Below are 117,944 nucleotides of genomic sequence, written 5' to 3' on the forward strand. Positions count from 1 at the left end.
TACCATTCAGATTATCATCAAAAAGCACATTATTCAGAGACAGAGCTTAGCTTTGTGGTAAGGCAGAAAGGAGAGGGGAAAGCAAGTTGGTAGGAAAGAGTTGAGTGAGGAGATTGTATTTTAAATGGGTCCTGAGGGAGGGTTAGGATTTGTGTGGGAGGAGCAGAAGGGCGTTCTGGGGAAAGGAATGGTGGCATGAGCAAACCTGTGAAGACAGGTATGGATGTGGCACTGCCGAAAAACAGGGAGATTATGTCCTGACTAATTCCATGGACAGATTCTAGAGCACCTCAAATTGTGAGTTTATATGGTGACACGTGACTTATGCAGCGGGAAAAGTATTGCAGGCTCATGAATGGGGGAGAAAGGAATGAAAGTGGGCCTTGGGAAGAAGGATAAGGATTAAGTAGCTGGGTACCAGGTTCTTTGGAAGGGGAAAAAAGTAAAAGGCCAGTGACAAGCTCAAGCTACTGAAATAACTCACATTTGAGTTGATAGCAGTGCGGGGAGGGAGTGAAGCTGTCAAAGGAAGATTGTAATAAATTAACTGGCAAAGAAGGGTAAGATGGATATCTAGGAGAGGAAGATGGAAGAGGAAGATTTTAGGAAGATGCTGTTTGCTTTTTGCCACTATGGCTTTGAGGTAATGAGGAAAGATCTAAGTAATGAGGCGTTGAATTCATTTGAAAATAGGGCTAGACTTTGGGAATGAGAGGCCAAGGGTTAAGAGGATGTGGTAGAGGCAACTCACTAGGCATGCACATACTCCAGATTTTCCAGCCTCCCTCACAGTTCAGTTGGGGCCATGTGACTAGTGTTAGTCAATGAAGTGGGAGAGGAAGGAACCAGGGAAGAGCCATGTATTCCTCCATTGATTCCTCCCATGCCACAGCAGCCTTGGGCTAGGGCCAGAAAGTGTGGCTGCCAAGACGGGGAGGGCTGTCCTTCCAGGACCAGACTTTGACGGTTGTTGCTCAGCTGGGAAATGCTGGTAGAAGCGAGATCTGAAGCTGTAATGGGTGGCAGTGCTGACAGCTATTTGTGTTGGGTCTGGGTGGTATGTGGTCTTCAGGGTACAGTTGTCCACCTTCTCCTGACTTGATTTGCTCAGGGGTCTGCATTCAATGGGCTGGAGCTTGCTGGCCGACTCATTCTACCTCTAGGACTCTCAGTGTTTCTGGGGGCAGGTTTACATCTTGGCTGTCCAGGGAAGGGGATCCTTGTTCATGAGCTGTGCTAGTGAGAAGGCTGCTCTCTCCACAGGCACCAGAATGCCAAGTGCCTTGCAGAGGAGAATGTTTGGGTGGCTGGTGTCCAGTGGTGACCAGGTGGAGCGTCTCAATTATCTGGCTAAACGTGGAGCTTCAGGAAGAAGTTCCAGATCTCCAGACTTGAATAAGAATAAGGTGCAAATCCCATCTTTCAAATCTTTCCCACTCTCAGAAGAGTCAAAATGTGCCTTTTCTGCAAGCAGTCCGGAGCTAGGCACTTTGCATACGCTTTGTTACAATGTTGCATCAATCTGGCCTGGCTGAATCACGGTGTTTTCCTAAGGGTAAAGGGCCCCGTGAGTGCTGGGAGGCCTTTGGCATCTGGTTTTCGTCAGGCAGCAGGTAAAAGTGCAGATGGCGGGTCTGATCGTGCTTTAAAAAAAGCAGAGTTAGAAACGTGGGAAAGGCATTTGAGAGGCACCTCTTAATCTGTGTGTGTGATCTCCCGTGCATCCTGTTTCTTCTCTAACCAAACACCTCAACTCCTAATACCCAGAGGAAAACCCTTCAGACTTGGGAGACAGCCGGCATTGCTGGCACTGGCCTCTCTGGAGCTTTTCTTGATAAGTTTGAAAATTTAAAGACAGTGGTGGCACTGTTTCTCTGTTGAATGGAGAGTTGACATTCTTATGTTTCCTTCCTCTTCTGCAAAACTGGGGTGTCATCAGATCAGTGTTTGCTGCTGCTGTTGCGTTCTTGGGTAGCCACTCTTTTTTTTTTTTTTTTTTTTTTTCAGAGGGAGTCTTGCTCTGTCGCCCAGGCTGGAGTGCAGTGGCCCAATCTCAGCTTATCGCAACCTCTGCCTCCCGGGTTCAAGCGATTCTCCTGCCTCGGCCTCCCGAGTAACTAGGATTACAGGCGTGTGCCATCACACCCGGCTAATTTTTGTATTTGTAGTAGAGACGGGGTTTCATCATGTTGGCCAGGCTGGTCTTGAACTCCTGACCTCAGGTGATCCTCCCGCCTTGGCCTCCCAAAGTGCTTGGATTACAGGCTTGAGCCACCGTGCCCAGTCAGCCACTCTTATTTTACACACTGCTTCTGGCTGATAGGCCTACAAGGTCTAAGCTTAATCCCAGGAAAAGTGCTACCCGAATGGTCTGTCAGTCAGCCTTTTGTTTGTTTGTCTCGTTCCGGTCATCCTTGCCTCTGTCCACCCAGACAACATTCAATCAACATTTGTTATGGAGCCAGCAGTATGATTTTGCAAGTTACTTTTCTAAACTCTCATTTCCTCATCTGTAAAATAATAGGAGATACTCATTAGGGTGATTCTAAGAGTTAAATGGAAACATCTGAGGAAAGCACTTAGCATCGGTCTGGCACATAGTAAGTGCTCAGTAAATGATGGTTGTCATTATTGTTGAGCAGAGCCAGGGGTTGCCACCCCGGTCAGCTGATTGGCTGTAGACATGGTGTGACCATATGGAGCTGGGATTTGGGCCACACTCAGCACATAGTTGTGATCCATAAATGCACAACCTTTGGACCCCATTGTCACCTCCCTTGGAATATCTTGGTGTTCTTGTTTCAGTCTGATAAGGCCATTGTAGCTGGGTTCTAGGTATCTCTGAGCATGGAGCACTCACGCCAGCCTCAGACATTGCTGTCAAGGGCATCAGCAGCAGTGAGGTGATTCCTCAGCCGGTCATTTGGGCATCGCTGCCTGGGTCTCTCCTGAGCTTCAGCTCATCTTTTTTGTCACCTGCCATACCTTTGCCTCTAAGTGTCCCCCAGTTTTTATTGCTGCCCTCTCCATCCGCACCAGTGCCTCTCTCTGCCAGTTCCACTGTTCTCTCGCCTGCTCTTTAGGATTTCCTTTGTTTTGCCTCCTTGCCTGGTGCTTTCAGCGAGCAGCGCTGACGTCATCTCAGGAACCGTGCTGCGTCTGAGAGAAGAACCTGCAGTAGCTGTTTAAGTGTGCGGTGCTGGCAGAGTACCTCCCTGAAGGTGTCCTGGGGAAAGTGAGTGATTGCTCACTGGGTGGTGAGCCAGGGGCAGGGTTTGGGGAGATATCTGCATTAGCAAGTTAGCATCACTTGAAACACAGGCATGTAACGGGCAAGGACGTGCTCTTCAGCTACCAGGCTGTCCTGGCTGGAGCCGGTGGCCACAGACCTGAGGGACCCCGGCTTTGTTCCCTTAGCTGGCTTTGTTCCCTTAAGCTGCCTTTGTTGTCTCAGTGTAGCTCTCTCTACCTCCTCTGTATTTCACCACTGACAACTCACTCGATTCTCCCTCTGGCAATCTTAGTTACCTGTGAATACTCTTTAACGCCATCTTCTGCCTTCTCAATGAATGAAGGAGATTCTCTCCTTGACTATTTGTGAGCCAAAACCTAACCTTCTCTTGGCTGATCAGTATTAATATATTGTGCTGAGAGGAAATTTTAGAGTAAAATTAGACATCAAAAAGAACTGGCACAATTAGTTTCCAAGCCGTTTAAGGTTCCTGGAAGTCTCCTGAATCCATCCTCTTTGTGGGGACCCACCCCAATTCTCCATCTTCCTCCTAAAAATAACGATAATGGCGTTTCACCAGAAGCCGGACAAAAGAATGCTCTGTCTGTTTCGCCTGTGGGAAGTGACAGGAACTGCTGAAACCTGTGTTCTGTGTCACAGAGCCAAGGGTTCACACAGTGCAGAAACAAATCACAGTGTGTCACGGAGACTTTTTCTGTCTCCGGCCCCACTCTGTATTTGAGCCCAAATGTGGAGGGAGATGCTGCAGTTGTGGGAAGGCACTTCCGTGACCCCTCATTATGGTAGAGGAAATGAGAGGCCTGAGGCCACAGCCAGGCTGGCCTTTTGCAAAATGGTCAAATCAGCAGCAATTTGGCCCTGGCTCCCACTTTGTGCCCCACCCACCAACTCCTGCTATCTCCCATCCCCACTCCCAGCGCAGTCGCGTCCATGGCTCCCAGGGCCCCACCAGGCTGCCCTCCCTGTCTGGCTGTGCTCAGCCGCTGTCCTGGTTCTCCCCAGCATTTCAGTACTTTCCTGAGTCCTCCTGCTGGTCCTTGACTTGGCTGGTTGGAAGGTTTGTGGATCATTAGAGCCACTTACTCACACTGAGGAAAGAAAACAGAAGTGGGTATTTGGGGAAGGCCTATGTGTTGCTTCCTCTGTGTGTTCACTCACATTTGCTGATTTCATCCCTACAGTTCCCCTGCCCGGGGAGTGTTATGCAGCCACCTGTACAAATGAAGCAGTTGAGACCCAGTAAGCTTGTGTGATTTCTCCAAGTCATAGCCAGCATGGGCCACTACTTTGAGCTCTAGATAAAGAAAAGGAACCTAGTGTTTTAAAGATTTGCTTCATTGTGGTATAATTTGCTTGCATACAACGGAACTCACCAGTTTAAAATATGTAATTCTTTGTTGACAAACATGAGCAGCCACATAACCACCACCTATCAAATATGGACCACTCCTCTGTCCCCAGAAAGTTCCCTTGTGCCTCCTTGCTACCAGCCTCTCTCCTGCCTCCAGGACCCCAGCCTCAGGGGACCTGAATCCTGCCACTACAGTTTTGCACTGTACAGAATGTGATGCACATGGCATCCTACAGTGTGTAGCCCTTTGAATCTGGCTTCTCTCGCTCAGCACAGTGCTTTTGAGATCCCTCCATGTTCTTGTGTGTATCTAGTTCACACCTTTTTATTGCTGAGTAGGGTTCCGTTTTATGGATATAGCACATTTTGTCCATCTCTTCACAAACTGATGGGCATTTGGGTTGTTTCCAGTTTGGGGCTACTATGAATACAGCTATTAGGATGTGTACAAGTCTTTGTGTGGACACAGGTTTTATTTCTCTTGAGTAAATACTTAGGAGTGGGATTGCTGGGTCATTTGATAACTTTGAAAGAAACTACCAGACTGTTTTCCAAAGTGGCTGCACCATCCTACCTCCCCACCAGCCATGTATGAAGGGGACCGGGTACTTTTGATGCCTAATCTAGGTTCTTTTCCCTATACCATAGTGTCACTGGCTGCTGAGGTGCGAATTGCTGACTATCACATTCACATGCCCTGAGCCTGTCCTTTTCACAGGAATTTCTTGGAAAGTCTGACCATTTGGAGCCAGTTGCTGGTGGGGAGGTTTCCTGAGGAGGTCCTTTCATCACACAGGGCCGTCTCCTCTGATGGCTGATCACCACACACACCCTCCTTTGCTGCCCATCCTCTCTGCCGTCACCTTGGTTCATAATTAAGATTCACCTGTGGGTGACGTGGGACCCACTTGCAGCCCATGGACACTGGAACAGTCCATTCTGTGCAGTTCACTTCCTGGCTTTCACGGCACCTACTATGCTGGCTCCTGGCCAGAGATGGAGTTAGAGGTGTCCTGTCCCAAATGAACCTGCATGCAGAAGCCACTGGGGCAGTGGGGACACTGCCTCAGCATCATCACAGCTGCCAGAGGCTGAATTGCTGCTGTGCAGGGCTGTGTGGAACTGCTGCTGTTATATGCGCATCTCCGGTCTGGAGCTTGCTGCTCAGGGCTCTCCTTAACAAGCGGCCAAATGACTGCAGTTTTCTGCATTGCTTTCCTGTGAGGTCCCTGATGTTTTGAAAGAGCCAAAACCAGACAGGGATGCTATCAGGTTGCAGTTCTGCTCTGTTGTGGTGTTTCTGTGAAATGGAGAGGAGGATTTTGAGGAATGTGTAGTTGGGTTTACTTTTGTCTTTATTTGTGGGCATGTTTCCTGAGTGAGGACCACTGATAATTAGGTGTTCTTTGGTGTAGGGGCCCAGATGGACAGCGTGGACCCCTTTCTAAGGGATTGTTGTCACAGTGAGAGGGCTGAGCACTGAAGTTTATCTTGCAGCATGCGTGCTGGGAGCAGCCCCTCCAAATTGGTGCACGTGTTTGGGGAGGGCAGAGACCAGGGCACAGACTGGCTGGCAAACTCGCCTGCTGGGCTGAAGAGTCCTGACCTTGCAACTGGAAGCTCTGCTTTCCTGCCCTTTCCCTGATTCCTGCTAATTTTATGACCTTTCATCAGTCACCTGACCTTTCTGGACTTCAGCGTCCTCACTGTATAATAGAAAGAATGATCCCTCTTTCACAGGGATTGGAGGATCTGCCGCGTGTCAAAGCCCTTTCTACACCTGTGACAACACAAGACGTGCCCGTAGACACCTTTCTGAGCATGGGTGTGGCAGAAGGCCAAGCTCATACCCAGAAAGCCACCTGCCCTTCTGCTCCTTATCCTTGTCAGTCGCTGTGCCTGCATCCCCAGGAGGACCTCACGGGACTGGGAGGGCCTGGGACAGGCTGGCCTCAGATCACCAGGCATTGAGACCTCCTGCTAGCCTCAGGCTGACAGTAATAAATGTACAAAAGAGGACAGAGCTGCTGAGGAGCGGCTGGGAGTCCAGACACAAAGGACTGTCGGAGGAGTGAGTCAGGGCCTCTGAAGGTCACTTGAGGAGTGTCCGCCCTGAATCATTGACCTGCGGCATGAATGGAGAAGTAGCTGGGATACCAGCCCTGGGGCAGTTCCATTGGGTGGATCTTTAGAAGAGAGAGGTGGCGTGGGAGGGGTAAGAGCACTGATTTGGGAATCAGAGACCTGGGTTCTTTAAGTCAATTTATCCAGGACTAGCTGTGTGGCCTTGGGCAGGTTGACAGCAGTTTCCTTTCTGTGAAATGATCAACTCCAGAACTATTGATACCTGTCACATTGTGTTTGGGGAATGAGGCTCAACAGCCGAGCCTGCACCATGACCCCGGTGCCTCTCCCCCATCCCCCTGCGCCTTTTGGACCAAGAAGTGCAGGCACAGATAGAGCTTTCAAGCCTCTTTTGTTCCTGGATGGTGGATCCCTGTGGTTAATGAATAATTGCTTTAGGGGCAGAGGTGAGGGGAGTGAGTATTGCAAGTGAAGATGGGTGGGACAGGGAGGTTCCAGGTGGTGAAATATTTTCAGGCAACAATCTGCAGAGAAACTTGACCATGACTCAGCTAAGCAGTGGGCTCACTGGCAGGTGGCCCTGGTGGCCCCCTGCTGACATCTGCTACTACTGTGTGCTTCCAAGGCCCAGCGAGCAGCACCGGTGATTGATGATACTACAGCGCATCCCAGGAGCTGGTATCCCAGGGCAGCGCTGCACCTGCTGGCAGCCAAACCCTTCGGGGCAGGACACCGGCCCACAGCCTCGGAGCGCCCAGTTCCAACCATCAATTTTAATTCTTGTGAGGCTTTTCTTTTTCACATTTGGTTACCCTGTTGAACCAATCTGCTTCTTCCCACCAGTATGACAGTTTTTAGCTCAGTTCCAGGCCAAATTTTGCACTGGCCCGAGTCCCACTGTTTGTTTCTTTCATGTGTATCTTTTACATCCTGGGAGCCCTGACCGACTCCCAGTGCCTGAGCCCCTTCCCCTAAGCATGAGGACTCCCGCCTCAGGTCTGCCCTGTTCCAGCTGCTGGAAGGCATCCAGAATTCTAATGTTATTCATCATAGTTGCAGTTTCACTACAAAGCATATGGTTTGACCTCTTATCCTTACTAAGTCATTTCAGACTTAGGGAAAAAATACCCACTTAAGGATAATTCTTTTACCAAAAAATTTTGTGGTTTTTTTTCTAATAAGAGGTAATTCATGCACATGTTAAAAATCAAAAATCAGATGTGAGGTGTGTGGGAAAAAAATGAAATGTTCTATATTTCAAAGTAAAACTTTGGGTGACAAAAACTTCAGTGATTTTTAATGGTGATTATAATATCAATAGTACTTTTGAAATCAGATGTTGGGCTGGGGCACAGTGGCTCATGCTTGTAATCCCAGCACTTTGGGAGGCTGAGGTGGGAGGATCACTGGAGCCCAGGAGTTCGAGACGCTGTCTCTCCAAACAAACAAACAGACAAACAGACAAACAAACAAACAAACTCAGGAGTTTGAAGCTGCAGTGAGCTATTATTATACCCCTGCACTCCAGCCTGGGCTACAGAATCAGACCCAGTCTCAAAAAAAAAAAAAAGAAAGAAATCTGATAACACTTTATTTGATGCTGCAGTGTTGTAAAGGATCATCAGACACACAAATTTGATAATTAAATAATGTTCCTAAGTCTTCTGATTGAAATAATAACACAATGCAAAATCTCTTTTCCTGGCTTCCCTTCCTGGTCTTCCTTTTGTCCTCTCTTCCTGCCAGCTCTGCTCTCTGCCCATTCTGAACGGCTGTCTGCTGCAGTGATCAGTGCTCTTCTTTGGATGTTCTTTGCTCCAGATGCTTTATGGCATTTCCTTCTTTTAATTTTCTTTCTTTCTTTCTTTTTCTTTCTTTCTTTCTTCTTTGTTTTCTTTCTTCTTCTTCTTCTTTTTTTTTTGAGACAGAGGCTTGCCCTGTTGCCCAGGCTAGAGTGCAGTGGCACGATCTTGGCTCACTGCAACCTCTGCCTCCTGGGTCCAAGCGATTCTCGTGCCTCAGCCTCCTCAATAGCTGGGATTACACACCACCATACCCAGCTAATTTTTGTATTTTTAGTAGAGGTGGGGTTTCCCCATGTTGACCAGCTGGTCTTTAATTCCTGACCTCAAGTGATCCTCTGCCATGGCCTTCCAAAGTGCTGGAATTACAGGCGTGAGCCACCACGCCCCGTTCTTCTTTTAATTTCTATTGTGAAAAATTTCAAATATGTACCAAAGTGGAGAGAGCAGAATAATTAACCCTCATACACTCATCACCTAGTTCCAACAATTATCAGCTCATGTCCAATCTTATCTGTACCGTCACTCCCGTACCCTCCCTGTAGAATTTTCAAGAAAATCCAAGGAACACCTGGTGTATTCCCACATGTTAATGAAAACTCTTGTTGATTAAGCTGCACTTATTAGTAATTTATTTTCCCATTTAAAATTAATTTTCAGAATACCAAGAAGGCACCATTTCATCCTTATATCTGATTGGTGAAAAGTGTAGTAGTCAAATAGTACCAAGGTTGACAAAGACATCAAAGAATAGAAACACTTAAACACTGATCTTGGCAATGTAAATTGGTGCACTGATGTTGCAGAGCAATTTGGGCAATGCCTAGTGTGGTTGAAGATAACCTTGGACGAAGATTTACAAGAATATTTATTGCAATGAAAAGTTGGAAACCACTTAAAAATTTATCAGTAGGAAAATGAATACATTGTGCTATAGATAATGATTATCCAGACAGTGGACCATGGTATAAAGCAGTTGAAAGGAATGCCCTGGAGTGACATATGTCAACAAGGATTACCCTCAAAAATGTTTTGTCAATTAAAACAGATGCAAAAGGGTGCATACAGTGTGATGCCATTTTAAACAGTTTTATAGCATCCAAAAACTCTGTATATTGTTTATGGCTACATACATAGGTAGTAAAAGCATAAAAATAAATGTGCAAGAGTGGTAAATACCAAATTCGGGATGTTGTCATTTCTGGGATGGGTGGAATAGTGGGGCTTGAAAGGGGGTGAAATAGGGATTGAAGCACAGCCTGTAATGCTTTCTTTCTTGAAAGGAAAAATAAAAAAACTAAACCAGGTGTGGCAAAATGTTAAGATTTGACAAGTCCTGGATGTGCACAGACATTTGTTATACATGTGTCTGTGTAAATGGTTCCTTATTCAGAAATGAAAAATCTGTAATTGTTCATCTTCTGATAAACTTGCAATGGCTGCTGTTGTCACATGATGTCATTTTCTTGACTGGAGCTAAGAAACTTGGCATTTTTTGTTATTTAATCCTGAGAAAATGCATATTTTCTTCTTTCTTCCTTCCTTTCTTTCTTTCTTTCTTTTTTTTTTTTGAGATGGAGTCACACTGTTGCTCAGGCTGGAGTGCCGTGGTGCCATCTCGGCTCATTGCAACCTCTGTCTCCTGGGTAAGGGTTCAATCGATTCTCCTGCCTCAGTCTCCTGAGTAGCTGGGATTACAGGTGCCTGCCACCAAGCCCAGCTAATTTTTGTGTTTTCAGTAGAGACGGGGTTTCACCATGTTGGCCAGATTGGTCTTGAACTCCTGACCTCAAGTGATTCGCCCAACTTGACCTCCCAAAGAAAGTGCATATTTTCTTTGTCATCTTATGATAGTAGATCATGGAGCTCCTTTAGCTTAATGGATTCCTAGAGGCCAGTGACTCCTGATATTTTCCAGACGCTTATAGCTAGAAAAAGCCAAGTAATGAAGCTCTGATGCTTTGACTTGCTTTGACTTAACAAGCTTAGGGAAGAAGCAATGACACTGTATTTTCTTTCTTTTTGAGAGAAGGTAAGAACAGCATGAAAGGAGAAGGCAGAGGAGGAGGATCCCTTCTTGCCTCTGTGTAGACCGATCCTAGATGCAGCTTCCTTCTGTCATCTGCAGGTGGTTGGGACCTGTCTCCACACCTGTGGTTTGCTCAGGAGTAGGGAGGACAGGCCTGAGAGGAAAAAGGACTTGAGCTGGGCTTTGCAAAGGCACAGTAGAATTTAGGTAGATAATGAGGAGTGGTTGAATAGATGTGTCACGGAATTAAGGGTCCATCTTTAGCAAGACACAAACCCTTTAAGACCTGGTCCTGCCTGTCCATCTTCACTTCTTAGTACCCATCTCTGTCCACCCTCCCCTTCCAGCCAGACCCAGTATTGGCCCTATTGGCGAGCTCACCTTTGTCCTCTGGCCTTGGCTTTGCACGTGCCCTGACTTCTCACATGGAAGGGAATGAGTGCCTGTGCCTCACCTGTCCCTGGGCTGCCTGCCAGGCTCCTGCATACTCCCAGACTCTGATTGCGGCAATCTCCCAAGGAATGCACCTCCTGATTTTCCAGGCTGACCACCCTTCTGTAGCACCTGGTACAGTTAGTTGCTTTGTTCTTAATTCTATGCTTGTCTTCCTACCTGTGACTTTTTTCCTGGGCAGTGGTGCAGCTGGAATGGTTCAGCATGCATGCAGACTTTTCACGTGACCCTGGGCAGATACTTAATCTTGGGGTGCCACACTCATCTGCAGGTGGGGATGGAATGGTACCCAACTCCTGTTGTAGTTGTGAGGGTTAAACATTGTAACACATATAAAGCAATTAGGGGAGGGCCTGGCAAGACTCTGCTGTAGGAGTTAGCTGGTCCTATTGCTGTTTTCCCCATTTCTTCCTTTTCTCTTTTTCTCTCTTCCTCTTCTTTTTTCTTTTCCATCTTGTTTTTAGCTCACCAACACAAGAGATGGAAAACGATGTAAGCATAGCCTTTAGGTGTGAATGACTCCTGGTCAACTTGGAGGAAATGGCAAAATCCAGTAAGACGTACCGGGGATGTTTGGAGGGAGTGGTGGGTGTCAGAGTGAGTAGGTGGAGTGGGGCCAGACTTTAGAAGCCTTGGATACCAAGACACGGAGTTTGGACTTGATGTGATTGGCAAAGTGGAATCTCCGGCCATTGTTTATCTGGTGAGAAACTGCTGTGGGAGACCTGTATGGCAGTAGTTTACTGAGTGGACTGGCAAGAGTAGGGAAAAGAGTGGCAGTAGGAGACTAACTTTAAAATATGCTGAAGACCTTTAATATTGAAGAGCAGCGTGGCTGGATTAGGCAGTTGACAAGTGGCACTGACACAGGAGAGACTAGAGAGAGAGGAGCAGGACTCCCTGGCTTGATGAAAGAACAAAAGGGAGGGAGCTACAATCTTTGGCTTTGAGATTTGTAGCTAGTTGGACTGCAGGAAACCACAAAAAGAGTGAGGGTAGCTGGAATAGCATATTTTTGTTTTATTTTTAAGATGTGTGGGATGGCCTAGGATTTGGCATCAAAGTTGGTGTGTTTATTGAGTATAGTTACTGTGGATGCCAGCAAGAAGGAGAGCGATCCGATATATTTACAGGCAGGACAAGAGCAGTCCACATCCGTAAGCAGGAAAACAGTGTGGCCAAGTATTGTTTTCGGACTTCTTTGGCTGCGTTAGCATGCTGGAGGGTTCTGTCCTTGACCTTTCTGAATTGACTATTGTGTTTGGTGAAAGTAGAGGTCACACTCATCTGAATCACCTAAAGTCATCTGTATGACTTTAAGGCAAGAAGGAACAGCAAGTGTGTAGGTTGGCAAGTAAGATAAAAAACAGTCCGGATGAGATAGACTGATGGCCTGGCCCTGTTGATGGAACAAGGGTGAATGCAAGGTTTTGAATCCAGCTGCAAAGTGTAGGAGGGGGAGGCTGTGGGAAGGATGGAGGGTTTTAGTTGGCAGGTGTCTGCCACGTGATGTGGCCTCTAAACAGCCATCTTGTCTGCACTGAAAGAAGGTGGTCTGCTTGCTTCATCCTTGTCCACAAGCTGGTCAGGCCACTTGTGGAGAATAGCATGCAGTTCTAGGCAGTACACTCTGAAGGACGGAAACAAACTGGAACCTGTTTGTAAGACACAGGGAAAGGAAATGAACCCATAGAACATGAGCTCCTTCAGGGTAAAGATTGCTCGTTTGCATCTCTCTGAAGCTTTAGTGCCTACCTACATCAGTGTCCAGGCCTAGTATGTGCTCACCTGTTGTCCATTGAATAAATAAGAGATTGGGGTTGTCCTGTATCCAGGACCCCTGAGCCCAATTTGAGTTCAAAGTAAAGAAGAACTTTCGAATAGTGCTTTCCCCTGGCTGCCATTAGTGGGAATGTGCATCTGCACGCAGGATGTCCACAGGCACAGGGGAGTCAAGCTTAGGTGGGTGGTTAGACCGGTGGGCCTCAAGATTCCATCACTCTCTCCATGCGCTGGACTCTTTGATGGGAGAGAGTAAGGGAGCGTGAGTAAAAGTCCGTGATCAGTGAGGGTGGCCAGGAGCAAGTCGATTTGTAAATGAATGTGCTGGCAAACTTCCTTACAAAGGCACTCCCCCAACAATTTTTTATAATTTCTAGATAAAATGCCCTGATTTGAAAGAAAGTCAAGTAGAATTTGAGTTAATAGCGTGAATTGCAGTCCCATCTGCTCAGCTCCATGGCCCGGTAGATCTGTGGAGCCATTTGTCACAATTTGTTTTAAAGCCAGGAAGAAAAACACTCCTGGACACTGCCCAACACTTCTCACGGAGATGCTGTCTTTGGAGTGTGGAAGGGGTGGGGTGGGTGGTGAGAAAGCTGGGTGGGACAGAAGGAGGGCCCTGTGCTTTGAGGCAAAAGACAGGGTTCCAGCCCCTCTTCACTGGCTTGCTCGTGACCTTGGGTGAGTCATGCAGCTTTTCAGGCCTCGCTCCTGGTGTAGAAGGGCTAGACAGATCACAGCTTCTCCAAGTCTGGGCCAGATGACTGTTCATTCTTTCCTCCATTCAACTAATATTTTTGAGCTCTGTTCAGGTGCCACACACCATTCTAGGAGCTGGGGATCCAGCAGTGCCAATACTTTTTCTAGTTTTAAGACTGGATGCTAAGAACATCATTGTCTACTTCATGCTATTGGAGAGCAGCAGTTCTTCCAGGCATAAGAACCTGGGAGAACCAGTTTGCATGAAAACTGTCCTGAGCTCGGGAAAGGCTGTCACCAGCCTTCCTCTTGACGTGCTTGAGGCCAAAAAGGGGAGATAGGGCCAACTCAGAGTGCATGAAAACCAAGCCGTGAAGAGTGGATAGCTGAAAAGATGCCTGTGAAAGCAACTTTGATCAGGGAAGGAATGGTGGACTCGGTATGGGGAATTCTTCTTGGGAAGGTGATTGTGGAGCGGCTCTCAGGAGACAAGAGGCTTTGTTTGATGACTGGCAAAGGCCTTTTGAGAGGGTGTGGTCGGGGTGATGGCTGGCACCTGTGAGGAAGACAGTTGTTCTGGCGAGTGGAGGTGTACTGGGAAAGGGTGTTCCAGGAGAATAACCAGTTGATTCATCCCACAAACATTTATTGGGCACCTACTGTCTGAAATGCAAGGGGACACACAAAGATGAGTTAAGGATTTGACTTAAGGCACAACACAACACAACACAACACAAGGCAGGAATGGTTGCCTGCATAAGGCACTGACTGAGGAAGGTTCCCTAGCAGAGATGACGGATGAGCTGGGCCTTAAAGTATGAGTGGGCATTGGCTGGGCGTGGGGTGGAGAAAAGGCCTTTCCAGATGAAGGGCTCTGAAATGCTTTATGAGTTTGCCTTGGCAGAGACCAGAGACCCCATAACCAGATGCTGTTCATTTGATTCTTGGAATCATGGGAATACTTCAGTGCCCCAAAAAGAAGATGCCGTTACAATGTTTGAAGATGACATTCTTTGTGCTTAAGCTGCCTTAAGCCTTTTCTTAAACAGCCTGGATGTGCAGCAAAAAAGAGTCCTTTCTGCCCCGTGTTGTAGGGCATTGGAAAGGATGACGTACTGGGAGGTGGCTGATGCAGCCTCCAGTGCAGAGGCCTGGAAAAGTGGATGATCTGTGGCTACAGGAGGGAGAGGTTAGGGTGGGTGAAGAAGCATTATGAATGAGCAGAATCTAGGAACACTCCATGGGTGAGGGTCATATTAAGAAATGAGAGAAGGGCACAGACTACTCTATGCCAGGAAGAGAACTGGGGAAGGCCAACTATAACAGGGATTGTTTTGGAGGAATGGATAGTGTAGACAGTCACAGTGAATTTGTTTAAACAAATATCTGGAATTGGTGACTCAAGGGCTTGGTCAAGCTCAGTGGCAAAAATCAGTGAGAATAGGAACATGAAGTAAGTTAGAGATGGGGCCTAGACGTTTGGGATTCTACTGTTTAGAAGCAGGTGTTGCAGTTATCCAGTGCTGCATAACAAATCATCCCAAATCATAGTGGCTTAAAGCAAAAATTAGTTTATTCTCTTTCATGAAGTCTGTATGTCAACATCAGGAAGGGCTGGGCTCGTGGTTCTGGCTCAGTCTTTCATGGGGTTGCAGTCAGATAGTGGCTGGGGCTGGGACACTAGAGAGCTGGAGCAGTGGAGACTGGCATCTCATTCTCTTCACCTCGTCTCTCCTGTGGGCTAGCTTGGGCTTCCTTATAGTGTGGTGGGCTCAGAGCAGGCAGATGGCTTACACAGCAGCTCGGGCTCCAAGTGTGTGTCCCAGGATTGCTGGCAGAAGCTGCATTCCCTTTTTGTGACCTAGCCTTAAGGTCACAGAGTGTCACTTCTACCAGAGCTGTAGCCCACCTAGATTCAGAGAGAGGAAACACAGGTTCTGCCCTCTCGATGGAAGGAGTGTCAAAGTCATGGGTAAGCAGAGCAGGCATGGGAGATGTCATTGCAAGCCAACTTTGGGAAATACATTTTGTCTCCGGTGGGGAAATTGCATGAACAAATGAACTCCCTCATAGCAGAGAATGGAGAGTACCACCTGAGATTTGATGGGCAAACTGAGAACTGGGAGAGAAGCAAGAGAGGAGGCAGCGAGTGACTGAGGAGATGTGGGCAGGGAGAGAGGAGGAAAGCCAGGCGATGTTCTGGGCATGAAGCCAGGCTTGCTGTGGGTGCTCCAAGGCAGATGTGAACGAGTGAGGATGGGAAAGAAGTGGGGTTGGCCAGGACCATGGGAACACGTGGCTCTTGTTTTTCAGTTGTTCTCTCCACTAGCTGGAGCCTACCCTTTTTTCCTCTTAGATTTTTAAACAGCGTTTTATTAGGAGAAATTTAAAATTATCCTTGTCTTTTTTATACTGTCTCCTCATTTTGCTTTGTCGTGGCATGTGTTTTTACACATTTATTTTTGAATAGGTAATGCATTCACATGCGCTCAATTAAAAAGGATACCAAAGAATGTACACAGTGCAAATTAAGTCTGCTTCTGACCTAATTCTTCCAGAGACCATCGCCGTTACTGGTTTCATGTGTGTCTTTCAGAAAATATTCTCTACCGTTGTTGCCTCTTTGATGCCGACTGTACACACTAGCAGGGCTGATTTGCTCCTGCTTTGGTTTTAGCCTCGATGGCATAGAGGCCCTTCCATAGCATGAACAGCCCTCTCCAGACCCATCTACTCACCTTTGTGAGAGGGCAGAGCCTGCAGACTCAGGGCTGACCTCAGCCCTGGATTCTGTTCAAGCTTTTTCTGAACCTGTAATTTTAAGTGCTGCTTCTAATTCAAGTCAGACTTTTTCTATGTTGGCTTTTCGTTTTTGCTTTCTATGGTTTCTCAGTGTTCTTTCACCCCTAAGATCATGATTTTGAATTTTTATTTTTGGTTCTAAGGCGCAGAGAGTTTAGTAGACAAGAAGGAAGGGAGAAGACAGAAGGAAAAAGCTGCCCCGTACAGAGACAGAGGGAAGGGGGCTCCAAAGCCGAAAGAAGAGGTCCCCACGATTGTGAAATTTTTTGTTCTCTCACTTACATGCACCTTTCCCTGGCATAGGGGAATATATAGTTAGGGAAATGCAGGGGCTTTCAATACTGGTATCACAGAATTACACAGTCTTGGAGCTGAAAGGGGATTTTAAGGATTGTCTGGGTGTTTTTCTTCTTTAAAAAAAATTTTAAAATTTTGCTTATAGGGAATTCAGCCTTAGAGAAAAAGTTAAAAGATTATGTAAGGTCTCTTCTTCCACCCAACTCAAAAAACACCCCCAAACCAAAACCAACTCTGCTGGACTTTCTGGGATGGTTGATGACCTACTGAGATCTGATTTCCCAGAGCAGGAGGTGGGAAGTGCTTGATCCAGCAATGGGAGGGAATGCTTGAACCCAGGATATCCCAAATGGCTGGAATGTAGGACAGTGGTACCATGCCCAGGCTGGGACCAACTTCTTAGCTGGCCTTCAAAGGGACAGATGGCAGCTGAACTCTGCGTAATGCCCAAATACAGCTCACAGAACCCAAAGACTGTGTCTCTGCAGCGTGCAGCATTGGTCTATAGCATTTGAAGCTATTTTTTCTCTGTAAGTGTCCACAAAATTCGTCACTTTACAATGAGCTTGGCAGGATAGCTGCAGTGAAGAAACTCTCCACACAGGTCCCAGTGTCTCTTCTGGAATTTTGCCTGAGCAAGTAAATCAAATACTTGGTAAACACACTGATGTCACTGTCCCTAGCCATGGGGATTTAGAACTTTTTCAAAACCCCTTTCTCTCTGTGGCCCCACTTGTTTCTCGCTGCAGCCTTTTATTTTTCTGGAGTTGGCTGTGGTTCTCCCTCCATGCTCCAGGCCAGGTTCTGTGGGCTGGACAGGTATGGCGAGTTAATCCTGCCAGACGAGGTCAGCTCTGAGTTAATGAGTACAGCCTCTCTTTCTCCCCTCCAGAGCATGGATTTCTTTCTTAAGTTTGAGGAGACAAAAATATATGCCTGACAAAGGATTACCGGGAAGAATTAAACACGAGTCCTTCAGCATGCACGTATCCATTTGTTGCCTTCCGGGTTTGCTTTCTTCTCAGCCTGCGAGGCTCCTCATTCAGTATGCTGTGTTGTGTGGTTAGCTGTTCCATAGTCATACTGAAAGTGGCTTCTCAGATGCTGCTTGAGTCCTGGGGAATGTCACCATCCGATGACAGTCTAGCTGAGAGATGCTAGCACGCCCACCCCTTCTTCCCCCCACAGATCCATATCTCATCTAGCTGTACACAAAAGGCAACTGATAACTCCTGTTATCAGCACTAGGTGGGGTGGGAGGTTTTGGGGGATGGTCAGCATTTTTTGGTTTCGATGACCATGTAAGTATTTTAAATCTGCAGCTCTGGCAAACTGATAACCTCCACAACTATATCATCAGAGCCCTCATTAATGGAATCATTTTCTAATTTGAACACCTTGTTTGTCCTTCCTCTCATTTCTTAGTGAACCTGTCAGTCTTCCCCAGCCCTTCACTGGTTGAGTTGTGGAAGTTTGGAGTCTTTTGCTTTTCAGGAATAGGCTCTGCTCTCTGACCGTTTCTGTGTCTTGACCTTTGTGGCGAGTGGAGCTCATTTGGTAGTTATAGGGTCTACAGTTGATGGAGACATTGAGGAGGATTGAATGCCAGGTATTTTAAAGTGGCCTTGAATTAACTGTTTTTTGGCATCTTTCTCAAATGGATCCATGGGTTATCATGGCCTGTGGAGGCACCTCCCATCTGAATGCTTGCCATCCATCAGCTGAGTGACTGTTGACCTTTGCTCCATATGTCCTCCTGTGGGCTTGGCTGGGGAAGCTCACTTCTCAGAGGCACATGGCAGGATGGTCTAGAGAGTTGGTTGGGCCCAGGGAATAGATTCTCTGTCCAGTGATGACCTCATCAACTTCTCCCAAGCAGTTGCCTAAGACCTGCGAATTGTGGACAGCTCCCTGGATATCCCCACATTCTCTTGCCTGTTAACTACATCTCTTTACTATCTCTCTGGCCAGACCACCCCCTTTCACTCCCAGTGGAGGTCCAGTGATCTGATTTGGTTGGGGTCCTCAGCAGCTCTCACCTGGATCACCGCAGGAGCATGAAGGAATCTTCTGCCAGGGCCCCTTTCCCATCACTCCTGCCAGAACAATCTTCCCAAGGCAGGATTTGGAATATCTGTTTCCTTATTTACACCCCCAGTGGCTCTCCACTGCTCATAGTTCAAAGCCCATGCTCTTTAGTAGAGCACCCTATCCCTGCCCTGGCCTGGCCCCTGTCTGCTGCTTCCTCTTGGTCTTCCTCTACTTTCATGGACCCTACCACCCATCAATGTCAAACTGCTGCAGTACTCTGGACCTCCGGCTCCTCGTGCAGCTCTGCATAGATTCGAGCTGCTCTCTGCTGAGGTCCTATGTGATGTCCTCCCCACCCCACCACGATCTAGCAGAAATACCTACTCATCCTAATTAGAACTGGGCACAAGCAACCTCTCTTGTGTGAAGCCTTTCCTGACGCCTGTGGAACACCTAGCTCGGTGTCCTCAGTGCATCTTTCACAGTGCCACGCTTTGCCGCCTCTGTTTACTTATCTATCTCTGCCTCCTAGACTGTAAAGATTGGGTCTTGTAGCTCATCAGCCCAGTACAGTGTCCAGCAAAGAGGAGACACCATATATATTTGTGGAATGAATGAAACAGAAGCTTAGAGTCAGAGATTGTGGGTTTGGATGCCAACTCTGTATCCCACTGACAATTTCTCCGAGCCTCAGTTTGCTCATCTCATCAGCGAAATGGGGAATGTACACTTCCCTCACAGGGTGGCTGTGAGATTAAAGTAAGAAGACACCTTTGGAAATGCTAGTTCGCTGCAGATTTGGCTAGTGCCTGGAATTGAGCAGGTACTCAGTCCTTATTTCCTGTTTCAGGTGATAACCAGAGAGAAAGCCTCTACTTCAGGAGACCGCATCTCATTGTGCCTTTTGTCTTCTTCCAAAGAGGCTTCTCTGATTTTGCCCCTAATTAGGAGGGCGTGCCTGGAGAGCCCCTTAACAGCATCTGGGCAGGGCTTGCCACCAGGGGGCAGAGGCTTTTGAACCATCACTGCTTTGTCAGAGCCTGTAGCGAATGTTCAAAGCCCAAATCTTGTTCCAAATCCCATTCCCTCCAGGACCCTTGTCCTCAGTGGGGATTTAGAAATGGCCCCATGCTGTATGTCACGTCCTTGGCTCTGTGTAAGTCAGCGACAGCCTGCATGTTAATGCCTAAACTGCTTTCTCAAGATTCCTCCAACCATCTGTCATTCAGGTGCCTTCCTTGTACCCTGAAAGGATGATTTTCATCAGGGCTCACAGTATCTGTTAATGCCTCATGAAGGCATCCAGTTGGAAGAAGCAAGAGAAGAGATGCGTTAGAGGGCTCGGAAGGGATCAACATGGAATGGAAAGTTTAATAACTCAGAAAATAGGAGTTTTTAGGAAAGTGGCTAAACAGCTTTAAGAAAAAGTAAATGAGGTCAAACCTGTTCAACCAGGCCCTTGTGCATTAAGCAGCTCAAACAGAGGGCAACTGATTAACCATTTGACACTTCACACACCTGCAAAGTTGACCTGACCAGGCTGGCTCCAGCCAATTTTGCAATCATTTTCTCTCTCCACCCATTCCCTATTTCACCATCAGCCCCCCTCCCCCACTTCAGGCTCCTTGGCCACCTCCCTCCTCTCCACTTACACAACCTGAATTCATCTGTACCAAAATATTCACCCCTCTCTGACTTCTTTTTTTGGGTTTTATGAGGCAGGTGGTCTGAGAAATTGCTTATGACTGTTGGTCCTAATTATGAATCTAATTCATTCAGACTATAGAATACTTAGAAAACACAAAGTGCAAGGAAAAAACAATCCCTTATTACCCGACCTCCCTTTAGCGTTTTTTAAATATACTAGCCCAGTCCTTTTTCCACACATATATAGAGGTGTGTGGGTGTGTGTGGGTGTTTATCTTTACGAAAATACTTTCAAATCCTTTTATAGCCTTTCTCCCCTTTTACTTAGTAGTGTGCTTTCAGCATTTTTAGGTGTTCATAAATATTGTTCTCTGCAGTTTTTAAATGGTTGCATACTGTTTCACCACATGGGGAGAATGCTGTAACTGACTGATGGATTCTTTGTTTGGGGACCTTTTCCTGCTTTTGTGACCCACCCCACTATGGTATAGTGCTCATTCTTGTACCTTCTTTTGGAAGTCCCTGAACTCTCCAGCTTGGTCTTGTGTATCTGCGAGGGCCCTGTTTCCCAGTTCTCTTCTCTGGGCTGCTGAAGAATTAGTCTCTACCTCCACGGTTCTGTTTTTTGCATCTGTGATGCTGGCTTATCTGTGCCTCCCTGGAAAGAAAGAGCAGGGCCCACTGCCTACTGCCTGGTCATAGTTATGCTCAAGAACATGGTCCTTGAATTGAATAGGGAAAATGTCCAATCCAGGGCTACCCACCGATGACAGCCAAGCACAGGAGCCTGAGCCACCAGCAATGAAAGTCAAAGCTGAGGGAGAAGGAGCGGCCATCCATTGTTATCATTCGTAACAGGTGCTTGGGAAAACCCCCAGAAGCAGTGTCAGGGCTCTCACTATTTATTTTTAGTTGTGTGTAGATGTTCATGCTTTATGAGTGTGCTAGACATATTTCAGGGTGCCTGCCACCCACACTCTTGGTGGGGAACGGTTTGGGGCCCTTCACATTCCCTGTTGCCCAAAGTGGTTATATGCTGGGTAATGGAATACAGATGCCCATCTGGTCAAGTCCACCTAGATCTGAGTGTGTTGGGGAAATGCATATTGTAAATGACCCCAAAATCTACAACTTTGGGGGCCTGGTTAAAAAAAAAAAGGTCTCCCAGCCAGTCAGACTGCTTTCTGGGGAATTTGCACTGAGAACCACAGTGGTGAGTGCAGCAGCAACAGGCATGTGTAAGCTGAGTATTTGGAGCACAGAAACTATGGCTGAGTAAAGGAACTTTGTCCCTGAAGAGTGGCGGGAGCTGTCCTGAGGAGGGTGGTCTAAGTCACAAAGGTTTTCCAGTTCTGGTCCTTGCAAGGCATAGCTCTGCTGTGATCCTCACTCATGGGTTGCCCTGAAATCCCACAGTGTCTTTTTGTATCCTTTCTCCATCCTCCCCACTTCTCCCCACACACTAGAGCTAGTTGTTGGAGCTCTGCTTATTGCGATTATCCAGCTATCGTCCAAGAGGATGGCACATTGGCTAGTGCTTCCACTGCTGAGAGGGTCACAGCAGTGCCTTGGGCAGAGTCAGGAGAAGAGGAATATTCCTGTTTTGTACCGGAGTGCTTTCCAGGGTGAAGAGCTGAAGGAGCTGCTCTGAGTAGGACACGGCTCTGAGGTTCCTTTGGAGACCCCAATTCACAGCCTGGGCATTCGTAGCTAGGCAGCCCCATTTTCTAGTTTTGTGTCTCCATGGCCTAGTGTTGGGAGACAGAAGGTGGGGACACTGTGTTGAAGGACACAGCAGACTGACTTATCATGGGCTTCCTGAAGCCAGGGCCACCCCTTTGTATCCAGGTCTAGTTCTGATGCCACTTGAAAAAGCCCCCCAAGTGCTTTTGCTGTTGGTGCCCCGCATCTCTCTGCTGCCTGGTAGCTGACATTCTGACCCTGCCTGCAGATGCGCTCCCGGCATGTTGTCAGCAGGGCCCTGGGCTTAGCAGTCCTCTTCCTGAAGCTGTGAGAGCATTGAGGGGTGCACAGCTGGGGCCCTGCCAGCTCCAGGAGGAGGTGCAGGCAGTGCTGAGTGTGGCGGGAGCTGTGGAAGAGTTATTCCAGTCCTCTTTAGGAGAGGGTGGTGGTGGCGGCCAGTAGAGGGACTGTTTGAAATCCAGCAGACACCTTTCTCCCAGACTGAAAACCTGGGGACCAGACTGAGAGTCTGGAGAAACTGAGGTATCCTAGGTCCAGAAATGAAGCGTAAAATAATAGCAACAGTAATTGCTGTGAAATGTATGCTGTGAGAAGGAATGAGGCACTTACTGGTTCAAGTGATGGTCCTTTTACTGGAACTCACTCTAAGCTGCGGTTCACTGAGCCTCTGGACTTCTCAGAGGGAGTGTTGCCATGAAGCTGCCCTCTTTAAAAAAAAAAATGCCCAACACTCAGCCTATTTCCATTATCTCCAAAACCGGAGGGAAAGAAAGAGCGGTCAGAGTAATTACAGGGAGAACATTTCCAGGCAAGTAATCTGATCTTGCCTTTTAATTTTTTTCCCCTCTAGAAAATAGAAGGCAAATACTGGCACTTATATTTACTTATAAGCATTTCTATTAGATGCTGCCTTGAATCTAGGTGGGGCTGAAAACAGTGTCTATTCCTGTGGCTGTGGGCATGGCTGGCCTAGGGCAGGCTGCAGGGCTCCCTCGCTGCCTTTCTTTTTTGATGCTGCTTCTGTGCTGTCCTTCGCATGAGAGTGAGGGGGAATGCAGGTGAGAGGGTGGCAGGACTCAGGTGCTATCCCTACCTTTGCTGGGAGGAGTGGAGGATAGAGGCAAAGAAATGAGCGATAGGAGAGGAGGAGCAGAATAGAAGGGCAGGAAGTGGGGTCTTTTGGGCTTTCCTGGTTCCAAGCATGGCATAGGGTGAAAGAGCCATGGACATCCCGAAAGTGATAAGGTCTTCCCTGGGGTTTCAGTGGTCATGGATAAGAGAAGCTGGGGATTGTACAAATTCAGGTGGGGAAAGGATAAGCAGTAGAAGGCATGGGCTTGTTGGTTATAGAAAAAAAACTATAAATAACCTAAATATTCATTAATATTGGAATAAATAAAATGTGGTGTAATCCTATGATGGAATACTGTGCAGCTATATAAAGAAGAAAAATGGGAACTATATTTGATCTCAAAAACTTTGAGGAGGAAAACTGAGGAACATAACTCAATGAAAGGGATGATAATGTTTATGTAAAAAATGCTGAAAAATAATGTATATTTTTCAGTGGTTACATATATCTAGATATAAAAGCAGTTTTTTGTTTTTTTTTTAAGTCTGGAGAGCTCTATCCTTAAATCACAGTAGTGCTAATCTCTGGAAAAATGAGGGGAAGCAGGGTTAGTGGTAGTAGTCAGAAGAGATAAAAGACTTAAAATACTGTATTTTTTAAAACATTTAAGTAAATATTCTAATCTAAGTAAATAGTAGCATGTTTAAAACATTTTTGAGTTATGGTTTAGCAGTCCTCTAAGGAAGCAGCGTCAACATTTAGTAATGAGGGAATTAGGCAGCAGCTTAGAAGCAGCCACCCATCCCTGGGGCTCAGTAGGTAAATGTCTCAACCTAGGACAATCAGGCAGTCTAGTGACACAGCAGTGCAGACATCAGAGAGATCAGTCAGGTTGGGATGAAATGAATTACTGGGTTTGCAGTCCTTTTGGCTGGTTCTGTAGCTGGCAGTTACATCTTCTTAGAAGTAGTATCAATAATTTAACATTCATTAATCATCATCTTTAGACCAGCTCTATTTTAGGTACCACTGGGGATTCAGATAAGAGAAAGAATGAAAGAGTGAATGAATGATATTTTTGTCCTTGGATTTAAAACCAGGCCAGGCCCTCATCTTGTCGCATTTGACTGTGAATTTGGTCTGTCTGCTTCCAGTCCTGCCCTCTGCTCTGTCCTTCACCTGCCACCAGAGTGATAATTCGAAAGTGTAAATCTGATCCGTCTTCTTCCTTACCTCTGTTAGGCTCTTTCTCAACTTCCCCTGTCCCAGAGGAGGTGTTTGACTTTATTAATGTGCCTTTCGGTGCCCTTTTCCGCCTGGCACTGATGTGCCCTCCAGTCATGTGACAAAACGACCTCCGCAAACTTCTTGCTAATCCTGGAATGCACTGCGGTGTTTTCATGTGGTATATATTTCCCTTGCGCTTTGGGACCCAATTCAGATGTCACTACTTTTTTGAAGGCTTTTTGAATGCTTTCACTTTCTGAAAGGGCTTAACCTTGCACTTTGCACCTCACTGCTATCGTATACCATTAAAATGATTAGTTATGTGTATTTATTTTAGGATTGTCAGCTTAGGACAACTTGTCAACTATGTCTTATTAATCTCTCCCTCACAGTTTCTGTCCTAGTGTCCATCATAATAGGTACTGAAAAAAATGTTGATTGAAGCCATAGCATATGTTCTTGTTACCTTTCTATGTAACAAATGTTTCCCAACCTCAGTGGCTTAAAACAACAATTTTGTTATGCTCACAGAATCTGGGGGTTGAGAATTTACAGGCACGGCAGGCATGGCTGGAAGTTCCGAGGCTGGGGGCAGCTCACAGGGGAGGCTTGTTCACTCACATGGTGGCAGGTGGAGCTGGGTGGTGATTGGCTCATTCACTCACTTGGTGGCAGGGGGACCTGGCTGGAGCCAGCTCTGGACTGGAGCACCTGCCCAGGGCCTCTCCATGTGCCTTGGGCCCCCTCACAGCATGGCCTCAGGACCGTTGGCTTTCTTATGTGGTGGTTCAGGGCACCCTGAGTGAAATGGAAGCTACATCACTTTTCATGACCTAGGACTGGAAGTCACACAGTGACTTCCTGCCCAGATCCACAGAGGAGGGAATTATTCTAAACTCCACCTCTTGATGGGAGTGTGTGGCATGGTCACATTGCAAAAGAGCGTGTGGGAAGGAGATATTGTTACTGCTGTGTCTGGAGAATACAACCTGCCACGGTGTGTGGGAGAAATTAGTTCCACAGCTAGAGTTAATATCACTACTATTGCTACTACTGCAACTAGCGGCTAAACATTTATTGAGCACTTATTGTGTGCCAGGAATTAAGTTTTAAATGTAGCAACTCATTAAATCCTTCCATAACACTGTGACGATTATACCACTTTACAGATGAGGAAACTGAGGTGCAGAGAGGTTAAGTAACCAGCCCAAGGTCTCACAGCTACTGCCCATGCTGTGGGAAGTCAGTGAAGGCGAAGACTTAGGAATTCACTCCGAACTTTAGGTTTGCTGCTGGATTGTGGCAGTGCATTTATCACATGGGAGTTGATGGCTGTTTCAAGAGCCATTTTTTTTTTTTTTTTTTTTTTGAGACAAGATCTCGCTCTGTCACCCAGGCTGGAGTGCAGTGGCACAATCATTGTTCATGGCAGCCTCGGCCTCCCAGGCTCGAGGAATCCTGAAGGGACCTTTTTTTTTTTTTTTACATAGAGTGTTGCTCTGTTGCCCAGCCCACAGTGCAATGACATGATCTCGGCTCACTGCAACCTCCACCTGCTGGGTTCAAGCGATTCTCCTGCCTCAGCCTCCGGAGTAGCTGGGATTACAGGCGCACATCACCATGCTGGGCTAAATTTTTGTATTTTCAGTAGGGACAGGGTTTCACCATATTGGCCAGGCTGGTCTCGAACTCCTGACCTCAGGTGATCCACCTGCCTCGCCCTCCCAAAGTGCTGGGATTATAGGCATGAGCCACTGTGCCTGGCCTCAAGGGACATTTTTGATGAAAGTATGGATCCAGATAAGGTCCTTGCACCTGTGGGCTTAGGAAGCTGAACCTCAAGCTGTCCTGGTTTTATGGCTCCACTTGTGCCATCTGGACCTTGGTTAGACTGTCCCTTGATGGCAGTGACATTGACCGAGTGGGCTGGAGTGCAGTGGTGCGATCTCGGCTTGCTGCAACCTCCATCTCCCAGGTTCAAGCAATTCTCCTGCCTCAGCCTCCTGAGTAGCTGGGATTACAGGCGTGTGCCATCACACCCGGCTAATTTTTGTATTTTTAGTAGAGCTGGGGATTCACCATGTTGGCCAGGCTGGTCTCGAACCCCTAACCTCAAGTGATCCATCTGCCTTGGCCTCCCAAAGTGCTGGGATTACAGGCGTGTGCCATCACACCCGGCTAATTTTTGTATTTTTAGTAGAGCTGGGGATTCACCATGTTGGCCAGGCTGGTCTCGAACCCCTAACCTCAAGTGATCCATCTGGAAGTGCTGGGATTACAGGCATGAGCCACTGTGCCTGGCCAGTGCAAGTGCCTTTAGCCAGCTTCATTTACTCCCTAACTCCTTGCCTCAGGTTCTGCATCCGTAAAGTGAGGTCACTAGGAGTATTTACCTCAGAGGGCTGTTGCAAGGTTAAAGCTGGTTATACAAGCAGAGTACTTGGAACAGTGTCAGTTACCTGGCTGGGGCTCAGTAAGTGCTGGCTGTCCTTATTGGAAAGGTTCAAGTGTTGTGTTTTCCTGTCACCTGATCTGGAAAGAGGTCAAACAAAGGATCTTTTAGCCCATGCCACTTCCTGTCCTTCCTTGGCTGAAGGCTGACAGGTAAGAATCCCCAGAAGTTGTCACCGATGTGCCTGTGGAAGTGCCTTCCCGATTGCTTTCCCTCTGGAGCCTTTAAGTTCCATGAAGCACTTAGTTGGCCTGGACTCCACCTATTCAGCATGCTGTGGCAGCTCAGTTCAGTTCCCATTTTTAACTTGGGACTGCATAGATTCCCCATCATTTCTTTTAGGACCCGGTGACCAAGAAAATCCAGTCAGTGCTTTATTACTTCTCACTGATATTCACAGAGCACATTTAGTGTGAGCCATGGAATAAGAAAACTCTTAGTCACATTCTGTGTCATGAGAAGGTTACTTAACCTTGAAAACCATTTCCTTGTCTGGTAAATGTGGCTGTAATGAAATCGACCCCATTCACTGTTGTGAGGATTAAATGCGATGATGTATGCAGAGCAACTAGGACAGTGCCTGGGAAAGTGCTGCTCATGATCATTTATCTTCGGTTTAGAACAATATATACTTGCTTATTTAAAAAAGGAGATAATAGAGAAAAGGTATTGAGAAAAATAGGAGAGGAGAAAATCACTCATATTCTCACCATTCAGTGAATCAGCCCAGTATCATCAATGTTTTGTTTGGTTGTTTTTGTAGGTGTAGGATTTTTTTTTTTTTTTAACGTAATTTTCCTGCATATGCAGTTTTGCATTTTTAACCCAAACTTAATGTTCTTTTTAATGTTCTTGTACTTACAAAGATTTATCCTGTTTTTAGATTGATATCTCACCTTGGCAGAAATGAGATAAAATTTTAAAATATTCATTTGGTGGCTTTCACAGTGTTATTTGATCTCTAGGGTCTCCTGTGAGTTTGCTACATGGTGCGTTGTATTACTTTCATCTTAGAGATGAAGAAAGATATTAGTGTGGCTGAGTCGCATGCAGAATTTGGAGGAGCATGGTGCCGAATGAGCCTTGATGATTGTAGGGGCCACAACTGGAAAAGTAGATGTAAAATGGTGAGGTCGATCCCTCTGACACTTTCACATGCTCAGTCACGCATCTTGAACGTATAAGTTGGATCCTGTGCCTAGAGAGGTAGGTTTCTGAGCCAAGGCATATTCCAAAAATTCATGAGAAGCTGGCTTTCCCAGGCACAGTGAGCCCTCCCGGCTCACTAACTCCTGAATCATACCTCCTGCCCCTAGCCAGGTTTATCTAGGACTTGAGCACAAAGAAAAAGTGGGAGCATCTTTGAACAAGAAATATCTTGAAAAACTAGTTAAGTGGTATCATATATTTGTGGGATGGGTGATTTCAAAACCCAATCTAAAAGGACAGGACCTTGCTCATTGACAATTTATTGTCTGATGCAATGTTTCTTAATCTTTTTGGGTCTTGGATTCCTTTGAGAATCTTTTGAAGTTTATGGACTCTTTTCCCAGAAGAACACACTCATGTGTATGTAACACAATTTTGCATTCAATCTTAGGGACTGCAGGTGTCTACATTAGTTATATATTGGTGTAAAAAAAAAAGCCCCAAACTTAAGGCTTAAAGGAACAATAGATGTTTATTATCTCACAGTTTCTGTGGTTCAGAAAGTCAGTAACATCTTAACTGGATACTTCTGACTCGGAGTCTCTTAGGAGGTTGCAATCAAGATGTTGTTGGGGGGAAAGGGGCAGGTTCAGTGGTCATGCCTGTAATCTCTACACTCTGGGAAGCAAAGCCAGGAGGATTACTTGAGCCCAGGAGTTTGAGACCAGCCTGGGCAACACAGTGAGACCCTATGTATTAGTCAGTTCTCACATTGCTATAAATACATGAGACTGGAGAATTTATAAAGAAAAGAGGTTTAATTGTCTCGCAGTTCCACAGGCTGTTCAGGGAGCATAATGCTGGCATCTGCTCAGCTTCTGGGGCAAGCACAGGAAACTTTCAATCATGGTGGAAGGTGAAGGGGAAGCAGGCACGCCTTACATGGCCAAAGCAGGAGCAAGAGAGAGAGGGGGGAGGTGCCACACACTTTTAAACAATTAGATACTGGGAGAACTCTAACGAGCACAGCACCAAAAGGGTGATGCTAAATCATTCATGAAAGATCCATTCCTGTGACCCAGTCACCTCCCACCAGGCCCCACCTCTAACATTGGGGATTATAATTGAACGTGAGATTTAGGTGGGTACACAGACCCCAACCATATCATCCCATCTCTATAAGAAATAAAAAAGTTAGCCAGGCATGGTGGTGTGTGCTGGTGGTCCCAGATACTCAGGAGGCTGATGTGGGAGGATCACTTGAGCCTCAGAGGTCAAGGCTGCAGTGAGCTATGATTGCACCACTGCACTCCAGCCTGGGTGACAGAGTGAGACCCTGTCTCAACAACAACAAAAAGATGCCTGGGGTTGACATTATCTGAAGGCTTGACTGAGTTGACTGAGGCTGGAGAATCTACTTCCAGTCACATGCTAGCCAAGTTAGTGCTAGCTGCTGGCAGGAGGCCTCATGGGGTCCTCCCCATATGGCTGCTTTGATGTCCTCATAACATCGTGCTTGTCTTTTTATGACCTAGCCCTGGAAGTCACATTCCACCATTTGTGCATTTCCTATTGGTCACATAGGTCAGTCCTATTTAGTGCATAGGGCAAGGTCTGAGAGGGGAGTAGTGCTCACTGCCCATGCCCTCTCCTGGTGCACGCCGCTTCCAGCACCCAGAAGCTCTCCTAACTCCATTATTTAGGGTTTTCATATGGGATTTCATTACGTGGGTATGACTGATCAAATCACTGACCAATGCTGATTGGATCAATCTGCGGTCCCCCTCTTGTCCTTGGAGGTCTAAGGGCAGGGCTGAAAACTCCACAATTCTAAGCGTGGCCAGCTCCTTCCTTGAAACTGCCTCCGTGCTCACCTTCAGTCACCTCGTTAGCATAAACTCTGGGATGGCCAAAAGGGGCTTCTTATAAATAACAAAAGGTACTCCCATTGCTTAGGAAGTTCCAAGGGGTTTAGGAGCTCAGTGCCAGGAACTGGGGACAAAGACCAAATATGTATGTGTGTATATATATATATATATAAATACTACAGTAGTGAATTTTATATAGCAAACATGCATTATTTTTCTTTTTGGCTAAAATTTTTTTCTAGTTATAAAACTGGTACATACTCATTGCAGAGGACTGGGGGAAGGAGTAAAATATTAAGAAAAAAATAAAAATCACTTGCCATCCTGTCACCTAGTATTTTCTTTCTAGTTCTTTTCATGCAGTTATATATAACATTTTGATCTTTCTTTTTATGTTACAGAAGTCATATTTGCTTATTGCAGAGTAATCCAAAGAGTACAGAATGTCTAAAGTTAAAAAAGTTATTTAAAAAAAATGATCCTTGCCTGGGAGGAACTTTCTATTGTAGGCTGAGAGGGGAGATAGAGGGGCTGTGGGTCAGAGGATGCCCTGGTCAGGGTTGGGCGCCTGTGTCTCTTTGGAGGCAGCAGAGGTCTGCACAGCGGGGTATTACCATTATAGGGAAATGGTGGGGTGGGATGTGTAGAAGGGGAATTAAACTGCCAAGAAGAAAACAATTCTTTTTATGTTGAGAAGCATTATTTTCAGGGGTCAGAAGCCCTTTGTGGGGCAGAGGGAAATTAAGGAGGTATTTAATAAACAGGTGCAGCTGAATGTGTGTGGTTAAAGTGCAATCCAGTAGTTATTTATTTGTCCGGATTGTTTATAACCTGCTTCCAGCCTAGACAAGTTGATTTGACCCTGCTGTCCTGGCTCATTCAGGCCACTTAACACTGTTTACCTTTGGGTGGGGAGGACGTGCATGATCCGCTGGCCTAGTGCCTTTGTAAGGTCTGTAAATCGGATGCATTCTGGTTAAACTCATTATTGCATCACAAAAGCCAGTATCTGATGGGTCTCAGCTGTTTTCTTTTGCACTGGGGAAGACTGGAGGAGAATGAAACTTCCTTGAACCAGTGATTGGGTCTCTACCAAAGAGAGAAACTTAAAGCCAGTGAGAGCCTTAAGATATTTCATTTGAGCACTTGGCTGGCACCATGTAGGTAGAGACACTTTAAAGTAACAGTGCTTTGCTACACCTGATTTGAATCATCTGTGGAGCTTCAAAAAAAACCCTAATTAATCCTAAGACCAGTTATGTCAGGTGGGGTCCAGGCACTGTTATTTTTTTTAAAGCTCCCCAGGTGATTCCAGTGTAGGTCCAGGATTGAGAAGCAGTTCTTGAAGATGCTGGTGTACCCTGACCTGCCTCCAGCCTTCTTTGCAGGAGATGGATGGGGGTTGGTTGTAGTTGCTCTGTCATAGAACACTGCAATTCTAAGGATGCCTAATGTTATGAATGTAGGTAAATTGTTTGCAAAATGTTCTGTGTTTCAGGAATACTGCAATCATTTGATTTAAGTGTCACCATATGTGTGTGTGTATACAGTCATGGGTCACTTAATGATGGGGACATGTTTTAAGAAATGCATCATTAGGCAATTTCATTCTTGTGTGAACATCATAGGGTGTATTTCAACAAACCTAGATGGGATATATATTTTCATTTATATATTTTATTATGGAAAATCAAATGTCCCAGCACTGTTACTAAATATCAGTCATTTCCCCTACTTGATCTGCCATGCCAACATTAAGTGCCATATATTAGATCTCTATATATGCTCCACTATAATCTTACAGGATCACTGTTGCACATGTGTTTCCTCATTGACTGAAATGTTATTCAGTGCATGACTGTACATATATTAAAAATGTTATGCACCATATTTTAACATACTGATATTACTAATGAGTTGTCCTCATGGTGACTTTAAATGTCATAATTAATGCCATCAACCAGAATATATCAAATAAATTCAGATACCACTTGTTCTGTTTATTTCCTTCCCCTGCCAATTTTTTATTTTTCCTGGTTCTGCTGAAGCCAAGATGGGGTGCTGTGTAAGATTTTGTTTGTGAGGAAAGGTTCTGCATGAATTAAAGTTTTGCAAGCCATGGGCATTTCATTGTATGGGCCGTTTTGAGGTCTGTCATCTTGCAGATTAGATTAGCTTACACTGAGGCACAGTCACCTGCTGGGCTGGGCAGAGAGCTGCACTCCACTAGTATTTGAGCTGTCCCGGCTGTTCACCAGCTGGATCCACTTCGGATAGGCATAGCCAGGGCAGCCGCCATTCCCATTTGTGGGGGAAAAGGGAAGCTATCACAAGAATGGGCTGCAGCTGTGGGATGAGGTGGGCAGCCCAGTGATGGTGTCATTGTCAAGGGGCCGTTGAAATGTCCTTAAGCAGTCATTGGCCAAATCCTGTCCTCTATGGATCCAGAGCCACAGAATGTTCCAGCAGAAATATGTCTTAGCCAGCAGCTCTTTATTGAGGACTGATTGTGGGCTAGGCTCTGTGCTAGGGTCTTTACAGATGTTACTAAATCTTCTCAATAACCCTATGAGACAGGCATTATTATCCCCATCTTACCGATGAGAAAACTGAGGCTTAGAGAGGTTAAGCAGCTTATCCAAGATCACAGTTAATAAGTGACAAAGCCAGCATCGGAACCCATGCTAGTGCTCTCTAAAACGTTCTTAGAAATCATGTGATAGATGAGAAGATCAAGGTCTGGAGAAGAAAAGCAAGTTGTCTGAGATGACACAACCAGCTCTAATTGGTGGCAAAGCTGCGCCTATAACTCACCTGCGCTTTTCACAACCTGCAGTACGTGACCACTGCCGAAATGAAGAGGCAGGGGTGTGCCCCCTCCCACCTTCTGAGTGGCTCAGGCACAATCAATGTTGAGTTGGCACGAAATGAGAAATTAAACTCACCATGCCACTTTAAGAAGAACATGGAGAAGGCAGGCAGAAGTGACCGTGGAGAACAGTATCTGAGCCAGAAGGCAGGAGGTCAGCGGGGGAGTCTTGAGTGGGAAACTCAAGGGTAGCCTGACTGTCCTTGTCACAGGTTTAGCTGGGCACTGTTAGTTCCCCCCTTTGTCAGTTTGTGGGAATCTGGGCATCAGGGATCTGTTTCAGCCCTTCACATTTGTATTTGGGTGTGCTCAGCTTAAAACGATAGCAGCCTGCAGGAGCTCAGCCCTGCCTCCATTTATGGAGGGAAGAGAAACTAAGGAATGCTCCTTGGGGTGGTGTTGGGGAGCAGCTACATGGGAAAATGAAGGGTGCAGCACCAGTAAAAAGGTGCTCCCAGGACTCCCTCCCACCAGCACTCGGACCAAGGAAGAAGCATTTAATTTCAGCCAGATTCCTAGATGGTTGCTTTTATTTGTTTTCATCTGAATTTGTGCCAAGGATTCAACTTTTCCTGCTTATTTTATTAAAAACTTTATACACAGCATTAATAAATAGATATAAAACTGCCGTATACATGACAAACAGAGGGTCTAAATGAAATTCCCAAGGGTCAGCTGTTGAATAAGTAACAAAAGCACATCTTGGCATGATCAAATTCCCATATATATGCAAATTAGGGACAGTGCTTTACCACAGAGTGTTTTAATTAATATTTATAAATCACAGAGTGCCTTTGAAAGGGCCAGTAAGCTGTTTATATTATTATCATGTCACACAAATAACAAACCCTTTGGAGATTGCTGCCTACTTTGCATTTTGGTCTGAGAAGTAAGTGAGCATGTTGCATGTGTTTCTCTTCCTCGTAGGTGTGGTGTCAGCACAGCGGCAGGTCACCGTTCAGGAAGGACCCTTGTACCGCACAGAGGGCTCCCACATCACTATCTGGTGCAATGTGAGTGGCTACCAGGGACCTTCTGAACAGAATTTCCAGTGGTCCATTTACCTGCCTTCGTCGCCAGAGCGAGAGGTGCAGATCGTCAGCACCATGGACTCTTCCTTCCCCTATGCCATCTACACCCAGCGCGTCCGCGGAGGGAAGATCTTCATAGAAAGAGTCCAGGGGAACCCAACCCTATTGCACATCACAGATCTTCAGGCCCGGGATGCCGGGGAATATGAATGCCACACACCCAGCACCGAGAAGCAATACTTTGGGAGTTAACAGTGCAAAGATGAACCTAGTGGGTAAGGAGAAGCTGTCTTCACGTTGCCAGCGTCTGGCCTGACTCAGTTCTTTAGTAGTGTAATTTTGCTTTATGCCATGCATTTGACTTTAAAAAAAATCCCAAAACTCCCAGCATATTTTAGGGGTCAACAGATAGCACAAGGAAACTAAATTTCTGTGTTCACTTCTAAATAATAGGTGGTTGAGGGTGAAACTTTAAAAAGATCTAATGCAGATGTTAAGAATTTCGTAAGTTAACTAACCCTGTAACTGGTGAAAAGGGATATGAAAATATAAGGCAAGGACGTTTGTGGTTGATGATCTGAATGACAAGGAAGATGAGACGTATGACATCAGTTGGGAGAGAGGAGAAACCTCTCGGAAGGATAGGCCTTTGGGTAGCTCTGAGACCCACGGGGCACTGCTGAAGCAGGAAGCACATGTGGCTGCGGGTCCTTGCTCAGACCTTGTACATTGAAGGTCCTTTGGCTCCATGCGTAAGGAACTATGAACTGGCTGTCTCCCTTGTTGCTCCTTAATGCTGAAGGAAACATGAGGAAGAGGGATGCAGGAGCTTCCAGTGTGGGCAGCACTGGTCACAGTGTTTGCCAGTGTCAAAGGGTTAACCATATCAAGGCTGTTCTGTTTTTCTGCCTATATTAATGTCCAGTTTTTATTATCACAACTAAGCAGTGGGTGTTGCTAGTTCTTTTATTAATATACATACTATCATTTGTTTATTTTTCCTTTCTCTAACTAGTCTGTGTCCCAGCAGGAGACCTTTTTTTTCTTTTGTGTGTGTGTGTGTGTGTGTGTGACGGAGTTTCACTCTTGTGGCCCAGGCTGGAGTGCAGTGGTGCAATCTTGCCTCACTGCAACCTCCACCTCCCGGGTTCAAGCAATTCTCCTGCCTCAGCTCCTGAGTAGCTGGGATTACAGGCACCTGCCACCATGCCTGGCTAATTTTTTGTATTTTTAGTGGAGATGGGGGTTTCACCATGTTGGCCAGACTGGTCTCGAACTCTTCACCTCAGGTGATCCACCTGCCTCTGCCTTCCAAAGTGCTGGGATTATAGGCGTGAGCCACTGCACCCGGCCATGTGATGGGAATGTTCTGTGTCCATAATAGATGCTGCATATTGCTGGCCCAGCTCCTGAGGCTCTTTGGACCTCCAGGAATCGGTGTCTCTATCAGGAACCCTTAACCCTGACCCAGACTCCCAGCTGGGACCCAGGGTGTTGGAGTGGCAAGAGCGCTGTCAGGCCTGGTGAAGGGTGTGAGCTGTCCAACGGGGCAGGGAGGAGGCAGGGCCTGTTCTGCAGTTGGACAGACAGAGCCCTCTAGCTGCTTTCTGGAAGACTGAAGGGCAGGTGATGTTGGAGGGAGGGAGTGCAGGCAGGGGCTGTGAGGGAGTTCAGGTCAGAAACAGGTGGCACCAGGATTCAGGCTGTGGTGGTCACGGTGGGGATGAGGGGCTGCTTTGGATTATGCTGAGGATGTGGGGTGGTGCGCTGCTGCATGACTACTGCCAGGTCTCTCTGCTCTTGGTGTCTGCATCCAGGGCTGGGAGGGGGTCAAATGTATCACACTATCGGCCCCAGGCCCACCAAGCCTGGGGAGGTGGCCACCCTTCCATGATGGCATTTGGATGTTCCCTGTGTGTGGGGAGGGCACGGGGACTCCATTCATAGACCACCTCTGGGACAGTGTGTCTGCCTCTGAGGTCAGACGCTCTGCACTGGGACAGCGTGGAGTGGAGGGAAACCAAGCTTGGGGCTCATTGGAGGGGCTTGCTGGCAGACACCGCCCTTTGTGGGAAACTGACTGTGGGAGAGGGGAACCCCAACCTCTGTCACCACATCCCTCTTCCCTGTTGTCACACCTGTCACCTGCTGCCGTAGCCATGAGACTTCCCAAGGGTCACTGCTGCCACTCACTGCACAGCCTGGAAGGGAGTCCACAGGGGACATACAGTGAGCAAGAGACCTGTGCCACTCAGGCCTCCTGGGGGTGTCCCCAGTGCAGCCATGATGATAATCACAGCTACCATTCACCAAGCCCTGCCCACAGTCTAACCTACTCTATTCACAACACTCCCAGCAGCAAGGCAAGTGAGGTGCTGCCGTCATCCAGGCTGGACAGTTCAGTGATTTGCCTGAGGCCCCACAGCAGGTGAGTGGCAAGTCCAGCGTCAGAGCAGGGCAGGCTGGCGGTGCCCCCTGAGCCCCCTTTGCCATGCTTACCGCATGCACATCCTGGGCTTGTGCAGGAATGCCCTGTCCCCTACCTGCCCTGCTCCGTGCAAAACCCTGTGCCTGGGAGACATGCTGAGAGAATTCATGGAAACAAATGTGTTACTGACAGCCTCTTTGCCTCCAGAGTTCAACTGGAGACAGAAAAACCAGCTAGAGGCAGAGGGAGGTAACACGGAGTCCCCCAGAAAGGTCTGAGCTGTGCGTGCTTCAGGTAACCTCCCTTGACCTTCAGGAGAACGAGAAGGCTGCCTGATCAGAGAGTCTCTGAAGAAGATTCTGTGGCTACAGGCTTCAGCAGAGTGTGAGGGAGACCCCGGTTATTTCCTCAGCTGTTTCCACCAAATCCTCCTGTCTTTCGTGGCCAACACCCCAGGCAAGGCTTGGGGCCCCCGTCTGCTGCTGGACGGTAAGTCCTGGCCCCGTGGCAGTGAATCTGTGGGGCGCTCTGATTGTGGGCACTATGGAAGCTAAACCCCATGCTCCAGGTGGGGTGGAGGGTCTTCAGAGGACTCCTGGACAGTGCCAGGCTCTAGGCTGGGGTGGGGGACACAGGAGAAACCAGGCCAGGCCCATCCCTGCTGGAGCTTCTCCCTAAGCAGTGGAGGCTCAGCCACTGTGAGGAGGTAGGCCAGGCCCTGCAGAAAGAGGGGTGTGGAAATCTGGGGGCTCCCAGGAAGGGCCGCTGCTGGAGATGGGGTTCTTACCAGGATGGGCTCTGAAGATAAGCAGGGAGGATTTGGGAGGGCAGAGATGAGGCCCAGAGCTTCTGGCAGAGGGCATGGCCTGCGCAAAGGTCTGGGGGCCGGACAGCCTGCACGTATTCTGGGAAGCGGGAAGGAGACACAGGCCTTGTGTTTCTGAGGCCTGACTTTAGACTGTGCCCTGTTGGGGAGGGGCCAGGGCATGTCTGAGGCTGGGCCTGACCCTGCTCCTTACCCCGTGGGTGCAGCAGAGCCATGAAGAAGAAGTTAGTGGTGCTGGGCCTGCTGGCCGTGGTCCTGGTGCTGGTCATTGTCAGCCTCTGTCTCTGGCTGCCCTCGGCCTCCAAGGAACCTGACAACCATGTGTACACCAGGGCTGCCGTGGCCGCGGATGCCAAGCAGTGCTTGGAGATTGGGAGGTGAGCGGGGCAGGGCATGGGACATGGGCCCTGAAAACTGGGCAAGTGGACCTGAGCAATACCTTCACCCCTCTGAGACTCAGTTTCCCCACATGTAAGCTTCGCTTGGACTCTCTCAGTAGCCTTTGGGAAGGGGACGGTGACTCCGAGAGCAGGGTGTGGGTCTCTAGAGCCAAACAGGGCCCCTTTTCTCAGTTCTAAGAGTCTCTGTTTCTTTGGATAAACTCCACTGTTTTGTTGTTTGGTTGTTATTTTTACTTATTTCTTCCTATCTATCTATCTATCTATCTATCTATCTATCTATCTATCATCTATCTATCTATCTATCTATCTATCTATCTATCTATCTATCTATATCTATTTAGAGATGGAGTTTTGCTCTGTTGCCAGGCTGGAGTGCAGTGGTGCAATTTCAGTTAACTGCAACCTCCGCCTCCCAAGTTCAAGCGATTCTCATGCCTAAGCCTCCCAAGTAGCTGGGATTATAGGAGTGCGCCACCACGCCCAACAAATTTGTGTGTGTGTATATGTGTGTGTGTGTGTGTGTGTGTGTGTGTGTGTGTTTTCTGAGACAGAGTATCGCTCTGTTACCCAGGCTGGAGGGCAGTGGTGCAATCTTGGCTTACTGCAGCCTCCACCTCCCAGGTTCAAGTGATTCTCCTGCCTCAGCCTCCACAGTAGCTGAGACTACAGGCATGTGCCACCATGCCCAGCTAATTTTTGTATTTTTAGTAGAGACAGGGTTTTGCTATGTTGGCCAGGCTGGTCTTGAACTCCTGACCTTGTGATCCTCCCACCTCTGCCTCTCAAAGTGCTGGGATTACAGGTGTGAGCCACTGCGCCTGGCCTAATTATGGTGTTTTTAGTAGAGATGGGGTTTCACCATGTTGGTCAGGCTGGTCTCGAACTCCTGACCTCAGGTAATCCACCCACCTGGGCCTCCCAAAGTGTTGGGATTACAGGTATGAGCCACCACGCCTGGCTTATTCTTTTCTTTTCTTTTCTTTTTTTTTTTTTTTTTTTTTTTGGTTAGGAGACAATTTCTTTCTTTCTTTTTTTTATTTTATTTTATTATTATACTTTAAGTTTTAGGGTACATGTGCACAATGTGCAGGTTTGTTACATATGTACACATGTGCCATGTTGGTGTGCTGCACCCACCAACTCGTCATTTAGCATTAGGTATATCTCCCAATGCCATCCCTCCCCCCTCCCCCCTCCCCCCAAGGAACGCTGTTGCCCAAACAGGGACATGAAGGGCTTATTCTTTTTTTAAGGTGGAGTCTTACTCTGTCACCCAGGCTGGAGTATAGGGGAGCGATCATAGCCCACTGCAGCCTCAAACTCTTGGGTTTAAGTGATCCTCCCGCCTCAGCTTCCTAAAGTGCTGGGATTACAGGTGTGAGCCATGGTGCCTGGCTTCTACTGTGTTATTCTATTTTAGACTCTTATCTCATGTTATATATAAAGATAAGTTCCCTCCTAAAGACTTAAACAGAAAAAATATTATGTTTTTCATATTTTGAGACAGGGTCTTGTTCTGTCACCCAGGCTGGAGTGCAGTGGCATGATCCTAGCTCACTGCAGCCTTGAACTCTTGGGCTTAAGCGATCCTCTCACCTCAGCCCCCTGAGTAGCTAGGACTACAGGCGTGCATCATACCTGACTAATTAAAAAAGACTGTTTTGTAGAGATGGTCTCACTCTATTGCCCAGGCTGGTCTTGAACTCCTGGCCTCAAGTGATCCTCCACCTTGGCCTCCCAAAGTGCTGAGATTACAGGTGTAAGCCACCATCTCTAGCAGGGAAAAAAAAAATGTTATTAATAAAGTATAGCAATTTCCCTTTTTGTCCCAATTATAAAAGTCATGTACATTTGTTTGCTTAATAAAGAGGAAACTGTCTGGGCAAGGTGGTCCACACCTGTAATCCCAGCACTTTGGGGGGTTGAGGCGGGCAGACCACTGAGGTCAGGAGTTCGAGACCAGCCTGGCCAACATGGTGCACTCTGTCCCTACTAAAAATATAAAAAGTTAGCCGGGCATGGTGGTGTGCGCCTGTAATCCCAGCTACTCAGGAGGCTGAGGCAGGAGAATCGCTTGAACCCAGGAGGCAGAGGTTGCAGTGAGCTAAGATCATGCCACTGCACTCCAGCCTGGGCAACTGAGTGAAACTCTGTCTCAGAAAAAAAAAAAAAGAAAAAAGAAAAGAAAAAGAAGAAACTGTAATCCCAGCACTTTGGGAGGTTGAGGCGATAGGATTGCTTTAGACCATGAGTTTGAGACCAGCCTGGGCAACATAGAAAGACCCTATCTCTACAAAAAAGACAAAAAATTGCCCGGTGTGGTGGTTCTTACCTGTAGTCCCAGCTACTCAGGAGACTGAAGTGGGAGGATTGCTTGAGCCCAGGAGGTCAAAGCTGCATTGAGCCAAGACTGTGCCACTGCACTTCATCCTGGGTGACAAAGTGAGACCCTGTCTCATAAAACAAAGGCTGGGCACAGTGGCTCATGCCTGTAATACCAGCACTTTGGGAGGCCAAGGTGGGTGGATTACTTGAGCACAGGAGTTCTTGACCAGCCTGGGCAACATGATGAAACCCCATCTCTACAAAATACACAAACAAACAAAATTGGCTGGGCATGGTGGCATGTGCCCATAGTCCCAGCTACTTGGGAGGCTGAGATGGGAGGGTCAATTGAGCCCAGGAGACTGAGGCTGCAGTGATCCAAGATCACACCACTGCACTCCAGCCTGAGCAACAAAGAGAGACTTTGTCTCCAAAAAAAAAAAAAAAAAAAAAAAGAGGCCAAGGCAGGTGGATCATGAAGTCAAGAGATAGAGACCATCCTGGCCAACATGGTGAAACCCCGTCTCTACTAAAAATACAAAAATTAGCTGGGCGTGGTGGCATGCACCTGTAGTCCCAGCTACTCAGGAGGCTGAGGCAGGAGAATGGCTTGAACCCGGGAGGCAGAGGTTGCAGTGAGCTGAGATCGTGCCACTGCACTCCAGCCTGGCAATAGAGCAAGACTCCATCTCAAAAAAAAGAGAAAGAAACTAAAAACAAAAACCCCAAAACTCGAATGGACTTCTCTTCCATCCTCCTTTGGGCAGGTGGGCAGCAGGGTGTGTATGCGGGGCCAGGGTGGAAGCCTGCAGGTTCTCATGCCTTTATGTGCCACATGGCAGGGACACACTGCGGGACGGTGGCTCTGCAGTGGATGCAGCCATTGCAGCCCTGTTGTGTGTGGGGCTCATGAATGCCCACAGCATGGGCATCGGGGTTGGCCTCTTCCTCACCATCTACAACAGCACCACTCATGAGTGCCTCGGAAGAGGAGAGGGAGAGGGGCAGGGGGTGTGGGTTGGGCCGAGGCACAGCTGGGTGGCCCCCAGGCTCACGTGGCATAAAGGGTTTTGGTGGGTGGGCCTGCCTACCTGCTTCTTCTAGGAAAAGCTGAGGTCATCAATGCCCGCGAGGTGGCCCCCAGGCTGGCCTTTGCCAGCATGTTCAACAGCTCGGAGCAGTCCCAGAAGGGTAAGCCATGCTGCAGACTTGGGGCATGGGTGCAGAGCTGGCTGAGCCACCGGGAAGGGGCCTTGCCCACAGAAGCCTGCTCCCGTCAGGGTTCAGGGGCAGTTCTGTCACCCCCCATCCCTTCCTGGCCCCATAGCACCCTCCCACAATGAGTGGTCAGGACCATCATCACCACGGTAAAGGGCCGGGAGCTTCTGTTATTTCTGCTAAGGCCTCCGGGGCCACCCTGTGCAGCACGTGGAGAGAATAATTATTATGCTAGCAGACCTCATGGATCAGGGCTCACTGGGGCCCATGCTCTGCTCTGTGCTTTTCACCCACGAGCCTCTCACAACCCTCCCTGCTCCTTTGGGCAAGGGGATGCTGTGTGGATTCCCATTTTACAGGGTGGGGATGCTGAGGCTCAGACAGGTCATGCAAATCAGCTGAGGTCACACAGCTGGGAGGTGGTGAAGCTAAAATTGAACCCAGGCTGTCTATATCCTGCCTTTTCAACAGGCATCCCATTCACTCATTTGTTCATTTGTGGGGATGGCGCTCTAGAATGTGAGGTGGAGTCTCTCTTTTCTAATCTGGTCTTAAGTGGGGAGGAGGCCCCCAAATTCCCCAGGTACCTGAGGGGAAGCCACTGTCCATCCAGGAAGCCACTGTCTGTCCCCAAAGGAGGCACAATAGATTGTGAGATAAAAGTTGGAGGATGGGAGGGTCTCAACAACTCACACCTCTAATCCTAGCACTTTAGGAGGCCAAGTCAGGAGGAGCGCATGAGCCCAGGAGACCTGCCTGGACAACATAGCAAGACTCCATCTCTACAAAAAATGGAAAAAAAAATTAGCTAGGTATGGCGGTGTGTGCTTATGGTCCCAGTTACTCGGGAGGCTAAGGTGGGAGGATCACTTGAGCCCAGGAGGTTGAGGCTGCAGTCAGCCATGATTATACCACTACACTCTAGCTTGGGCAACAAAGTGAGACCCTGTCAAAAAAAAAAAAAAAAAAAGGCTGGGCCTTTTTTTCACAGGCTCACGCCTGTAATCCCAGCACTTTGGGAGGCTGAGGCAGATGGATCACCTAGGTCAGGAGTCCAAGACCAGCCTGGCCAACATAGTGAAACCCTTTCTCTACTAAAAGTACAATAATTAGTCGGGCGTGGTGGCACAGGCCTGTAATATCCCAGCTACTCAGGAGGCTAAGGCAGGAGAATCGCTTGAACCCACGAGGTAGAGATTGCAGTGAGCCGAGATCATGCCACTGCACTCCAGCCTGGGCAACAAGAACGAAGCTCCGTCTCAAAAAAAAAAAAAAAAAAAAAAAAGTTGGAGGATGGAGGGGCAGGACACACTCACCATAGCAGGTCTTAGACTTCAGGTGGGGGTCCTGGGTGGTGCCCTTTGGAGTCTTCTGCAACATACTCAATCTTTGATTTTTTTTTTCTTTTTTTTTTTTGAGACGGAGTCTCACTCTGTCGCCCAGGTTGGAGTGCAGTGGTGCGATCTCGGCTCACTGCAAGTTCCGCCTCCTGAGTTCACGCCATTCTCCTGCCTCAGCCTCCCGAGTAGCTGGGACTACAGGCGCCCGCCTCCACACCCAGCTAATTTTTTGTATTTTTTAGTAGAGACGGGTTTTCACTGTGTTGCCCAGGCTGGTCCCTCGATCTCCTGACCTCGTGATCCCCCTGCCTCAGCCTCCCAAAGTGCTGGAATTACAGGCGTGAGCCACTGTGCCCGACCAATCTTTCATTTGTTTTTAATACTCACTGAGAAACTCAGCATCTGTAGACATGAAGTTGCTGAGGGTAAGAGAATGCGGGAATCATAGGCTTGGCACCTTGTGGACGCTTAAAACCATTTATTTGACTAGAATGTATTGAGCATTGTCTTAAAGAATCAGCTGTTGTTCCTGAAGCTGGGGTGAAAAACAAAGACGGCAGATGAAATCTGTGACACTCCAGGTGGGAGGAGAAACTAGGCAAGTGCGGGTGTGTTACGGGCTGTAGAAAAACAGACCTGGAGGGCCTCAAAATCTGGGACTCTATGGAGGGTGACCTAGTCAGGGAAGGGGACATCTGAGCAAAGACCCAGAGGCAGAGATGGGGTCAGGGGAGTTATCTCCTGGTCTGCTATCCAGGTGTGATGGCAGGGACAGAGCCCTGTGGGGAGCTGGGGAGGCTGCAGCAAGTGATCCAAGGGGAATGGCCCAGGTTGTGCGGGATCTCTTAGGTTATGGTGAAGCCTCTGCTTCCTGTCTGAGGGAAGTGGGGGCTCGTGGAGTGTGTGACTGGAAGGGGATGGATCTGGTCTATGGACCCCTTGGATTGCTGTGTAAGGGGCAGGGAGCATGTGGGGACCTGTCCGGAGGTCACTGCAGTAATTCGTGGAGAGGGTGCTGGGAAGTGGCTGACGCTGCACAGACACACTTGGAAGTGGAGCCTGTGGATTTGAGGATGGGTTGGGTGTGACGCTTGTGTAGGGAGTCCCCGGGGACCCCTGATCTTTTGTCTGTACCTGGAAGGATGGGGTGACCCTAATGGAGACAGGCAGGGTTCTCAGGAAGCAGGTTGAGCAGACACTCAGGAGCTCGGTTTTGGGCACGTTGAAGTTTGAGATGCTTTCTTCAAGCAGGCAGGTAGATCCTCAGGTCTGGTGATCGGAGGAGCAGTCCAGGCCAGCAGGTCAATTTGAGAGTTGTCAGTGCATAAATGGAGGCTGAAGCTCAGATGTCAAGCAGACCACCAGGAGAGAGAGCAAAGACAGAGGGGAGAGTAGGAGCTAGGATGGCAGGCGGGGGAGACTCGGGTGGAGCCAGGTGCTGGGATGCAGGGGCGGCTCTCAGGGAGAGTGATGAGCCCAGTAAAGCTGAGAGGGGGCACTGGGTCTGGCAGTGTGGGGGTCACCAGAGAACTTGGCAAGTGTGGTGGCATGAGAGCCTGATTGGGCTGAGGTCAGGAGGAGATTTTTTTCTGATATTGATACATGATATTTTCTATATTTATGGGTACATGTGAGTGCTTGTTCCATGCATAGAGTGTATAATGATCAAGGCAGGGTATTTGGAGTCTCCGTCACCTTGAATATTTTTCATTTCTGGGTGTTAGCACCATAGTCCTCTCTTCGTTACTTTGAAATATACAAAATACTGTTGCTAAGCATCGTCACCCTGGTCTGCTATCAAAGATTAGAACTTCTCCTGTCTTGGCTGGGCACGGTGGCTCACGCCTGTCATCCCAGCACCTTGGAAGGCTGAGGTGGGTGGATGACCTGAGGTCAGGAGTTTGAAAACAGCCTGGCCAACATGGCAAAACCCCATCTGTAGTAAAAATACAAAAATTAGCCTGGCGTGCTGGCCTGTGCCTGTAATCCCAGCTACTCGGGAGGCTGAGGCAGGAGAATCGCTTGAACCTGGGAGGCGGAGGTTATAGTGAGCTGAGATCATGCCACTGCACTGCAGTCTGGGAGACAGAGCAAGACTCCATCTCAAAAACAAACAAAGAAAAAAAAAAACAAAACAAAAAAGAACTTCTGTCTAACTACAAGGTGGAAGGAATCATATGCTGGGTGTCAGACCTTCCGGGATATATGTGCAGCTTCTAGGAATTGAAACCACCAGCTCTTGGAAACTTGTGCCAGGCTTCAGGGTGGGAGAGGCAGTTCTAGAGCCACAGCCGCCAAGCCAAGGCAAATGGCCCCATCATCTCTCGCAAGAGCAGGAGAGTCCCTGGGGGCAGAGGCCATAGTTGTACCTTTCTGGGCAAAGGGTCAGTGTCTGTAGTGTCCATATGGGCAGTGGGGCTCAGGGGGGAAGCAGGCCCAGGGGTCTGTTTCCAATGACCTCCCCAAAAGTCAGAACTGGAAGGCAAAACCCCTTATAGGCTGAGTGCACCTGTAATCCCAGCATGTTGGGAGGCTGAGGTGGGAGGATTGCTTGAGGCCAGAGTTTGAGACCAGTCTTGGCAACGTAGCAAGACCCCTGTCTCTACAAAAAATAAAAATAAAAAATTAGGCTGGGAGTGGTGGCTCACGCCTGTAATCCCAGAACTCTGAGAGGCTGAGGAGGATGGATCACCTGATGTTAGGAGTTCAAGACCAGCCTGACCAACCTAGTGAAACCCCGTCTCTACTAAAAATACAAAAATTAGCAAGGCGTGGTGGTACATGCCTGTAATCCCAGCTACTTGGGAGGCTGAGGCAGGAGAATTACTTGAACTTGGGAGGCGGAGGTTGGAGTGAGCCAAGGTTGTGCCATTGCACTCCAGCCTGGGCAACAAGAGTGAAACTCCATCTCAAAAAAAAAAAAAAAAAAGCCACGTGTAGTGGGGTATGTCTGTAGTCTTAGGTACTTCAGAGGCTGAGGTGGGAGGATCGCTTGAGCCTGGGAAGCCAAGGCTGCAGTGAGCCATGATTGCACCACTGCACTCCAGCTGGGACAACAGAGTGAGACCCTGTCTCAAAACAGACAAACAAACAAAAACCCTTATAGTTGGATGGAGAAACTGAGGCTGGGAGAGGGGACAGGATGGAGGTTAAGGCTCAGTCTTGCCTCTCTGGGGCAGTAGAAAAGGGGAAGGGAGCCCTTTCTTGGGGCTGGCTGTGTCTTGAAGGTGGCCTGTGCTTGACCTGGGTCAGGGTAGGATCTGCTCTTGTTTTGGCACATTCTGGTGGAGCCCATGAGTCTTACAGGACAAGGCCTTGTGGTCAGCGAGATGGGAGGGGGTCTGGCCTGGCACAGGATTTTAGACATGCTGGCACCTGCAGAGACAGACACCTCATCCTGGGACAGCAAAACCCAGCCGCATGCTACTGCTTCCCCTCCTGTACCCTCCTCAGACATCCCTGGTCCATGTACACTCCTAGCTGCTGAGCCCCTCTTAAAAAAAAAAAATTAAACATCCCCTCCTAAAAAAAAAACAATTAAAATTAAAAAATAAATTTAAAAGTTAAAAATCCCCTTCTGCTAGGTGTGCTGTTCACGCCTGTAATCTCAGCGACTCAGGAGGCTGAGGTGGGAGGATTGCTTGAATCCAGGAGTTCGAGATCGGGCTGGGCAAGATGGCAAGACCCCAACTCAAAAAAGAAAAAAAAAAAAAATCTTTCCTCCTAAGCCTCATTGCCCCATCTGTAAAGCGAGTCAGGGACTGTGCCTGGGATGCTGCCTGCGAGAGATCCCGATGTCCCCCACTCAGGGTCACTAACTGTGGCTCTCTCTCCCCAGGAGGGCTGTCGGTGGCGGTGCCTGGGGAGATCCGAGGCTATGAGCTGGCACACCAGCGGCATGGGCGGCTGCCCTGGGCTCGCCTCTTCCAGCCCAGCATCCAGCTGGCCCGCCAGGGCTTCCCCGTGGGCAAGGGCTTGGCGGCAGTCCTGGAAAACAAGCGGACCGTCATCGAGCAGCAGCCTGTCTTGTGGTATGTCTGTGGGTGCGGCCCCCTGACACAGGCAGGGCAGGCACAGCCCAAGGACCTTGCAGGCCGTAGCAGCAGTGGAGCGGCCCTCTGCCTTCAGGACCCTGTGCTGATAATGGGATGAGGAGATACAGACCCTTCCCACCACGTGTGGGGACACATTCTGAGCGTGGGGTCCCAGTGGCCACTGTGGCTGGCCATGTGTCCTGAGTGGCAAGGGACACTAGGAGGCTCCCGGAAGGGACACTAGGAGGACAAGCACTGAGTGACAGGGCCACCCACCTGTGACAGGCGCTGCCCCTGCTTTGTGCTGGTCTCCTGTGTGGGCAGGTGTGAGGGGTGGTCTAGCTGAGTCCACCCCACCTGCTGCCTCACATGAGCCCCCTCTGCCCCAGTGAGGTGTTCTGCCGGGATAGAAAGGTGCTTTGGGAGGGGGAGAGACTGACCCTGCCGCGGCTGGCTGACACCTACGAGATGCTGGCCATCGAGGGTGCCCAGGCCTTCTACAACGGCAGCCTCATGGCCCAGATTGTGAAGGACATCCAGGCGGCTGGTGAGTGGGTAACCTCAAGGACCTGGGTGAGGAACTCTGCAGTGGAAACCCTGAGCTGTAGCCCAGAGCCATGGGGTCCTCCTGTCTTGCCTGAGCCTGCAGGAAGTTCCTGGTGGAGGAGGGTCAGTGACTGGCCATGTGGGTCCACAGCTCCTGCTTATATCAAAACCAAGAGAGGCCACACAGTCCAGGAGAGCAAGCCCCTGTTGGGGTAAATGCAGGTGAAGGCAAGAGCCAGGGCTAGGGAAGCACTAGAATACAGCCTGAAGATCCAGGAGGACTTCTTGGAGGAGGTGGCGGCTGGGCTGCAGATAACTTCGTTAGGCAGAGAGAGGAAGGGATTCCTAGCAGAGGAACAGCTGGGCTAAGGCCCAGTAGAGGGCGCTTTGATTCACCAAGAGGGTTACAAGGGATGAGGGTCGCCTTGAGAGAGGCATGGGGAAGGGGATTTGTGGGGCAGGGGCCTGGAGCTTGGCTGTGGCTTTCTTCAGGTAATTTTTGTCACTGTTTCATGGAGGAGGGTGATTAGCGTGTCGACCTTTACCACTGAGGCTGGAAATTGGCATGCCAATACCCTGTCTGGAGCTGACTCCAGGAGAATTAAGAGCCTCCCTCCCTCCCTCTATCCATTCATCGTGAGGAGAAGAGGCCAAGCAGCAGGGACACCGGCAGGAATTCTCCAGTTAGAAAAGGCCCTCTGAGCCAGGTGCGGTGGCTCACGTCTGTAATCCCAGCACTTTGGGAGGCCGAGGCGTGTGGATCACGGGGTCAGGAGATCGAGACCATCCTGGCTAACACAGTGAAACCTGTCTCTACTAAAAATACAGAAAAATTAGCCACGTGTGGTGGCGGGTGCCTGCAGTCCCAGCTACTTGGGAGGCTGAGGCAGGAGAATGGCGTGAACCTGGGAGGCGGAGCTTGCAGTGAGCCGATATCGCGCCACTGCACTCCAGCCTGGGCGATAGAGCGAGACTCCGTCTCACAAAAAAAAAAAAAAAGAAAGAAAGAAATATAGCAAAACACAACAAAAAAATTAAAATTTGCTGGGTGTAGTTGTGCCTTTAGTCTCAGCTACTGGGGAGGGTCTGCTGGAGGATCACTTGAGCCCAGGGGTTCAAGGCTGTGATTAAGCCACTGCACTCCAGCCTGGGTAACAGAGCAAGATCGTATCTCTAAAAAAAAAAAGAAAAAAGAAAACACTCTCTGGCCACAGATGAGAGAAGGCAGACAGGAAGCCAGTAAGCCAAGCAGGCAGAGGGCAGGTGGCCCCAGCCCAGCTGTCGGGTGGTGAGCAGTGTCAGGGAGACAGGAGTGCCGGAGCTGGTGAGGTTCCCAAGGAGGTGAGGTTGCCTGTGGCCCCCTCCCAGGGCACAGTCCCACCCCTCCAGTAGTGCACTCTGTCCTCCCTGGTAGGTACAGGCTTTTCCCCACCACCATGGTGCAGCCATGCCTGCCCCCAACACCACTGGTGCAGCTCCATCCTCCACGCAGTGGTGCAGCCCCATCCCAGCGCCCATTCGAGCTGCTGTCCCATTGCAGGGGGCATTGTGACAGCTGAGGACCTGAACAACTACTGTGCTGAGCTGATCGAGCACCCGCTGAACATCAGCCTGGGAGACGCGGTGCTGTACATGCCCAGTGCGCGGCTCAGCGGGCCCGTGCTGGCCCTCATCCTCAACATCCTCAAAGGTGAGTGGTCGCACCACAGCTGTGTGGTAGGACCCATGACACTGCCTCTCTCTCCCCACGCCCCACCCCTCCTGCATCTCTGCTCGCCCCCCATGCCACGTCTTTCCATCACTGAGCTCCTGAGGTGTGTCCCTGCGTCACAGCTCACCATGTCCTGAAGGAGGCAGTGCAGAGCAACAGGGCTGAAGCGGGCAATGCTCAAGGGTTGGAGGAGGAACAGGAGTCATCAGGAGGGAGAGAGGTGCAGGAGCTCAGGGCTGCAGGGCCGGTCCAGAGGGTACCCCGGTCCAGTGGGTGACCCTGCCACTTGGTCATTGAATGGCCAGAGCTGATGCGTGACGTGAGGTCCAGGCTCGGGAGCCCTCACCTTACTTCACTCTCACCACAGCCTTCTGAAGCAGCTGCTGCTATTGGTTATTAAACGCTCCTTGAGGTGGGCAAAGTGGCTCAGGCAGGTGTTAACCCTCTGAGCCCCTCAGAGCCTCTGGGGCTCAGCAACATGCACCTGGCTCTGATCAACCAGGGTACAACTTCTCCCGGGAGAGCGTGGAGACCCCCGAGCAGAAGGGCCTGACGTACTACCGCATCGTAGAGGCTTTCCGGTTTGCCTACGCCAAGAGGACCCTGCTTGGGGACCCCAAGTTTGTGGATGTGACTGAGGTAAGGGGCAGGGGCTGGCCCACTGTGGGTGTGGGGCCTGCCGTAGAGGCATCAGGTGGGCTCCCCAGGGTGGCTACAACCTCACATATGCTTTATGAATCCATTCCTGCCACAGAATTCGATTGCGGGCCTACTGTGTGCTCGGATGGACTCGTGGGTGACCCCCAGTCTTGGCTTCTGCCCCACAGAACTGACAGTGTGGGGAATTAGTGGCCACCCTCCTACCTCAGGTCCTTTGCACATGCTGTGGTTCTTGAGTGCTCAGTGCTGAGATGAGGAATGCATGGGGGCATTGCAGCCCTCAGGCATGGTGAGATGGATGGGTGAAAGGGAGAGGGCCAGGTGAACAGAGACCTCGGCCACCCACTCCCTGTCACTCCAAACTAACGCTTCCCAGATGCCACCCTCAGCCCTGCACCACCTGACCCACTCACCCAGTAGTTGCCCCAGCTCCATGCTGGGTCCCTATAAGACCCTGTCATATCCCTTCCCGCTGAGGATCCTCACATCCCTCCTTACCTACTTGGGTCCTTGGCATTCCTGGGCGGATCTGCAGACCCCCCCACACTGACCAGTGACCTCCCAGGAGGGGCGTCAGCTGCCCGGGTGGTGTCTTCTCTTTCCCTGTGAGCATTCTGCACCTCTGACTCCCGCTGCAGCCAGTGACCTGGTGTCTTGTCTCTCTGAGGGGACAGAGCCACTGCAGCGTGTCCCTCTGCCCTCCTTTTTGGCTAAGGCCAGCTCCTTCATCTACTCGCTGGCTCGGGGTGCTGTTCCTACAATGCTCCTGTCTGCCTCTGATGATTTATTTCTTTATCACGGATTATTCCCAAAAAAAAGGCAGCTGTTGTTGCTCTAGAAACTTCTATCTGCTGCCTCCTTCTGTCCTTTGCTCCTCTTAGAGCAAACATGGCTGGGCTATGTCCTCTCTCCCTTCAGGGTATCCCCTCCCCTGCTCTATCCCCATGCCACCAGATCGCCATGTCCAGCCTCAGTTTCCCCATCAGGCCCCACTCAGCAGCATCTCACACAGCTCACCACACTCTCCTCGAGTTTTCATTTTGCAAATTTTCGCACCTGCAAAAATGTAAAAAAAACCCAAAACTGCCCAAGCATCAATGTTCCCTTTTCCTGGATTCTGCAGTGTGGACATTTCTGCCGGATTTCCTAACTCTCTCCGTCTCCACCCACATCTATTGGGATTCGTGTTTTTCTGAGGGATTCCACAGTAGGTTACTGATGTCGCACCTCAGGATGTGTCTCAAAAGTGAGACTTGAACATAGCACAGCAGGATGTCGGGGTGACACAACCTGCTGTCCCTTCTCTTTACCTACAGTAGGCTCCCTTGGCTGTTTTGTTTTTGTTGTGTTTTTGTTTGTACACAGAGTCTCTGTCATCCAGGTTGGAGTACAGTGGTGTGATCTTGGCTCACTGCAGCCTCAACCTCCAGGGCTCAAGCAATCCTCCCACTTCAGCCCCCTGAGCAGCTGGGACCAGAGGCACGTGCCACCAAACCTGGATAATTTTTGTATTTTTTTTAGAGACAGGGTCTTGCCCAGACTGGTCTCAAACTCCTGGGATCAAACTGTCTTCCCACCTCAGCCTCCCAAAGCGCTGGGATTACAGGTGTGTTTTTTCTTTGAGACGGAGTCTCGCTCTGTTGCCCAGGCTGGAGTGCAGTGGCGCTATCTCGGCTCACTGCAAGCTCCGCCTCCTGGGTTCACGCCATTCTCCTGCCTCAGCCTCCCGAGTAGCTGGGACTACAGGCGCCCGACACTGCGCCCAGCTAATTTTTTGTATTTTTAGTAGAGACGGGGTTTCACCGTGATCGCGATCTCCTGACCTCGTGATCCGCCTGCCTCGGCCTCCCAAAGTGCTGGGATTACAGGCATGAGCCACCGTGCCTGGCCTGTTTTGTTGATTTTTAAAGCCCAGGGCAGTAGTCTTGGAAAATGTCCCACATCGTGGATTTGCCTTTCTGTTTCCTTGAGGGCAGATTCAGACAGAACACCTTTCCCTGGGATTGGTCAACTAATCCGTGGGGTGTTGCTGAAACTTTATTTTATTTTATTTTATTTTTGAGACGGAGTCTCGCTCTGTCCCCCAGGCTGTCCCCCAGGCTGGAGTGCAGTGGCGGGATCTCGGCTCACTGCAAGCTCCGCCTCCCAGGTTCACGCCATTCTCCTGCCTCAGCCCCCCAAGTAGCTGGGACTACAGGTGCCCACCACCGCGCCCAGCTAATTTTTTGTATTTTTAGTAGAGACGGGGTTTCACTGTGTTAGCCAGGATGGTCTCGATCTCCTGACGTCATGATCCGCCCTCCCAAAGTGCTGGGATTACAGGCCTCGGCCTCCCAAAGTGCTGGGATTACAGGCGTGAGCCACCGCGCCCGGTGTTGAAACTCTCTTGAGGCATTTTCTTCGGCCTTCGGGTCCATCCTCTCTGTCTCCTCTTTGACCTCCTCATCTCCTCCTCGCCACTGCCTTGGGGACCTTGGCCAGGCTCATGGCATCCAGCAGCCACTCAATGTCAATACCTCCATGTTCATCTCTCAGCCCGCCCTTGCCCGTGAACCCATGCTTATTTATTTATTTTTTTTATACGTGCACCCATGCTCTTTGGGTCTGATGAAGTATCCAAAATCAAGCTCCTGACCATCCCCAAACCGGCCCCTTCTGCCGGCCTCGCTAGTCGGCACCATGCTTGATTCTTCTCTTTCTCCCACCCAGGCCATCATCTCTTGCCTGGTTGATACCCACAGCCTCCCCTTTGGGCTTTATCCTTATCCCCGTCATAGCTGCCAGAGGGACCCTGTGAAAACACTCCCCAGCCTCCTCATTCCTCTGCCCTAAGCCTGCATGGCACAGAGCAAAAGCCAGTTGTTATGGGACCTAGGAGGTCCTGTGGGATGGGCCCCAGCCTGCATCTTCATCCTCTTCTCCCCACCCTACTCCATTCACTCTCTGCCTATCGCTCACCAGCCTATGCCACCTGCCTCAGGGCCTTTGCACTGACCATTTAGGCCACATTCCAGGCTCTTTTCACACGTTGCCTCCTCTGAGAAGCCCTCCCTGACCACTCTGCCCATACCTCATGCCTCTTGATTCCCCTTACCTGGCCTGTGGTTTCAGCACTTTCCCTGTGTGTGTTTGTTTTTCTTGGCATGAGGGCAGGACCTAAGTGTCTGTTCCCTGTTGATTCCCCAGTGCCAGGCATGCAGTGCAAATTCTAGAAATATTTTTTGCATGAAAGAATGAGTGATTGAATGCGGCAAGGGTCTGGAGGCTGAGGACCAGGCAGACAGACATTCAGAGTTGCTGGAACGCGACAGAGACAGGGAGTCAGACTGGTCATGCAAGGTCTTGGGCCTGCCCTTGGGTCCTGGGGAGCCACGGAAGGTTGTGGGTGCCAGAGGGTTGCGGTCAGAGTCACAGTCAAGGGCCTTCTGAGACCTGTGCCCCCTCCCCACCTCCTCAGGCCAGCTCTGGGGTCTCAGCAGGTGGTCCGCAACATGACCTCTGAGTTCTTCACTGCCCAGCTCCGGTCCCAGATCTCTGACCACACCACTCACCCGATCTCCTACTACAAGCCCGAGTTCTACACGCCGGATGACGGGGGCACTGCTCACCTGTCTGTCGTCGCAGAGGACGGCAGTGCTGTGTCCGCCACCAGCACCATCAACCTCTAGTAGGGGCTGCTGGGCCGCCTGGGTGGGAAAGGGCCAGGGGCGGGTGGCCCAGGGACTGCCCACTTATCCAGTAAGGTGGCTCCATCACCTCTTTTCCTGGTGGGAAACTGAGGCCCAACCTTGGTAGCTTATCCTGGGCCTCTCAGTGAGTATGTTTGAGCCTCAGTGGGTGGATAGGGACCAGGCTGGGCCAGGCAAGGTCGGGTGCTGTCTGACCTGGCTGGGCGGTAGCTTTGGCTCCAAGGTCTGCTCCCCGGTCAGTGGGATCCTGTTCAATAATGAATGGACGACTTCAGCTCTCCCAGCATTCACCAATGAGTTTGGGGCACCCCCCTCACCTGCCAATTTCATCCAGCCAGGTATGGGGTGGAGGTCCGGGGGGTGGGGGACTGGGGTGGAGAGGGGCGGGTGTCCTGGGCAGGCAGCTGACGGGCATCCCTGTCTTCTCCCATCGGCCGCAGGGAAGCAGCCGCTCTTGTCCATGTGCCCGACGATCATGGTGGGCCAGGACGGCCAGGTCCGGATGGTGGTGGGAGCTGCTGGGGGCACGCAGATCACCACAGACACTGCACTGGTATGTGTCACCCCTTTTCTCCCTGGCCCTGCCCACTCTGCACAGCCCCCAAGCCACGCTGATCACACTCCCATGCCCCAGGCCATCATCTACAACCTCTGGTTCGGCTATGACGTGAAGAGGGCCGTGGAGGAGCCCCGGCTGCACAACAAGCTTCTGCCCAACGTCACGACAGTGGAGAGAAACATTGACCAGGTGGGCCAGGGGTTGGAGAAACTGAGTCACGGTGTGGGGTCCCAGGGCATCCTGGGCTGGAGGCCTGGATCATCACAGAGTGGACAATGGTTGGTGTCCTCTCTCTAGTGCCTGGGCCATCTGGAGCCCCTGTGACATGAGAGCCAAGCCCCCTGCTCCAGTGAGACCCAGCAGGCCCCAACCTGCTCTTCCTGATGACCTGGCCTGAAATGGCACCACCTGGGCTGAGGCCTGTGACCACACAGGTGTGGTTCAGGTGGCATCTGGAGCCCTGCTCAGGCTTCCCCTCTCCTCCCACCCCCAGGCAGTGACTGCAGCCCTGGAGACCCGGCACCATCACACCCAGATCGCGTCCACCTTCATCGCTGTGGTGCAAGCCATCGTCCGCACGGCTGGTGGCTGGGCAGCTGCCTCGGACTCCAGGAAAGGCGGGGAACCTGCTGGCTACTGAGTGCTCCAGGCAGACAAGGCTGACAAGCAATCCAGGGACAAGATACTCACCAGGATGAGGAAGAGGACTTTGGGGGACGGGCTTCCCCTGTGAGCAGCAGAGCAGCATAATAAATGAGGCCACTGTGCCAGGCTCCAGGTGGCCTCCCTGGCCTGTCTCCCCACTCTCTGGGCCTCAGTGTATTGTGTGTGAAATGGAGCCATCTGGCTGGGGAGGAACAGAGAGGTGGGATTCGGAGATCTTCACAATGCGGACACTGGAACTAGCCTCAGCATCTTCAGCATGGGGAGAGCAAGGCACATGGCTGGGGGCCAGGGGAAGGTTCACACCAAACCCTGCCCCTTCCCACCCTGATCCCTCAGACTTTGGGGCCAGGCCCTCCCTTACTGGGGCTGGGCAGTGACACTACCTAGGATCAGCCACCAGGGGGTGTCACGACCCTGGCGCTTTCTTAGGCAGAGGGTGGCCAGCCGATGCTGGGAACCCGGGCGCCTTCTCAGACCCGTAGGCGTCCAGCTCACCCTGCCGATGACACTGGAGGTGAAGCTGAGGGTCCGAGGAATGGGGACTGGGCAACAGGCTGGAGGAAAACATCTCGGTCAGAGCCATGCCCCTGGGGGGTTCCCAAGAGCAAGCCCAGAGTGAAACCCAAGCTTGTGATCCTCTCCAGAGGGAGGCCTGGTTCTCAGGGAACAGCAAACGGGAAGATGTCCCCAGATCCCAGGGATCAGGGCTTGGACCAGCCGGGGACGCAGCCCAGAGGGAGTGGGTCCGGAAGGAAACAGCTCGACACAGCAGCCTTCACCATTGGCAGCCCCTCCAGGCCTCCCTCGGGGCCTGCTCCCTCCTCTGTGCACAGTTCCAACACCTGGAGCAGGGTTCTGGGAAGGGCTGGTGGAGGTGGGCTGGTGGGAGGCGGTGATCACAGCCCAGCACCTGGATATCACCAGGGGCACTGGGGCCAGGGGCCAGGTGAGGCCAGGTCGGGGCTATCCTTCAGGAGCCCCGAAAACCTGGTGATTCCAAAGGGCCCATAGACAAACAGGGTTTTATGCCTGTGGAGTCAAGTCCCACTGGGTCTGAGCTCTGGAGGGCTGTGTCTCTGGGGCTCTGCAAGGGTGAGATGGAGGTGGGCTCAACTGGTGTACAAGTCACTCTTCAATCCTTATTTTATTTATTTAATTTTTTTAAAAAAATTTAAACCAATAGAGATGGGGTCTCACTATGTTGACCAGGCTGGTCTTAACTCCTGACTTCAAGCAGTCCCCCCATCTCAGTCTCCCAAAGTGCTAGGATTACAGGGGTAGCCACTGCACCCGGCCTCAATCCTTATATTGGCCTGAGAGGAAAGGCCGTGGCCCCATTTGCAGGGGAGAAGACTGAAGCTGGAGGGGCAGGCCTTGCTCTGGGTTGCACAGCAGGAAGAGAAGTGGGAGCTGGCCACGAGGCTTCCTGGACCCGACACGCTGGTGGGGTACACCCTGGTTCTCTAGGTCCCATGGGGCTCAGCCCAGGACTACCTCGGGGGGTGAGGGACTTAAATCGTCTCCTTCATTCTCATCACCCCTTCCCCCATCATTTCCTGAGGAAGGACATTCAGGGACCTGAAGGGGTGGCCTGCCCCTCCACACCTGTGGGTGTTTCCCATCAGCTGGGACAAGAGACTGAGAAAAGAAAGAGACACAGAGACAAAGTATAGAGAAAGAAAAGTGGGCCCAGGGGACCTGCGCTCAGCATACGGAGGCCCCACGCTGGCACCAGTCTCTGAGTTCCCTAGTATTTATTGATCATTATCTCTACCATCTCAGAGAGGGGGATGTGGCAGGACAATAGGGTAATAGTGGGGAGAGGGTCAGCAGGAAAACACGTGAACAAATGTCTCTGTGTCATAAACAAGGTTAAGAAAAAGGTGCTATGCTTTGATGTGCATATACATAAACATCTCAATGCATTAAAGAGCAGTATTGCCACCAGCATGTCCCATCTCCAGCCCTAAGGCAGTTTTCTCCTATCTCAGCAGATGGAATATACAATCAACACTGAGACATTCCTTTGCCCAGGGACGATCAGGAGAGAGATGCCTTCCTCTTATCTCAACTGCAAAGAGGCCTTCCTCTTTTACTAATCCTCCTCAGCACAGACCCTTTACAGGTGTCGGGCTGGGGGACGGTCAGGTCTTTCCCTTCCCACGAGGCCATATTTCAGACTGTCACCTGGGGAGAAACCTTGGACGATACCTGGCTTTCCTAGGCAGAGGTCCCTGCGGCCTTCTGCAGTGTTTTGTGTCCCTGCTTACTTGAGATTAGGGAGTGGTGATGACTCTTAACAAGCATGCTGCCTTCAAGCATTTGTTTAACAAAGCACATCCTGCACAGCCCTGAATCCATTAAACCTTGAGTCGACACAGTACATGTTTCTGTGAGCACAGGGTTGGGGCTAGGGTTACAGATTAACGGCATCTCAAGGCAAAAGAATTTTTCTTACTACACAACAAAATGGAGCCTCTTACGTCTACTTCTTTCTACATAGACACAGTAACAGTCTGATATCTCTTTCTTTTCCCCACAGGGACCTTCCTGGCTGTGCCTCGGGTCAGGACCAGAATGACACCCATTCATTTCCCTGGGCCTTTGCTCCGGTGGTCCCTGCACCCTGGCCTCTGCCTGACGAGGATGGTGGGGAGAGGAGGGGGGACGTCCCCCACACTGCTGTCTCCACTGTTCCTGCTGCCCAGGCCTCTGGGCTTCCAGGACTGCAGCGGGTGGGTGGGTGGGCTGGCCTGAGCCCAGGAATGCACTTCAGTTCCTGGTTGAGCAATGTCACTGAGGCTTGGGAGTCGGGTGGGGGCGGGAGGAGGCGTCCGCAGGCCCCCCTACCGTGAGAGGCAGCCGTGGGAACAGCCTACCTCTAAACAATCACTGCAGCCCAGGCTGACCAGGGGCTCTGGCCGGACATAGGGGCCTGGCAGGCTGTGTGCCCTGTAAGGACACAGTCTGTCTCTGTGCCTCAGTTTCTCTGCTGCCCAGATGGAGGGGCCCAGACTCCAGGTGTACACATCTGGAGCAGGCAGTGTTCAGTTGGGGAGGAAGCGGGGAGGACTGTGGGGGCCATGTGGGAAGGATTCCACCCCACATCACCTGCACCCCTGCTGAGCCTGGTCAACGGAGCCCCTCAGTGGGTCCTCACTCCCCTGGTTGCCTCCCATTTAGGCACCCTGAGGCCTGGGGAGAACAGAGCCAGGCCAGTGTCCCCAGAGAGGCTGCGCTGCCAGCACAGTAGTAGCGGATTTGGATTCAGAGAAGCAGACCTGCAGCCAGGGTGGGAAAGAGCTGCAGGTGGGGTGGGGCCCCCACATGGCACAGCCCCCCTCCCTGGAGGTCCATGCTGCATTTCCAGGACAGCAAGTCCCAGGGATGGATGGTGCCTGGTGCCAAGGGCTAGAGGCATGGTCTGTCTGCATTTCCCATGTAAGTGTCTCATAGTCACCAGCATTTGATGCTGTCAAGACCCCCTGTCCTCTGTGCAGACTGGGAAGCCCTTGGTCACCCTGGGGGGGTTGGGGGACCCAGGCCAGGCTGCAGAAACATAAGGACTTGAACCCGGGTCCTGAGTGACACCACCTTGGGTCCTCCTCCTTCTGCCTCTGTTCAGCTCCACCTTGATGCTGACTAGGCTGGGCCATGCGGAGAGGGTTAGGGGATAGAGATGGGAGCTGGGGAGCAGGGCTCCACTCTGGGAGGGGGGCAGCCTTGCCGGATCCAGGGCAGAGTTAAGCGGCCCCAGCTCTGCTTTCCCAGAGCTGCTGAGAACCTGGGGAATGGTGTGGAGGTTCCAGGGAGCCCTGCCCCTACCTGGCAACCGCAGTGCAGCACGCACCAAGTTCTCCTGCACATTGCGACAGTGTGACCATGGGCTCTGGCGGGCAGTAGGTGGGGCCTTTGGACCTACCAGCAGTGAGGGAGTTAACACAGCAGCTGACTTCTCTAGGCAAAGAAAACTCCCCTCAGACGCTTTGCTGCCTGGCCTCCTGCCAGGAACAAGCAGGAGCTGAAAACTAGAAGTTGAGGCATGAGTTTCGCCACTCCGTAGTGTGCACTTGGTGAGGGCAGCAGCTCGCCACAGCTGCCAGCCATCTGTCCATTCACCCATCTGTCCATCTGGCAGCCCGCTGTTCAGACCCGTCTGTCTGTCCGCCCATCTGTAAGCCCATCTCTGTCCCATTGTCTATCTGACCATCTTTCTCTTACTGTCCTCTTTGTCTAGCTATCTGGCCTGTCTGTCGATCCATCTTCGTGTCTGTCTTCAGCCCCCACCTGTTTGTCCATCTGTCCAATTACCTGTGAGTCTATCTATGCATCTTCTTGTCCATTCATCTGCCCACCCATCTGTCCCTCCGTCTGCCCACCGGCCTCCCCTCTCCTTCTGGGCCGCAGAGCCATGGCCCAGGACTACGGAGCCATGGGTGACCTGGTCCTGCTGGGGCTGGGGCTGGGGCTGGCGCTGGCTGTCATTGTGCTGGCTGTGGTCCTCTCTCGACACCAGGCCCCATTTGACCCCCGGCCTTTGCCCACGCCGCTGTTGCTGCTGACTCCAAGGTCTTCTCAAATATTGTACGGTGAGTGAGACGTGGGAGGAAGCTGGGTGGCCTTTGGCAGCCAGCCCCTCCTGGAGAAGGCGTGTGTGTGTGAGCATGTGTGTGTGTGAGAGATTATGTGTGAGTGTGTGTGGGTATATGTGTGAGTGTGTTTGTGGGGTGTGGGTGTGTGTGAATGTGTGTGATCGTGTTTGGGTGTGTGTATGTGTGAGTGTGGGTGTGTGTGAATGTGTGTGATTGTGTTTGTGTATGTGTGTGTGGGTGTGTGTGAGTATATGTGAGTGTGAGTGTGTGGGGGTGTGGGTGGGTGTGAATGTGTGTGATTGTGTTTCGCTGTGTGAGGGTGTGTGTGACTGTGAGTGTGTGAGTGTGGGTGTGTGGGTGTGTGTAAATGTGTGAGTGTGAGTATGGGGGGGTGGGTATGTGTGAATGTGTGTGATTGTGTGTGGGTATATTTGTGGGGGTGTGTGTGTGTGTGCACGTGTGTGTGTGTGCACGTGCACTGGCCCAGGAAGCAGGAGCCGTGTGTGTGGGCTTCAGCACCTGCAGGGCTTGAGCGCAAGGAGACAGCCTCAGGGCCCTTGCACAGAACAGGCGGCAGGGTGTGCCCGTGGGGCAGATGGGGACTTGGGGACAATGGTGGTGTGTGAGTCCATACCTGGCTCCAGGATTCAGGAGGCCCATTTGCATATCCCAGGTGGGAACCTGTCTGGCCCCGCCTGACCCTGCTGGCCGGCGCAGGCCCCTTCAGTGAGGCCAATTCTCCAAGGCTGCGGTCTTCTCCCAGGGTCATGGGTGAAGGGGTTTGGAGGCTCCCTGCGTGGGTACTGGCCTGCTGGGGTACACACAATGCTGCCATAGCCAGTCTGCCCCTACACCCAGCCCGGGGCCACATCTCAGGTCTCTCAGTCCTGAGGAGCCCGGTGCCCCACCCCTCACATCCTCTCTCCCTGAGTCAGGGCCTGGGTCTCGTGAGCTGAGTGACTGATACTTGGTGTCCTGGATGAGGGCGTGGTGGAGAGGGGCCACAGCGGGTGTTTCCTGACCCTCTTCCAGGAAGGTGCTGCTGCCGCTGCAGGGAGGACACACACAGGATGCCCCTTCTTGCCCCCTGCCTCCCATTGGGCCCACAAAAGCCAGGGCAAGCCTCCCCTCCCTGCCAGCCACCTGGTCTGCTTCCCAGAAATTCTGTCTTGCAGGCTGTTGGGAGGATCCCAGTACTTTGTAAACTAAAGCAAGGGAGGAGTGGCCGTTCTCTCTCTTTGTTCATTCATTCACCTTTTCATTCATTCCTTCTTCCCTCCATTCCCCCATCTGTGCATCCTTCCCTGCCCTGATTGCTCATGCCACCCCCCCAGCCCCTCCTGACCTGGTCCTTTGGTTTCTCTTCAGGGCTTTCTGTCTCCTCCCACAGGGCTGAGAATGGCAGCTCAGGGACAAGTGGGGGCTGGGGACTGCTTAGTCTCCCCAGTGGCTCTCAGGGGATTTGAGGGTTTGACGCCAGCTGCCACCCCAGGCTGTGCCCCTCCTCTGCTCGGGAGGACATACAGAGATGCGACACCCACTTAAACTCGAAGTTGCAAAGATGCAAATGAGACTGGGGTCTCAGGCACCAGAGACCACCCGTGGGCACGTGGCTTTTGGGAGTGGGGACCTGCTGCCACAGATCTCTGAAGAGTCTGGACCTGCTGGGTCTCCCCGAGTGACTGTCTGGGGGTCTCCATAGCATGCCCTGCTGTGTGCGTGACGGTCACTGGTTGGGTAGGGGTCTCTACTCTAAAGCTCCCTCTGCCGGCATCCCCTCGAACTCTCCCTTGGTGAAGAGAGGATGTGGTTTGCCCCAGTGTTTCATCAAACAACTCTCTCCACTTCCAGTTTTAAGAAGCTGGGAGTGGAAGAGAGCCTGGGGCTGGCCCCAGCTGCTGCTGTGAAACAGGGGTCACTGGACGCTGGGACCCTGGCCGGGCTGGCTGGAGGCCTCAGGAAGAGGCCTGCTACAGCGTCATCCTGGCCAAGATTCCTCCCTGCAGAGGACCCTGGCCACGCTGCCACAGGGTCTGCTGGGGCCACCAGAAGCCCATGCTCCTGCCTCCATCTCTCCCCTCTGTGCTCACCTCTCACCAGGAGGCCCTCCCAGAGTTCAGTGTCCTGCTTTTTTTTTTTTTTTTGTGACGGTGTCTCACTCTGTCACCAGGCTGGAGTGCAGTGGCGCGATCTCAGCTTACTGCAACCTCTGCTTCCTCGGTTCAAATGATTCTCCTGCCTCAGCCTCCTGAGTAGCTGGGACTACAGGTGCCAGCCACCACGCCCCGCTAATTTCTGTATTTTTAGTAGAGACAGGGTTTCACCGTGTTGGCCAGGATGGTCTCTATCTCTTGATTCACCCGCCTTGGCCACCCAAAGTGCTGGCATTACAGGAGTGAGTCATGGCACCCGGCCTCATCTCCTACTCTTTCAGCACCAGGTTTTATTCTTGGGATTCTGCTACAGCCGGAGCCCCTGGGTGCGAGTTCCTAAGGTTTCTGTGAGTGTGGACCCAGCACCGTGCCTAGTAGACATACAAAAGGAGCATGGTGACAGTGAGGTCTGTCATCTCCAGCATAATGACTGTTTTGATCCTTGTAAAAAAGGTGATTTTTGGCTGGGTGTGGTGGCTCACACCTGTAATCCCAGCACTTTGGGAGGCCGAGGGGGGTGGCTCACTTGAGGTCAGGAGTTGGAGACCAGCCTGGGCAACATGGTGAAACCATGTCTCTACTAAAAATACAAAAATTAGCTGGGCATGGTAGCAGGTGCCTGTAATCCCAGATACTTGGGAGGCTGAGACAGGAGAATCACTTGAACGCAGGAGGCAAAGGTTGCAGTAAGCCAAGATTGCACCACTGCACTCCAGCCTGGGTGACAGAGCAAGACTTGGTCTCAAAAAAAAAAAAAAAGAAAGAAAGAAAAGTTTATATTTTTGTTCTAATGGTTATCTTAATATCGTCATTCTATAATTATATGTTTTATATAATTATAATAGCTATATAAGATATAATACCCCTAGTATGTTGTTTTTTGGATATTCTACTTGCTCCTGATGGTTAATTTATGTGTCAACTTGGCTAAGCTATGGTGTCCTGTTGTTTGGTCAAATACTTGTCAATATCTTGCTGGGAGGTTATTTCATAGATGTGATTAACACTGACAGTCAATTGACTTTAAGTAAAACAGATTACCCACCATAATATGGGTGGGCCACCTCCAATCAGTTGAAGGCCTTAAGAACAAAAACTGAGGTTTCCCAGAGAAGCAGGAATTCTGCTTCAAGACTGTAACACACAAACCCTGCCTGAGTTTCTGGCCTGCTGACTGCTCTACAGATTTTAGGTTCCAGACTTCGAGATCAACTCTTACCTGAATTTATAGCCTGCTGGCTTGCCCTACAGATTTTAAAACTTGCTAGTCCCCACAATCATGTGAGCCAATTCCTAAATAAATCTCTCTCTATGTATAATCTATTGGTTTAGTTTCTCTGAAAAACTTTCACATCCAGTTTCCTGGTTGTTAAGAATTACCGAAACTAGCTAGTAACTTCTTTTTTTTTTTTTTTTTTTTGAGACAGAGTTTTGCTCTTGTTGCCCAGGCTGGAATGCAATGGCACAATCTCAGCTCACCGCAACCTCCACTTCCTGGGTCCAAGCAATTCTCCTCCCTCAGCCTCCTGAGTAGCTGGGATTACAGGCATGTGCCACCATGCTTGGCTAATTTTTGTATTTTTAGTAGAGACAGGGCTTCTCCATGTTGGTCAGGCTGGTCTTGAACTCCCAACCTCAGGTGATCCGCCGCCTTGGCCTCACAAAGTGCTGGAATTACAGGCACGAGCCATTGCGCCTGGCTCCTAGTAAATTCTTCTTTTCTGTGATGTGTCTCTTACCTCTAATAATACTTTTCTTCTTAAAGTCTACTTCATTAAAAATAGTTATGCTGGGCATGGTGGCTCATGGCTGTAATCTTGGCACTTTGCTGGAGGTCGAGGTGGGTGGATCACTGAAGCCCAGGAGTTCAAGACCAACCTGGGCAACATGGCGAGACCCTGCCTCTACAAAAAATACAAAAATTAGCTGGGTGTGGCTAATATAATTCTAAGTTGGCACACTTGTAGTCCCAGCTACTTGGGATGCTGAGGTGGGAGAATCGCTTGAGCCTAGAAGGGAGAGATTGCTGTAAGCCAAGATCACATTACTGCACTCCAGCCTGGGAGACAGAGTGAGGCTCTATCTCCAAAAAAAAAAAAAAAAAAAAAAAAAAGTTATACAGCTTTCTTGGTTAGTACATGCATGACATATTTTTCATGATCTTCCACCTCTCTGTATCCTTATATAAAAGGCATTAGTTGGGTTTTACTTTATTTTCAATTATTTTAATTTTTATTGTCCTTTTAAATGTAACTAATGATTTATTTGGGTTGAAACCCACCACCAATTTGTTTTCCATGCCTATTCTATTTCTTCTTATCTCCTCTCACATCTTGTTTTGGATTTATTATTTTTATTATTTAATTTCCTCCTTCTCTATTAGTTTCATAACTGTGCAGTCTTAGAGTTCTTTTAAAAGATGACTGGATTATTTTAGAGCTTACAACACGCATCCTTCACTTATCAAAGTCTAACATGAGCTAGTACTTTTTGTTGTGGTTGAGATAGAGAGAGTCTTCCTCTGCTGCCCAGGCTGGAGTGCAGTGGAGCAATCTTGGTTCACTGCAACCTCCACTTCTTGGGTTCAAGCAATTCTCCTGCCTCAGTCACCTGAGTAGCTGGGACCACAGGTGTGCACCACTATGCCCGGCCAATTTTTGTATTCTTTTTCAGTAGAGACAGGGTTTCACCATGTTGGCCAGGCTGGTCTTGAACTCCTGACCTTAAGAGATCTGCCTACCTCGGCATCCTAAAGTGTTGGGATTACAGGCGTGAGCCACCGCACCCAGCCTATGAGTTAGTACTTCTATCCTCTTCCTAGTCAGTACAAGAACCTTGGAACAGGAACTAAATTTACCCCCAGTGACTTATATGCTAATATTTTTGTGTATTTTAAATATGTGTGTGTGCATAGATGTATCTGTGTGTTTTTTGTGTTTTTATTCTTATTTATGTTGAGAGTGTAGAGCTATGTAAGAGTAAAGAGAATTGTGTAATGAAGCCCCGAGTATCCATTCAATTTCAACAACAATCTTATGGCCAAGCTCATTTCATGTATACTCTTTCCTGCTTCCCTCTACCCCACATTATTTCAGTGCAAATCCCAGATATATAACTGTACCCATACATATTTCAGTATGTTTTATTTCTTTTAAACCCCACAAGATATCATTTTCTATACTACTGTAATTTTATACCAATAACATTCATTTAGATTTACCCACATGTTTACCCTACCCTCCGGGTCCTGTTTGAAAATCAAGCCCATGCTCACAGGCCAATTTTTTTTTCTTTTAGAGACAGGGTCTCACTTTGTCACCCAAGCTGGAGTGCAGTGGTGCGATTATAGCTCAATGCAGCCTCCAATTCCTGGACTCAAGGGACCCTCCTGCCTCAGCCTGCCAAGTAGCTTGGACTATAGCTGTGTGTTTTCTTATTATTTTGTAGACATGGGGTCTGGCTATGTTGTCCAGGCTATTCTCAAAATTCCCGGCCTCGAGCAATCCTCCTGCCTCGGCCTCTCAAAGGTTGGGATTACAGGTGTGAGGCAAGGCACCCAGCTCAGCCACAGAGCCCTGTTGCTTCTCTCTTACTAGGAGCAAGAGCTGACTGCCCCCTCATCCCCATTCCAGAGTGTTGGGGCTGTGTTGAGCCGAGGCCGGGCCACTGGCATGGCCCAGGGAACGGGATCATTCACTGCTGCCCCAAATCTGAGATCATTCCACCTTGACAAGACTTCCTCATCCAATCCCTTTACTTGACAGCTGGGGAAACCAACGCGCACAGAGCACCCCAGCTCACTCGGGGTCTCAGAGCTGATCCATGAGCAGAGGCTGAGATCCTGGGATCTTGTCCCCCAGCCGCCCTGCAAGCTTACTCCCTTTCTGCTGGAAGAGATGGGGCCGGACCTCGACCAGCAGCCCTGGCCTGGACATGACTGTGCTCACCCAGGTATTGAGGCCGAGATGCCCCGGCATCATATGTTTTTCTCTTTTTTTTTCTTTTTTTTTGAGACAGTATCTCACTCTGTCACCCAAGCTGGAGTGCAGTGGCATGATATTGGCTCACTGCAACCTCTGCCTCCCGGTTAAAGTGATTCTCCTGCCTCAGTCTTCCAAGTAGCTGGGCCTACAGGCTTGTACCACCACGCCTGACTAATTTTTGTATTTTTACTAGAGACAGGGTTTCCCCATGTTGGCCAGGCTCGTGTCGAACTCCTGACCTCAGGTGATCCACCTGCCTTGGCCTCCCAAAGTGCTAGGATTACAGGCATGAGCCATGGCGTCACTTAAACGTAGTGAGAGGCCGGGCAAGGGGCTCATGCCTGTAATCCCAGTGCTTTGAGAGGACGAGGCTGTCAGATCACCTAAGGTCAGGAGTTCGAGACCAGCCTGGCCAACATGGTGAAACTGTGTCTCTACAAAAAAATAGAAAAAAAAAATCCCTGCGTGGTGGCAAGTATCTGTAGTCCCAGTTACTCAGGAGTCTGAGGCATGAGAATTGCTTAAACCTCGGAGGCGGAGGCTGCAGTGAGCTGAGATGGTGCCACTGCACTCCAGCCTGGGTGACAGAGCAAGACTTTGTCTCTAAATAATTAAATAAATAAATATGGCCGAGCATGGTGCCTTAGGCCTGTAATCCCAACACTTTGGGAGGCTGAGGCAGGTGGTTCATGAGGTCAGGAGCCCGAGACCAGCCTGGCCAAGATGGTGAAACACTGTCTCTACTAAAAATACAAAAATTAGCCAGCTGTGGTGGCAGGCACCTGTAATCCCAGCTACTTGGGACACTGAGGCAGGAGAATCGCTTGAACCTGGAAGGCAGAGGTTGCAATGAGCCGAGATTGCACCACTGCACTCTAGCCTGGGCGATGGAGCAAGACTCCATCTCAAATAAATAAATTAATAAATACAGAGCAAGATTCCATCTCAAATAAATAAATAAATGTACACCTGCAATCCTAGCACTTTGGGAGGCTAAGACAGGTCGATCACCTGAGGTCAGGAGTTCGAGACCAGCCTGACCAATATGGCAAAACTCCATCTCTACTAAAAATACAAAAATTAGCCGGGCGTTTTGACGTGTGCCTGTAGTCCCAGCTACTTGGGAGGCTGAGACAAGAGAATTGCTTGAACCCAAGAGGTGGAGGTTGCAGTGAGCCGAGATCTCGGCTGCACTTCAGCCTGGGTGACAGAGTGAGACTCTGTCTCAAAAGGAATAAATAAAATACAAAGTAAAAAAAAATGTAGTAAGATTGCAGAGTCGTGCCGCAGAAGCGTGCTGGTCCTATCCATGTAGTGAAGGCTGATTTCATACACAAATGTCAGAAGAACTTTTCTTTTCTTTTTCTTTTTTTTTTTTTTTTTTGAGACGGAGTCTTGCTCTGTCACCCAGGCTGGAGTGCAGTGGTGCGATCTAGGCTCACTGCAAGCTCTGCCTCCCGGGTTTATGCCATTCTCCTGCCTCAGCCTCCTGAGTAGCTGGGACTACAGGCGCCTGCCACCTAGCCCAGCTAATTTTTTTGTACTTTTAGAGGAGATGGGGTTTCACCGCGTTAGCCAGGATAGTCTCAATCTCCTGACCTCGTGATCCGCCCGTCTCGGCCTCCCAAAGTGCTGGGATTACAGGCATGAGCCACCACACCCGGCCTTCTTATATGCTTTTATTGCATTTGAGCGTACCTCTTTTACAGCGAAGATCTTTTTTTTTAATTTTATTTTATTTTTAGAGATGGAGTCTTGCTTTGTTGCCCAGGCTGGAGCACTGTGGTGTGATCATAGCTCACTGCAGCCTTGAACTCCCGGGCACAGGTGATCCTCCCACCTCAGCCTCCTGAATAGCTGGGACTACAGGCATGCACCACCATGCCTGGCATATTTTAAAGATGTTTGTAGAGATGAGGTCTCGCTATGTTGCCAGGCTTGTCTCAAACTACTGGGCTCAAGCCATCCATCCATTTCAGCCTCCCAAAGTGCTTGGATTATAGGCATGAGCACTGCGCCTGGCCATCACACTGTTTTTTTGTTTGTTTGTTTGTTTGTTTGTTTGTTTTGAGATGGAGTCTTGCTCTGTCGCCCAGGCTGGAGTGCAGTAGTGGGATCTCGCCTCATTGCAAGCTCCGCCTTGTGGGTTCACGCCATTCTCCTGCCTCAGCCTCCTGAGTAGCTGGGATTACAGGCGCCCGCCACCACGCCTGGCTAATTTTTTGTATTTTTAGTAGAGACGGGATTTCACCGTGTTAGCCAGGATGGTCTCGATCTCCTGACCGTGATCTGCCCGCCTCGGCCTCTCAAAGTGCTGGGATTACAGGCATGAGCCAATAAATATTTTTATAATCATTAACTACCGAGGAGAAGCTGGAGAGAAAAAAGGTGGATGAAGTTAAGGCAGAGAGACTTTGTAAGTTTCTTAGCTGAGCTTTTGGAGACTGTATATCAGAGATCCTATTTGAGGTGATTTTCGGCTACAGAGATAGGCCTGGTCATTTGAAAAATAACGGATTAGGTGAAGCTTGCGTTTGAAATCCTCCTTCTACTTCTCATCTTTCTCTCTTGTTTATTCTGAACATCCATCTTAGACACCCAATCTTTGTCACTTTGTGGTTGTCATTGATTTCCCTGTTATTGAGATCAGAGGTTGGCAGACTTTCTCTGTAAAGGGCTGGAGAGAAAGTACTTCAGACTTTGTGGTCTGTGCGGTGTCTGTTGCAACCACTTAACTCTGCCCTGTAGAGCAAAAGCAGCCGCAGACAGTACATGGGCAGATGAGCATGGCTGGGGTCCAGTTACATTTACTTGCAAAAAGAGGGTTGGAGACTGGGTGCGATCTCCCACCTTTAATCCCGGCACTTTGGGAGGCCGAGGCAGGAGGATCACTTCAAGCCAGGAGTTCAAGACCAGCCTGGGCAACAAAGCAAGACTCCATCTCTACAAAAAAATAAAAATTATTATAGCTAGGCATGGTGGTACACACCCGTAGTCCTAGCTACTCAGGAAGCTAAAACTGAGGCAGGAGGGTCAGTTGAGCCCAGGAGCACGAGGCTGTGGTGAGCTATTATTGTGCCAGTGCACTCCAGCCTGGTGACAGAGCAAGAACGGTCTCATCAAAAAATAAACAAAAGGCTGGGCACGGTGGCTCACGCCTGTAATCCCTGCACTTTGGGAGACTGAGGTGGGCAGATCATGAGGTCAGGAGATTGAGACCATCCTGGCTAACACGGTGAAACCCTGTCTCTACTAAAAATACAAAAAGTTAGCCGGGCGTGGTGGCGGGCGCCTGTAGTCCCAGCCACTCGGGAGGCTGAGGAGGGAGAATCGTTTGAACCTGGGAGGCGGAGGTTGCAGTGAGCCAAGGTTGTGCCACTGCACTCTAGCCTGGGCTACAGGGCAAGACTCCATTAAAAAAAAAAAAAAAAAAACCAGCAAAAACCAAACAAAACATAATGCATGTTCTCTCTTATAAATGGGAGCTAAACATGGGGACTCATTGACTTAAAGATGGCAACAACTGGGAACTGCTGGATGGGGAGGGAGGGGAGGGGTGAAAGGCCAACTGTTGGGGAGTATGCTCATATCCACGTGACAAACCTGCACATGTGCCCGCTGAATCTAAAATAAAAGTTGAAAGTAGATTTAAAAAACCCCAAGAGGGCTGGGTTTGGCTTGTGTGTCCATAGCTTGTTAACCTCCGCTTTAGATATTAACTAATAGAAACATAGTGCTTAACTTCCCAGGCCACCTATTTTGTTCCTCTCCAAGGTGATGGATAGATGAAGGCCTAATCCAGCCGCCTGGAAGTTTGCTGACGCTTGTCCTGTCACGGATTAATGAAGCATTGTTTTCTGATGAAGGTTTCATGCCGCTGTGCTGATGTGTCTTCTCTTCTCTCTAGGCAGGAAACTGCATATCTTCTGGTTTACATGAAGATGGAGTGCTAATGGAAATGCCCAAAACCTTCAGAGATTGACACGCTGTCATTTTCCATTTCCGTTCCTGGATCTACGGAGTCTTCTAAGAGATTTTGCAATGAGGAGAAGCATTGTTTTCAAACTATATAACTGAGCCTTATTTATAATTAGGGATATTATCAAAATATGTAACCATGAGGCCCCTCAGGTCCTGATCAGTCAGAATGGATGCTTTCACCAGCAGACCCGGCCATGTGGCTGCTCGGTCCTGGGTGCTCGCTGCTGTGCGAGACATTAGCCCTTTAGTTATGAGCCTGTGGGAACTTCAGGGGTTCCCAGTGGGGAGAGCAGTGGCAGTGGGAGGCATCTGGGGGCCAAAGGTCAGTGGCAGGGGGTATTTCAGTATTATACAACTGCTGTGACCAGACTTGTATACTGGCTGAATATCAGTGCTGTTTGTAATTTTTCACTTTGAGAACCAACATTAATTCCATATGAATCAAGTGTTTTGTAACTGCTATTCATTTATTCAGCAAATATTTATTGATCATCTCTTCTCCATAAGATAGTGTGATAAACACAGTCATGAATAAAGTTATTTTCCACAAAAGGACTTTGCAGTTTTAACGGGGGGCAGTAGGGCTTGTGTTATAGAAATTCAAAGGCAAGGGAAGTCACTTCTGTTGTGGGGCCCTGGGAGGAGCCTCCAGGCTGGAAAGGGTTAAGGTGGAGGTCTCCGATAGGGGCAGCGTACACAGTGGACTGGCTGCAAAAGGCCGTGCTCAGCATTCAGACAGCATCACACACTCTGCTTTTCTCTACCAGGGAGGCAGGTGGGGAAGGATAGCGATGGGAAGGCAGGCGGAGCTCAGAATGTGGAAGGGGATCCAGTAAGGCTTGGAAGTTTGCACCTGATCTGGTGGGTGGTGAGGAGCCCTTGAAGGGGCAAGGAGGCGAGGAGCACTCAGCTGTGTTCTTACACTGATCTGCCACTGGGGTTAGAGACAAACGTGGTGGGAATGGAAAGCCACGCACAGTCACTAGCGCCTCTGGGGGGAGAATGGATGTGGCTGGTGAGAGAACAGGGGGGCCCAGGGAGAGTCCGGCACCAACCTGGGCGGGGGAGCCCAGTGGGTGTGAGCACCCCCACTTTAGAGATGAAGTGATGGAGACATTCAGATGTTTAACCCCTTGTTCAAGATTCCATACTTGATAAATGGCAGATCAAACTCCCAACATAAAATGTGGGTCATTTCTTTATTATTTTATTTGTATTGGTTAACAATGATCAGCCATGCAAGAATAAATGATTATTGTAAAATCTGCAAACAATGTAGATATGTAGAGAGTCCCTTCCTTGGAGCTTGACCTTGTCAGACAGGTATAGATGAGTGTTCCGGGGCAGCCGTAAAAACTGCCAGAGACTGGGCTGCTTATAACAGAAACGCATGGTCTCCCAGAAGCCCACATTCAAGGTGTCCAAAGGCCTGGCTCCTGGAGGCTCTGGAGGAGAGCCTGTTCCCTGTCTCTCAGCTTCTGCCGGTTGCCAGCAAGTGTTGCCGTTCATTCACTCCAGCCACTGCCTCCATCTGCACACAGCAAAACAGCGTATCCTGAAGTGCTCAACCTTATAGCCATTATTTTAAAATATCCGGAACACACAGGACCGTGGGAGTGGCTGTTGGAGAAATTTTCATGAAGGAAGAAAGATTACAACTAAGTTTTAAAATGCTAGTTTTGTTTGTTTTGTCTTGGAGAGGAGGTCAAAGTGGGAGTAAAAATAGGGAGTTTGGTGTAAGGTGGGAAAAGCAAAGGAACCCCGCATGGATGGGCTGAAGGGTGTGATGGGAGAACAGTGAGAAGTACGTTTGGGGAAGCAATTGGAAATAGTAGCTAAGCTTAATCACAATCTATCAAAAGGGACTTGTTGAAGAATTAATGTGTGACTAGGAACAGGGAGGTTATGGGCTTGTCAGCTCGACAGCGGGCACTCAGTTCCACTAATGAATGATGCCCGTGTGGACAGACAGAATGATGGACAGGCAGATGAATGCGTGGGCTTTATGTGAAACAGGTCCTCTTGGTTGTTGACAAGATACTGTTTTAAAGTTCCATTTTGCCATACTTCGAACAGCTTGTCATTAGCTCAATTTAGCCACATGTAAAATCACTAAGGCGGACTTCCAGAGTTCCCACATGAAAATCAAATGTAAACCAGCAGTGACCTGCTTCAACACCATCATCGGAAGTCAGAAGTTGAACTCTTTTTTGATGTTTAAAGCCTGCATAATATTCGCTGTATTATTATTCAGCATATTACTATTTCCTTCGTGATGGAAATTTGGTTTATCCCAATTTTCTATTCCATCAAAACACCGCTACATAGAAAATCCCCATGCACATATTTCTCCTAATTGTGGAAATATTTTACATAAAAGACTCTAGACATGGGATGAAATTCCCAGGTTATTGGAATTTTAAAATAGATAGGTACTTCCAAATTGACCTCTTACAAATTATATGAATTCGTAAGCTTCCAACTGTTATGGAGTTACCCATTTTGAGAAATCTGTGCTAAAAGGACCCAAACAATGCTGATGACAATGATCAGGATAATAAGTACGCTGGGAAGACAACAAAATGATTTAGATCTTAGACAAGTCATTCTAGGTGTCTCCACTGTTTCAGTTCTTGCGTTCGTTCATTCTTGTGCTTTTTCGTTTTACCAAATAAAATAGCTCCTTGATGTCATAGGAATCCACGCTATGCTTAATGAGTATTGGTTAGTAAAATGCCTATAACTAGTAATCTTCATCTATGCAATTAAATATTAATTCATAAAACACTTCAAATGTAAACAATAATTAGTAAATGAAAAGTACATAATACCTCAATTAGAAAAAAATCACTCCATTAAAAAGACATTATTTGTGTGATAAAAGAGATTGCCATTTTTGTATTTTTCTACAAGGTTAAAGAAAACTAAGTCAACTTATACAAGTGAATTTTAAAAGACTTTAGGGCAGGCGTGGTGGCTCACGCCTGTAATCCCAGCACTTTAAGAGGCCGAGGAGGGCAGATCACCTGAGGTCAGGAGTTCGAAACCAGCCTGACCAACATGGTGAAATCTCATTTCTACTAAAAATACAAAAAAATTAGCCCAGTGTGGTGGCATGTGCCTATAATCTCAGCTACTTGGGAGGCTGAGACAGGAGAATAGTTTGAACCTGGGAGGCGGAGGTTGCAATGAACCAGGATCGCACCATTGCACTCCAGCTTGGGCAACAAGAGTGAAACCCCATCTCAAAAATAAATAAATAAATAAATAAAATAAATAAAAGCCTTTAACCCAGAATGCTGAGTAAATTGGCCAAAAATGCTAACCTATGCATTTCAATACTATAGGAGTCGCATGGGTAGAAATAACCAGATGAAATACTTCTGGTATTTCACCTTCCCAACCCACACGAGCCAGTGTTTTTCTGTGAATAACAAAAACAGCAGAATTTACTTGCCTCTCCATAAGAGGTTACCACTTCTGTGTGTTCCCCCGAAACAGGTGGTGGCTGGGTGAGAAGGTGGACAGCACTAGGGCAGGAGATGGGGGCTCCAGTATCGTGGGTGAGCTTCCTAAACCTCTGCAACTTTCAGCCCCTAAATGGGATGAGCCATCAGAATTTTTAGCACAATGCCCAGAACAAAGTAAGGATTTGACAAATGACGCCTCTCTCCACATTGTTCTGTCATCAGCCACCGCATCCTGTACCTCCAAGCCCACTGGGCTCCGGCTGTTTCCATCACATGGAGAATGACTCAGAGCCTGGCCTCCAGCCACCCTCCTGGCCTTTCTTCTTCTCACTCTGCCACTGGCTCCTCATGGACCACCAGCCTGGGTGTCCTCAGACATACCACACACTTCACTGTGGGAGTCACGCAGCCCTCACTGCTCCTTCGCCAGGGAGCCACGGGGCTTTCCTCCTCAGGAGGACTCTGCAAGCAGCTGGATGAAGGGCCCTCCCGTCTCTCATCCTTCCTTAATTTTTGTCACAGTTCTCCTTCCTTCCACTCAGTGCAGCGCACACTGATTGATCCTCCATCTTCCCCAAAAGACAGGAACAGCATGAGCAGTGGAGAGTAGATTCCAATGATAGAAAAAATAGTCAGTGATTTCTCATTTCCATTGATCATCAATGAAGAAAATGTATCCTGAAGGTCATGTACCTCCTATGGGACTGCTGCATCCTCAGCCTCCTGAATTTCAGCCCAGCACCTTCCTCCCCAGCACAGCAACAGGTCAGCCCTTACCAGCATCCCTCTCTTATTGCCTTTGTGCAGAGCCAGCACCAGGGCCAGGGGAGGCCTTGGGATTGTCCCTCCCCAACAATCTGTGAAACAATCCTTTATGTCACCAACAAAGCACAGCCTTATGCACTGGTGGTCAGTCCCTCTCAACACCTCTGTCACTGTAAAGCTGGCAGGCAACCCTCCAAGGTTGGCCTTCCCAAGCACTGCACCTCTAGGTGACAGAGCACGTCCTTACCTTGAAGCCTGGGCGCCCAGTCTATCCTGTCCAATGAGCGAGCTGTGGAGAAGGGGGGATTCCGGGTTAAGGGGAGACTAGCAGGGCTCCTGCTTTTATGTTGCCCTGTTGGGAAGGCTATTAAAGAAACACAAAGTGCTAAGCAGTGAGGATAGAACATGTTTTCATTATTTCAACCAATACATTCCACAGATGGAATAATAAGAAATGCTACAACCAAGCTAACTGAATCCAACAGCATATCAAAAAGATAATCCACCATGATTCAAGTGGGTTTCATACTAGGGATGCAGGGATGGTTTAACATACGCAAGTCAATAAATGTGATACATCACATCAATAAAACTAAAAACAAAAATCACATGATAATCTGAATAGATGCAGAAAAAGCCTTTGACAAAATCCAGCATTTCTTTATGATTAAAACCGTTCATCAAAATCAGCGTAGAACGGACATACCTTAAGGTAATAAAAGCTATCTATGACAAACCCACAGCCAACATTTTCCTGAATGGGGGAGAGTTGAAAGCATTCCCCCTGAGGAAGGGAACAAGACAAAGATGCCCACGTTCACCGCTTCTCAACACAGTGCTGTTCACTACAGCATTGGTTATAAGAGCAAGACTGGAAACAGAACAAATGGATACCCATAGCGGGGTGCTTAAGTAATTTTGGGAATAGTCATGGGGTGCAGTACTTTATAGCTCTGAAACAATACAATGGATTTACATTTGAAATGTGGAATGATAACTAAGGTGCATTGCCCAGTGATATATGCAGAGGTGCAGAGGACTTTGTGTAAACACGATCACACATCAGCCTGCATTCCAGGTGCATGCTTCTATTTGCACATAGATTGCAGGGATGATATGCAAACAAAAATGTTGACTTGGTGTTTGGAAGTTCAGAGTGGAAGGGAAACTTCCTTGCTAACCTTTTATGATATTTAGAGTTTCTAAATGTGAATACGTAATACATTTAGAAATCTTAGTTAATAAGAAAAGCCTCTGTTCCTGGCCTCTTGCTGGCACATGTCAGGTGGAAATGGGGCTGTCATGCTAATGTGTGCAAACTGAGAAAAATCCAAGAATGGGAGTCTGCTTTTTTCATCATACAAATAATTGTTAATAGAAACAGTATGATAATTGCTCATTGATATACCATGCATATTCTATTAGATAATAATAAATTTCTGAAATTTGAACTATACTTACACATGGAAATTGAAATATATGGATGAAACATTGTGGCTTATATAGGCAATTGTTTTATTGGCATTTTACAAACTGATCATCATTCCTCATGGCACGGGTCCATGTGATATTAAGTAGCTTGTTATGCTTGGGAAAGGCAGTGATGACCACAAGAATGACTTCAACTACTAAAGTACAATGGAGATTTCAACAATGTTTTGTTTAATATTTAAATATTTCATTGTGCTCCCAGGCTTTTTCTCACCCTAATAGCTCTCATCCATATCATGTGGGTCCCATTAATACAGATACCTCCGAATGCACCACTCTTCCATTATATCCAGTCAATTGCTGGTTACCTTGGGCCTACCAACTGGGGGAGGGCAGGGGCTGCTGGCCACCTCCTCATCTACAGTAAGAGTCAATGAGCAGTTAAATGGATACTGAAAACCATTTATCCTGCTGGAGTGAGAAATAAATGGTTTCTTTCAATAGCGTAGTAAAATGCATCTTTTCCAAACTATTTATATGACTCAAGGCCCATCTCAATTTCAGATGTGGTTAGCCTCAATTCCTGATTCTCACCAAGGTGTGTAATGTCATCCACGGCCCAGTGCAGAGGAACACAGGTGCTGCCGTCAGACTGCCAGGGTCCGATCCCGCCTCCTCACTCACCCCGGGAGATCCCTTTAAGCCAGGAGTCAACAGTGAGGATGGAAACATGAGTGCTTTTTAAAGTCCTGAAAGTTCAGAGGCAGACTGTCAATTTCTCCTCCACCCCTGGGCACACACCAGGAGAACTCTGTCTCCAGGTTGGAGGAAGTGCCTGTGAGAGAGTTGTGTCCCTCAGATTCTGTTCACCACAGGTGACACTCGATGCAACCCCAAACCTCTTCTGCACAATCCCAAGGGGTGCTGACTAATCCAACCCAAAGGCTGTGATGTTTGGCAGAGGCAGAAAAGAAAAGGCCAGGTGTTCTGGGAAAGACCACCTTTAAATAACACAGCACCCTCATAGCCCAGAGAGACAGTTCCAACTATTATGCCAATAAACCCGGAAAAGACCAAATCCAATATGACACATATTTCCTGTTTCGTTTTGATTTCATGCCCCCTCCCTTAACCTCCCAAGCAGCATGGATACCCCGAAGGCCCCTGGGAACTCTCTCCAATTGGATCTTACGTGGAAAGCAGTTACCTACCTACAAATCCCCATCATCAGATATGCTCTCCACAATCAAATCTTTAGAAACACAAACACCAGGATAAGTCATTAGAGAGAGGCCCACCCACTCCTCCCACCCTAGCTGAAGCCATGGTGCTTCGCACAGGATCCCCTGGTGTTTCCTCTGGGCCCACAGATATCCCTACAGCCTCTCTGGACATGGTTTTATACTTGCAAAATCATTTGCTCTCACCAGACCCCAAATCCTCCTTCCCAAAAGGAGCCCAGAATCAGGTTTCTGTACCCTAGAGATGGCGCTTTTTCCTCAGGAAGTGAGTTATTTCAGGGTACGTATCATTCTCCAGTGTCAATGGCTCCTGCAATTATAGAAAAGAAAACATTAGGAGGGTGAAATGATGCCATACACGTCACACAGATCTGATAGTCTCTCGACAACTTGAGAGAGAAAATAGGAAGGGGTATAGTGATTGAGTCAAAGGTCGAAGTCCCCCAAAACTGGCACGGAAGACACCTGTGGAAAAGACAAGACCTTTTCCCACAGAATTTATCTTTAAAGTGTATCTAGATTGGCAGTTTCACAACTCTTAATCCATGGGGGAAAACTGCTGTGGAGGGAAACACCTCTGCATTGCAGTGGATCGTGGATGCTGCCATCTACCACACCCCAGTGTGCCTGGCATGGGTTGGTGAGAGGCTGCCAATCAATAGCACCACACCAAGGGAATTGCAGATGTCATAAATAGTCCACATTGGCAGATGTTCATGTCTACATTTGATTAAACTGCAGATGACATCGATAATGCACACTGGCAGATGTTCATGTCTACATCTGATTGGAAAGAAGCCAGGAAAGTAACATTTCTGTTCAAGACAAAGAAAAGTGTCTTACATTGGCAGCATCTTCTTTTTTACAGATGTCTTGTACAGTGTCCTCATTAGCAATGTCATATACAGCGTCCTTATTAGCGAATTCGTATACAGCATCCTCATTAGCGATGCCATATACAGCGTCCTCATTAGCGATGTTGTATACAGCGTCCTCATTAGTGATGTCGTATAGAGCGTCCTCATTAGCGATGTCATATACAATGTCCTCATTAGCGATGTCATATACAGCAACCTCATTAGCTATGTCTTGTAAAGCATCCTCATTAGCGATGTCATATACAACGTCCTCATTAGCGATGTCGTATACAGCGTCCTCGTTAGCGATGTCTTGTACGGTGTCCTTATAAGCAATGTCGTCTACAGCGTCCTCGTTAGCATGCCTTGTGGGTGCCATTAGCGATGTCATATACAGCATCCTCATTGGTGATGTCTTATATGGTGTCCTCATTAGCGATGTTGTGTACAGCGTCCTCGTTAGCAATGCCTTGTACAGTGTCCTCGTTAGCGATGCCATATACAGTGTCCTCATTAGTGATGGCTTGTACACTGTCCTCATTAGTGATGTCGTGTACAGCATCCTCGTTAGCGTGCCTTGTACGGTGTCATTAGCGATGTCGTATACAGCGTCATAATTAGCGATGTCTTATACGGTGTCATCATTAGTGATGTTGTGTACAGCGTCATCGTTAGCGATGCCTTGTATGGTGTCCTCATTAGCGATGTCGTATACAGCGTGCTCACTAGCGATGTCTTTTTTTATATATATATACTTTAAGTTTTAGGGTACATGTGCACATTGTGCAGGTTAGTTACATATGTATACATGTGCCATGCTGGTGTGCTGCACCCACTAACTCATCATCTAGCATTAGGTATATCTCCCGATGCTATCCCTCCCCCCCCAACCCCACAACAGTCCCCAGAGTGTGATATTCCCCTTCCTGTGTCCATGTGATCTCATTGTTCAATTCCCATCTATGAGTGAGAATATGCGGTGTTTGGTTTTTTGTTCTTGCGATAGTTACTAGCGATGTCTTATACGCTGTCCTCATTAGCAATGTCGTGTACAGCGTCCACGTTAGCGTGCCTTGTCGGTGCCATTAGCAATGTCGTATAAAGCGCCCTCATTGGTGATGTCTTGTACAGTGCCCTCATTAGCGATGTTGTGTACAGTGTACTTGTTAGCGACGGCTTGTAGGGTGTCCTCGTTAGCGATGTCGTATACAGCTCGTTGGCGATGCCGTGGGCGGCGTCCTCTTTGGCGATGCCCTGGGCGGCGTCCTCGTTGGCGATGCCCTGGGCGGCGTCCTCGTTGGCGATGCCCTGGGCGGCATCCTCCTTGTCGATGCCCTGGACGGCGTCCTCGCTGGCGATTCCGTGGGCGCCGTCCTCGTTGGCGATGCCCTGGGCGGCGTCCTCGTTGGCGATGCCGTGGGCGGCGTCCTCTTTGGCGATGCCCTGGGCGGCGTCCTCGTTGGCGATGCCCTGGGCGGCGTCCTCCTTGGCGATGCCCTGGGCGGCGTCCTCCTTGGCGATGCCCTGGGCGGCGTCCTCCTTGGCGATGCCCTGGGCGGCGTCCTCGTTGGCGATGCCGTGGACGGCGTACTCCTTGGCGATGCCCTGGATGGCGTCCTCGTTGGCGATGCCCTGGGCGGCGTCCTCGTTGGCGATGCCCTGGGCGGCGTCCTCGTTGGCGATGCCCTGGGCGGCGTCCTCCTTGTCGATGCCCTGGGCGGCGTCCTCGCTGGCGATGCCCTGGGCGCCGTCCTCGTTGGCGATGCCCTGGGCGGCGTCCTCGTTGGCGATTCCGTGGGCGCCGTCCTCGTTGGCGATGCCCTGGGCGGCGTCCTCCTTGGCGATGCCCTGGGCGGCGTCCTCCTTGGCGATGCCCTGGGCGGCGTCCTCTTTGGCGATGCCCTGGGCGGCGTCCTCGTTGGCGATGCCCTGGGCGGCGTCCTCGCTGGCGATGCCCTGGGCGGCGTCCTCGCTGGCGATGCCCTGGGCGGCGTCCTCGCTGGCGATGCCGTGGGCGGCGTCCTCGCTGGCGATGCCGTGGGCGGCGTCCTCGCTGGCGATTCCGTGGGCGGCGTCCTCGCTGGCGATGCCGTGGGCGGCATCCTCGTTGGCGATGCCCTTGTCGGCGGCCTCGTTAGCGATGCCCTGGGCGGCGTCCTCCTTGGCGATGCCCTGGGCGGCGTCCTCTTTGGCGATGCCCTGGGCGGCGTCCTCGTTGGCGATGCCCTGGGCGGCGTCCTCCTTGGCGATGCCCTGGGCGGCGTCCTCGTTGGCGATGCCCTGGGCGGCGTCCTCGTTGGCGATGCCGTGGACGGCGTCCTCCATGGCGATGCCCTGGACGGCGTCCTCGTTGGCGATGCCCTGGGCGGCGTCCTCGCTGGCGATGCCGTGGGCGGCGTCCTCGCTGGCGATGCCGTGGGCGGCGTCCTCGCTGGCGATGCCGTGGGCGGCGTCCTCGTTGGCGATGCTGTGGGCGGCATCCTCGTTGGCGATGCCCTTGTCGGCGGCCTCGTTAGCGATGTCGTGTACAGTATCCTCGTTAGCGATGTCGTGTGTGGCGTCCTCGTTAGTGATGTCGTGTACGGTGTCCTCATGGGGAGCTAGAAAAACACAGAGTTAAGGTCAGTGCCCTGGTGGTGGAGACTGTGAATCACCCAGGGGCTTGCTTGGTGTGATGCATGGAGGTGGCTGATCACAGCATGGGTCAAGCTGATGCTGGGACATCCTCCCAGGTGGACCTGCACTAGTGAAGCTAAGGGATGTGGCTCAGAACACTTTCTGCAGTGGGAATCAGTTTCCAGGTTCAGGTATGCATTATCTGGTGAAGTGGGGAAATATAAAAAATAAAAATTGACAAATTCATGAAAAGCCTTCCATGAGTGCAAGTGTGAGTTTTTTATCCACTTTACATTCAGTATGCATTCACACATACAAAATGTTTTTACAAGAAATCAGAAATTTTAATTTTTGTCAGTTATGTGAAATCTAACTTAGCTGCCAGCATAAAGATTCTATCTCATTTACTTGGTCTCGAGAAAATCTAGCACATAGTAAGTAGACCAAAATGTTTATTAAATGAAAACACAGAGCAGAGATAGGGGGGCTGCTAGGCAGACTGGGTTGCACCTGATTACCTGGATGATAATAAACTGCACAAAACCTCGGTCAAATTAATATTGAAACTGCCTTTTGCTTGGGCTCGTTTCCCTTGCGGAAGAAGGATGACCAAGAAGATGAACAGGAAAGAAATGAGAAACAGAGGCCTTTGCTTAGTAGCTAAAGGCCACCTTCTGTAACATGAAATAGTCTACAAGTGGCCTTGAACTCTGCCGTGATTTAGTGACAGAGTTCCCTCATGTCTTCTACCCAGGTTGAAGTCCAGCAAAATTGCGACTGTCCTCTTTACAACTTGCGAGACCACACTGCTTCTGCATTTGCCTGTTGTATGTATGAGATTTACACTTGTTTTAAAGCAACATTTTGTTTCAGTTGGGCTGGTGGCCATACCCGGCACTAGCCGGTCAATAGTGAGATGGCTCCTCATGGAGGAGGCTTGGCTTGAGGCTGAGGGTCTTTAACCCACATATACAAGAGAGTTGCCACTAAGGGATGGAAGCCAGGCTAATAACCAAGTGCCACACAGAGTTCCTATCTGTCCCTCCTCACCATTTTTGGCTGGCAGGATTTGAGCATTTTAGGGCTTGGGAAGATAGTATTACTAAATCTACTAAAATACATCACCCATCCTTATAGACTTTGGCCAGTTGCTGAGCAAATTAACTTCACAACTGAAGTGGGCCACACTGGCCTTTGTGGTCCCCCACTCCTCTTAGAATTTGTGAGCGTGGGGCCTACTGGAGGGTGGGAGGTGGGAGGAGGGGGTGGATCAGGAAAAATAACTGATATTAGGCTCAATATATGGGTGATGCAATAATCTGTACAACAAACTCTCATGACACACATTTATATATGTAGCAAACCTGCACATCCTGCACATGTACCCCTGAACTTAAAAGTTAAAAAAAAAAAAAAGGATCGGTGAGCTGAGCCAAACACCTGGGGATCTTTGTGCTTTTGACACACTGATGACTATGCCTGTCCGTGGGGAGATGAACCTATAACTGCCCTGGGTTGTGTGACCACGGAGGCCACTTTATGATGATGGGCAGTGCCTGGGGCCTTTTGGGCTCGTTGCTTTAGGGTTTATACATGAATGCTGGACTCCCTGTGTGGTGGTGAACACCCCATGACTAAGTGCATGTCAGCGTCAGCACTGGCCCACACTCCTGGGTTCGTGTTTTCACTTTTTCATTCAGGAACTCGGGAGCTGGGGCCACTCCCTTGGCCCTTCAGGTTCTCCACCTGAGCAGTGGGGATAATAAGGCAGACCCGGGGATGGCTCTGGTGAGGGTGGAGGAGTCACTGTACAGAGAGAGTAGAGCGGGGGTGGATTTTATTGTTAGAAGTGGACACTGGTGATTGGGTTGTATAAGTGGGAAATCTCTCCTGAGAAAACACACAGCCTCACCTGTACAGAAACACACACATTCACACCACACGATGCAGCCTCACACAAGACACCACCAATCCTCAAGCACCCAACTCAGCACCACCCAAAAGGGAGCACAGCTGCTTCCTCAAAATTTGGCCATAATTTTTCCCTGGGGAATTCAGGTTTTAAAAAAACACTTCCCCTATACTTATTCCTATCACAATCCCAGGATCAGGGTGGCTCTTCACATTGAAACCAGGCAAGGATGCCACACCTTTCTTGGCATCCAGATTGTTTTCTCGGTAAGTGATTCCAGAATACTTACTAGATTCACGCCTCAGAGGGGCCACCTGCACCACCTGCAATACAGAAACAAAGCTTTTTGAGGGGTATGTCATGTTGTGGATTGTTTGCACAAGGCTGTGTTTCTCTCAATGAATATTGAAAACTTGATCAGAAAGTGTAGTCAACTTCAAGGCCTCCAAAACAAGGGTAGGATACACACTGGAAAAGACATCAGCTTCTGGATGGTGGATCTCTCAGGTCCACGTAGGTTGGCAAGTGCAAAATACTGAATCCAAGGAGAAGACATTGCTTCCAAGGACAAGGACCCCAAGGATACAGTCTACAACCTGAAGCCATCATAGCTAAATGCCATTTTGGATTACATATCAGTTGCTAAGAGTCACTTCTTCCTCCCCCTCAGAAAACTGCATTTAATACCTGTCATGGACATTGTCATCTTTTCACATGTAAAGTCAGTTGAAAAAGAAAGACAACAAGAAAGGAACATTTCTATTTCAGAGAAAGCAAGGCAACCTTACCCTCACGTTGACTGGCCTCTCTCCATCTCCTCTGTCCTTGTGAACTAGAGACTCCTCAGAGGCTAGGAGGACACAGAGCAACAGTTAGTCACAGATGCTTTTGTTCATGAGCTATTCAGGGAGCTCTGCTTAATGTGGACAACAGGACAGTGTGTGTGGATGTGTTTCATTAAAAGCACAGCTTGAGCTCCTGCTAGAAAATCCTCCCTCGTGGAAAGACAGGCAAGAACGAGGAGCTAAGGAGCAAGAAATAGAGTCCCTGGCATTTTGCTGATGGCAACTTAAGGCAATGGGAATGAGTCAGTCTACAAATGGTACTGAAGCACATGCTATAGTTTGATGAGAGTCCCACTGCTCACACTGTGAGGTTTGAAACCCAGCTAAATGGTTTTCTAAACCTGTAAAAACAATATTACTTGCAGGATTTATGTCCCAAGACTACTTTTACCTCTGAGGATCCACAGTGGCTGTCACTGCAGTTATTATGTGTTTTAGCATTTTGCACTTGAATAAAAGCAAAGTTTAATAGACAGATTGGATTCAATTCTAGGCAAAACAGTCTATGGTATTTATTCACTAATCCTTTGTTATAACTGCTGATGGGAGAATTAGAAGTACTGAAATTATATCCTTTAAAATTAATTAAAGCATAATTATTAATCACACAATATTTTTTCATCCAGGCCTCCTTTTCTTTGTCATGCATGCATATTAATTGAGGATGGAGAATATCTACGCTTGTTCAGGCCAGCCAACATACGACAGTTTACTTCAAGACAGGAGACATGGGTTGAATGCTGGTATGTTTTAACTCTGCAGCGCAAACAGTTGCAACAAGTGTGGTGAACTAATCACCAGATGGCCCTTTGCTGCCTTATTTGTCATTGTGCCTTACATGTAGCTTGCAGGATTTGATTACGCTTATGTTTTGTGGTGATCATACTTTCAACTATTCCTAAAATACTGCTTCAGTCTTATCTGTTTGGGGTCAACTGCTGAGGATTTCATACAAATTAATGAAGTTTGTGAATCTAAACTTCTACACAAAGGGGGAAATATTTGCAAATCATTTATCTTGTAAGAGACTAAAATTTAGAATATTTTTAAATATATTTAAGATATATTCAAAAATCTACAACAACAAACTAACTAAATAAAAATCAGACAACTCTTTAAAAATGGGCAAAAGACTTCAACATATATTTCCCTAAAGAAGATATAGCCACAAATAGTAGCACAGGAAAAGCTGCTCAGGATCATTAGTCATTAGGGAAATGCAAATGAAAAACACAAGCAGCCACCAATATACACCTACTAGGATGATTTAAAGGAAAATAAGTGTGAACAAGGATGTAAAGAAATTGTAACCCTGATACATTGATGGTAGAAATGGATAAAGTTGCAGCCACTGTGAAAAACAGTCTGCAGTGGCTCAGAAGGTTAAATATAGAACCCCTGTTGGACCCAGGAACTCTACTCTTAGGCACCCCAAAGAATAGAGAACAGAAATCAAACAGATGTTTGTATACTAATGTTTGTAGCATCACTTTTCACAGGAGCCAAAAGGTGGAAATAATCCAACCATCAGTGAACAAATGAATGTAATAAAAGCAAGGTGGTCTGCATGCAATGCTACATCATCCATCTGTAAAAAACGAACATCATTTTGATAGATGATACAACATGGGTGGACATTGAGAACATTATGCTTAGTGAAATAAGCCAGACACAAAAGGAATATATTGTATAATTGTAATTACATGAAGTGCCTAGAATAGTCAAATTCATACAAGAGAAAGTGGGATAGGAATCACCATGGGCTGGAAATAGGGGGAAGGCGCTATATTGCTTATTGTGGACAAGGTTTTGTAAGAAATCATCAAAATTGTGGGTGTAGATAGTGGTGTTGGTTATGCAACCCTGTGAATATATTGAATGCCACGGAGTGCACACTTTGGTTAAAAGGTTCAAATGATAAATAATGTGTTATATATATTTCCCCACGATAGAAAACATGCACAGCCAAGCCCAGATGCCAGTCTTGTTAGCTGCCTTCCTTTACCTTCAAGAGTGGGCTGAAGCTTGTCCAATCTTTCAAGGTTGCTGAAGACTGTATGATGGAAGTCATCTGCATTGGGAAAGAAATTAATGGAGAGAGGAGAAAACTTGAGAATCCACACTACTCACCCTGCAGGGCCAAGAACTCTGTCTCCCATGCATTGCTGACCCATCTCAGTATTTCCTGTGACCACCTCCTTTTTCAACTGAAGACTTTGCACCTGAAGGGGTTCCCAGGTTTTTCACCTCGGCCCTTGTCAGGACTGATCCTCTCAACTACTGACCATTTCACCTCCATTCATGTCCATGCCACATCAGGCTGTGTTGTCTAGATGGCATGAATCTACCCCAAATGTCCCTTTCTGGAGGAAGCCACCATTATGCTGTACCTCCAAGCATAATGATACGTCCACACACACCAAGGCACCTCACTCATGCAAGGTGTGTGTCCTCTAACAAAGTTTCACGCTCTAAACCCAGATAACTTTTGAAACCCAAGTTCTGTTGATTCCCCTACTTTGGGTGCTCCATAGATGCTCATTTGTCTACTAAACACTGCCCCAGGCAATTAAATATTCCAAAGTGACCAGCAGAATTTTTATGTTAATTCTGACATTGCATTGTTAGTACAAGTGTTTTTCCCCCTTCAAATTTATGTCTTTGTTACTGATAAATGTAACTGATAATGCTTTTTTCAGCTATGTTGCCAAGCATATTTATATAAAAATATACTCAGATTGTTTTCAGAATTTGACAAAGATGATAGCAACAACGATAATCTCATTTGTCTTATACTAATCTTTATGTGTTACTTTCATCATTTCTTACATATTGGGGCCTACCATACATTGTACGGTGAAATTAGTGCTATGCATCATGGTAGGAATATAAATTGGCAAAAGTAATTTAGAAAATAGTTCCCTTCTTTCTTAAAAAAATTAGGCTGGGTGTGGTGGCTCATGCCTATAATCCCAGCACTTTGGGAGGCAGAGGTGGGTGGATCACCTGAGGCTAGGAGTTTGAGACTAGCCTGACCAACACAGCAAAATCCCGTCTCTACTGAAAATACAAAAATTATCCAGGCGTGGTGGTGTGTGCCAGTTGTCCCAGCTACTCGGGAGGTTGAGGCATGAGAATTGCTTAAACCTGGGAGATGGAGGTTCCAGTGAGCCGAGATTGTGCCACTGCACTCCAGCCTGGGTCTCAGAAAAAAAAAAATTTTTTTTGACCAAAATGTCATTATGCATTACATGACTGTATATGAATGCTCAAAGCTACTTTACTCATCAAAGAAAATAACAAAACAATTAAATGTCCATTAACTGATAAATGAATAAACACTATCTGTATGAATAAACACAGCAGACTATGAAGGAAAACACATGACCAGCACGTGCTAACACGTCAATTAACTTCAAACATAGTATGCTAAATGAGGGAAGTCAGATTCCAAATATATATATATGTCCATTTCTATAAAGCAAGTGGGAAATTTATGGAGATGGAATGTCACAGCAGTATTGCTTAGGGCTGGAGATGGGAGTGGGGATTAACTGCCAGTGCGCAAGAGAGAACTTGGGTGAGGGAAACATATTTAAATTAGATCGTGGTGTTGGGTGCACACAGTATCAATTTAATAAAGCATCAAATTCTAGACCTTTTCAGTGGGCAAACTTTATGGTGGGTTCACACCCAATATAGGTGTTAAAAATAATGTTACGGAAATTCTTGTCGGGTTTTTAACAAGCCAAGAGATATGCTGTGAAAGCAGCATTAATTCAAGTGGTTGTCACAGGTCACTTAAAGTTAATCAGATAGTTGTCCTACAAATATAGGGTGAATGTTATTCATGAATTTCCTGAATCTATTGCAATAATCACATTTTTTTCCATTAAACTCTTGAGGTAGCTAATTTTATTTATTGCATTTTCAATGTTAATCTACTATTTCATATGTTGAGATTAACTCACATTAGTCAGAATTTAAAGTATTTTAAAATATCACAGAATTTAATTTACCTTATCTGGTTTTGGTTTCAAGACTATAGTAGCCATTTCATTTAATTGTACATGTAGGGTATTCTAATTTATGGAAAACTATTACATTTTCCTTGATTTTTTTTTTTTTAGAAATTACTTCTAGGGATCTATATGGTAGAGTCCATGGAGAATTGTTTTAATTCTTCATTCATGTCTTCAGTGGGTATAGGATTGGTCATATTGGTCATAGTTTTCTGCTCGGATTTCAATAAGAAACTTGTGGAAGAACCTGAAGGGTGGGATCTTTGAGGGAGCCTAAGACAGAGCAAGACAAGCTAAGAAGGAGGGCAGTGCCACAGCAGAACTGCCGTTGATGCCCCCTCGCCTAGATTGCGGAAGAGACATCCAGCTGTAGACACTGAGGTGCAGGAAAACAATGGAGCACCATCAGAGAAAGCAGTGCCCAGGAACAAGGAGGCACTGATGGTGGCAAGGGGCAAAGACAGCTGCCACGAGGCTGTTCACATGAGGGTCTCAGGCTGCATAGACACCCACACCAGCTGAGGGGTCCTGGTTTTCATAAAGTGTGTGGCTCAGCCAGGCCACCAACAAGCAGTTCACAAACAGTAGTAATACGACACTTTCCAAAGACCTTACTTGAGTAACACGGTGATCCTCACAAATTTCCAATCAGGATGGTCGCACAGTTCCTCCTGCTTTAGGACTCAGAGCCTGCCCGTGGTCACAGTGGGTAGGTGCAGACTCTGAAGATGCACTTTGGTCAGAGACCCTGCTGAACTCTGTCTAATGAGGACCTCTGTCCTGTCTGCTGACCACCGGTCAGAGGTGCAGGCTGCAGTGGGGAGTAAGAATGCCACCTTCTCAATGTTGGGAAAACTCCCTGCCAGAACTGAGAATGGCCCTTTCTAAGCAGAAGGCAAGCTCAGACTAAAGAAGGAGGCCGAACACATCAGGTTGGCAGATTGCCAAAGATTCACTCAGGGAGAGCCCACATCCTGGGCCATCTTGGGTGGTGGCAAGATGAGGTAGACGACTGCTTTTGCAACACACACCTGACAACAAAAATTCAACAACTGTAAAAGAGCCACAAAATCCCCAAATATTTGCAAATTAGCAATGCACTTTTAAATAACTCTTGGGTTAAAGAAGAAGTCTCAATAGAAAATTAAAAATACTTTTAACTACATTAAAAGAAAATGTGACTTGGCAAGATTTCTGGATGTAGCAAAAGCAGTCCTTAGAGGGAAATCTATAGCATTGGATGCAATATACTAAAAATCACAAGACCTAAAATCAGTAATATCATGTTTCAATTAGGGAACTATAGAAAATAGAGGAATGCAATGGAAAGCAAGTAAAAGTAATAAACAACATCACAGAAATCAATAAAATTAAAACACTGAAATCATCAGAAAATCAATAAAACCAAAAGCTGGTTCTTTGATATGCTCATTACAATGAATGAATTGATATGCAGGCTAACCAAGAAAAAGAAGATAACACAAATGACCAATTTCAGAAATAAAAGAGGAGCCATCTCTACTGAACTGTTAGGCATTAAAAGGAATATCATGAACAGTTCTATGACCGCAGTCTGATAACCTCAGTGAAATGTATCAATTCCTTGAAAGGCAATCTTCCCAAGGTCATGCTAGGATCCTAATTTGAATAAACTTATGTCTACTAAATAAGTTGAATTCACATTAAGAGCATTCCGAAAAAGAAAGCACCAGGCCCAGATGGTTTCTCTCATGAAATCTACCGAATTCTTCAACAGGTGAATAAAAAGACAAAAATTCATTGAATGCAATATTATTTGGTGATTTAATGTGCCATTTTTTGCCATTAAGGCATAAAAAAGACATGAAAGCAGCTAAAGCGTACATCAATTTAGTGCAATAAATTCATCTGAAAAAACTACATAATATATGATTCCAACTATATGACATTCTGGAAAAGGCAAAGCTGAAGCGATAGTAAAAATATTAATAGTTGCCAAGGTTTCTGGAGAAAGAGGACAGAGATTAATGAGAAGAGAGGATTTTTAGGGAAGTGAACATTTTCTTTATGAGACCATAAGGGTGAACATAATGTTTTAAATATTTCAAAATTCATATATATGTATAACAGAAAGAATGAACATTATGCAAATGTAGACTTCAGATAATAATGTGTCAATATTTTCTCATTATTCTAGCAAATGTACCACAGTAATGTAAGATGTTACTAATAGGTGAAATTAGGAAGTGAGGGTGAGGAGACAGAATAATATGGGAACTTCGTGTATTATATACTCAATTTTTATGTATTTATTTATTTATTTATTTTGAGATGGAGTTTCACTCTTGTCACCCAGGCTGGAGTGCAATGGCATGATCTTGGCTCACTGCAACCTCTGCCTCCTGGGTTCAAGCGATTCTCCTGCCTCAGCCTCCTGAGTAGCTGGGATTACAGGCACCTGCCACCACACCGGGCTAATTTTTTTGGATTTTTAGTAGAGATGGGGTTTCACCATGTTGGCCAGGCTGGTCTCCAACTCCTGACCTCAGATGATCCGCCTGCCTTGGCCTCCTAAAGTGCTGGGATTATAAGTGTGAGCCACCACGCCCGGCCATATGCTCAGTTTTTATGTCAATTTAAAACTCTCTAAAGAAATATATTAATTGAAAAATAATAATATAGCACCACTCTTTCAGGGAGATCTATGCTTATATTTAACAACCAGGTAAGTTCTAGACATTAGCTTGAAGCATTGTCTATCATTAAACATGAACCAAAATTGACTTTTAAGTAGATATTTACTTTTGTGGTGGTAGCAATATTTACTGACCAGGCAAATTAGAATCCTGACACATTAAAAAATATGGCTTAGTCTCTTCATAGTTTCCTCTTACATATGGGACACTGAATACTCCCCGCAACTGCAATTCTTGAATCAACTTAATTAATGAACTTCCACAGTACCTTCTTGTGGGTACCTCTTCTTCTTTACCCGGGAGCCATGAGGTCTCCTACACTGGTTGGTGTGCACAGCATAGCTTCTTGTGTTCTCTATCAGAGAAGATGCTGGTTAATGCATTGACAATAGATAGGGCTGTTGACATCTTGCTGACAGAAGACCAGAGGGAAAATAGTGATAATCTGTTCTAAGTTTAAACTTATGATCCTTTTTTTACAGGCTTCCAAGCAGAGCCCACTGAATCAAAGTTGGGTTTCAGGAAGATCACGGAGTTCAGTGAGCACTCAACACCTCTATCAGACAGACTGCGTGGGCAGTGCCTTCCTGGAGAGGGGAACACAGCCGGATGACTGTGAGTGCAGGGCTGGTGCAGAGTGGGGGCCCGGATTCAAATTCCACTAAGCCATGTGGACCTGGCAAGCTCATGTCCTCCCTCTGCCCTCAGTTCTCTGCACTGTCATAATGTAATTTTAGCAATACTTTTTAGGCCCTATTTAAGCCCTACTTCTTAGTATCACAGTACAGGGCTAAAAAATCACTAAATACAGGAAAACCTTAGAGAGGACTGGTACTTCAGTAATGTTCTCTAAGTGTTTACTACATGCCAGGAGGAATAAGCTGGACACTTAGCAGTGGCGGAATATGGAGGGGGAACTTGGATGGCTCCGGGGCAGTGGAGCATGCTTTCCTGTTCGGCTTTTCCGTGGGCATGACGCCTTATGGTTTATGGAGAACATCAGCCCTGCAGGGGGTGCAGAGGAGGGGCTGTGGCTGAGATTTTACACTTGAGGGTGCTGACATTCAGAGATGATAAGTGACGAGCAGAACCTCAACCCCGCTGAGTGAAGGACCTGAGATGGGAAATGTATTTGGTTCCCTAGAGAGAGAGATTCCTGAAAAACTGCCACCTCTTCATCACGCCCTGTGCCAGAGACCCAAGAGACCCCTCACTGTCTTTCTCCAGTCCTCCTAGCCCAAGGTGTGTGGGTGGACAAAGGTGGTGCTCTGGAGGAAATGCCTGAGATAAGGACAGGTCCTTAATGATAAAGAATTCTCCTTCCTCTTTCAGATCCTTGACCTCCCAGTATGACAGCTTAAAGGCTGTCATCTCTGTGGCCTGCCTCCCCTTGCCCTTCACCCTGCCAGCTGCCTCTCAGTGACTGTCTCCTCCAGTGACTACACTGAGGGACCAGGGACTGCTTGCCTCCCGAGGCTGCTCAGACCTTCTGACACCGCAAAATGATTGTCAAAAATGGGTCTGCAAAGAGTAACTTCCCTTCCACTGATCAAACCTGAATATGCAAGCTACTGTCAATTAACTGGAAAAGTGGCCGTGTGGGCTGGTGCTTTGGTGATTTAATGAATTAAGTCTGCAAGCCCCACTGCCTCCTTGACTATTGATCAGAGCTGCCTGCAATAAGGTCTGGCTAAGAATGGGCAGTGGCTGCACCAGCTCTGGGTAAAATTTGACCTAAAATGACCAATCTCATTCACTAACCTCACCATAGTCTTATGGGTTCAATGGACCTGTCCAATCCTTTGCTCTGTTCTCTCCATCACCTTCCTGTGTAATTTTCCTCCACCACGCACATAATAGAAACATGGCACAGGGGAGCTAATCGCCTCTTTTATCCCCCACTTCAGGCTCACACATAAGTTTATAGTAAAAGCCTTTTCAAATGACTGCTTTAACTGCTGCTACAGCATGTGTCATCAGTTGAATGGAATCTGTCACGTGACTTTAAGCAACCCTTTGCTGAGAGACAAGATTCAATACTAGGGACAGTATTCTAGTGTACTACATCATTGATTTTATGTTATGAAGATCATCATTTATTGAAAATGTATAAATAATGAAGCCCAGCCTTACTCTTCAACGCTGTGTGTGTAAATCCACTGAGTGTGCTGACCCCCACGCTTGTACCCACCTGCTAACACAGAAAGGGTCCACTCAGAAGGGAGGCACAGCTCCAGCACTGAGGCTGCCCACACCAGCTTCACAAGAGGGTTGCCACAAGGACGACGGATACCCGGATAACAACCAAATGGTAATTTGAGTACTTAATGGTCATGATCCCTAAAGTGTGTAGCTCAGAGGGCTTGTGGTGATAACTCCATCAAGACTCTAAAGCATCTCCCCAATTCTTACTGGACTTGATCCATGTCTTGAGGAGACCCAGCTATGACACGCAGGCACCACGTTGTCCTACTTAGTGCCTCCCTTAGTGTTTCAGAACCTGTGATTTGATCAGAAACATGGGCTTTCTATGTTGGTTTCACACTAAGGACTATGTGACACCTGCAGGAAGATGTCTACATAGCTACCTGGATTATGAGATCATGACGTTCTCTTATGTGAGGGATGGCATTTGGGATCTCTGCAGGTGTGGGTAATTCCAGGCATAGAGGGTGCTGGAACTCCCTTGCATGGTGAATAGTGATCTCTTCACTGGCTGATAAATAGAGGTTGTAGTTCAGGCCTTCAACATTAGCACCGTATGAGGAAACATTTTGACTCTTCACTATGCAGCAAGTGAACCAGAGCACATTTATTTATGTGGCTTAGTTTCTCCATCTGGCATGTGGGCTCAATAAACAAGCTCACAACATATGGGCATGATGATGATGAGGTGTGAACTAATGTAAGTAAAGTATGTGGTCTGATTTGTTAAATTAAGAAAAATGGCACTGAGAGTTGTGCTGGGTAAACACAACATTTTTTTCCTGGGGGAAACACAGATAGACACACATTCACAAGCAAATCATGCAGACTTGCACACAGACCACCTCACCCCACCCCCGCCCTAATACACACATACCCACACACAACCTAATGTGAACATGTTCCCAGAAACTATACATAGATAAAAAGAGTATGTCACCAGGAAAACCAGTTTCTTTTACTATACCCTACATCCTCATTCCCACCAGATGTCTTGGATCATGGAGGCTCTCCAGACAAAAGCCAGCAGTTAAGCTCCAGATTTCCTGTAGAATCCTTTTCTAACAACCAGTGAGTGATTCCAGAATACGTACCATTGAATGTGCTCCCTGAAGTCACCTGTAATTAGAGAAGGAAAACACTCTGAGAATCAGGCTATGCTATGGATGGCTCACACAGGTCTTTTGTTCACTTGGAAACTCTGGGTAACCAAGATTGGAAATAAGGTTCAAGTCAAAAGCCCCAACTCTAGAGTAGAGTTCCCTTAGGAAAGCACAGGAGCTTTTCTTGAAGAATGTTTCTGTCTAGGTAATTTTTGAGTAGCAATTGCAGAATTCTTATCTAAAGTGGAAAGCTTGTTCCTGAAGAAAACATCCCTTAACACCCAGTGTACTATCTGACACTGCCAATTTTGCACGTCCTCTGGAATCAGGTGTCAGTTGGTAAAATACACCTCCTCCATCCCCAAGGAAATATTATCTAACACCTATAATGTAGTGGATAATTTTCCCATAGCTGATATCAACTGAAAAATAAAGGATCCAAGAAAACAACATTTACATCTTAGGCAAAGACAGGCTACTTTACCTTGGTAGTAGAGTAGGGCTTCCTTTTCACACGCTTTTTGGAAGGCTTCTTCGAGTCACCTAGGGGATGTGGAGGGACACAGCATGGCTGTCAGTTCATTGGCAGTGCTACTCATGAATGACTCAGGGACTGGAACTTAGGGGCGTGCCTGGTTAACAAGCATGGAATGAGCTTCTCCTGGACCATCTTCTTCACGGACCAAGGAAGGCAAAGAAAGAGCAGCAAGGAAATGAGAGTAGAGCCCTTGGCTTTCCAGGTAATGGCAAATGAAAGCAACGTGAAATAATCAACTCCAAATGAACAAATGCTAAAATACATGCTAGGATTCAACCACAGCATCCTGTCACTTCTTCAGACCCTTTAAAAGCCCAGCAGGACTGCCACTACCTTCTTGACATCTACCAAGTCCCTTTCAACCTCCACAGACCCACATACACTGCTACTGCATTTATCATGGAGGGTATAGGGTTCTGCCTCGTTTATGTGTGAATTTTTTAAAAACTAGATTTAATACCATGCACCAGCATTAATTGTATTTATTTCTTTTCTTGGTTATGAAAATAATCAGTCAGGCATAGTGGCTCACACCTGTAATCCCAGCAGTTTGGAAGGTGGAGGTGGGTGGATCATTTGAGGTCAGGAGTTCGAGACCAGCCTGACCAACATGGTAAAACCCCATCATTGAAGATAAATGTTTTATATCCATGGTTAACAGATGAGATGACCATGAAATGAACACCAGTGTACTGGGTGGAGCAGCATATCTATTCAGTCTTCGGCACTAAAACCTGTGAAACAATATCATCTTGCCTTATTTACTAACAAATACAAGTGCCTCTAAACTTAGTTTCCAAGTCATGGAACTGATGAGCACTTAGCTCCTGCAGAGAGCTCTGGATGATGGGTCGGGAGAACAAAGACACAATACATCAAAACGGCATTAACAAGTAAACAGGTTTTCAAAGCCCTCTACATGCAAATTTACACAATTATCCTTTTAATTTTTATCTTCATATATATGTACATAATCTACTTGCTTCTGAGTATAAATAAAACTGTATGTTCTTAGTTAATAGTCTCTATAAATTCACTCTATTTATCTTTCTGAGTTGAAATACTGCATCTCATTGGATAACAAAAAAAAATTTGACTAAGATTACACTGGAAAGGTGAGTAGGTTGGGTGATTGACTGTGATTGAGAATTCCATGATTCTGGATAACTTCCAAAGCATAAAAATAAATGTGTGTTTTATTTCACACGTAGACAATACACATACTTATTACTTTAAAAAATTAATATGTGCATGGAAGTGACTTACTACAAATAAAGTAAATACACATTTCACAAAAAAAGAAGAGAGGAAGGGAAAAACATGTTAAAAACAAAGAGAGGTACATTTTATTGTGTGAAAAGCCTCCAACGGATCCATACTACTGCGGCTTTGTTCCAAAGTTTTGGAAAGTAATGATTTCGTAGGTTCTTAATTGGGTTAAAAACTGCATTAAAATAGACTCTGCCATATTCTCCCCTGGGGAATAACTTAATCTGTGGGGTGGGGAATGGAACGTTGAAGGATGCAGGATGTAAAAGGAAATTATATATATATTATATATATTATATATTATATGATATATATAATATATATATTATTTATTATATATATTATATGTTATATATAATATATATAAATAATATATAATGTACATAATATATAATATATAATATATATTATATATTATATATTATATATTATATACATAATATATAATATATAATATATAATATATATTATATATTATATAATATATATTATCTATAATATATATAATATATTATATATATTATATATATTATATTTAATATATTATATATATTATATATAATATATTATATATAATATATATAATATATTATATATAATATATTAAATACATTATATATATATTTTATATATATATATTTTTTATATATATATATATAATATATATATATAATTTGGGAATTTGGGAATAAACTGAATCCCAATTCACACTGGGACTACACCAGCTGCCACCATGCCTGGCTAATTTTTTGTATTTGTAGTAGAGACAGGGTTTCACTGTATTGGCCAGGATGGTCTTGATCTCCTCACCTTGTGATCCTCTTGCCTTGGCCTCCCAAAGTGCTGGGATTATAGGCCTGAGTCAAGATACATATTTTTTAAATGAAGAAAAATTTGAAAGATACTCTGCTTGGTACAATAATCAAATATATAAATTGAGGAATAAAACATAATCATGAAACATATTTATAACTGCATATGGAAAATACAGAGGCTAATTTTTTAAATAACATATTTTGAAAGCATTAACTAGTAATTTGAAAAGATCGCATTTGACAGGCCAGTATGAACATACCTTGAATGCAGCCACACAGGTTCCCCATAAGAAAAATCAAAATCAGGGAAAATGAAACCTCAATGGTTCAATCTGCTCTGACCTTTGAAAAACTCAGCACAGATAGTGGCACTTAGGACCAAGGGCAGGAGATCCCTAATCCCATCACCATGGCGATAGGGCATAAACATTCCAGGGTGAAGGCACAATCCACACTGTGAGGTCCAACTGCTGCCATGCAGACAGGTGGGCTTTTACAAGTACAGGAAGGTCATCAAAGGCTCAGTGTTTTGTTTCAAAAACTGAATCCCAAGCCCACACATTATTATGCTGGCTTCTTAAAATAAGTTATGAGATGGGAAATAGGGCACCCACAAATATATATATATATAATTATATATAATATAATATGTAGTATATATATAATATATTTAATATATTATATATATATATATATATATATATATATATATATATATATATATATATAAAATTTGGGAATTTGGGAATAAACTGAATCCCAATTCACACTGGGACTACACCAGCTGCCACCATGCCTGGCTAATTTTTTGTATTTGTAGTAGAGGCAGGGTTTCACTGTATTGGCCAGGGTGCTCTTGATCTCCTCTCCTTGTGATCCTCTTGCCTTGGCCTCCCAAAGTGCTGGGATTACAGGCCTGAGTCAAGATACATATTTTTTAAATGAAGAAAAATTTCAAAGATACTCTGCTTGGTACAATAATCAAATATATAAATTGAGGAATAAAACATAATCATGAAACATATTTATAACTGCATATGGAAAATACAGAGGCTAATTTTTTAAATAACACATTTTGAAAGCATTAACTAGTAATTTGAAAAGATCGCATTTGACAGGCCAGTATGAACATACCTTGAATGCAGCCACACAGGTTCCCCATAAGAAAAATCAAAATCAGGGAAAATGAAACCACAATGGTTCAATCTGCTCTGACCTTTGTAAAACTCAGCACAGATACTGGCACTTAGGACCAAGGGCAGGAGATCCCTAATCCCATCACCATGGCGATAGGGCATAAACATTCCAGGGTGAAGGCACAATCCACACTGTGAGGTCCAACTGCTGCCATGCAGACAGGAGGGCTTTTACAAGTACAGGAAGGTCATCAAAGGCTCAGTGTTTTCTTTCAAAAACTGAATCCCAAGCCCACACATTATTATGCTGGCTTCTTAAAATAAGTTATGAGATGGGAAATAGGGCACCCACAAATATATATATATATAATTATATACAATATAATATATATATAATTATATACAATATAATATATATAATATATATAACATATACATAATTTCCTTTTACATCCTGCATCCTTATATTATATATAATATTATGTATAATATAATATGTATTATTATATATAATATAATATATATGAATATATATAATTATATAATATAATATGTAATTCTATATAATTCTATATAATATAATATATATTATATATAAATATATATAATATACTATATTATATATAAATATATATAATATACTATATTATATATAAGTATACATAATATATTATATATACGTATATATAATATAATATGTAATATAATATAATAATATATTATATTATATTATATATTATAATATAATATAATATATAATATAATATAATATATAATATTATATATAATATAATATATAATATAAAATAATATTATATATAATATATAAAATAATAATACTTTAAATTAATTATTATTAATTAATATTAATTAATATTAAAAATAATATAAAATATAATTATTACATATAATATAATCTATAATTATTATATATAATATAATATACAATTATATATAATATTATATATAATAAAATATATATAATTATGTGTATTTATTACATATAATATAATACATAAATTATATATAATTATTACATATAATATAATATATAATTATATATAATTATTACATATGATATAATATATAATTATATATAATTATTACATATAATATAATATATATAATTATATATAATTATATAATTATATATACAAGATAATAATATATAATATATAATATATATTACATAATATTTTATATAATATATTATACTATATATTATATAATATTTTATATAAAATATTATATATTATACATAATATAATATTTTATACAATATAATATATAATATATATTATATTATCATATGTTATACAATATGTTATAGTATAATATATATTATAATCTAATATATTTTATATTATTATATAATATTATATTATATATAACATTATATAGTATTATATATTTTATAATAATAATATAATATATAATATATTATTATATATTATATATAATATATAATATATTATGACATATTATATATAATATATAATATATTATGACATATTATATATAATATATAATATATTATGATATATATTATATATAATATATAATATATTGTGATATATATAATATATCATATAATATATTATGATATATATAATATATATAATATAATATAATTATATGTAATATAATATTATATATCTTATATATCATATATTATATATTTTATATCATATACTATATATTATATATCATATATTACATATAATGTATGTCACATATTATATGTAATATATGTCACATATATGTAATATATGTCATATATTATATGTAATATATATCATATATTATATATGTCATTTATTCTGTAATATGTATCATACATATTACATAATATGTATTATGGTGTCTGGTGGTCCCAGGACACAGACTGATGTCACTCAGCCTCACATGACACTCTGTCCTCACCACACTTGGGGTCCTGGGAGTCGTAGCACCAGGCACCTATAGAGACAGTGGGCAGGAGGCTGAGCTGAGAGACCAGTCATCTGGGCCCTCTCCAAGCCCCATCCCATCAACTGGGGTGGAAGAATGAAGTAGGCCAGGGGCTTAGGCCAGGGGAGGCCAGTGAAGAACCTTCTCTCCTGTCACCCCTACCCCAGTATTTTCTCTCCCCAGTCCCTCCCCACTCCCAGTGGCAAGACCTAAGGGGTGGTGGAGCATGGCAAGAGGGTAGATTGGAGACCAGACGGGAAGAGTCCTGGTGCTCACTCTCAGAGTCTGCACCACACCAGCTGCACTGCAAGGCGAGCATGATGCCAGGGGCGTGCGTGGCTCAGTGGCAGCCGCAGCTAGGAAGGACTAGAAAGTGGCTAGACCGCGGAGCCAGGATGCTGGCCTGGCTGCTACATATTTATTCATTAGCTAGCTGGGCTAGGGGCGTGGCTATTGAGGAGAGGATGGGAGGGGTCGGTGCCCAGGCAGGGCCACCAGGAAGAGCGGGAGCGCTCCAAACTCACCCAGGTGTGCTCTGGTCCCAGGGCTGCACTGATGCCAGCAACAATCGCTGAGGTTAATCCTGCAGGGGAGGGGTGACCTATTATTATCCCCACTTACAGTCCAGGAAACAGAGGCTGGGGACCAGAATGACACACCAAAGCCACCAGCAAGAAAGGTCAAATAGTGAGGGCACCTTGAACCCCAGCGCCCATGACTTTCGGGGCAAGGATGGGAGGAAGGTGTAGGATGTCTCTTGCCCCGCTGTGGGCCTGGAACTGCCACCCCATCCCAAGACCACAGCCTCCCTCCTGCCCAGGCCCCCCTGCTGATCCAGGCCAAGATGGAGCCCTGCAGGAGGTCAGAGGAGGGGACTTCTTTGCACCCTGCGCCTCTTTCCAATCGCCAGAGGGCAGGGCCCTACCCACATTGGGGATGGGAAGTCAAATGCAGAAGTTAGGTGAAGTCAGTTCTTGGATACTCCTGTACTGTCACCCTGGTCTTATCTCATGCCTTAGCCCAAGCTGTGCACACAATGGGGTCCTAGGTCCCCCTCACCTCCCAGATTCCACCTTCCCAGGGATGGGACCCCCTAGAACCCTCGGGGGCCTGGGCAGTGGCCTTGCTGGCTCTTGCCTTCCTAGGAGCTGAGCAGGAGCTCCACTCTCAGCAGGGCAGTTCACTGCAGCCTCTGCTTCCTCAGCTCAAGCCATCCTCCCACCTCAGCCTCCTGAGTAGCTGGGAATGCAGACACACACCACCACGCCTGGCAAATTTTTGTATTTTTAGTAGAAACAGGGTTTCACCATGTTGCCCAGGCTGGTCTCGAATGCCTGAGCTCAAGCGATCTACCCACCTCGGGCTCCCAAAGTGTGGGAGCCAAGATGGGAACCCAAGCATACGGCCCCAATGCTGAGGCTCTGAACTACTGACCTGCCCTCAGCACTCAGCCTTGGGATCATGAGTCACTGTGCAAGGGAGTTCCAACATCTGCATGTATGTCTGGAATGATCTGAGCCTGCAGAGTTCCTACACACTGGCCATATTATAGGGTGGTGTCCGTGGTCACACAGCTCAGGGCAGGTATTTATTAGTACATGAATAGCTTAGCTGTGTCATAGTCTTTATGTGAAAGGCACAAAAAAAGGCACTTTGGCAGGCTCAAAGTGTGGGGATTATAGGTGTCAGCCACCGTGCCTAGCCCACTGGATGACTTATGATATCATATGTGACATTGTGACATCATGTGAGTCAGGGATGTACCCCGTTCTCAGCTGCTATATGCTATGTTACACTGACAGAATGGGAATGAAGAATGTGTCCCACTCTCTCAGCTGTTGTATTATATCATACAAGGTGCAGTGACTAAGTGTGTCAGCTGTGTCCTCATCCTACATAGCATATGAGAGTGTGTGACGGGAGATAGGATGCAGACCTGAGAAGCATTAAACACCTAGGCAATAAAGGTGCCAGCATCAGCTGAGAGCGCAGGTAGACCTCAGTCACATTTGTTACTGTGTAACTAAAAATACAAAATTAGCTGGGTGAGGTGGTGCACGCCTGTGGTCCCCACTGCTCAGGCACCTGAGGCAGGAGAATTGCTTGAACCCAGGAGGCAGAGGTTGCAGTGAGCTGAGATTGCACCACTGCACTCCAGCCTTGGGGACAGAGTGAGACTGTATCTCAAAAAAATAAAATAAAATAATCTAGGACAACCAAGAGAAGGACTCAGGCTCACCTTACTCTATGTCACATGTGATATATAACACTTGAGGGGGACACACACTTGTCACTTTGTATCACTATGTCCTATATGATAGCCAATGATAACCCAAGAGGGGGAGGCAGCCTTGTTCACACCATGTCACTTATGATATTATATGACATCAAGGAGCCCAGACCTCAGTTGCATTATGTCACTATGGCACATACAGTATCATGCAACAACTGACAGAAGGGTTGCGGGCCTGATTCACAGTGTATGTGAGTCACAAATGTCACTTATGACACCATACAGCAGGTGAGAGGGGATAGTCATTACTCACCTCGGGTCACATTGTCACACATGATACCATATGATAGCAGAGGGGGATGCAGAACTGAGTTGTATTATGTCGCTATGTAACCTGTGATAGATGATAGCTGATGCGGGTGAAGACCAAAGTTACATTTTGTACCTACATTATATGAAATATACAACATGCACGAGGGAGATGCAGACACAAATCACACTGTGTGCTGTATCCCATATATGTGTTTAATTTCTGTGTTTAAGAGAGCTGGGTTCATGAATGAACTTAGTCACTGCACCTTGTATGATATAATACAACAGCTGAGAGAGTGGGACACATTCCTCATTCCCATTCTGTCAGTGATTGACCACACCTTGTGTTAACTGTATGAGCCACTGTGTTTGGCCGTGTATAGCGCACGTGGCACGTTGTTCACTGATACATATTTGCTCCGTACTGAAGTGAGGCAGATGCATGAGTGATTGAGAATAATGCTACCTTGGTGAAGCATTCCATTTAGAAGCATGAGGTTCAGGTACTACCATCTTCTGTGATACATATTTAAATGTTAAGTTTAACAGTTAGGTCTACCATGAGTGAATGAGCCTTGCATTATCTTTGAGAATCGATGTGTTTAGCAGGGTGTGGCTCATCTAAGATAGCCTTCTTTAATGCATGTTCACTATCTGTGTTTATTAGAAATAGGTTTGTGAATGACTTAGCATAGTGTTTTCCCTATGAAACCCTGTTTATTTATTTATTTATTTATTTTGAGATGGAGTTTTGCTCTTGCAACCCAGGCTGGAGTGCAATGGTGTGGTCTTGGATCACTGCAACCTCTGCCTCCCAGGTTCAAGCGATTCTCCTGCCTCAGCCTCCTGAGTAGCTGGGATTACGGGCGTCTGCCACCACACCCAGCTAATTTTTGTATTTTTAGTAGAGACGGGGTTTCACCATGTTGGCCAGGCTGGTCTCGAGCTCCTGACCTCAGGTGATCCTCCTGCCTCAGCTTCCCAAAGTGCTGGAATTACAGGCGTGAGCCACCACACCCGGCCAAAACCCTGTTTTAAGAAGTGTGTGGTGCAGGTACTACATTCTTTGTTGTTCCAAGTTCAAACCCTGTGTTTAACAGAGATAGGTGCAAGATTGCCTAGGTGTAGCGTAGACTCTTGGAAATACTGTGGTTAGCATTCTGTGTTTTCTGTAGCATAGTTTCAGTGATGCCTGTTTAGATAGTTTATCAGATCTAGGTACTAGTGTTATGTCAGCGAAACACTGTTTAGCTGCACGCGGTGCATGTAATACTTTGTTCATTGATATTTGTTTAAATCAATCAGTGTTTACCAGAACTAGATATGTGAGTTACTGAGAATAGCCTAATCTCTGAAAATGTTTTCCAGCCTATGGTGCATGTAATATACTCTTCTATGGTACCTCTTTCCAATGTTTTTATTGTGGCAAAATATACATAACAGATTATACCATTTTTAAGTGTAGAATTTAGTGGTAGTAAGTATAGAGAGAACCTTAAAAGCAGCAAGAGAAAAGTGACTTCTCATGTGCAAGGGAGCCTCTAGAAGATTATCAGTGGATATTTCAGCAGAAACCCTGCAGGCCAGAAGGTGGTGGGATGATACATTGAAAGTACTGAAAGAGTAAAGCCTGCCAACTGAGAATACTATATTTGACAAAACTGTCCTTCAAAAGTGAAGGAGAAATTAAGACATTCCCAGATAAATAAAAGCTGAAGGAGTTTATTACCACTAGACCTGACCAATAAGAAATAATAAAGGGGCCGGGCACAGTGGCTCATGTCTGTAATCCCAGCACTTTCGGGAGCCGAGGCAGGTGGATCACCTGAGGTCAGGTGTTCAAGACCAGCTTGACCAACATGGCGAAACCCCATCTCTAATAAAAATACAAAAATTAGCTGGGTGTGGTGGCACGCACCTGTAATCCTAGCTACTCAGGAGGCTGAGGCAGGAGAATCACTTGTACCCGGGAGGTAGAGGTTGCAGTGAGCTGAGATCACACCACTGCACTCCAGTCTGGGCAACGGAGCGAGACTTCATCTCAAAAAAAAAAAAAGAAACAATAAAGGGAGTCCTTCAAGTTGATATGAAGGGATACTAGACAGTTGCTCAGCCTGATGAAAATATAAAGGTAAATACATAAAGATTAAAACCTGTATTATTGTAATTTTTGCTAATAACTCAATTTTTAATACTTTAATGGAATTTAAAGGACAAAAGCATAATAATTATAAATCTATGTTAATGGATACAAAGTATATAAAGTTTAATTTGTGACATCAGTAACTTAATAGTGGGGCAAAGATGTAAAGAGTAGAGGTTTTGTATGTGATTGAAGTTATCTGTTTAAAATAATAAGATAACTTTAAGATGTTCCATGTAATTCCCATAGTAACCACAAAGAAAATACCTACAGAATATATGCAAAAGGAAATGAGAAGGAAATCAGAGCATAGCACTACAAAAAATCAACTATAACACAAAGGAAGACAATAAGGGAGGAAAGAAGGACAAAAAGGCTCTAAACATACAGAAAACAATGACCAAAATGGTGGTAGTAAGTCCTTCCTAATCAATAATTTCATTAAATGTGCATAGGTTAAACTCCCAATAAAAAGACATAAATTGGCTGATTGGATTTAAAAAAACGGGATTCAACTATATATGCTGTCTACAAGAGACTCATTTGAAATCCAATACAAATGGGTTGAAAAATGAGAGAATGGAGAATATTCCGTGCAAAAAGTAACCAAAACAGATCAGGAATGGCTGTACAAGTTATGGCTGTACAAGTTGTTGGGGTTTATGTTACTGAAGAATGAACAGAGATGAGTAAGTGGAGGTGTTATGTAAAGGCATACTGTACTCAAAATCTGAAGACCTGCAGCAGATTTAAATTCCAGCTCTTATTATAACTTTTTAAAAGATTGTGAAAATATCAAAATATAGATGAATCAAGTTTTAATATACTGTATGATGGGTGGATGAGGCTGTCCATTGTACCATTTGTTTGAATTCTCAGGCATGGTTTGGCAGTGCAAGAACTCTGTAACGTTAACAAATTCAATAAAAAGTAAATATATGGAAAAAAAAGTATAGACAAAATAGGTTTTAAGTAAAAAACTATTACAAGAGAGGGTTCTGGGAAGAAAGTGGAGTAGGAAGCACTGGGAATTCATCTCCCCACCTAGAAAATAATCACACTGGCAGAATCTGCCTGATATAACTATTTTGGAACTCTAGACTCTATCAAAGGAGGCTTGTAACCTCCAAATGAAGGCTTAAACTATAATTTTTACTTAATTTTGGTCAATTTCAGCTCTTAGCTCAGCAGTGGCTACCCAATCCCCATGCCCCAGCTTCACGGCAAGAAGCTTTGCATGTGTTCCTGAAGCAGCTTGTACCAAGCTTGTGGGAACAATCATGGGCAATAAGCACTCTGTCCTCCAAGTGTTAGCATCTGCGTTCTGGTTGTTGATTGCTACTTTTGATTATGGAAGGGCAAACACAGAGGCCGGCAGCCATTATTGCTCACAACTCCCCACTCCACTGCTGCAAGCCCTTACCAGACTGAAGCAACTTCTAGGAGATAGAAAAGGCCAGAACCCCATTTCCCTTCCCCTTCGTTGTTCTCTTTTCCTTTTTTGGGAGCCAAACATTAAAGACTAGGACACTCAAAAGCAATGGCATACCCAGAGGAAATTAAAGTTACCACACATCCTTGGAGAGAGGAGTGTGTGCCCAGGGAAAGGAGCAGCTTCAGACCTGAGAAGACCTCAAGCTTACAACTCAGGTTGATCCTCAGCATGGAGACAACCTACAACAATGTAAAACATAACAAAACCCCAAAACAGCAAACCCTGAGGAAGAGGAGAGTCTCATCTCCAGAGTTACTGCATTATTATATTCAAGTGTCCAGTTTTCAATACAAAACACAAGGCATACAAAAAACAAGAAAATATGGTATTTCAAAGGAAAAACAACAACAGAAACTGTTCCAGAGAAAGACCAGATGGTAACCTACTACACAAATACTTTAAAACAACTTTCTTAAAGATGGTCAAAGAACTGAAGGAAGATGTGGAGAAAGTCAGTAAAATTATGTGTAAACAAAATGGGAATATCAATAAAGAGATAGAAAACCTAAAAAGAAAAAAAATAAATAAATTCTGGAACTAAAAGTGTAGTGATTGAAATAAAAGTTCACCAGAGGGATTCAAAAGCAGATTTGAGCAACAGAAGAAAGATTCAGTGAATTTGAAGATGGGACACTTGAAATGATCAAGTCAGAGGAACAGAAATAAAGACGATTGTTGAATAGCAAGCAGACATTGTGGAAGTCCCAAAAGAAGAGAGGGAAAGGGGCAGAGAGATCATTTGAAGAAATAATGGCTGAGGCTGAACACGGTGACTCACACCTGTAATCCCAGCACTTTGGGAGGCCAAGGTGGGTGGATCACAAGGTTAGGAGTTCGAGACCAGCCTGGCCAATATGGTGAAACCCCGTCTCTACTAAAAACACAAAATTAGCCAGGTGTGGTGGTGCATGCCTGTAATCCCAGCTACTTGGGAGGATGAGGCAAGAGAATCGCTTGAACCCAGGAGGCAGATGTTGCAGTGAGCCGAGATTGTGCCATTGCCCTCCAGCCTGGGCAACAAGAGTGAAACTCCGTTTAAAAAAAAAAAAATTAGCTGGGCGTGGTGGCACGTACCTGTAGTCCCAGCTACTCAGGAGGCTGAGGCAGAAGAATCGCTTGAATCCAGGAGGCAGAGGTTGCAGTGAGCCAAGATCACACCACTGTACTCTAGCCTGGGCAACAGAGCGAGACTCTGTCTCAAAAAAGAAAAAAAAAAAGCTGAACACTTCCCAAATTTGATGAAAGACATGAAAATAAATATCCAGAAAACTCAATGGACTCCAAGTAGGATGAAAAAAAAAAGACTCATACTGAGACATTATAATTAGCCAGTAGGGCCTCTTGAAAGCACCAAGAGAGAAGCAACTAGTCACATGCTAGGAATATATAATAGGATTATAAGTAGATTTCTCATCAGACACTTTGGAGAACAGAAGACAATGGGATGACATATGTAAAGGGCTAAAAGAAAAACAACCACTACCTCTCAACCAAGAATCCTATATCCAGCAAAACTGTCCTTCAAAAGTGAGGAAGAAATTGGGAAATCCCCAAATAAACCAAAGTTGAGAAGTTTGCTACCATTAGACCTGCCCTGCAAGAAATCTTAAAGAGAATCATGCAGGTTGAAAAGAAAGAACACTAGATAGTAACTCAAAGCCATATGAAGAAATAAAGATGCCAGTAAAAGTAAATATATGGGAAAATATTAAATCTAGTATTATCGTAACTTTGGTTTAAAACTCCATGTTTTGCTTTCTACATAATTTAATAGACAAATGCATTAAAAACAATTATTAGTTTATGTTTATGGACACACAATGTACAAAAATGTAATTTTGTGACATTGATAACTGAAAGAGGAGTGGCAAAACTGTGAGGAGAGTTTTTGCATATTATTGAAATATAGCTGGTATGAATTCAAGTTAGAGTGCTATAACTTTAGAATGTTAAGTGTAATCCCTATGGTAACCACAAATAAAACATTATATAACATAAAAAAGTAAATGAGAAGGGAATTAAAACACTTCGCTACAAAAAATCAACTAAATACAAATGAGATCATGCAGGAAATGGACAAAAATGCTGTAAGGCATATAGAAAATGTATAGCAAAATGCCAGAAGTAAGTCCCCCCTTATCAGTAATTACTTTATTACTTTTTAAACCATTTTGTTGAGGAATGATTTACATAAAAACTGTACATATTTAACGTACACATCTTGATAAATTTACACCATAAAACCATTATCATCAAGCCTATAAACATATCCATCACCTTTTAAAATTTCCTTCTGCCTCTTTATTATTATTATTGTATAAAAAAATGTTTTTAATGGCCAGGTGCGGTGGCTCACGCCTGTAATCCCAGCACTTTGGGAGGCTGAGGCAGGCGGATCACCTGAGATCAGGAGTTGGAGAGCAGCCTGGCTAAGATGGCAAAACCCCATCTCTACTATAAATACAAAAATTAGCTGGGCGTGGTGGCGGGTACCTATAATCTGAGCAAAGTACTGGGAGGCTGAGGTGGGAGAATCTCTTGAACCTGGGAGGTGGAGGTTGCAGTGAGCCGAGACAGCACCATTGCACTCCAGCCTTAGCAACAAGAGTGAAACTCTGTCTAAAAAAAAATAATAATAATAAAAGTTTTTAATTAAACAATTTAAGAATATAGTATCATTTTCTGTGGGTACTATGCTGTATAGCTCTCCAGAACTTACTTATCTTGCATAACTGAAATTTGTACACTTTAACCATCAACTTCCCATTTCCTTCTCTTCCCCAGCTCCCAGCAACCACCATTCTGTTCTCTTCTTCTGAGTTTGACGTCTTTAGGTTCCACACATAAGTGAGATTGTACAATATTTCACTTTCTGTGTCTGGCTTATTTTACTTAACATAATGCCCTCCAGTCCATCTATGCATAGAAATGCAACTGATTTTTGGATGTTGACTCTGTATCTTGCTACTTTATTGAATTTATTACTTCTAACAGTCTTTTAGTGAAGTCTTTACAGTTTTCTATACATAAAAATATGTCATCTATGGAGACCATTTTACTTCCATTCTTATTTCTTTACTTGCTTAATTGTTCTGGCTAGGACTTCCAGTCCTATTTTGAGGAGAAATGGTGAGAGTAGGAATTCTTGTCTTGTTCTTCATCTTCGAGGAAAAACGTTCAGTCTTTCACTGTTGAGTATGTTACATGTGGTCTTCATTATGTTGAGGTACATTCCTTCTGCACCTAATTTGCTCAGTTTGTTGTTTTTTTTAATCATGAAAGGATGTTGAATTTTATCAAGTGCTTTTTAATAATAAAAATAAAGGATTTTTATCGTTTATTGTGTTGATGTGGTGTATCACATTTAGTGACTCTTGTATGTTAAAGCATCCTTGCATGCCAGAGATAAATCCCACTTGATCCTGGTGAATAATTCTTTTTTTGTTTTTTATTTATTTATTATTTATTTATTTTTTTGAGATGGAGTCTCGCTCTGTCATCCAGGCCTGAGTGCAGTGGCGCGATCTCGGCTCACTACAAGCTCCGCCTCCCAGGTTCACGCCATTCTCCTGCCTCAGCCTCCCTAGTAGCTGGGACCACAGGCACCCGCCAGCATGCTCAGCTAATTTTTTTTTTTTTTGGATTTTTGGTAGAGACTGGATTCATGGTGAATAATTCTTTTAATGCACTGTTGAATTTGGTTTACTAGTATTTCATTGAGGATTTTTGCATCTATGTTAACCAGGGATATTGACCTATAGTTTTCTTATTTTGTAGTGTTCTTATCTGGCATTGATATCAGGATAATGCTGGCCTCTTAGAATGAGTTTCAACGTGTTCCCTTTTCTTCAATTTTTTTGGAAGAGTTTGAGAAGGATTGTTATTAATTCTTTAAATGTTTGTTGAAATTGACCAGTAAAACCATTTGGTCCTGGGATTTTCTTTGTTGGGAGATTTTTCATTACTGGTTTAATCTCTACTTATTTTTTCTGTTTTTTTTTTTTTTTTAATTATACTTTAAGTTCTGGGGTAGCCGTGCAGAAAGTGCAGGTTTATTACTTAGGTATACATGTGCCATGGTGGTTTGCTGCACCCATCAACCCATCATTTACATTAGGTACTTCTCCTAATACTATCTCTCCCCTTGCCCCCATCCCCCAACAGGCCTCAGTGTGTGATATTCCCTGCCCTGTGTCCAAGTGTTCTCATTGTTCAACTCCCACTTATGAGTGAGAACATGCGGAGTTTGGTTTTCCGTTCCTGTAGTTTTCAGATGTGCTCTGGCCTCCAAGGACCATGAAGCCAGGCGGTGGTGGGGGGGTGTCCTCTGTATAAAAAGTGCTGTCCCAGGAACTTCCTGACGGACACTTTGGGGCATGTGAGCGATTCCTGGGGAGGGCACCTTGGCCTTCCTAAGGCTACCCCTGCAGCCAGCGCTGGCCATTCTCACCAGCAACCAACCAAAAAACATCAGAGTCCCTGTAAACCTGGTTGTGATGATAAAAACCAAATGTTTTCTAATCTAAGACTTGTATGCAGAACACAGAAAACTGCAGTTAAGGAACACCCTACAAAATTGACCAACAGTATTTTCCAAAAACATTTTTCATCACTTTAAATAATGTACAAAATCTACAAAAATCATATTTACCAGGACACATCTGTTAAATAAAAGCATTGTTTCGTGTTGGTATACATATATACAAGACTATGTATAACAGACTGTTTCCCCTCCCTGCAACCACAGAACCATCACACACAGGCACAGATACACGTCGGCTATGCCGCTTTCCACGAATGCATGGAACCCAGGACGCGAACCCACAGCTCGAGGTCTTATACCTTCACTACTGAGCTGCCGCCACTGCAGCAGCAACACCTCTGCGGAGGTGTTGCTGAAGTCACTGGTGTCCCTGCCCAAGGTGTCCTGGTCCTGGTCAACTCTACTGATTGACCCTTCGTGGATACCTCAGGTCTAAAATCCTTTCCTCCGAGCCAGAGCTCTTCCTGTTGTGCAAACTCAGCCCCGTCTGTACCTTCCTGCTTGGCCGGTGATCGCAGTCCTTCTTCGCCAGCAAGTGTGGGCTTCCAAAGACAAGGCTGGGCCTGGCCTGGGACTCCCTGAAGGCCGAGAAGGACAGGCCCTGCAGAGGCAGCCCCAGGTAGGGGCTGAAGAGGCCGGTCTCCCTGCCCCGCCAGGAGACACCCTTTCCAAAGTGGAAGAGCTGGGTGGACAGCAGCGGGGAGAAGCCCGCAAGGGGCAGGCTGGGCAGGCCCCGGGCGGGGCCCTCGGACCCCTTGTCTCTCTCTCCCAATGCCGCCCCCTCCACGCCGCATCTCTACCTTTGGAGCGCAGTGCCCATGGGCTGGGCAGCCGACTGTGGTGGGCAAAGTCACTCCAGGGCGGGGCGCGGTTGGCCTGGGCTCCAGCATCCCTCTCAGCTCCCGGGCTGGGGGTCAGGAAGCTCCGGTTCCTGCAGTCCACGTGAAAGGTCCCCCTGGCTCCTCCTGCCTCGGTGCCCGCTGTGGCACAGCTGGGCCGCTGACCAAAAGCACTTTTGGCAGCAGGCTCAGCCCCTCGTGGGCTCTGGTCTTTGTAAACGTAAACATTTCTCTTGCTCACTGAGAGACCTTGGCGGAGACACTGCCGCTGGTCCTCCTGGGTGGCGCATGATCCCCTCCGCCGGATCAGTGGGGAGCCCCTTCCCACCCTGGCTGAGCAGGCACGCTGCGCCCTGTGCTCCTGCGCTCCCTGCGCCTCGATGCCCTTTAGCCAAATGTGGGACCCCCCGGCCCTCTGGCTCCGTGTGCACATGCCAGGCAGTGGGGCCGGCTCCTTCCTGCAAGGTACCTCTGGCCTGGCTGGGCCCCCTGTCCCGAGAGCGGTGGGGCCCTCTGCCTGAACTTCTGAACTGCTCACCGACTCCTTGGCCTTTTCCACCAAAAACTTCCTAATCTCCAGTTCGATGCTATCGTCGCTGTCCACTGAACTGCTGTTGTCAGACAAGGAGCCAGGGCTGGGAGCTGGGCCCTGGGACTCTCTGGGGAATAGATTCTCTTCGGAGGCGGAGGCAGAAGCGGGTCTCCTCACCAGGAAGGCCGAGGCTTCGTCCTCTCGGCCCTGCTGCCAAAGACACTGGGGGGTTTCTTCCTGGAGCCCTCGCAGCTGTCTCTCTTGGACTTAGGCAGCTCTTCAGCACCTGCAGGTGCCTGTTTTTCCACTCTCTCAGGAGCCTGCCCAGCTGCTCCTGGAAGTGCGTCTGGGAGGTGCTGAACCTGACCTTCTTCCTGCACACAGCCCTGGGCTCCCTGGACCTCTTCTTGAGCTTTCACTTGGACCTTAACAAGTCCTTGATGGCTGTGTCCAGGTCCTTGTCACTGTCCAGGGAACTGCTTTTGTCTTCGGAGCTCTTCTTCTTGTCTAGGTGCCTTGCCTCGTCTGTCTTACCCTGGCCCTGTGACGTGCGAGTGTCACCGGGCACCCTAGCGGCGCCCTCTCCTCCCGGGGCCTCGCTGGCTGTGCCCTGGATGGAAAGGTCCCACCCTAGCGGCGCCCTCCCATCCCGGGGCCTCGCTGGCTGTGCCCTGGATGGAAAGGTCCCGCCCCTCATGGCCCGGCCCGGCTCTCCCCTGGCTGCGGTCGGCATCCTGGCCACCCTCTTTCCCCACCACCCGCATGTTCTTGGGAGTGGATGGCCTCACTTGGCAGCCGCCTCTATGCTTCCTTTTGCAGCCAGGAGTGGGTCCAGTGTTTTAGAGAGAGGGGCCTTGGGGCTGCCGGTCTGGCTGCTGAGGCCAGGTGGTGAAAGTGGGCCCTGGGCAGCCTGAGGGCAGCTCTCACCTCTGGCCAGCAAACTTCTAGACTGCACCTTGAGGGCCAAAAACGTCCAGATTTCCTGCTCAATGCTGTCGTCGCTGTCCACGGAGCTACTGTCACCATCAGAGCGGGAAGGCACGTTGGGGGAGTAGAAGAGTGGGCTTGCGGACAGGGACCCATCGCTGCCCTCCATAGGGCCGGCAGGATCGTCTTGAAAATGTCCAGGACTGCTTCTACACACATCAGCTCAGCGGAGGTGTCTGCCTGGCAAGAGGACCATTCCACAAACTTGCTCCTGGAAGCCGGGCTCGTTGGAGGTGGAGCTTTGGTTTCCTTTGGGATCTTGGGGGAATGGTCAGCGTCCAGATCCCCTGGACCAGGGTCCGTGGTCTTGGTGGGCACTGGCTTCTTCTTGCTGGGTGTTTTCCTGTGGGTCTCTGGCAAGGCACTTTTTGTGGCGCTGCTTGTGCTGTGTGCGGGAGGGGCAGGTGCTCTTTCCTCTTGGAGCTGGACCCTCTGGGGCGGGTCCCCGTCGGCCTCCTTGCGTGTTTTCTGCACCTGGTACAGCTGGATGGCCTCCTCAATGCCGTCGTCGCTGCTGGAGTCGGACGCCTCGGGCGCCTGTACGGCGCTCGTGACTCGCTTTCCCCTCCTTGCTGTGCTGGCGTTCCTTTTAATCCCACTTTTATTCTGTACTGCTTCTGAAGGGCGGTGGGGGTTGCTGGCTTTGTGCTGCCCTCCTTCTCCTGCGTGGTCGTGACCTTGGACCTGAGGCTTCTGGGCTGCACGTTTGTCTTTGCTAACCGGGGGAGGTCTGCAGAAGGCGAACTCCTTCTGGACGCCCATCAGGCCCTGCCGGTGCACCACCTTTGTAGCCGGCTCTTGGTGGGATTTCGAGAGTGACTTCGCCGAATTTTCATGTGTGTCTGGTTTCTTCTCCACTGACCCATCACATTTTTGGGTCTCATGCTGTCTTTTCTCATTCAGAAACTGTTCGATTTCTGCCCTGATGCTCTGCTCAAAGGAGTCTGCTCTGCTCATGCTGACTGGGGAGGCAGAGCCCTGGTCCTTGCTGGATCCCACCTGGCTGCCAGGGCCACACCACCTGAGCCAGGTACAAGTTTTGGGGAACACAGGGCAGTTGGGCACTGCTGTGAGCCAGTTCCGGCTTACATCTACTGCCTCCGCCTGCAGCCCTGGAAGGCTGTGCATGGCTGGGCCCCGCTGGCCCCGGGCTGTGCGGCTCCACTCTTTACCTTCAGGTACTCCTGGATGGCCTCCTCAATGTCCCGGTCCACGGAATCGTCACTGTCTGAATCTAGCACCAATGGGCCAAAGTCTGCAGTTTCCTCCTCCCCCACGGGGTCAAAGTCAGCAACAAGACCACAGGCAGCCAACGCAGGCAGCTCCTTGTGCATGGTGGGCTTGGCAGCAGGCCTGGCGTCGTGGCATCCCTCTGCCCCCTCTGCGCAGTGCGCTCATCGCTGGTGCCCCTAGCAGCCCTGTCGCTCTGCAGCGTGCTGATGAGCATCTGCACCCGGGTGCTCACCGACATGCTCTCCACGCCCTTGTCAGCCTCCGAGAAGCACCCGGGGAACCTAAAGCTCCCTGGTGGGACAGAGGCCACCCATTTGCGCTGGAGAGCAACCACTGGAGGAGCATTCATGAGAAACATTCTGGCAGATGGGGAGCGACGCGCAGAGGGGCGACACTTTATTTCTCTGCAGGCTTCACATCCTCCAAAGATTGGCAAGCAGTACCCGTGAAATAACTTTAAACCTGCAAATGCTTCTTTGCAGGTTTAAAAGGATGACTATAAACTATGACGTCATGCCTAGATTCATTCTTGACCCAACCAACAAGCTCTTGACATTCTCTGAGTCCAGGTTGACTGTGATGAAAGGCAGCTAGTGTTCCCAAATGGCCCAGGGATCAGGTCTTCATCGCTCCACTCAGAGGGAAGCATCCTCTCTCTGCTTTTTAAATAGACTTTTGACTGGGGCTCCAGCAGCGCGGGGCGCGCAGACCTGGAGTTGCATGGAGGCCAGAGCCACGACACCCGCCTGGGGAACGGAGCAGCCCCAGGCGCTGATCCCCGTCCACCTGCCCCACGGAGCCCTCGCCGCCCGCTTGCCACTGCCTGCATGGCCCTCCTGTCCCCGGCCCCCCAGCCCTCCTTTCCCCAGCTCCCCCACCCTCCTGTCCCCGGCACCCCAGCTTCCCAGCCCCCGAAACCGCCCCCCCACCTCGACCCGGCCCATGCCGCAAGTCGCCCGCTGCGCGGACCCGGCCTCCGCCCGCCTCCTGCGTCCTGGGGGAGGCGGCTGCCGGGGGTGGTGGGGGAGGGGGAGGGGGAAGAGGCCGCCCTCCGCCCGGGTGCGGGGAGGGGGCGCAGGGGTGTCCGGCCAGGCCCCCCGCCTCCCCGCCTCCCCGCAGCAGCTGCCCCGCGCCCGGGCCGCCTAATACTTTTACATTTTAACTTTTATACTACAGTGAAAAGTGATTTACACACCACCACTGCAATATTACAGTGTTATGAATGTGACTATATACTTACCTTTCCCTGTGAACTTTTTTTTTTGAGACAGAGTCTCGCTCTGTCGCCCAGGCTGGAGGGCAGTGTCCATGATCTCGGCTCACTGCAAGCTCTGCCTCCCGGGTTCAAGTCATTCTCCTGCCTCGGCCTCCCGAGTAGCTGGGACTACAGGCACCCGCCACCACGCCTGGCTAATTTTTTGTATTTTTAGTAGAGACGGGGTTTCACCGTGTTAGCCAGCATGATCCCCCTCTTCTGACCTTGTGATCCACCCGCCTTGGCCTCCCAAAGTGCTGGGATTACAGGCGTGAGCCACTGCGCCCGGCCTACCTGTGAACTTAATATCTTAATGTTTTAATGTTGCTAATCAGAATCCTTTTATTTCAACTTGAAAAACTGCCTTATAAGGCAGGTGCAGTGGTGATGAACTCCCTTAGAATTTTTTTGGTGGGAGTCTGGGAAAGACCTTATCATCTCTTTTTCATTTCTGAAGGACAGCTTTACAAGTTGTGGTCTTCCTGATTGGCAGTTTTTTTCTTCCAATACATTGAATATAGCATCCTATTCTCTCCTGGCTTATAAGGTTTCTGCTGAGAAATCCACTGATAGCCTTATTGAAGTTTCCTTGTATGTGATGAATTCCTTTCTTCTTGCTGCTTTTGAAAGTCTCTGTCTTTGACTTTTGATATTTTAATTATAATACATCTTGGTATTATGGTCTTTGGGCTGGCCTTTTTTGGGGCCTCTGAACTTCATGTGTCTGGAAGCCCACTTGCCTCTAAGAATTTGGAAAGTTTTTACCCATTATGTCTTCAAATATACTTTCAGGCCTTTTCTATCTTTTTTACTTCTAGGAAGTCCATAATATGTTTGACCCACTTCATGGTGGTGTCCTATAAATCCCAAAGGTTTTTACTTATAAACTTTTTTTTCTTTCTGGTCTTCTGATGGGATATTTCAAATGTCCTGTCTTTAATTTCACAGATTCTTTCTTCTGTTTGATCAAGTCTGCAATTGAAATTCTCTATTGCATTTTCATTTCATTCATTTATTTATTTTTATATATTTTTGAGACAGAGTCTGTGTCACCCAGGCTTGAATGCAGTGGTGCCATCTTGGCTTACTCCAACTTCCACCTCCCGGTTCAAGCGATTCTCCTGCCTCAGCCTCCCTAGTAGCTAGGATTACAGGCATATGCCACCATGCCTGGCTAATTTTTGTATTTTTAATACAGATGGGGTTTTGGCATGTTGGCCAGGCTGGTCTTGAACTCTTGACCTCAAGTGATCCGCCTGCCTCGGCCTCCCAAAGTGCTGGGATTACAGGTGTCCGCCATGGCACCCAGCTTGCATTTTCATTTTATTCATTGTATTCTTCAGTTCTAGAATTTCTGTTTGGTTCTTATTATTTCTGTATCTTTATTGAACTTTTAGCTTTGTTCATCTACTATTTTCTTGATATTATTGAGTTGATATATACATTCTAGTAAATTTCACTGAGCTATCTTAATTATTTTGAATTGTCAGGCAATTTGTAGATCTCTATTTTTGGGGGGTTGATTACTGGAGATTTATGAGTTTATTTTGGTAGTGTCATATTTGCTGATTCTTCATGATCTACAGACTTTCATTAATGTCTATGAAGAAGCAAATACCTCTTCTTTTTTTTTTTTTTTTTTTGAGACAGAGTCTTGCTCTGTCACCCAGCTGGAGTGCAGTGGCGTGATCTCAGCTCACTGTAACCTCCACCTCCCAGGTTCAAATGATTCTCCTGCCTCAGCCTCCCAAGCAGCTGGGATCACAGGCATGTGCCACCACGCCTGGCTAATTGTTTTGTATTTTTTGTAGAGACAGAGTTTCACCGTGTTGTCCAGGCTGGTCTCAAACTCCTGGCCTCAAGTGGTCTGCCCACCTTGGCCTCCCAAAGTGCTGGGATTACAGGTGTGAGCCACCATGCCCAATCTCTTTCTGTCTTTATAGATTGGTTTCAGCAGGTACAAACCTTTTCCTGCTGGATCCCTTGACTGGATCACAGTCAAGTGGGCCTGGAGCCATATCACATGGCTGCTGCCTGGTCTGCAGCTGAATCTCTGATTGGCAGGCCGCTATCAAGGCATAGGTTGGTGATGCAGTTTCTGCTGGATCCTCAGGAGAACTGGACTGCCTCTGATACCCTGATTGAACAGGACTGGAGCCAGGTCATGGGGCCACTTCTAGTTCTACAGTCAAGTCTTCAGATATCAGGCCTATTACCAAGGGCATGGACTGGTATAGCTCCCTGTGGGTCCCAGATTGAGCTCCTGCTGGTTTACTAGGTAGGTCCATGGGAAGACAGGACTGCCTCCAGACCACAGTAGAGCAGGGCTAGAGCCAAGTCACAGGACAGCTTTGGTGACCACATTTGGGTTCAAGATTGGTGGTCCTCTTATTAGGAGAATGGATGGTATGTCTTTCACCAGGTCCCAGGATGGGCTGGACTGTGCCCAGACTGTGGCAAAGCAAGACTGGAATGGAGTCACAGGGCTACTTTAGTGTCCATAGCTGAGACTGAGATCAGCAGGCCTGTTACCAAGGGCATGTAAAGGCATCACTGAATTCCTGGGCAGGCATGACTGACTGTGGTAGAGTGGGGCTGAAGCCAGGTCAGGGCTGCTTTAGTTTCTGCAGTCAGGACCATGGTTAGAAGGCCTGTTACTGGGGGCGTAAATGGTCATGGTTCCTCCTAGGTGCTTAGTGGATGGGGCTAGTTGCAAGACCATGATCTAGTGGAGCTGGACCCACGTCTATAGGAGGACAAAGCTGCTTTCAGTCTGCAACTGGGAACCTGTCACTGGTGTGTGGACCTGCCTTCTCAAAGCAGCTCTCCTTGGTTTTGGGCTTTGCTAGAGTTTTGCCACCTCCTGCCTGGATATTAAAACTCTTGCAAAGGCAGTTTTGTCCATGAATGGCTGCCAGATCATTGTTTGTGTGGGGAGAGGTGAGTGGAGGGCCTCCTGTTCTGCCATCTTGCTGATGTCACCCTAAGATGATTATTTGAATTCTTTGTCAGGCAATTTGTAGATCTTCATGACTTTGGAGTCAGCCACTGGAGTTTCATTTTGTTTCTTTGGTGGTGTCATATTTTCTCATGCTTCCTGTTCTTTGAAGACTTAGATTGCTTTCTTCATGTTTGAAGAAGGAGTCATCTTTTCCACTCTTTACTAACTTCAGGAGAGAAAGACCATCAATTAGCTAAGCTATAGATTCTGGGGGTCTCTCAGTCCTTTTCTGTGGGTGGTCCTTCCCTTTTAAGGGGGATGTCTTAGGATTTTGTCCCTTGTCTTCATTTCACAAATGAATAAAACAACCAGACCAGACATAAGTAAGGAAATACAGCACTTGAACAACACCTGAAAAAACAACTAGACCTAACAGACATACACAGGATATTCTACCCAACAACATAATACACATACTTCTCAAGTATACATGGGACATTTTCAGGATAGACCACATAACACATCACAAATTAATTCTCAATAGGGGCTGGGTGCAGTGGCTCACATCTGTAATCCCAGAGTAATTTGGGAGGCTGAGGCGGGTGGATTGCTTGAAGCCAGGAGCTTGACATCAGCCTGGCCAACATGGTGAAACCCCATCTCTACTAAAAATACAAAAATTAGCTGGGCGTGGTGGTGCGTGCCTGTGATCCCAGCTTCTTGGGAGGCTGAAGCGTGAGAATTGCTTAGGAGCCCAGGAGGTTGAAGCTGCAGTGAGCAGAGATTGTACCACTGTACTCCAGCCTGTACTTCATGACAAAGAAAATGTACCATTGTACCACTGACAGAATGAGACCCTGTCCCAAAAAAGGAAAAAAGCTCAGTAGATTTAAAACGATAGACATCATACAAAGTGTCTTCTCTGACCACAACAGGATAAAGTTAGAAATCAATAACAGAAGATTTAAAAAAGTTCACAAATTAGTAGAATTTAAACAACACACTCTCAAACAACCAATGGATCAAAGAAATCACAAAGAAATTATAAAATTCTTAAAGACAAATGAAAATGAAAGCACACTATATCCAAACTTATGGGCTGTGGCCAGTTGTGGTGGCTCACACCTGTAATCCCAGCACTTTGGGAGACTGAGGGAGTGGATAGCTAGAGGTCAGGAGTTCAATTTCAGCCAGGCCAACATGGTGAAACCCTGTCTCTACTAAAAACACAAAAATTAGCTGGGAGTGGTGGTACGTGCCTGTAGTCCCAGCTACCCAGGAGGCTGAGGCATGAAAATTTCTTGAACCCAGGAGGCAGAGGTTGCACCACTGAGCTAACACCACTGCACTCCAGCCTGGGTGACAGAATGAGACTCTGTCTCAAAAAACAAAGAAACAACAAAAAAACACAACTTATGAGTTGTGGTGAAAGGAGTGCTAAGGAGGAAATTTATAGCTATAAACACATTAAAAAAAGAAACACCTCAATTCAACAACATAAGTTTACACATTAAGAAACTAGAAAAAGAAGAATAAAACTAAACCCAAAGTTAGCAGAAGGAAGGAAACAATAGAGATCAGGGCAGAGATAAATGGAAAAGAGAATAGAAAAACAATAAAAAACAAAACCAAAAGTTGGTTCTTCAAAAAGATTAATAAAACTGACAAGACTAAGGAAAAGGGAAACAATCTAAATTACTTAAAACAGAAATGTATTTGAGAATATCTTTATATATTTCTGTCTGTCTGTCTGTCTGTCTGCCTGTCTATGTTTTAGAGACAAGGTCTAGCTCCACTGCCCTGGCAACAATCAGATGCAACCACAATCAGTGGCACAATCGGCTCACTGCAGCCTTGAATTCCGCG

At 47.1% G+C, this 117,944-nt stretch overlaps 1 protein-coding gene, 2 long non-coding RNA genes and 1 pseudogene across 16 annotated transcripts; 2 read left to right on the top strand and 2 right to left on the bottom strand.

Moving 5' to 3' along the window:
- The first annotated feature begins 32,486 nt into the window (after positions 1 to 32,486).
- LOC102724197 (inactive glutathione hydrolase 2) lies at positions 32,487 to 54,143 on the top strand. 14 transcript variants are annotated; one of them, XM_017030140.3, is made up of 15 exons: positions 32,487 to 32,726; positions 33,500 to 33,878; positions 35,960 to 36,031; positions 36,239 to 36,325; positions 36,444 to 36,520; positions 37,064 to 37,234; positions 40,688 to 40,774; positions 45,980 to 46,172; positions 46,565 to 46,722; positions 48,262 to 48,411; positions 48,935 to 49,071; positions 52,572 to 52,759; positions 52,992 to 53,119; positions 53,222 to 53,529; positions 53,834 to 54,143. In XM_017030140.3, exons 6-15 carry the CDS (start codon positions 37,177 to 37,179, stop codon positions 53,978 to 53,980), a joined length of 1,554 nt encoding a protein of 517 aa, XP_016885629.1. In that variant the 5' UTR covers positions 32,487 to 32,726; positions 33,500 to 33,878; positions 35,960 to 36,031; positions 36,239 to 36,325; positions 36,444 to 36,520; positions 37,064 to 37,176; the 3' UTR covers positions 53,981 to 54,143. The 14 variants fall into 14 exon arrangements, with proteins under 14 accessions (XP_016885629.1, XP_016885630.1, XP_016885625.1 ...); XM_017030141.3 differs by having other exon boundaries at positions 35,963 to 36,031; XM_017030136.3 differs by lacking the exon at positions 36,239 to 36,325 and having other exon boundaries at positions 36,347 to 36,520.
- Positions 54,144 to 57,954: 3,811 nt separating this feature from the next.
- Positions 57,955 to 69,267, top strand: LOC105379548 (uncharacterized). The gene is made up of 2 exons (XR_951363.3): positions 57,955 to 58,595; positions 68,642 to 69,267. It is a non-coding gene; the product is annotated as an uncharacterized LOC105379548 (long non-coding RNA).
- A 628-nt stretch (positions 69,268 to 69,895) lies between these two features.
- On the bottom strand, positions 69,896 to 99,286 carry LOC107987389 (family with sequence similarity 230-like). The gene is made up of 13 exons (NR_166643.1): positions 99,000 to 99,286; positions 98,090 to 98,148; positions 92,342 to 92,400; positions 91,849 to 91,873; positions 88,818 to 88,904; positions 83,858 to 83,923; positions 81,796 to 81,857; positions 81,297 to 81,330; positions 76,466 to 79,079; positions 75,860 to 75,932; positions 75,593 to 75,633; positions 74,976 to 75,130; positions 69,896 to 70,335 (listed from the first exon to the last, which is right to left on the bottom strand). It is a non-coding gene; the product is annotated as a family with sequence similarity 230-like (long non-coding RNA).
- A 9,298-nt stretch (positions 99,287 to 108,584) lies between these two features.
- Positions 108,585 to 112,240, bottom strand: LOC102724526 (protein phosphatase 1 regulatory subunit 26-like; annotated as a pseudogene).
- Positions 112,241 to 117,944: the final 5,704 nt, after the last annotated feature.

Source organism: Homo sapiens (genome assembly GCF_000001405.40).
Source record: "Homo sapiens chromosome 22 unlocalized genomic scaffold, GRCh38.p14 Primary Assembly HSCHR22_UNLOCALIZED_CTG1".
Taxonomy (NCBI): domain Eukaryota; kingdom Metazoa; phylum Chordata; class Mammalia; order Primates; family Hominidae; genus Homo; species Homo sapiens.

Coding starts and splice junctions, on each gene's coding strand:
- LOC102724197 (XM_011546256.4), top strand. CDS start 37,071: ATGAAGAAGAAGTTAGTGGTGCTGGGCCTGCTGGCCGTGGTCCTGGTG. Junction 48,412..48,934: donor CATCCTCAACATCCTCAAAG/GTGAGTGGTCGC, acceptor CTGATCAACCAG/GGTACAACTTCTCCCGGGAG. Junction 53,530..53,833: donor TGGAGAGAAACATTGACCAG/GTGGGCCAGGGG, acceptor TCCCACCCCCAG/GCAGTGACTGCAGCCCTGGA.